At 41.8% G+C, this 144,179-nt stretch overlaps 2 long non-coding RNA genes across 2 annotated transcripts in view; one reads left to right on the top strand and one right to left on the bottom strand.

The window, feature by feature from the left end:
- Positions 1-26,516: 26,516 nt before the first annotated feature.
- LOC308475500 lies at positions 26,517-87,694 on the bottom strand. The gene is made up of 3 exons (XR_013985268.1): positions 87,637-87,694; positions 40,518-40,625; positions 26,517-26,594 (listed from the first exon to the last, which is right to left on the bottom strand). It is a non-coding gene; the product is annotated as an uncharacterized lncRNA (long non-coding RNA).
- Positions 87,695-140,329: 52,635 nt separating this feature from the next.
- LOC308473113 overlaps positions 140,330-144,179 on the top strand; it is a 5,924-nt gene continuing 2,074 nt past the window's right edge. The window contains exon 1 of the long non-coding RNA XR_013983909.1: positions 140,330-140,469. This is a non-coding gene — a long non-coding RNA (uncharacterized lncRNA). The remainder of the gene's footprint in view (positions 140,470-144,179) is intronic.

The raw sequence follows: 144,179 nt of genomic DNA on the forward strand, positions 1-144,179 counted from the left end.
ATCATATTGCTCAGCTTCTGAGAATGCTATATAATTATTTAGATTATTAAGGGAAAGCTTGCAGTATGATTGCAGACATGTACATCTGCCTGCAAGAAGAGGTACCTAACACTCAGTCCATCTGTTAATAACAATTATCCTTCCATGGTTGCAAATGGAGAATTAAACCAATGGGTGGTATCCAACTAAACCATACTCAGAGCAGCATAAAATGAATGGACTTCAGTTATTATTACTGTTGTTGTTGTTTCCATATCACCCTTCATCCAAGGATCACAGGGCAGTTTACAATATAAAAACACAAAAATACATACCATAGCTACAAACAAAACAATATCTCCTCAATCATACACAGTTTAAATGGTCATAGATTGATTAATTAACCAAAAAGCCTGGGAGAATAGGAATGACATCTGAATATATCTGCTGAAGGTGCCAAGCAAACTTCCCTAGAGAGAGCATTCCACAACCAGGGAGCCACTGCAGAAACTAAATTGTCCATTGATTTCAATTATCTGCTCTATGATTTAGTCGGATATCTCCCAACAAAAAATGACTGGTGTTTTCATTCCCCTTACTCTGTACACAAGAGATATTAGCAACTGCAACACCTGCAATGGATGGAAGGAATAAAATACCTTTCCCTTTTAAGGACTGGATAGACTTGTGTGCCCACATGGAAATTTATGATAATTAATTTCAGCTACTTGTTGACATAGCTTTCACGAAACTATGAAACGGAAATCACAGAATTATACAACAGGAATTGTTCCAGTATAGTTTTTATTTTGCTGGGGGAAAGTCCCAAAAGGTTGTGTATGTATGAAATGGACTTTGTTTAAGAACCCCTGCCTGGGAGCCATAAAATATTGTACCATGCGAGGCTACAAGAAGGCTATTTTTTAGACTAAATGATAAAGGGCAATCTTGTAGGGGGGCGGAATCCATTTATCTGGTAGCAGTGAGTTCCTAAACAGGGAAAGGATGGGCAGGTGGAGGTGAATGAATGAATGAATTTATTAATACGGTCACAGACCAGCGTCAGGTGGAGGTGTACACACTGTGGTAGCCTGATCTTCCTTTCCCAGGTGGCCCAGGATGGCTGACAGTGTGCTGCCACATTGCACAGCTGCAAGTAACCTTTCTACAAACCTTAGCACACACTATATGGCTTTGAGCACCATTATGACTTGCTAAATAGTCAGATGATCTTGGCATGCAAGCAAGGCTGATGGCATCCTAAAACTGGAAGGGACAGTACATGCTTACACAGTTCTCTCCCATGAAATGGTAGTGATGGCCACCAACCTGAATGCCTTTGAAAGAAGATTAAACAAATTCATGGAGGGTGAGGCTGTCAGTCACCACTAACCCTGATGAATGAACTCTTCCTCTACTGTCGGATGCACTATGCTTCGGAATACCAGTTGCATGTGGGCATCGAGGTGATCACTGTGAGAGCAGGATGCTGGACTAGATGGGCCATTGGCCTGCTCTTATGTTTTTATGACAAGAAATATTCTGCAAAGCAAGCACCACAAATAATCCAGATTACGGTACACCATAATCGTTTGTCTCTGGTCCTATTCAGACCTCCTGCTCTTTCAGTAATGCAAAACAGGACAAGAGACATCTTTCCTGCCATGATAGTATGATAACATATGAATCAGCTTTGTGTTTGTGATGGGCCCATTTGTGGTAAACTCCCTTAATGAAGATGGAAGTGGGGCAACATAACCCTGTCTGGGGTTTGTTTTTTGACCTTGTCTATCGCAACTGAGGAAATTAAACCGGTTTATCCTGCCTTTAAGCACCCCTAGCTACTTCCCTAGCCAAGTCCAATGTGCCACTTAATGGTCAAATTCTTCCTTTTACCATCCCCATACTCTCCTGATTGGCCATTTTTCTTCCCTGCCAGCATGATGTGTCCACCACAAAAATCACATTACCATTACCAGAGGAATGGGATTCAAACATAAAAATTCATCTTTATGCTCACGTGTAGTTCACATCTAGGTTCTTTGCTTTTACTGAAATGTGAATCTTCTGATGGAGTATCAGCAATCAAAGCTTTGAGAGAGATTTTCTAACATGATCTATGCTCGGTTTATGTGTTCATACTTCTACCACTAGCAAGGGTAGAAGAACCATCACTAGCAAACTACAATGACTCAATCACAATTGTATGTATTTCTGTATCATTCACAACAGCAATTTGTCTCTCCATGGTGCTGCTGCAGTTCCGCATTTATATACGGTGCCACCTGATTCCTTTATAAATCTTATTGTCAATAAACCCAGAGCATAAGAATTGAGTGCTCTTTTAGAAGGATTTCTTGCTAGATTGTAGTAATTATTTATAGTTTATCATGCACCCATTATTCTTCAGCATCTAACACTGCAGCAGATTAGAAAAAGGAAACAACAAAGTATATATTAAAAGTTTAATGTATGCTATAAACAGTTTCAGGTGTCTTGCAAGTGTTCAAGTAAATTAGGACGTTCACTAAATCAAGTACCCCTGCTTGATTTTGCATTGATCTTGTGAGCTACTGCCTCCCTTCTCCCAAGGCCCTTAAATCTACTTTGGAGCGGGTAAACTTTACATTGTAAAGAAAGAGGCAGGCAAAATGGGCACTCCCTAAGGTCCAGCAGAGGGCCTTTTCCTGTTCAGGAATGTCCACGCAGAAGAAATGGCATGCATAGTGGCAATTGGGATTCTGGGACTTTTAGTAGCATCTCAAGCCATAAAGGATATTGCACCAACGTCTTGGGAGTGCTTCTTCTATTTCCATTGCCCATGTTTCAAAGAAGCTACAGAAATGATAGCTCAGTGGTAGATCATCTGCCTTGGATGTAGAAGATCCCAGATTCAATTGTTGGTCTTACCAGTTAGGGCTGGGAAAATCTCCTGTCTGAAACTGTGGAGAACCACTGTCCCTAATAGTAGACTATATGGAGTTAGGTAGACTAGTGAATCAGAGAATTGTAAAGTTGGTAGGGACCCCAAGAGTTATCTAGTCCAACACCTGCAATGCAGGAATGTCAGGAAAAGTATCAATGACAGATGGTCATCCAACCTCTGTTTTAAAATCTCTAAGGACGTAGAGTCCACTGCCTTCCAAGGGAGTCCATTCTGTTGTCAAACAGCTCTGACTATTACAAATTTGTTCCTGATGCTTAGTCGGAAAGAAGAGTTTGGATTTGGATTTGATATCCTGTTTTATTACTACCCGAAGGAGTCTCAAAGCGGCTAACAATCTCCTTTCCCTTCCTCCCCCACAACAAACACTCTGTGAGGTGAGTGTGGCTGAGAGACTTCAGAGAAGTGTGACTAGCCCAAGGTCACCCAGCAGCTGCATGTGGAGGAGCGGAGACGCGAACCTGTTCACCAGATTATGAGTCCACTGTTCTTAACTACTACACCACACTGGAAACACCATTCTTGTATCTTAAAGCCATTGATTCAGGTCCTATCCTCCAGAGCAGGAGAAAACAAGCTTGCTTCATCTTCCATGTGACAGCCCTTGAGATATTCGAAGATGACTAGCATATCTCCTCTCAGTCTCCTCTTTTCCAGGCTAAACATACCCAACTTCCTCAATTGTTCCTCATAGGCTTGGTTTCTAGACCCTTGATCATCTTGGTTGCCCTCCTCTGAACATGTTCCATCTTGTCAATATCCTTCTTAAATTGTGGTGCTCAGAACTGGACACAGTACTCCAAGTGTGGTCTGACCAAGGTAGAATAGAGCAGTACTATTACTTATCTCAGTTGGGACACTATACTTCTGTTGATCCAGTCTAGAATAGCATTAGCATTTTTGCTGCTGCATCACATTGTTGACTCACATGAGTTACACTTTAAAAAAAAGACATATGTTGTTAAAAAGCATTACTACTGAGTCAAGGAGTCATTTATACAATCACATTCGATAGGACTTACATCTGAGTAGACATGGTTAGAATTGCAACCATAGCTGCTTTTGTGATGGGCCATTAGCCACTTCATTAACTTTGTCTTTAAGGGCCACAAAACTGTGCTATTTTTGCTGTGGAAGACTAATAGGGCTACCCCTCTGGAAATTCATTAACTTTGAAAGGGAACACACAGGGAAGCTAATTGGTTTGTAAATATCTGTTGATGGCTGACATATGCGTGCCTCTTCTGTACTATGAGAGACATAAAAATGTGTATATTTCTACATCAGGGGAGGACAAAACAGAAGGAAGACTTGTGCAAAATGAACCAATTCCAGCAGAATAGAAAATAACACATGGAAGTGTAAATGAATGTTGGAAGTGACTGAGTCACGTTGAGGCATCCCTAGGTAAGATGGGATAATAAGCTACATTTCCAGAGAAAGTGTCTATTCTTAAAACACATTTTTGATAGCTGGTCTATATGCCAGGCACCCAGCTAGCTGTTGATCCACAGTTTAGCCATAATTTGCTCTTAAAGTACTCAAGTCCCACATGAATCATCTCCCCTCCTCCTCCTTACTAAAGCAGCCTCAACAGTTAGGTGATGTACAATAATTGTAGCAAAAGCAGCAAATATTGTCCCCAGTTTTGCAATACCAACGGCAACACCATTTTGTTTGCAGGTCTTGTAAAGCATGAACGAATTCTTACTTCCTTATTTATTTATTTACTTATTTATTACATTTCTTTAGTTGCCAGGGTAGGTTATAACAATAAAATATGCAAGTATAAAAATAAAGGAATTGCAACCAGAAACAAGGAAAATGTAAAAAACAGTTAAAAACAGGTCTGGAAAACAATTTGCTGTATAAAATCAGTCCATAGCGCTAAAGAGATTTCTACATCAGAGCAAATATTTCTGCTTGCCTGATGGAATGATCCCCCTCCCGCACTGTTCTGGGAATTCTCCTGACCCCGTGAGCTATTTCGGGGGCACAGGGAGTGTGTTAAAGATGAGGGGGGAAACTCCATTGTGCTATCAGTAGTTCTTGCATGGATCTCTACTAATGGGACCCAATAATTGAATCCAGCCCAAACCATTAAAAACAACTCTATAGTTAGAACTGTACAAGAATATGGTTGCCTCCATAGAATTGCAAGATGTTTCACATTCTTCAACACAAATTTATGATCTCTATTCAGGCTTCTGCAATGATGTATTAATTTTGGTTTGAGCAGGGCAGCGCTGAAGCAGTTTCTAGCATGATTTGTAATATGTCAAAAGTGTGAGTAAAAGTGGGGTTTTTCTTCTCCAGTGCAGTCGCTGTCAAAGTATAGAATCAGATATTACAGAAATTGTAAAAACAAAACATTAGAAGCAATAAAAGAATGTCTCTCCATTCACTCCCACACGCTCACTCACAACATTCTATAAACCAATATAATGTCCTGTGTTACTACAACTGAAACTGAATTTGTAGCAAGGTCCATTCCTCAGTTGTTGTGCTTTCTTTTCTTTCTCCAGTTGACCAGTGTGAAGCAGTGACCACAGTACTTGGTGAACATTACAGAACCTCTACACCTAGCACTGTTGACCACAGATACGATCTACATCTGCTTAGGGTTGCCATATTTCAAAAGGTGAAAATCAGGACACAAAAATTGTTGAACTTTTCTTTTGGTGTGTGTGTTGGGGGGGGACTTGTTGATCTTTTGTGTTGAGGCTACTATAGGGGTGTGAATTCAGTGGTGCATAGTGCTGCTGCATTTAGAGCAGGCATCCCCAAACTCAGCCCTCCAGATGTTTTGGGAGTACAATTCCCATCATCCCTGACCACTGGTCCTGTTAGCTAGGGATGATGGGAGTGGTAGTCCCAAAACTTCTGGAGGGCCGAGTTTGGGGATGCCTGATTTAGAGCAAGGCTGGGGAACCTATCACCATCCAAATGCTGCAAAATTATAACTCTCATATATCTGCCCTCTAACCATGCTGGCTGGGGCTCATGGGAGTGGTTGCACCATCTTAAGGGTTATAGGTCTCTCCCCCTATAAACCTTAAGTGTACACCCTGAGAAAGACCAACTATGGTTTCTTTTGCCACTACTGCACTGTGAACTGGCACCTCTAAGTGGGTAATGGAAGGGAAAAGGTGTCCAGAAATGCTGGATTGCACATTTTGATATAAATCAGCCAGTCATTTCTTGGACTACAGGCTTCTAGCGTTTCCTAAAGGTTCATTGCCATGCTTGATGTCATTGGCAAACATATTTACATGTTGTTGAATAACCCTTCCTAAGAAGATGATCACTCTCAACGGCCATTAAACCCATTTGCATTGCTGCTGCCAGAGTTAATGGTAAGGTTTTCATGTGGCACTACTAAATTATTCTTAATATACCAGCTTATATTGTAGATTTAAATCAAAAGTAGAATTAGTTTCATATATGAAACAAATTTCAGCAGTTATTTTTTTACAACAGTTGATAGAAATCTTCTAATGGTTTCATATAATCTCTTTAGTTCCTAATTAGTCCCTAATTGCAGATAAAATGTGACCATAAATCCAGCCTCCATGTCTGTATAACTAAAACAATTCTTTATCTGCTTTCCTCAGTCATGAATATTCTTCACATCATATACTGAAAGCCAACAAATTTATTTCTCTCATCTTAATTCGCAACCCTGCTGTGTTCCTTTTCTCAAGTCAGGATCAGCCACCTGCCTGGAAGGGCCTGCCCCATCACCACACTGAGAAACTTATCTACTGATTAGTCAGAACTTTGGGAGGCAATAAATTGAAACTATTTTTGGTTGATGGTAAGACAGCATAGAGCATATTAGCTTGCTATCTTGAATTCTGGGTTTCCATTCCGATTTTCTTAAACTCTAGTCAGGTGTTCCCCAGAGTATGCATGGAAAGAGGAGCAGAGTCACACACACTAGCCTTGCCGCAACATCCTATCAACTACAGGCTCAGATCTTTGTACACTGGAAGAAGGTCAGAAGAAGGTTGGCTTTCAGGACAATTGTACTGGGCTATTCTGCACCGACTGTATTAACGGTTTGGTGTTTTCAAGTTTAGACTGTGGTGAGTTTTCTTTTGGCATTGTACGCTATTTAGTTAATTACATTTGCCACATTTTGTGACATTTTCTTGGAAGGTGGTATAAAGATATCACTGTCCTTTATTTGTGTACCACCCGCTCACAACATCAAATCATATTACCTGGTTCGGTAATAACTGCAAGACATAACAAAATATAATTAATCATATAAACAACGAACTAATGAAACATCTCATATGGACAACTATACAATAAAATGAAACTATCCACTGATAGTGGGACACGGGTGGCGCTGTAGGTTAAACCACAGAGCCTAGGACTTGCCGATCAGAAGGTTGGCGGTTCGAATCCCTGCAACGGGGTGAGCTCCCATTGCTCGGTCCCTGCTCCTGCCAACCTAGCAGTTCAAAAGCACGTCAAAGTGCAAGTAGATAAATAGGTACCGCTCCGGCGGGAAGGTAAAGGGCGTTTCTGTGCGCTGCTCTGGTTCGCCAGAAGCGGCTTAGTCATGCTGGCCACATGACCCGGAAGCTGTACGCCGGCTCCCTCAGCCAATAAAGTGAAATGAGTGCCGCTACCCCAGACTTGGCCATGACTGGACCTAATGGTCAGGGATCCCTTTACCTTTACCCTTTATCCACTGATAATTTGTAAAATGGTGTCTGGCTACAAAACCACAAGAACATAACCCAGATTAAAAGCAAATAGAAATGCATCTCCAGAACTAAGTCTTGCCCAAGCACTAACGCCTAAATAATACCTCATCCCGGTGCAATTTTCCTTTCTACTCAGTGCACAAAATTCAGAGATGAAGCTGGTAGGATCTGGGAAGAGGATTGCCATGTGGTCCTCCTCATTCTTTTTTTGGGTTGGAGGGCAGGGCGGTCTTCTAATATAAATCTAGAATATGACTCACTGTTAGGACTCGAGTTCTTATGCAGAAAAAGATGTTCACGAAGTACAGAACTAGGCCCCAATACTCAACCCCAAAGTCTATACTGGATAGATGTATGTCCTGTTATTGCACAGCTGAAATGTTAAAAGTGGTACATGAAAAGGAGAAATATCTAATTCCTCTTAAACCCCTTTGGAAATCTCAGCTTCTGCAGCCTTAGCCCATTTCCATATATATCTTTCCTTTCAGGATAGAATCCCTTCACATTGAATCTCTGATTAAGCTAACAGTCATGGGGGAATCTCTGTAACCTCATCTCTCTGACACAACCTTTGACTGTTAAAAAAAGTGGAAGCACTAAATTGTAAATGAATATACTGACCTTAGAATAACACTTTAAACATGTATTGATTAACCCATAAACTCGACCCTAAAGAATACCCCTGTGTCAGCCCACCAAGGCAGAAGTCAAGCAATCAATAGCCAAAATTAATTGTATGCTTCTCTTAAGGCACTTTTTAATGCTCCTTGCTAGCCCGGTGGGATATCTTTGTATTTAATTGATTCGTCATACAGGATAATAAAATCTTTCTGAGGACTGCAACAAACAGCTACCTTCTCAAGAGACCTCAGAGCATTTTGCAAGGAGAATAACTTCCTCCAAAACAATATTACCATTTATTTTATTTGGTAAAATAAGAAAAGTCTATTTTCAAAACAAACAAAGGAAAACCCTGAACCCAACCTCACAGTCACACTTTGCAGATTTTCCTGAATATGAATCACTAAAGCTAAAATGTTTATTAGAATAATTGTTTGACCAAATGTACCAAGAGCCACTACAATGAAACAATGGGTTACAGTGTAATCCTAAAACATGTTTATTCAGAAATAAGTCAGTGGAGCTTACTCCCAGGTAAGTAGGGTTCCAATTAAAGCCTCAGTCAAGATCCAGGGATCTAACACCACTTCCCATGATAGTGTCCATGAAAATGGCTTCCTTACCATGAGAAGGAGCCTACTATATTTTGGCACTCCATCTGGTTGCAATATATGCACCATGAATCATGCTGGTGATGCTTAATAATAATAATAATAAATTTTATTTATATCCCGCCCTCCCCAGCCGAAGCCGGGCTCAGGGCGGCTAACAACAATAAAACAGTACAAAAGTACAGCATGAACAACAGTCTAAAATCATTCGTTATAAAATTAATTAATTCAAGCCACTGGCAACCATTGGGCCAGAGCTCCGCGAAGATTGCCGAGGGAGGGAGTCAGGCTGTGCCCTGGCCAAAGGCCTGGTGGAACAGCTCTGTCTTGCAGGCCCTGCGGAAAGATGTCAAGTCCCGCAGGGCCCTGGTCTCTTGTGACAGAGTGTTCCACCAGATCGGAGCCACAGCCGAAAAAGCCCTGGCTCTAGTTGAGGCCAGCCTAACTTCTCTGGGGCCTGGGACCTTCAAGATGTTTTTATTCGAAGACCGTAAGTTTCTCTGTGGGGCATACCAGGAGAGGCGGTCCCGTAGGTACGAGGGTCCTAGGCTGTATAGGGCTTTAAAGGTTAAAACCAGCACCTTAAACCTGATCCTGTACTCCACCGGGAGCCAGTGCAGCTGGTATAGCACCGGGTGAATGTGATCTCGCAGCGAAGACCTCGTAAGGAGTCTCGCTGCAGCATTCTGCACCCGCTGGAGTTTCTGGGTCAGTCTCAGGGGCAGCCCCACGTAGAGCGAGTTACAATAATCCAGTCTGGAGGTGACCGTCGCATGGATCACAGTGGCTAGGTCAGGGCGAGAGAGGTAAGGAGCCAACTGCTTAGCTTGGCGGAGATGGAAAAATGCCGCCTTTGTTATAGCTGCAATCTGCGCCTCCATGGAAAGGGAGGTGTCGAAGATTACACCCAAACTCTTAACGGACGGTGCTGGCACTAATTGCGCCCCCGCAAGAGATGGGAGTTGCCCCCCCAATCCCATATCGCCCCGTCCCAGCCACAGGACCTCTGTCTTCGAAGGATTTAGCTTCAACCGGCTCCCACGAAACCATCCAGCCACAGCTTCCAAACATCTAGTCAGTGTGTCTGGGGCCGAGTCAGGATGGCCATCCATCAACAGATAGAGTTGGGTGTCATCGGCATACTGATGGCAACCCAGCCCAAAACTCCGAACAAGCTGGGCGAGGGGGCGCATAAAGATGTTGAAAAGCATCGGGGAGAGTATCGCACCCTGAGGTACTCCACACACCAAGGAGTGGCGCGATGACAATTCCCCCCCAAGCGCCACCCTCTGTCCCCGACCAGAGAGAAACGAGCGCAGCCATTGAAGGACTGTGCCCTGGATCCCCACATCAGCAAGGCGGTGGTCTAGAAGTTCGTGATCGACCATGTCGAAAGCTGCTGACAGATCTAGAAGAATCAGCAGCCCTGACCCGCCTCGATCCAGCTGTCTACGAAGATCATCTGTTAGGGCAACCAGAGCCGTCTCGGTCCCATGACCAGTGCGGAAGCCGGACTGGAATGGATCCAGAGCCGATGTTTCATCCAGAAAACCACCAAGCTGTTCAGCAACCGCTCTCTCAATCACCTTACCCAGGAACGGAAGATTCGAAACCGGGCGGTAATTGGATAGATCTAAAGGATCTAATGATGTTTTCTTTAAGAGCAGGCGCACCACTGCCTCCTTCAGTTCCCCTGGGAATGTCCCCGTACCAAGGGACAAATTGATGATATCCCCCAGGAGGGCCCGCACCTCGTCTGGACACGCTCTAATCAGCCAAGACGGGCACGGGTCGAGAGGACAGGTGGTGGGCTTTCCAGCTCGGAGGAGTCTGTCCACATCGGCTGGGGATATCCGGTCGAAGTGGTCCAATACTGGACCCGAGGACAGTCGAGGGGCCTCCAGTTCCTTTATTGTATCCAAATTGGCCGGGAGGTCATGTCGGAGCAACAAGACCTTCTCCGCAAAAAAGCTCGCAAATGCCTCACAGCTGTGTGTCAAATTGTTATTTAAATTTGGCTGTCCCTCAAGGGACGTTAAAGACCTGATTATACTAAATAATTGCGCCGGGCGAGAGCTTGCGGATGCAATGGAGGCCGAGAAGTATGACTTCTTAGCAGCCTTCACCGCCATCTCGTAGGTTTTCATAAAAGCCCTATAAGATGTTCTTGAGGCTCCGTCATGGGCACCCCGCCATACTCGCTCTAGCCGTCTGAGGTCCCGCTTCATTTTCCGGAGCTCCTCGGTAAACCAGGGAGCCCGGTTTCTGCGGGGTCGCAGAGGGCGCTTAGGTGCGATCTCATCGATGGCTGCCAGGAGCTGGGTATTCCAGCCCTCAACAAGCTCAGTCAATGAGTCGCCAGGGGGAGCAAGGTCCCGCAAGGCTTGGCGGAATCTATCAGGGTCCATCAGCCTCTGCGGGCGAGCCCAAATCGGCTCGCCACCTAAGCAGGGTGGGGGTGGAAAGTCAATCCTGGCTTTCAGAGCGTAGTGATCAGACCATGGCACCTTCATCGAAGGAGACATGATCACATCTATACCTACGCCAAAGATCAAATCCAGCGTGTGGCCTGCTTGATGTGTGGGGCCCGAAACAAACTGGGAGAGCCCTAGTGTCGCCATGGAAGACACCAGGTCCAGAGCCTGTGAGGAGGGAGTGGCATCAGCATGGATGTTAAAGTCCCCCAATACCAATAGGTTAGGGAACTCCAAGGCCCAGCCGGCCACCGCCTCCAATAGGCCTGACAGGGTGGCTGCTGGTGCGCTAGGTGGCCGGTACACCAGCCAGACAGCCAAGCTCTCCTCGGAGCCCCACACTAGGCCAACACATTCAATGCCGGGGATCGATGGCAATGGTAGAGCCCTGAAAGGACAATCTTCCCGGATTAATAATGCCACCCCTCCCCCCCGGCCCACAGTCCGCGACTGGTGGAGGACGGAGAAACCTGGGGGCGCCATCTCTCGTAAGGTAACTGTTGCCCCTTCGCGCACCCAGGTCTCCGTCACACAAGCCAGGTCGACCCCCTGCGAGATAAAGAAATCTCGCAGGGTGGCGGTTTTATTGCCTATAGACCTGGCATTGCACAGCACCAGTGACGGAGGTGAGTAATCCTTGCTCACCCTACCCTCGTCCCTCGGGATGGGGCGCAGATTGGAAGGGGTACGAGCGTGTCCATATCTCGATCCCCTTCGCCTATAACATCTGCCCCCACCGCCATACCTCCCTCGCCCCTCCACGGTAGCAATCCCAGGCCTCATGGTAGCCTCCATTGATGGCATTCTTTCGCAGCCTAAAACAATAAAACCTTAAAACAATAAAAACAAAAAACAAAACAACCCAGAAAACAATAAAACAATACAAATAAAAGCTGCAAAAATTACAAATTCATCAAAATCTAACAAATTCCCAAGCCCACCCAAACATCCATCCCACCCCCATATATAAAAAATCTAAAGGGAAAGGAAAATATTTAATAATAATAATAATAATAAACATGTTAAAAAGAACTCTGCACCCCTCCGGGTCCTCCTGGGCAGTAGCAGCATCAGTGGCAACAACCATACTTGTGAAGCCCCACCCTGGGCCAGATAGTAAGTGGCAGGAGCAGTCCTTGTGAGGCCTGCCAGGCCCCGCCCCAGGCCAGGTGGTAAGTGGCAAGAAGGAGCAGGGCCCTCAGGCACTCACCACAGGGGAGTCTTCCTGGGCAGCAGAGCAGTCCTTGTGAGGCTTCAGGCCCCGCCCCAGGCCAGATGGGAAGTGGCAAGAAGGAGCAGGGCCCTCGGGCACTCACCACAGGGGAGTCTTCCTGGGCAGCAGAGCAGTCCTTGTGAGGCTTCAGGCCCCGCCCCAGGCCAGATGGGAAGTGGCAAGAAGGAGCAGGGCCCTCAGGCACTCACCACAGGGGAGTCTTCCTGGGCAGCAGAGCAGTCCTTGTGAGGCTTCAGGCCCCGCCCCAGGCCAGATGGGAAGTGGCAAGAAGGAGCAGGGCCCTCAGGCACTCACCACAGGGGAGTCTTCCTGGGACTTCTGCTTCTCCAGAAACTGAGCTTTGATGTTCATTTTAAAGAAAATCTACCTTGACTTCAATTGATTAGAACCTATTTGGTCAAAATCATGTTAGATAATCACAGGGTGCTTCCTTTTCTACATTGGATAAGGAAGAAAAAAAGGAATGCTTGGGTATTATCTCAGTGCAATATATGCAGGCTGGAGTGACAATTCCATGATTGCTTCTAAAATAATGGAATAACATACAATTGATTAGATCATGCTAGATAATCGCAGGGCGCTTTCTTTTCCTACAAATGTTTCCTATGAACAGCTGAGGTTGTTCTGAGTTTTGAAGCTTCACCCCGTATCCAAGATGAATGTCAAAGATAAGGTGCCCTCTAATTCTTCTGTATACACTGTGAACATTTCTTGTACCTAAGAAAGGCCTACAATGTTTCTGTAAGAGCAAAGGAATTGGGGACGAGGAAGCTCTAATCTCAAATTAACCATTTTAAATTCGACTTATTTTTTTATTCAACGTGATCTTTAAATCTGTTATTAAAATGACAGCAGCTCTGCTTGTGTTGATGCTAGTTTAATATCCCAAATGACAGTTATAAATGGACATGGGCTACAGGCTATGTCACTTGCTGGTGAATTAGATAAATCTCAAATTTTATTTTCCTTGTGTATGCTTAGCTTTTGCAGTTACCCCCTCAGACATTAATCTATCGCAAAAGGAGAAGATACCATCTTTCAGGAGAAACGTGTCATAAATATTTTGATAAAGTATTTTTAATCCTTGGAAACAGATGGCTGTTCTATAAAGATTGTCAGCTGAGCAGATTTTGCTGACAGAAACATATTAAACAACGGTGGTTGGGGGAAGGGTGTTTTCCTATCACTATTAGATGGATTCTGCTATTAATCAATCGCAGCTGGTTGGTTTTCTGACAGCTAGAGCATCCTGGACATAATTTGATTGTCTTGCGCTATTTCTGACTAATAAATCCTGCATAAGGTATGATTTGATGGAGGAAAAAGAAGATGCTAGTTCATTGACCAGCAGATAGGGGCAACTTCTTTGCCTGTATGTTTAACACACATGTTTGAGAGAGAGCACACAAAGAATGTGTGCATTACTCAGTTTCTGCCCATACTTTATGAATTAAGTTACTTTGGTTAATTTGCAGCTCTTCTACACTCTTCTACTTTTAAAATAAATATAACCTTATCCCAAAGTTTGGTTTCACAAGTCTTCTGGGTGGGGTGGGTGCAGTGTCATAACACTTGATGTAGGGCACATTTAAAGGGAAATAATATTGCTTTTTAAATTTCTGAGTTTGTGAGCACATGGACCTTTACTGGTACATCCAAGGGAACATTAGTATTTTAATTGCAACAGTCATTTGCATAATTTTGCCAGACCATCCTGCCTGCATAGTCACCCCATATGTAGTTGTATGAAAACAATTTTGCATTCAGCTCAAGTGAGATTTTGTGTGGGTCACCTATAGCATATATTAATAAGAATCAATTTACTTGCCACTGCCCATTCAACTGGTGATCTCCCTTTTATAATGCAATTCCCAGCAATGTTAATTTGTGTCACACGTGATGGTATTGTACAGGTGCCTTTTTCTTCAGAAGAAATAGACATATATTAACATGGATTCTCAAACAAAATCAACTCCCTGCTGGATAGCTTCTGCTAGTCTGCAATGGATAGCTTGATCATGTGCTGTTTGGAATTTAATTCCAATATCGGCTCATTTACATTATTGCAACATGATTGTAAAAACTAAACAGAAACATGTTGGTTCAGCTGTACTTAATACTAGAGCCTGGTTAAGAAAAGAAATAAGATTCGATTTCAGACTGCTTTATTAATAGATAAATCCACCCATACCTGAACAGAAATGCAACAAGGGAGGAAACAGATTACTGCTATTTACATTTGCCAACTTTAATAATGGTAAGCTCTTGCAATTGACTCTGAACAATAGTTCCATTTAACTAGCTTGTGATTATGCCAAGGATTAATTACCCTGGTGAGGATAATTTTGGAATCCAACATCTCCCCTGCTTTTTCAAAGTATACTAAAAGGTAACAGTTACAGATAGGTAGCCGTGTTGGTCTGCCATAGTCAAAATAAAAAAAATCCTTCCAGTAGCACCTTTAAGACCAACTAAGTTAGTTCTTGGTATGAGCTTTCGTGTGCAAGCACACTTCTTCAGATACACTGAAACAGAAGTTGCCAGATCCTTCTATATAGTGAGAAGGTGGGTTCTCACTATATAGAAGGTGGGTTCTCACTATATATCTCCCCACCTTCTCACTATATAGAAGGATCTGGCAACTTCTGTTTCAGTGTATCTGAAGAAGTGTGCTTGCACACGAAAGCTCATACCAAGAACTAACTTAGTTGGTCTTAAAGGTGCTACTGGAAGGATTTTTTTTATTTAAAAGGTAACAGTGGCTATTGACTACACCATCCTATCTGGAATGAGGCAGCAAAATACAGTGACCACATGTCCCCTATTTGGAGGGCTGTCCGATGACAGTCCTCTATTTGAAAGGATAACTGGTTCAACAATAAAGAAGAGAAGAGAGTGCAGGGGTCTCTAAGTTGCCCATCTACAGTTAGCACATGGACATCAGAGTGAATAGGCACACAGGTCATGTGGTCTCAGGTCTTCCCCACAATGGTGAGATGTACTGGGTGAGATATAGTTCTATTTAATTTCCAGTCATTTCAAGATGTGCCTTCTTTTGTCCTTTTTACCTGGTGATGTGACAATGGCCACCCAACTGCAACATTTACAGTTCCCATGATGTTGTCAAGGAGTTTCCCAGCATTCCAGGTACCAAGCTCGGGGAGGGTGAGCAGACATAAATAAAACAGGGGAGGGGGGTTAGGGGAAAGAAAGAAAGAAAGATCCTGGTTTCCCTTCTTTTATGCCAGAGACTAGATCAATAAGAGGGGGGAAGGGAGGAATGTGTTGTTTTTCCTCCTGTACAATCAAAATTCAAGCTGGAAAAGAACCCAAGTAATAATACATATATCATTTTCAAGTGACTGTCACAAGTCTAGAAAGATATGTCTAGACTTAGAAATGAGTCTAGATATGATGAACTAGTCTACAAATGTTGACACCGCCCCCTTTTACATTTTTAAGGTCACCAGATTTTTTTCAATGAATCCGGGTACACTTTTCAACGTCAATGGATTTTGTATGGGGACTGATTTGTAAATCCGGGGACTGTCCCCGGGAACCGGGGATATCTGGTATCCTTATTTTAAATGGCACTTGAGCATTAAAAAAAGGGAACAGTTTCTTTCTATGATTGAGCTTAACACCAGGGATGAACTCTGGAAGGCATGTGGGAAAGTGGTATGTATGACTGAAATATCAGTTTGTTCAACCATATCTAGGATTAGAGACAAGACCTTCCAGAACAGAGGATATGAGGTTCTTAGCCTTGTGCTGTGTTAGTTATCTGACATTTCTGAAACGAAACAAATGAAACATAACACCTGCTTCTGTTGTCTCTGTTTTAGAGGAACTATTCAAGGTTCACATACTACATTCAATCTATGAGGTGCAGTTAGCAACAAGGGTTTGCCTTTTCTCCACATTATTGATGGTTTCTGCTTTCAAAACTTCATTTCCTTGAAACTCTCTGTTGGGCAAACCTTGTCCTTTGGCTTCCCTGAAAATTATGGAACAGTCACACTCTGTATGTGACCCTCAGGAATGGCGGGGACTTTTGTGTGTGCATGTTTTGGATTACAAAAGCCTCCTCTGACTCCAGTGATAAATCACCATATTACTATCATCAGGGCATTTAATTTACAACCAAAATCAATCGGGAGTTGCTGACACCAGAGAATAATATACTGTCAGTTTTTAAAAACGGGATACTGTATCTCAGTATAGGGGTGGCTGTCAGTCAGCTGGGTGACAAAGCAGCAATTTATGGTTTGCAAAAACCCATCGGTCAAATTGTGTGAGAAAAGGACTTTGATTTCAGTAGCGTGTTGTGAGGCCGATGCCTGTGGCAAAGGGTAGTGAATGAAAAGAAAGGGAGCATGGGAAAATTACTCATTTCCTATTGTGCAACCACTATAATCTCTTTACTCAAAAATGCTGTGATCTTACAGTTCCGTTACGCATGCCACTGGATATCATTTCATAAAATATCTACCTTTGTAATAATCAGATACAATAGAGAGTGATTACAAATGATTATGAATCATACAGATCTTGGGTTGTGCCATGAAATCCACACAGAAAGCAAGCATAGTTCAGTGGTAAAGTACATGAATTTCATGTAGACAATTCTAGATTCATTCCTTAGCAGCTTGAGCTTAAAAAGATCTCTCATGTATCAGGAACAGGAAGGACGTTTGCTGAAGATGCATAGTCTGATTCAGAATATGACAACTTCATAATTAATGGCTACAAAACTGAAGTTCTGAAATTTGAGTTTTCAGGCACAAGTTTCTAAGGATATTTAAATATCATGATGAAATCTTGAACGTGAAAGCTGAACATTTTTAGCTATCAATTAGCCTCAGAGTTTTGGAAGAGAGGAATCAAGACAGCAGAGTCATAAACACAATCCTATCAAGTGTAGTGGGTGCAAGCTATGGGCAAAACAGCCTTACACTGGTGTAATGCTGATATTGCAGAACATGACCATTAACTCAAAATCACAAGAGTCTCATGCAAACCATAATCAGCAGTTGGTTTCCACAATGCACAGCTAGAAAAATGAGTGTCAATGTTGTGCTGCACCATTCCCACAAGATGCTAACTTCCTAGAATGTTGTTATATGTACTAACTTGTCCACAGATAACAAACAGAAGCTGTGGAAGGACGGTGTGGGATAGGAACAAGTGTACTGAGTAGCAATATTTCTGTGTAGCACATATAGGAATAGGGTTGGTTTTTCAGTTGTTGGGTTTTTTTTAAGGATCTAGATACCGATAGTTTTCATTTCATTCTTATCAGTAGAGTAGGTGATACAATGTGGTAGCAAACATCACTGTGCCCCATGTCAACACGAAGATGGACAAAGCTAGAGTATTTACTCGTCCAATCCAACATTTTTGGTCTCGGAACTGCAGGGAGCAATTAGCTGCAGATCATGTGAAGGAGTGAAATGGTGTTTTGCTACAACCATGAAGTCATTAGCTTGTAATGCAGAGCTAGTGAGAGAATAATTTACCATAAATTAAGGGAAAGGCGCTGATATGTAGAAACACACTCCTTTAATTTGGTCTCAAAGGAGTTGTTGTTGCTTTGCATAACAAAGGAACGCCATTCAGGTGCAGTCACATTTCCAGATTTGATTTTTGATAACATTTAAGTTTTAATAATGTTTTCCAAATATGTGTCAAAGTGATAGCATTCTCTTTAATGATTCACTGCAATGGTGATAATGAAGTGAGTTTCTTGCTTTCATGGGGGTAGATAACACTGCATCCAAATCTGCCATTTCTGAGGTGCTTTCAAACACATGAATTTGGGTGGTCTAAATTTAGCCATTCCTATCACAGCTGAACTTTTGCATACACAGTTGGGATGATCACACAAGCCACCTGCTGAAAGGAATTACATGGCATGTTACAGCACATCTAATTCTCAGGGACTGGCTGGATGAGGAGGAGTGGTGGAAGCCGTCTGACCAAGATCACACACCCCCCCCGGAAAGAACAGAGGAAGAAGATTTGGATCCCGGATCCTGGTGGTGGGGAAGCGGCCACACCCCAGAGGAGGAGGAGAGATGGGAAATACTGGAGGCTGGGAGCTTGAAGGATGACAAAGAGAAGGAAAAAGGCTGGTGCAGCTCCACTACAGAGCTATGAGAACACCTTCTGTGCTGACAGCCTGCAAGCCCCCACCCCCTGCTCCTGGAACAAGGCAGCTATTGCATGTTACTGAGCAAAGAGCCAGGCAGGAACAGCGAGGGTCCCTTGCGGCTCGCTGCAGACAGAGGATGGGGCCGGATACATAGGGAAAGGGGTGAAGTGGAAGGTACAAGCCAGTCTGAGCAACTGTTTCATGTAGACAGGAGTCTCTGTGTGTTCTCTGTTCTGCTTCCTCAATAAATAAACGAGTTGTAAGTTAGCTGGTGTTTCACTGTCTTCCACTGATCTGCAAATGATCTATTCTACTTGTCGGCTCCCTGACACGAATCTTATCTGATCACTGCCCACAGGTTATCTCTGTACCCTCCCATACATGCCACTTATGCATGGGGCCCTTTAACATGCTTAAAAGAATATGGCCCGATACTTTTCATATCACAACACCTGAGTATTTTTATTTGAAGAAATAATTTTGTTCTACAGCATGGGTGGGGAACTACTACCACTTGAGCCAATGTTGGCCCATCAGTGGGTCCATATTGGCCTGTGAAGCCATTCACTAATGACATCAGCTGACAGGTGGGGGGCATGGTCTAATATTGCATTGGCTGCCCTCTCTGTTGCTATCAAGGAACAGGAGTATGCAACAATTAATCCCCACTCATCAGATGGTTGCTTGATGAGGAAAAGGGAGGTGGCTACTTCAAAATCCTTTTGCTCTTTGCAAAGTGCAGTGAAGAGTGAGAATTTGCTTCACTTGGTATGATTAGCTTTTACTTCCCCAAGTAAAACTGGAAATCCCAATTTTACTTATACTTGCAGTGCAGCTGCTGAAATCATTTAAGTTACTTAAGTCCATTGACTCCAGTAGGTCTCCTAAGACCTCATCCTGTAGAGTGTTCCCTGGGTTGCTGGTTAAACCTTTCTGAAAATTGTAGTTCTGTGAGGGGGTATAGGGGTTTGCTAGCAACTCTCAGGCACACTTAGCAAACTACAGTTCCCAGGATTCTATGCGGGATACTGTTTAAGGATACTGCTTTAAAGGTATAGTACAGATGAGGCCTTAGTTTGCTGTCACCCAGCGTTCTTCAGAGGGAATCACTGCACAGTCCTTCATCTCATTTTCAAAATCTAAATATTGCACAGCAATTTCTTTTCTACCTTTATATAAAACAAAACAAAAAACTAGGCTATTGAAAAACATGTTCAGCTTTCAAAACAGGGCTTTTGACGTTTATTTATTTAATAAATTGTAGCTATTTCTGTTCCCTTATACAAATTGTTTTCTTGGCCTTTAAAGATGGAGTGGAGGGGGAAAGAGAGACACAAAGAAAGTACAAGATAAGACAACCGCACATTATATCTGTAAAGAAAGATTTGATTGTTCTGTCTGGAACATACATAATTCATATCCTAAACATACACTCAGCTGTACTGTACATTTAGTGCTGTTCTGGTCTACTGCATGCTATAATTAACATACATTTTCTTTGTAGAGTGACTTTTAGTGCCTGCAAAAAGCTAGTGGGGGGGGGGACCTGTAGCTCGATATCTTCAGCACAAATGCTTAATTTAACTTCAGAGCGAACCCAGAGGAGGTAGCTGGCAGCAGAGGGGGCCTGTTCAAAACCACATAGAGAGAAGGGCTGTAGCTCACAGGTGGAGTTCTTGCTTTGCCTGCAGAAGGTTCCAGATTCAGTCTGAAACCATGGAGATCTACTGCTAGTCATTGAAACTAGACATAGTGATGGTCTGATTCTGAATAAAACAGCTTCCTGTGCTCATATTCAGACATGTTTCTTCTCTTCCTTTGAAGTTTCCATGTCCATCTCTGGACTCTACCACAGAAAACAATCAAGCCCTGTCAACTGTCACAGCTTACACACAGACTGCCGGTAAATATGTCTTTCCAGTCATTGGACATTCCTTTCAGTCACCTTGGGATTTCTACCTTGTCTATCTCACTCCGTGGAAGACTAAGCAGCCATTTTCCTTTCTGCTTGGTAAATTTTGGCATATTTCAGGAAGTTGAACCCAAAAAGTGTCACCAGCAAATTGATGTTGGGCTCAAATATCCAACTGCTTCTCACCTGAAGATTCCTCTCCCCTCCCCCATTTTGTAGTATTTTTTTTAAAAAATACTATTGAAAGATGATAGAACTTTTTTCCCCAAGGGTGCAGCTTTTTCACGGGTGATTAAAATCCATATCTCATTTCTTTTTCTCTCTGCTCCTAGCTTTTATTTTCTCTTTTGTTTTGTTCACCTAGATGAAAATTCTGGGCAGATCTAATGGAATTTAGTAAGCTCATTTAGACATGAGAAGCCATGGAGTCTGGCTTCACATCAATACTGGCCCTTTATATTGTGAAATGAATTTTTCCATCTCATTTCATCATTGGGAGAAAGCTGCCAATTCTGCTTTGTGTCCTTGTTTTATTGCTGACTTGTCCCTTCAATGTCTCCTTTTGAAGCAAAGAGTCAGCCAACTTGAGGCCCACCAAGAAATATTCATGGTGCCTGATGTTTATTTTGGAAGCTCAGAATGCTAACTGCTGCCAGACACAAGCCTTTGAACACAGAGGCTCAAACTGAGCTAAAGTCCATTGTGAACAGGACTGAAATCCTATGCTCTCTTACATAGAAGTAGGGATGTAAGAAGGGATCGTCTTCCCTTGCACCAATTTTGTTACATGCAGCACTGTTTCCATAACACTGGGGTTCATCTTCCACCAAAACCTACATTATTCAACTCACATTCTATTGTGGTGAAATTATGCAACTTGCCTAATTACATATATTAGGCAAATTACATTATTATAGTATTCTACCTGGTCCGTATAGTAAAAGCTATGGTTTTCCCAGTAGTGATGTATGGAAGTGAAAGCTGGACCATAAAGAAGGCTGATCGCCGAAGAATTGATGCTTTTGAATTATGGTGCTGGAGGAGACTCTTGAGAGTCCCATGGACTGCAAGAAGATCAAACCTATCCATTCTTAAGGAAATCAGCCCTGAGCGCTCACTGGAAGGACAGATCGTGAAGCTGAAGCTCCAATACTTTGGCCACCTCATGAGAAGAGAAGACTCCCTGGAAAAGACCCTGATGTTGGGAAAGATGGAGGGCACAAGGAGAAGGGGACGACAGAGGACGGGATGGTTAGACAATGTTCTCGAAGCTACCAGCATGAGTTTGACCAAACTGCGGGAGGCAGTGGAAGACAGAAGTGCCTGGCGTGCTTTGGTCCATGGGGTCACAAAGAGTCGGACACGACTAAACGACTAAACAACAACACCCTGTTCATTTACTTCAGGCTTCCTCAACCTCAGCCCTCCAGATGTTTTGAGACTACAATTCCCAGCATCCCTGACCACTGGTCCTGCTGGCTAGGAATCATGGGAATTGTAGGCAAAAAACATCTGGAGGGCCGAGGTTGAGCCTGATTTACATGCAAAGGAAACACCGTGCAGATGGAGGGGGGAGGGTCATAATGCATCATTTGTGGACTGAATAAAACATCAACAATGAATTTCAACCCCTATTGCTGGATTGATTTCCATTCTGGACATGGTATGTACAAAACAATTTGTGTTCCCGTTTCTGTTTTTGTCAGAATTCTCTGACATCCCTGCATAGACTTAATCCCCACTGAATACTGTGAGACTTACATCTGAGTAAACATGCACCAATTTGTGCTACATAGACTAGGAGAACAAGTTTAAGCCTAATTGTTTTCAATTAAGCCTAATTGTTTTCAGCAGGGCTTAATCACAAATAACTCTAGCTTGTTGTGAGAAGGAGGTGTTGCTGAACTTTGGCACCGCCTGCAAAGCATTGGCATCGTGGGGACCTTTCTTCAATGTTACTTTCAGTTAATTATATTTTGTGGGTTGGATGCTTCTGTCACGTTTGTGAAAACTGACAGGTGGCACTGGTAATTTGTGAATGATTAATAGTTATACGGAAGTAATACAAAAAAGCACGAGCTTCATATGTTACTGAAGCAACATGTGGAGGACAGATCCATAGAGGAGCAGAGACCACAAATGAACAGGATCAAGCAGTGCAATCCTATATATGTCAACTCAGAAGTAAGCCCCACTGAATTTAAGAAGACTTACTCCAAGTTACTCCAAGTTACTCCTGCCAACCTAGCAGTTCAAAAGCACATCAAAGTGTAAGTAGATAAATAGGCTCCGCTCCGGCGGGAAGGTAAACGGCATTTCCGTGTGCTACTCTGGTTTGCCAGAAGTGGCTTAGTCATGCTGGCCACATGACCTGGAAGCTGTACGCCAGACCCCTCAGCCAGTAAAGCAAGATGAGCGCCGCAACCCCAGAGTCGTCCACGACTGGACCTAACGGTCAGGGGTCCCTTTACCTTTACCTTACTCCAAGTTTGGTGGGCTCTGGATTGGAGCCATACAGGCTGAATATGAAGAACTGTGTACTGAGGCCTCTTGGGAGTTTTATTTTAAAATTTGTCTTTCACAGATCTCGGATTCGATTGTCCTAATCTTTGATGGCCCTCAGAAACATGTTCTTCCTCGCAGAAGAACAAGCCAAAAAAACAAAAAAATGGGTGGTGTGTGTGTATGAAAACTTGTGATGGCACTGAAGGGTGAAATCAGAAATAGATTTCCCCCATGCTGAAAACAACAGCAACAACTAATATGTGTTAAGCCCAACCCTTTTGATCAGTTCAGATGAGCATCTTAAGCCTTCTTCTTGGGACAAACAACTAAAGATGTTCATGGGGTTTTAAAAGAGTTTCAGAAGGACTTGCAACACTACTCACAGTGGTCACTGGATTTCAGTTAAAGCAAAATTTAGAAATTATTATTAGTAGTACAGTGGTGCCCCGCAAGACGAATGCCTCGCAAGACGGAAAACCCGCTAGACGAAAGGGTTTTCCATTTTGGAGGTGCTTCGCAAAACGAATTTCCTATGTGCTTGCTTCGCAAGACGAAAATGTCTTGCGAGTTCCTGCGGGGTTTTTTTCCTCCCCCCCTTTTTCCCAAGCCGCTAAACCGCTTATCAGCTGATGGCTAAGCCGCTTAACAGCTGATCGCTAAGCCGCTTATCAGCTGATCGTTAAGCCGCTTATCAGCTGATCTTTAAGCCGCTTAACAGCTGATCGCTAAGGCGCTTATCAGCTGATCCGCTAATCCAGCTAAGCCGCTAATACTGTAGCGCTAATCCGCTAAACCGCTAATGGGCTTGCTTCGCAAGATGAAAAAACCCGCAAGACGAAGAGACTTGCGGAATGGATTCTTTTCGTCTTGCGAGGCACCACTGTAGTAACAGAAGGAACATATGAGGATATCTGAAGGAAGTCTAAATAGCTGTCAGGGACCGTGCTGAGGAGGGCTGCACCAACGAAGAATGGTGGGAGTCACCCCCTCCTCCTGATCCTGATCCTGAATCTCCCTAGGAGCAGGAGGACAGCATAGATTTGGAACAGTGGTTTGCAGAGGGGCATAGTTCAGAAGGCAGAAGCTAGGAAATACTGGATAGGGAACAGCTAGCAGAAGAAACATTAGAAGAGAGAGTTAACAGAGTCACAATCTCTGGACAGCATTTCTGCCCCATCCCCAAGGACAAGGAGAGCTCAGAGAGCATTAGAACAGAAAGTGCAGAGGGTACAAGCTCAAATTACAGGACGTAGGAGTGATGTAGATTAATAGGGTTGGAGGGGGGGAGGGACCCTTAATTGGGAGCACCACCATTTCCAGGAGACGTGTTCTTTGTTCTCTCACTGTGGTTATTAAAGATTCTGACTGGTAAAACATTCCTTTCATTTGATCTACTTATCTGCTGCCACGGGGGGATGAAGCCAATTCCCCGAAGCCTGACAATAGCTAAAATGATTTTCTTATTGAAAAGCAGTGCAAATACATAAGTAAAGAAACCAGCACAGGCATATATTATACTCCCCACCCCAAATTATGAGGACCAATGTTGAGACCCTGAAATGAAATGGGAAGAAAGCAAAAGTTCAATTTAGGCTTTAATACAAACCAAAGGACATTTATTTGCAAGATGGGTGAGGTTTTCTGTCCATTCCAAATGGCACCATGGGACTTCACTTGGACACGTGCCTATTTTGGTCTTGCATGGGAACTACATAGCTTTAAAGCTAAGAGCCACTCCCCTCAAATGAGCCGCAAAAATATCCAGGTTTTGCAGAAGTTGCTCCTTTCAGTGCAAACTTCATTGCAAGGCCAAATTATGATGCATATATTGAGTGCATGTATATATAAACCATGCTGAAATGTTGGCATACCAGACCGATGATGATGATGCTGTTTTGTTCAGACAGTCTTGGTTTTATCCTTAAAAAGGCAACAAGCAACTGACCTTCAGGTATTGGTGTCCAGTAGCATCAGGCCCGAGCAAAGGTTATATTTGAGATTATAAAGATGTAGTCCAGTTCTGAGAGGGAGGGCACCCTGTTTTTCTACAAGAAAGCAGTTCCATTAGCACAGCTTTGATTCACTACAGGGAAGGTTGTGTATACTTTACTGCACTACTAGGACTGTTGAAATATCACAGGCTGACACATTGATGCAAGAGCCTAAAAATGATAAAGAAAAATAGTTTGTGGCAGAGAAATAATAAAAGGTGAAGAGGCCATTTGTTTGCTTCCTCAAACAGAAAAAAGGCAAACCTCTACAGCTCAGTTACACCATTTCTGTGTCTTCTGTAGACTCAAAGGACAATCCTTTCATCCATTAGTATTTAGTTTTTCAGAATTTAGACTATTATTTCAACAGGATTACCATGTGGCAGATAAAAAATGGTTCTATTCAATAAAAATTATAGCTTTCTCCTTGATGGAAAATTAGCCACTGAAATTTGTCCTCCCATATGAAAACACTGATTAAGCAAATCGGCTATATTCTTTGCAAAACTCACAAGGACTTCTTCTTATTCCCATGAATCTGTTACTTGGAAGTCGGTCTGGAAGAGCAGTATGTATCCACTAGCAAGGGCAGTATTATTTCTTACCCCCTCAGGTATAGGAAGAAAGATCTTCAGTTCACTTCTCAAAACCAATCTGTTCTGTGAAGATGTCAACATAATCCCTTCATAAAGGTAAAAGTACCCCTGACCGTTAGGTCCAGTCGTGGACGACTCTGGGGTCACTGTGCTCATCTCGCTCTATAGGCCGAGGGAGCTGGTGTTTGTCCGCAGACAGCTTCTGGGTCATGTGTCCAGCATGACTAAGCCGCTTCTGGTGAACCAGAGCAGTGCACAGAAATGCCGTTTACCTTCCCGCTGGAGCAGAACCTATTTATCTACTTGCACTTTGACGTGCTTTCGAACTGCTAGGTGGGCAGGAGCAGGGACCGAACAATGGGAACTCACCCCATCGTGGGGATTCGAGCCACTGACCTTCTGATCAGCAAGCCCTAGGCTTAGTGGTTTAGACCACAGAACCACCCGTGTACCTTCAATCCCTTCATACCTCACTATAATTAAACTTAAGCACATGTAAGTGAAATAAATGCTCATCGCACATGAATACATACATACATACATACATACATACATACATACATACGACAACACCATCCATTAAAAAATCACAATATATTTTGGTTTCTAAAAATAACAGGGCAGTGTCAAGCACTCCCCAGTAACATGGCCAGGCAGGTCCCGCTATCCACATGCTTGCTCTCTGAAAATTGACTTATTCACACTTAAAGAATAGTGCCCAAACTTCACTGTGCTCACCACAGATTCACTCAGCTGAACACCCGACTTCCTTACCTCCTTGTGTTTTGTGCTTTGCGGGTCAGTAGTAGCCATTTTCAGGCAGAGTGGGGGTGGAAGCAAGATCAGACAAATCTGAAAGAAAGACAGACAAATCAGAGAGAAGATAACATACCTTCCAACATTTCTCCAATGAAAATAGGGATGTCCCATTCCATAATGATAATTTTACACTTTATAACCCATACGTCTTACTGGGTTGCCCCAGCCACTCTGGACAGCTACCAGCATATATAAAAACACAATTAAATATTAAAAAACCTTCCCTATACAGGATTGCCTTCAAAGGCTTGTGGGTCAGATAACTCCATACCTTCCAACATTTCTCCAATGAAAATAGGGATGTCCTAAGGAAAAGCAGGACATTCAGGGATCAAATCAGAAACTGGGATGACTTCTCTAAATCAGGAAAATAGGGATACTTGGAGGGTCTGAGATAAGTCCCCCCCCCCCCCCATTTTCCTCTCTTTTGCTGATTGACTGCAGCCATTTCAGGAAGAAACCATGGAGGGAGGGAGGAAAGAGATTGGACAAATCCTGGATTAGAAATATTTCCATAGAAAATAATGAAAATTGTAGACTCATTATTTGATTTGTCACCAAATGAATGATTTCCAGGGAATGCACTGTGTTTGGTATGCTGGACCTGTGTGTACATATGTATGTAATTTTGCCAAATATACAGTACACACATTTGCAAGCAATTTAATGTTGGGTTGGAGTACTGCATCACGAAATTCAGAAAAAAATATGAAGTACATTGTTTTGCCTGAAAAACAAAAACAAATCCCTCCCTCACAATGCCAGCCTTGCTCCTCTACTATTGATCTTCACATAAAGGTCTGAAGGGGCTTGCATTCAGTCAGAGCTGGTTAAAAACTTTCCCTGGTTTGGGGGTATGTTGAGCAACCCAAATGGTTTTCCTGTGGCATGACACTGAACTATCCTGATACATCCCAAAATAATATCTTGGCCCTGGATTTGGTTGTACCAGGATGCCAAAGGTTTATGCAGCAGCAAGGAGTGGGGGAAATCTGATTTTCATTTTTCCTCTCCGTCAGACATCAGATCCTTGTCTCCACTATTGGAGAAGAAGATCCAACATTTTACGAGGGACCATAGGATTGCTCCTTACCAAGTGCTAAAAGGAGGATACAATTTAGCATATTCCTAGCAAAGTCTCAGGCACAATCCATGTGTTTCTTTTTCAAACAAACAAAACAGAGATTAGTTAAATCTCAGCATTTTATTCCTATGCATTAACTTGCAGATGAACCGTGGAACCTGGGCCAATGTTGGACTGTGTGCATATATAGCAGTGGCTGTGTTGCGGATGTCTGTTTTATATTTTCAATTCACCATAAATGTACACCTACTCATTGACCAAAAGGTAATACTGAAGATATAAAAAATGACTCCAGCCTGCTATGTATTCCTTTTTAGACAAGGTCAGTCCTTATCACTGAACAACTGCACAAACCTGAGAGAACTCAATGGACATTTAAAATGCTCTCTCGTTCACAGTATATATTGAAATCCCCATATATAACATGGGACAATTTACACTTTTGAAATACTGAAAGTGGAAACACTTTAGAATGAAGAAGTCACTCTGAGCCACTGCAGACGATGCAATATGGCACCCCTATAAAAGCTTTCAGATGACTTCCCTTATCCACTCAAGTCTTCCTTTCAGATGAGTTGCTCACAGAATTGTACCTAATGTCATGTTCTGATTCCTCAGGGCAAGCGAAGCAGAAAAGGAAGAGAAAGGAATATGTTCTGCCTGTCAAATGGCAAATGACTGCCATCCCCTTCCACTGTAAATGCTGCCCGATTGTGATCAAATGTTTGAAAAGGCTCATTCAAATGGATATTTCATTTGATTGGTGTGCAAATCACACTTGCCATTTTATTCAGCCACTTACAGTGTCCCTTTTAGATGCTAGAATTAAGTAGCACTTGCATTGTCAATGGCAACACCATGAAATTCCACAAATAATAATAATAGTAATAATAACAGAGGACAAGCCCCTGTCCTGAGAAGTTTACAATCTAAAATTCTACATGGGTAAAGCAACAGAGGAGGAGATAGGTGTAGGTGTAGGTGTAGGTATAGATATAGCAGCTCAAATTACTTTGCATACTTTATCTCAGGATTCATTGCAATGAGCCAGTCAGGTAGGTCAGCAAGATCAGGCCTATATGACAAAGACGGAAGCACAAGATGAGGAACAGTGGTTTGGCTAAGGCCACCTTGTGAATTCAAAGCTAATGCAATTTCTGAAACAGAGACATGCAAACTCACAGTTCAGTCTTTTAGTGTCAACATGTAACCCAGTCTTTTGTGACAAGCAGGAGACAGAGGCAGATCTGTGAATCTAAATATGTGTCTTTATTCATTCACATGTAGATTAAAGGGACAACTGGATATGTGGACAGGGAATACTGAATATGGTCTTGCCCACACCACAGGTACCTTTAATCCCTCCCCCAGCTAGGTTAGCTTCCAAGATCAGAACCCTGCTGGGGGCAGGACAAAATGAGAGAAGGGCCTGACTGCAAGGGTAAGATTCTCAGGCAGGAAGCTCAGTACCTCCCAACCCCCAGTCCATTGGCTCTTTAAATTTCAGAAGTGGTAATATTGCTGTCACATGTAATTTGGGAGCGCAGGGAACCCCTCTGAGCAATGTTGCCCATTTTTTTACTTCAATCAAAATTCCTTGAACGTTTTGCCTGAGAAGACACTTCCAAACTCACATCAAATGTTGTTACAGGCACGGTTTAAAACACCTCTAAGTGCAGATACCTCTAAAATGAAGCATACATTTAACATAACTTTTTGTGTGGAATAAATTGCTTTGTGAATTAATCTCTGTGTTCATGGAAGGTGGGTAATTGTGAAGTGGTTATTGGTTGGTACATGAGAAGTCATGTCCGAAGCCCGACCATACATGCAGCTTTCTATATGAGTGATGCTTTGACACAAGCTTCATGGTTGCTTATATCTGTCAAGTTCACCTTTTGTAAACTTGTACACCTGATCACTATGAAATACTAAATAACAATACCATCCTGTTATAAATAAAGGCCTCATAATACTGATCAATAAAGACAGAGAAATTATTTTTAAAATGATGTTGCTGAACTGGAAATAAAGAGAAGATCAAGAGTAAAGAGATTATGATTATGACTTGGCTTGCACAGGAAAGGGGCAAAAATGGGAATAAAAAAACTACTCCACAACACATAGGCCAGACAGGTTAATTTATGGATGAACAGTTCTTGAAAACATCCCACTTCATGGACTGCTACCATTGTAAGTTATTTACACAAAGAATAAAGAATTCAGTGTAATCAAATGAAGACACTAGATCCCATCATACAGTCAATGTACATATGGGGGAAATTATTTTTGAGCTTAAAGTCAGCATAAACAAATCATGTTTATCTCTCCTCCCCTCCTCCCTCAAAACAGAACTGAACTAAATTAAGCTCATTTGTACACACAGTGATCTCTGGGCCCAGCAGATTCTGACAAACAGATGTTGATGATGATTACTTACCTGCCCTTCATCCTGAGGTCTTAGAGTGGCTCGCAACAATTAAAAATACACCCTGAAATTGGCTCAGGGGATGGGGAGAACCCTCAGTACAGCACACAGGAGAGGAGAGTGAAGATCCGTCCATCAGGCAAGCTCGAAAACTTGGGAGAATTACCATGGCACTACTTTGAATTTCTCTCCATGTGAGCCACCATGTCATGATACCCCTAAACTCTACTGAATGCTGGCATAGCTCAAAAGCTGCTAAAGAATATGAAATGGGAGTTATAAAGGAAGGAAGCCATAAACTCTGTAGGCAATGGATTCCTCCAAAATTGAGTTCAGGGTTTCAAGGGCAAAAACAAAAATAGCAAAAGAAAGAGGCCGAAGGTTTGTCTAGCTCTTGAAAGCTAAGGAAACACACGGAGGTTTAATTTTAATGAAATGTCACCTGGTTTCTGATTAAGTGTCTACTAAAAGTGGCACATGATGGAAAGTCACTCATTTCTCAGTGCAGTCACAGCTGGATTTTGACGTATAGCTTTCAAATGAAAAAGTGCTTGTAGAAAAGGAACTATATCCAGCTGTGGCTTGATGCAAGCAGGAGAGCATGGCCATGTGAGAGACAGAGGAATGGAAGAACGTAGGCACATACTGACTGCAGACCTTTGGTCCATCTATCTCAGTACTGTCTACACTAACTGGCAGTGATTCTCCAGACAGGGTTCTTTTCCAGTCCTCTCTGGAGATGTCGAAGATTGAACCTTGAATGTCATGCATGCAAAGCAGATCCCAATCACTGAGCTACAGCCCTTCCCTTAAAGTGCTAGAAGCAGGAGTGAGGGACTGAAGAGCACTGACAATATCATGGAAAAAGCTTACTTGAAAAAATGTTGAAATTGCTAAATTTGACAAGACAACTTTCCACCCAGTGAAGCATGGACTGGACTTCATGTAACATTCTGTATCAGACTTAGTACCTTATCAGGAATAGTAGACTTTATCACAGTGAACCTTCCACAACTCAGGAACAAATTGCTTTAAGGTCTTCCCAGATATAAATATGGGCAACACAAAATGTCACCAGAAAGCAGACAATTCCTGCAATTCTTTCATGATAAATAAGTCTCATAATTACAACTCTATGAATACAAATGTTAGACCTGGGGGCTTAAAATGGGGAAAGGTGCAAAGGTGCATGTGAAGGCCTTACCCCCAATCTCCCTGTACAAATCAGCTCCACGTGGGACCAGGAACTTTGCTAAGACAGAAGATTCCCCATCATCAGAAACTCCAAGTGCTGGATCTCCCTTTAGGCTGATGCAAGACAGTCTGTAGCTTCCTTCTACACGAACAAGGATGTAGCTAATGTGCTCAGTCCTGCTCAACACTACACATATCCATTCTGATTGCATGAAAGATTTAGAGGTGCAATCCAGTGAAATAAATTTTCACTTTCTATGAAGCAAGCAATTTGAAGTACCTGCAACCAGATTCACCTCTGAAAAATCTCTGCCTCCCCTTCCCTACTTTTTATAATAAGCATTATCCACCTGAGACTTCAGAGAGATAAATCTAAGTGAGGAATATATATTCCTCATAGTGACTGCCTGGTTTCCTTAGACTCCCACTTAGGAACCCTAGGTTAATAAAGGGAAATTCAACCAGTCTCTAAAATTTTGAACATCTATTGCAGGGTCTGTATACTAACATGTGTCTGTATACTAACACTCCTTTCTGAAAGGAAAACCACAAGACTAATGAAGGAATAATGAAATAAGATGCGCATGCTTCCTCCATCTTACCAACCTTGGCATATCAGGGGAACCAATTCTGCTTTTATGTCAGTACTTTTCCGCACAATTTCCCCAGAATCCCAAGAAGGTGATCTGTGTAGCAGAGGGGCAGATGGAGCTGTAAAATTAGTGTGCCAAGCATGGCTTGTAGCACAAGCTATGGGACTCAGAGCACTTTTTGCTAAACTGCTCCAGTCCCACGAGTCACCATCTCCTTGGTTTTGTTTTGCATCGTACTGAAGGATTCAAATATTGAAGCAGCGACAGCTCTGTGAATTCAGATGAAAGGAATCCTAGATAGGCATACTGTAGTTTCCCTTCACAAAAGGAAAAACAAAGTTTTCCACTACCAACAAAATACATATTAGTCATTATTCTTTTTTAAGAAAAAAAAGATGTCAAAGGCTTAAGAAAGAAGGAAAGGAGAGAATGAAACTCATTCTTAAAATGTTTAGCAAAGGTTTTCTAATTTTAAATAATAATAAAAAGAACACTTATTAAGATAATCACTGATACTGGATGGTCAAATGGTTCAAGCAGCTTAAATGACCTCGTCAAGAGGTTGGAATATTTCAAGCTTTGGACAATGTTCATCATCATCACCAAAGGAAGTCGAAAATCAGTGAAGATTGAATCAGAAAAATTCTTAGAAATGAAGGGAAAGTTCTAGGATAACTTTTGTCTCTTTATAAACTTGTATCCTGCCCTTCAATAAAACTTATCAAATTTAAATAACAGTATAAATACAAAATTGCAACAAGATGGGGAAGCAAAATGAGCTAACAAAAATTTCTTTGTTCTTTAAAAAGCTGGGGAAATAAAACGGTGTTTGCCCAGTGCCAACATGATGCCAATTTGCACATGAGCAAAAACAATGAGGTATTGTGGAAACACAAATGTGTACAGAACTAACGAGTCCATAAAAAATTCCTGCTTTACCAATGCTATCACCATCAATTTACAGAGAGGAAATATAAAATAAAAAAGTAAAATCATGTGTATTCTGTTATATGCATGAGTCTGCTTCCTACTGTTAAATTAATGGGGATGTATACATCAGCGAATATCACATAGCTCTGGATCAGCAAAAAAGGATTATGACAGCTCACAGAAAACTGTGTTTAATAGTGTCGTGCAGCTCAGTAAAATGATTTGGTAAAACTTATTTGAAATAATTTCAAAACTATGAGTTAAACTTGAAGAAACCACAATCTGCTTGATAATGTCCTCCAAGCAAGAGAAGAGACTAAATTTTAATCAATCACTTATTCATTATGCACTCTTTTACTCTGATATAATTATCAGTGAGAGGATTAGTTAATACTTGCAAGCATTTTGGCTCGAATGGCATTTCCCCCTTGACTCTCTAATGACAGTTCTCCATTTGGAATAAAGGAGATTCAGCAAATATAATTAAAGTTTTTCGGGGGAAAGCTGTTCTCTGCTGGACTTTCGTAGGAATATTTTGACTGCAAAGTGTCATAGTGCCCACAGTTCCAAATAACTGCACTCAGCACAGTAATAGATTTTTCTACATCAGGAATGGAATTTGAAGACACATCATCTTTGTAAAGGAATTTTGTCATCTGAAAGAGAAGTCATGGGAGCTATTTTCACAATAGCACCATTGCTTTTATGGGTCAGAACTCAATCATGGCTTCTTAAAATTCTGGACAGGGACCTTTAATAATCAATGATCTTACTTGCCTAATGCCCACCTGCCAGACATTGGCATGGTTATTTAACATTTGATTTCATTTCCTTCCATGGGAAGCCATCGCGGCCAATAGCATTGTTAGTCCTAATCCTCTTTAAAAGGCATCCAAGTTGGTGGCCATCACAGGCTGCTGGGAGAGCAGGTTGTGCTGAAGATTCCAGCACTCACCTTCATTGGATGTCCATGAATTCAAGTGTTATGAGAGAGGGAGAAAACCTTTTCTTGATCCACTCATGATTTTTTTTAATACAGTGGTACCTCTGGTTACGAACTTAATTATTTCCAGAGGTTCGTTCTTAACGTGAAACTGTTCTTAACCTGAAGTACCACTTTAGCTAATGGGGCCTCCCTGCTGCCACCACACCGCCACCACAGAATTTCTGTTCTCATCCTGAGGTAAAGTTTTTAAACCGAGGTACTACTTCTGGGTTAGCGGAGTCTGTAACCTGAAGTGTTTGTAACCCGAGGTGTTTGTAACCCAAGATACCACTGTACTTCTATTATGTTGCCTCTTACCCGACCTTTCTCTAAAGGAAACTTCTTTAAGTCCCAAACTTTCACCAGGAGCAGGTGTGTGGCAAAGAAGGTCTGGGGTGCTAAAGTTGGTGTCCACCTCCCAGCCAACATTTGTTCTGTTATTCAGCCACTGCTAGTTGCCATGAAGCAGAAAATTATAGCTTAGAATCTTTCAGCCCAAAGTGTGAATATTTATATTTTGTATATACCAAACATATCTTTTGAACATCATAGAAGTACTCTGATGACTGAACAGAGCCAAGAGAGCAAACAGTTTAAAATATGTTTTTGTGTGTGTGTGTTTACAAGAAACCCCAACCATTTTTATTTTATTTGTTATTTTTTATCCTGAACCATAATCTCTGCAAACTAAGGTTGAAGGGGAGCAGTATGTTCTGGTTGAGTATCTAGAACGTGCTTTCACTCAAAAAGCACTTGGCTGGATTAACTCTGAAATTATGTGAAATATATATTCAACTACAATATTCACTGACTGTGAAATCCTCCTTGGCTATGAAAATTCGGAAGCATCCTTGTATACACAAAAACTGGAGGAGAGAGTGTGAGAGAGATGTATCCCACGATCAGCCATTAAGAAAAGGAAAGTTGCTCAGAAAAGATTCACAAACAAACAGAAATGGTATCTTTTCTACAATGCTCAGTACTGTTAAGCTTCTTTGTAATAAAATGTGGTAACATCTCTATCACATTAGTCCAGCCAGTGTGGTGTAGTGGTTAAGAGTGGTAGTCTCGTAATCTGGGAAACCAGGTTCGTGTCTCCGCTCCTCCACATGCAGCTGCTGGGTGAGCTTGGGCTAGTCACACTTCTTTGAAGTCTCTCAGCCCCACTCACCTCACAGTGTTTGTTGTGGGGGAGGAAGGGAAAGGAGAATGTTAGCCGCTTTGAGACTCCTGAAGGGGAGTGAAAAGCGGGATATCAAATCCAATTCTTCTAAACTCTACACACATACCTCTGCACAGATAGAAATGACAATGCCATGGCATGGGGTACCAGATGTTGATTACATTACCTTACAAACAGAACAATCCTACACTCCTGGGAAATGTGGCCAAGTGTCAGGGTGCTGTCAGCGGCTCCCGGCTGGTTGCCCAGGAAAGTACAAAGACAAGGAAAAGTTTCTTACAGTCCTTTTTTATTTCAAACTTTATAGAGAGAGGCTATAGAACCCAGCCTCTTGGATAATGGTGTTGTCCTGAGTGAATTTCCACACACCCCATCTCTCCCACTTCCTCATTCGTCATCATCATCACCTCCTCCATGGGTGCCGCTAAGTGCCCTCTGTCTTTGAGCTCTTTGCTCTCCTATTTTTAAGGCTCGCTGGGTTCTGGGAGATGGTCAGCCAACTGCTGCTCTGGCTCTGCCTGCTCCTCCTCTCCCATTATTTCCCAATTTTCCCCCTCATCTGCCTCTGAGCTGTGACCTCCCCCACAAACCACTGTTGTAAATCTAGACTGCCTTCCTGTTCCTCCTCCCTGGAAGGATTTGGATGGGGAGGTGTTCTCCACCATTCCTCCTCCTCTGCCCAGATCCTGACAGGTGGCTAAGGAGCTCTTAGGGAGGGAGGTCTGCATGTAGGGGTGGAAATCCACCAGTGGAAGTGATTTGGTGCGGTGGTGGTAAGCTCTGCCACCATTGCTGTACTGCAGATGGAAACATCATCCCAAAGTGGACGCTGAAACACAGCATTATGGCATCATGTTAGGGGGAGACCATGGACCCACAGGATTCTAAGCCTCCTTATTCCCCTGGCATGCCCCTCAAATGACTGCAAAACAATGCCAGTCCTCGTAAGTTAGTTTTTCAGAGAGAGAGAGAGAGAGATTACTAAATGTCTGAATGATCCTATTATATGAGTCTTAATCAATGGGTTCATCAATGTTCAGCAACATGTTCTAAGCATAATAAGAAATATTTAAGTATTAGCAATATTTTGCTTTCCGCTTTCTAAAATATATATAGTGTGTATGTTCTTCAGGTCCTTTCTCCATGCCCATATCTATGGCTTCTGTTCCTGGCTTACAGAATGACTAGATCCTGAGAAGATTCTGCAAACTGACAGAAGGCTTTGTGGAACAGACAAGTTGGCAAGAAATTGAGTGTCAGGGTATGTGGGTAGATTTCTGAAGCTAACTGTAAAAACCAGGAGCCTTAACTGGAGTTCAACATTATGAAATCTGTGGCTGAACAGATTGCAAAACCTTCAAATGTGAAACAGACTAAAAGTAAAATAAAGCCTGGTTTCCTTCTCTGAAATTCCCCTGCCAGCAGTTAGAAGTGTGGGATGCACTAATCTCTTGTCTTTGATAAGGGTTGCATGTTTTGCCCCGCAAAGGTGAATTTCAGGTCAGATCGTTTTACTTCAACTGACTTCTCAACTAGGCATCCAAGACAACTGAAACTCAAGTGGCAAATGTATCTTGAAGTAACGGGTTTTTTATGTTGTTGTTCATTGTAAATGAGATAAATGTTATATGTGTAAAGTAAAAAGTATTTTAAGCATCGGGATCGAATTGTTTACTCCATACTGCCATTTAGTGTTTTAATCAATTGTCTCAAGGGTGCTGTTTTATTGACAGACAGCAATCCTATAGCATAATCCAAACTATGCTCTGGGATTCATGGCTGCCACGATGACAATGGAGCTGTCCCAAGATATCACCAGCCCAATGCACGTGGTAGGTCACACTCTGGATCTTGTTTTCTCAACTGAACAGGAAGAGGGTGATCTGAAGGGGGGCGTGGGTATTTACATCATTCACTTGTCGTGATCAGATGACTTCTGTTGAGATTTAGACTTGTGCCAAGAAGTTCTGCTTTGCATTGCAAGTCAAAATGTGAATTCAAAGTGTGCTCTTATAATTATTTTTCTAATTGCACCCTCAAGGTAGGTCAAAGGATTATTCCAATGCATTTAGCAAGACTTAAAGTGCAATCCTATGCATGGAAGTTTCTTCCAGGTAATGGTGCATGGGCTTGCAACCTTAACATATGCAGGTGTGTCACACTGATAGGTGTGTCACTGAGCCCAGCACACTTTGCAGAAGCACAAACTTTACTTTGATTTATTTAAATATTTGATTAGCATACCACTCTAAAAAAGAGTGAGCATTATAGAGCAGGGATAGGATACCTGTTTCTCCTCAGATCATCAACTTCCATCATTCTTGCATTGGTCATGAGGGTGGAGGCTGATGGGAATTGGACTCCCAAGAACTACTGATATTATATAGATATCTATAGATCCAAAGTATGACCTCAAGGTACATGAGGCCACCGCTTTGCAAAAACTAAGAAGGTTTTGGTGTATGCAGCTTTTGGCTTCCATGATGGAAGAAAGGTGGGATATAAATTTAAGAAAATGCATAATAATAAATATGCTATAGAACATCTGCATAAATATTTCTGATTGCCACAGCAATCACCATCCCCAATCACTATAAGCAATGTCCTAATTCATGTATATATTCTACCTGGAATAAACAACTGAAAGGGGCTTAGAGAGCGTTGGCAAAGTTACAGTCAAAACCAAAGTGATCAAAGAGAGGATCTTTTTTAATCCATTATAGTTTTTAGAGTGTTCAGGAAAATAAGAATATTCCATTTTTGAAACTGTAGCCACATTTTTGTATTTTACTAATGAGTAACTAGAATTTGAGACTGGGAATAAACGTGCTAGCTCCATCCCGTGTCACCCTCGACAAGATGGAGGCTGACCGCTTCAAACCTGAAACCTCTTGTATTGGAACTGGTGCCTAAATGGGCAACAACACTTCTTAAAGAATCGTCCCTAGATGGGAGGGGTCCCTTCAGGTAGCACTATATCTGCCTCATTATCCAGCCTCATCTTCATGGGCACAGTGGTGAGTAATGGTTTTGTTTAGGTTTTTCCTAACAGTTGGCTTCTTCCTTTTCTTGTGTTAGAACTGTGGGTAATGATAGACAAGACAGCAGGGCTGTCGAAACACGTTTTGCTGCCTGAAGCAGAGCAGTAAATGTAGCCCCACCCTTCAAGGCAAGATGCATAGGACTCAAGACTGGCCAAGTTATTTTGGCTCCTGAGGAAGAAAGCCTACAAGCACCACTTGTGGATAATGATGGTGATGGTGATGATGATGAAGATACTAACAATTTGCTGCTCTTTCGTGATACTCAAAATCAGAAGTCTGAGGCAATTGCCTCACTCTGTCTCATGGTAGAGCAGACCTAGATAGATAGATAGATAGATAGATAGATAGACAGACAGACAGATTCCTGGGGGGTTGTTGGGTTCTCATAGGCATTTCCCCCCCAGAAACTAGATTTTAAAAAGATAGACTATAATAATGAAAATTATTATTCCCCCTCCTTCCATTTTTGGCCCAGCTGTAAAGAAGCATAGAATAGCTGCCCCATGTATATGAGCTGAGCATCTCAAGTACAATTTATTAGAGTGCTTTTGTCATTTCACTCTCTCAGACAGTAGGCTTGAAAGAAATTGAGTCCATCAGCCTTCATCTTTTCATTTCTATACTTGCTTGTCAAAATTTTGAAATAATAATAGACGGAAGGCAGAGTTACTCGGACAGGTGGTCAAGGTGAAACTCAAGCAGCAAGCTTGCCTTGAGTGTATTCTTTTTCAAGTCCACAGCGCTCACGTATATTAAAATACAATTCAAATGGGGCACATCATATGAGGTTAGCATAACAAATACATACATGAGCAGTATAAAAATGTATGGCCGCAGCTCTTACAATATGTTTTGCTGCTCTGTTGGGAAATAATGCAAGAGGTGAGAAGGTTAACATTTCTGCCCAAAGACACACAGCCATTTTTCACTGCATCAGCTATGCATTTACATAATAAGTAATTGACTGTCAAGAAGAGAGATCTCATGGCAGATAATTCGGAGGCCTGATTTATTTTGTAAGGGTGAAAAAGGCTGTTTGTGAAAAGGGCATCAGAAGCAACTACTGCTTTGGAGATGCTTTTCCATCCTACCAAAGTTCTGCTTTTTATCACAAGAGTAAACCACTGAGCCTAGGGCTTGCCAATCAGAAGGTCGATGGTTCGAATCCCTGCGACGGGGTGAGCTCCTGTTGCTCGGTCCCTGCTCCTGCCCACCTAGCAGTTCGAAAGCACGTCAAAGTGCAAGTAGATAAATAGGTACCACTCCGGCGGGAAGGTAAACGGTGTTTCCGTGTGCTGCTCTGGTTCGCCAGAAGTGGCTTAGTCATGCTGGCCACATGACCCGGAAAAACTGCAGACAAACGGCGGCTCCCTCGGCCTATAGAGCGAGATAAGCGCTGCAACCCCAGAGTCGTCTGCAACTGGACTTAACGGTCAGGGGTCCCTTTACCCTTTACCTTTAAACAGCATTGCAAAGAAAAAGACCCTTAAGGGAAATGGTTCGTCACAATCCCATGCTCAGAGCCCTGTAAAAAAGGACTGTGGGGGATGTTATTTCGTCATCTTCCCCTTTTCATGTCACACTTGCGAGTCGTTTTTTAAATTTGGTTGGAGTTGAGAAACAATTTGAACCTGTGATAGGAGGACACCCCTCAACTCGATTCGGAACTTGGTAACTGTCAGAAAGAATCCCGGGACAGTATTAACAGGTTCATTATGACAAAATCTTTCATGGACTAGAGCCAGTTTCAATCTATGTGCAAAGTGTTGCAGCTCTCTATATGGCTGTGGGGTGGGTGGGTTGTAAACACTGGGGTCAGGGGGAAATTAAATACAGAAAATGATACTTCAGTTATTAATAGAGACTTTTCACTGATAAACACAGACATCCTGGTATTGGAAAGCTAATTAAATCATGTACTGAGATTATTATTTTTTTTAAAAAAACCCCACAAATCTTTCTCTTGATTCAAGCCTCAGGTGATGGCACTGAACCTCTTGATGTATTGCAGTTCAGTGATTTCATGTTGCAGTCTCCCTTTGAGGTTCTTTAATTCCAGGATGGCAACTCTACATTCAGTTTCAGAGTGTTGCTGATGGCTGAAATTCTCCCCCACCATGTGGATTGCTTTTTCTTTCTTTTTTAAGTATCGCTGTTGACGGCAACAGATTTGTGTCCCTGTATTCTTTCGCACAGAGACTGCCCTGCTTCTCTTGTCTGGATATGTAAGAGCATTGCTGGCAAATGATGGCATATATCATTGGAAGATGAGCAGCTAAATGGATCCCTGATGTTGTGGATGTTCTTCTTGTTGTTGTTAATAATAATAATAATAATAATAATAATAATAATAATAATAATATCTGCAGGTCTTGTGGTAGTATTGTCATTATTACTTACCTGCCCTTCATCCTAAGGTCCCAGGGCAGGTTGCAACATTCGTATAAAATATTTTTAAAAGTTTCAAACAACTTACAATCATAGAAACAAGATGGGTCCTAAAAAAATTACATACCTGATGTATCAAAGCCGGGGTAGAGAGGTGTGTATTCAACATTTGCTGGAAGCTCTACTATGTCACAGTGACAGAGTTAGGAACTGGTCCTTCTGTCCTTGGACTCAGCTGGAAATAAAATGTTTTAAGTGTGTTTTAAGTGCAATATACAATGTGACACTAGATGTTGATGGTGAGCCTTATGGAAAATTCAATATATATATTTAAATATATATTTATATATTTAAATTTATATATTTATATAAATTTATATAAATATAAATTTATATAAATATAAATTTATATAAATTTATATATTTATATATTTATATATTTAAAAAACACTTCAAAACAAAGCATTTTCAGAACTTTATATATGTTCTATATATGCATTTCAGAACTTTTTTTGATATGCTTATCAGATTTTTGATGAAACCTGTAAGTGACAGTGGTATTCTGTTTTCTGTCTTCCAGAACACCACTGGTAAAACAGAAGAAGAAAGCTTCTCCACTTTTAGTTAATTCATATTCACAAGGATGTCTTCAGATTCTACACTCCATGGCTGCAGGTAATTTTATGGCTTCCTTGTGCAAGAAAGAGGGAGAATAGAGGGAGAGCAAGCAGGAAGAAGCAGAGGAGCTTAGTTGTTTGGTGGGAAACCACAAAATGTATTTTACCTGACTATTTGTTATTCTCTGCCCTCTGCTGACTGGAGGCATATGAGGTTGCTTATACCCAACAAACCTTCACGTTAATCTCTACAGATTTCTATTCCCCACATATTTGGGACCTGTATCTCCAAAAACAAATATGCACTTTACTAATATTGCCTTTACTATACGTCATATTTTAAATCAAACTGCTTAGGGTTGTTTTCAGAATCCGGTGGTCATATGCTCAAACCTCTCTGGGTGGCACATCCACAACAGTGAATATGCAATTTTTGCATTGGAAGCATGATACCAGTAGTAAATCTGAGTAACTTCTGCTCTTTTAAATAAATAGTTGTATTCTCTGCAGTGCATGCAAGCCATACCAATAGACATAATTTGAAATAATGGTGGGACAACAGCCTCCAGCCCCCATTTCTCACTGCAAAGCTAAGACTGTACCAACTGTTCTCATAAAGTACCAGTTCATTTTTAAAAAAAAATTCCATGAACAGAACATGATGAATAATTGCATGAATTAAGTAGATGATGTACAAGCAATTTATGGTGGGAAATAAAGATTATTGGAGTAAATGATTCAGTTTTGTCATATTCAATAACTATAGAAACATGCATAAATATGAAAAATGTTTACTGTTATTACATGTGTACACACTCTATAATGAATTACATCATAATTGCTCCATAATTGCTCAAAGACTGTAATATTTATACATTTTCCATCATAAATTGATCCTCAGAGATAGAGAGATTTTACATAATTTCCATCTCAGCTCACTCAATGGGATGGCAACATGGCATATGAAATGAGGCTCTTGGTAAATGAGAGTTTTGAAAGTTTCTTATTGACTCTAAATGACACATATCTATTGACCTGCTGTTGTGTACCCTTTAATGAAGGTTCTGCTGGAGTGTAAAATTCTCCTTTTGTTCCTTTTCTTACAAGGACCACACAACAGACTTTTGAAACTTGAATTAGCCTTGGAATTTTGTAACCTCTAGATCAATAACCCCTTTGATGCAATACACTACGAAATAAATTGTTAATATGTTTGTAAACCTTGGGCACAATCCAGGGCAAGTTAGTGGTGATATAGCCTCAATGAAATAGAAAGAGCCAGAGGATACAGTTTAAACATCATTGATTTAAATGGGATTGAGTCACAGCTAACACTTGCTAGACTGTGTTTTCCTTTCCTTTCGTCTTTTAAAGTCAATGCATTTAACAGCATGCATACCAGTTTTCACACCTCCATATCCACATAGAATTGTAGAGTTGGAAATGACTGCAAGAGTCATCTAGTCCAATTCTCTACATTGCAGGAATATCAAACATAGTCCTCCATCCATTTTAAAACCATACTGGACCCAACTTAGCTTTGCAGATGTGCTATCAGTTTTATTGTTGCAGCTGCACCATCCAATTCCCTGATTTGAGGCACAGCACCCATTTGATTGATGGTAGTCTTTCAGTGCTAACTTAATGTAATGATGACCGGAGCGGCACTTATGAGCTGGTCAGCAATGGGGTTGGTGGTCAAGTATCTTTCACCTAATGATGCTTCTGAGTGCTCACTTGGAGTCTCAAAGCTATTCTCCCTCCCTAGTCCTATTACATCCCACCAGAGGGAACAAGGTTGGCTTGGCTTTCTCACATCACTGAGTGAACTAAAGGTCAAACAAACCCCACTAGAAGTCCTCAATGAAAATGCTACACCCCTGAGTAGAAAGGTGGACTCCTAAAAAGTTAAAGGAGAAAGTATATGGACTTGACTCCCATCACAAGTCAAAATCAGTTATCCTTGTTGACCTTGTGTATGGATCTGTCCACCTTCTTGGGATGCACAGCCCCTTTCTAGAATCCCTTTCCGAGTATTTCAGACCATGCCAAATGGAGATTAAGCACCCATAACATAATTGTCTTGAGGTGCTGCCTGATGGTGTGGCTAAGGTGTCTTCTAGACAAAGTGATTCTATCTTCAGACGATGCCTAGGCAGGTCAGTCCCCATCATGCTAAATGTATCCAAACGGAAGTGATGTTGGAGCAGGTCTAAAAATTCTCCTCCTCACCAGTACAAAGTGTGAGAAGGCAGACAAATGGCTACTGATTCCCCCAGGGCCCGTCAGACCAGTCACCATCTGGGCTGAACCACAGCGTGACACAGATGCTGTGCTAAATGAAAGAGGAAGTTTCAAGGGCAGAACCACCCTTATAAAGGGGAGCTATGCCATAACCCATTGGCCAGAACTGTCCAATCAGAATCAACCCCCCTGGAAGGAAGTATCACAAGGCTTCCTGAAGTAGGGGATGGGGCAAAGTCACCACTGCCTGAAGATCAGTGAAATGGTATCATTTCTACATTATTTAAAGGTTCTCCTGCCTCTCTCGCACACATGAATAGAGCTATAACAAGTCTGGGTGATTGGTGGGCAGAATAGGAAGGGAGACTATACGGCAAGAAAGATCAGAAAGGAAATTTTCTGGCTAAAAGGCAGGGGAAAGTAGATGAGGCACTGCTTGCAGGAGGAGATAAATGAAAGAGACTGAATCAGGGTGAAGGTGAGGAATCTCATTAGAACTGAGAGTAGCTAGAAGCAAGGGATGAGATGTAAGATGCAGCAAGACTATGTAAGCCCTTGGGGGCAAAACGCAGGAGTCTAATTTAGATGCAGAAGATAACCAAGGCAGAATTTATCTGAAAAGAGGAGCCTTGGTCCAAGTGAACAAAGTGGTAGTTTGTTGACCGCTTTCTAAATGCACATAGGTGTTGTGGAGTCGTGGCTAAACAAACCTGATACTTGGCTGGATATGTATATGAAACCACTGGCAAAGCTTAGGTAATTGACGTACACTAAATGGTGAAGGGTCATAATGTTGCATACATTTGAATTTCTCAGTAATTTCCCATCAAGTGGGCAGACCAGAGACATTTTAGCAGTGCGTAGATTAATTCAAACTTGAGGGGGAAGCCCAGTTTTCATCTTTGACTTCCTTTGATTTCACTCCTAAATAAGAGAACAATAACACTTTCTCTCCTCCCACCCCCAGTCATTTCTTTCTCTCCAGCTCCTGAGATGAGATGAGTTTTCATACTACCATGAGAGAAATATGATGGCATTCTATTACAGGCTCCTGTTGTCACTCGTTGAAAAGAGTCTGCAGAGTAATTGCTGGACTTTGCAGTTTGCTTGTTGCTGTGGGTTTCAAAATAGAAACAAGCTAAAGCAAATGTGGATTGATTTCATTATGGCATGCTTTTGACTCCCAGTGTTGGGGCCACTGATCAACACTCCCATGCATACAATACAAAGTAATAATCCAGCAAAATAGCACTTAATTATTTTAGAAAACTAAATACAGTTTTCTGTTCTGCTGTGGGACCAGAAAGAACAAAATTCCTAGAAGCCTTATGAATCTGCACCCACCTCTCATGTAAAGAGTTATGTCTCAACACTATGGGCCAAAACTGGTTCACAAAGAGGAACATCTAGGAATACAATAATGCATTTCAATTCATTACTATAGGATTTAAGTGCACTGAACTGAGCTAGCATTTCTTTGCATGACCAGGCAGCAACAGCCCCAGCCCCCAGGGATCATAAGGAAGGAATAAAGACTCTGACAACATTATTGTTGTTAGCCGCCCTGAGCCCGGCTTCAGCTGGGGAGGGCAGGATATAAATAAAATTTATTATTATTATTATTATTAGCAATTAAAATTAGACCACAACTTTATTAAACCTCTGAATGTAGGAAGACCTTGGCTTAGGCCTTGGGCATGTATCCATCCCAGCGCCCCCAGCCGGGGGGAACTGGGGCTCATCAAGGTATATGGGATATGGGGGGTGCTCTGCGAGACGTAAGTGTAGCCGGCAGCCCAGTCCATATCCCTGCACGGAGGGTAGTTTACTGGCGACCTTTCAGTGTATGGCCAGTGGCAACCATATATATATATATATATATATATATCTCAACCTTTAAGAGGGGGACCCTGGAATCACCACCGTCACCACTTCACGCCCCCCCCATTACAGTGGTACCTCTAGATACGAACGGGATCCGTTCTGGAGCCCCGTTCACATCTAGAGGTAAACATAACTAGCAATGGTGCGTCTGCGCGCGTTGCTTTTCGACGCTTCTGCGTATGCGCGTGACAACATTTTGAGCGTCTGCGCATGCGCAAGCGGAAGTAACACGAGGAGCTGAGGAGCGCGACTCGAATGCGCTCAACTCGAAGCATATTTAACCCAAGGTATGACTGTATAGGGAAGAAAGGACTAAAGGATTCCACCCAAGTCCATAACCATCAAAGTTGTGACGAATCGCTATGGGGAAGACAAAACAGCAACCAGTCAAAGACCATGGCAGGGCCTGCTAAACGGGAAGAAAAAGTTAACCTGCAAACAAGAAAGATTAAATAAAGAGAGGGTAGGCAGGGTGAATCTCCAGAGCCGACTGCCTGGCTATTGTTGGCTCCATCCCAACAATATAAATGGGACTGGCCCCACCTCCCAGCAAGAAACTTGATTACTGAGGCTGGGCATAAACCTCCAAAAATTAACACTGAGAGGCAAGCCAGCCCCTGTTTGCCAGTAAGCTCCCTGGGAACTGTAGCACCATGTGCGATCCAGCAAAGGGCACCCACAATGTAAAGTGTGAGTGCTCATTCTCTGTCAGATGTATGGCTTTCTCCACTTGGTCCCAGCTAGTCATAATAGCTGTGTAATACCATCAGTATCAGAACTGGTATGTATCTGAATGCCAGTTGATGGGGAATACAAGAGAGGAGAGCACTGTTGTACTCATGTACTGTTTATGTGCTTCCCACTGGCATCAGGTGCCTGCTGTGAGAATAAGTTGCTGAACCAGATGGCTTTCTGTTCTGAGCAGAGTTGTGGCACTGCAACAAAGACTTGGGAATTCAGATGTCTCAACAACTGAAAATCCTATGATTCAGCCCATTAACAAGAAACATTTAGGAAACAAGACCACCCACCCTTGAACCAAAGGTCAAATCTCTTGTGTAACCTGATCCCAAGATGTACAGAACCTTATAGGTTATTACCAAGATTGTGAACTTGGCTGTGTATCAGATTGGCAAGAGGTTGTCAACTAACCAATGCCAAGATAGTTTAGAAGCCAGAGATTGCCACCATAAGAGTTTGGCAAGCATCTCCCCATTTGTGGTCTGCAGATTCTATGACTAGTCTGAACAACTGTCTGGTTCCCAGCTGTTGGAGGGATGTACCCATGTTCAGTCAGTGCTGGTATACTTGTGTGTTATAGAAAAGAACATGAAAATAGGATGGATCAGGCCCTTCCACCACAAATCATTCACTCCGTATTCCACATCAGCACGCAATCACAGAAACAATTGTTAAACGTGCCAGAAATCTGGACAACCAATCCCCCCAATTCCTTAAATGCACACTAAGTTCTTCTTTGTAAGTGTGGTTATAAATTGCTAAAATAGAGGTTTGCTGACACGCTGGCAATCCATTAATTACAGTTGTACTACTGCTAGTGGTATATCTATAATTAAATGTAATTACAATGTGTTCCCATCACAAAAACCACTCAATGGTAGATCTGAATTAAATTACAGCCTCCCAGTTCTCTAGATAAATATTTGAGTTGACAACTATCTTTCACAAATTTGAATTCTAACTGGGCTCATTTTGTTTGCTATTTACCCCATCCCTGAGCCTAGGGTTGGCATGTGGGTTAGGGAAAGTGAATTAAAGTAAATTCTTTTTGCATTTTTTTTCTAGTCGTGTGTGATAGTTAAGCTGAAGATGAATTTGGATGTTAAAGCTGCTGAAATTTCTATTCAGATTCAGTCCATACTGCCAACATTTTAAGAAGTGTATTAATCCTCCTTTTTACTTAACTTTGGGATGGAGTGGTTAAATTTTTTTCTTGTATTTTCTCCCAAATCAACCGATCAAATTAAGTCACCAAAGGAGGGCTCTAATTCTTACTAATCATAACCCAGTTCACTTGGCAGACAGATAAAATTTTATTTCCAACTGATAAACAAGGAGGAGAAACAGCTGAAAATGAGTTAACAGTTTCTGCTAAAAGTTCAGAGCTAAGAGAGATTGTGAGTGAGGCTTTTACTTGTGTGTTGAGGTCCCCAAGCCATCCGAATAAAACACAATTCACACAGAATTTTTGTTTAAGGTTTTTGGCATAATTTTGGCCACAACTGTATTAAAATACAAAAAAATGTGAGTGGTTGCTTAGGCATTGGTTGTGTCTATCTGACCCCGCCCGGGGACAGACTGACATTCGCACGCCTGCGAAAGTCAGAAAGGGAAAACATTTTGGGGAGAAAGATGGATCTGGGTACCATGCCCTCACCTCTCCCAAAATCCTCCCATGGGCTCTTGCATGACCCTAGCCCCTTTGACAGGGGTTCGGACAAAAGCATGGCGAGCCCCTGGATTCCTTTAATGGAATACTCTTGCAGCAGCAGCATTGGAGGGGCAGGAACAGCCACTCCATGCCCCTCCACCAATCAATTCATAAAACCAATGCCTAACCGCAACCTTACAAGTTGTGACAATTTGCTACGCAGTAGGCAAAAACTAAATGGCACCAGCCAATCAGCCAAATGGACAAAATTCCTACCAGGCCCCTGCCTCAAAAGCAGACAACCCCATGACAGGCATAGCAAGGCCAATGTGAACAACCCTAAATAAAGGGAGGGTGGGAAGGTAAACCAATGCATGCAGCAAAAAGAGGAAGCTCAATGCTGCGCGCAGGGAATATAAGACTTCTCGGCTGTCAATCACAAAATGGCAACATCAAATTCTCCCCAACAACAAGAGGAGCCCAATCACAATGGTGGCCAACTGCCTTTACCAGCCCAGCAACAGTGGGATGTCTTGTTAGACCCCACCGTAACACGTGCTCTCCATGAAGGAGAACACGCTTAATCAGAGCTTAACACTTTGCTCAGACACCATCATCTGTTTATTTGTATGCCACTCCCCCCCCAAAAAAGGACCCAAAGAGGCTCACAATGTATCAAATGAACAACAATAGATATAACAATTAAAAATAAATCATATTTAATTATTAAATTAGATTAGATTAATTTAAACTAAAATGATGATGATGTCTGTAAGTCCTCAGCATTATATAAAACAATACCAATAAGTAAACTTTACAGTTTAAAACTAAACAGGAGATTGAATAACATTCTTAATCAATGCACCCTGTGGACTTGCATACTATTCCCTTTTTCCTCTATTTTTAGAGGAGTTTCATACATTTTTTTTTCTGTTTCCCTTCCCCCTCTTTCACACACACACATTGGGCAGAATGAATGCAGCACTAAGACAATTATTTTTTTCAGTCCGTGGAGTTCTGCTTTCAGAATGGAATATTCCCTCTGTCTCCTCCTCCTACAGGAGCAGATTTGGGGCATGTATGGGATGTGCAAAGGCGGGGAGTCCTCTTGCCAAAACACCTTAAAGAAAAGTAAGGCACAATATAGTGGAAAAAAGTTTAAGTGCAACTGAAAGTGGTCAAGCTTTCATCCCCCTCTTTCCCCCTAATCCCTGTCCCTGAATGTGCCAGTCCAGCACCACTAATGCCTAATGTGAAGTTGCCAACCTGTTCTCTAATTCCAAGCATTAACCATATTCAGCCAGCAGAAACAAAGGCAGGAAACATGATAGGAGGCAAATTTAGTTCCTGCTGGCAGAACTTGCAGAGGAAAGAAGTGTCTTGTAGAGGCCATGGCTGCTTTCAATTTAGAAACTTGTGATTTGCAGTCTTGCCAGCGGCACACTTGGGGATCTGATCGCCGCATACCTGAAGCTACATGGAGTCAAATCTTTGGGCTATTTGATATGCAAATGTGGAACCTGAATGATATGAAATTCAGATTTAAAAGCTCCTGACAAGCCAACAAGCTGCAGTGCGATGCTATTTACATTGGTTTTGTGTAATTAAAATGCATTCTCTGTTATGGTGCAGTAGTATTGTAATCGCAGCGAGGCGTTACGGAGATAAACGGTTTAAAAAATAAAAACCACTGCTGTCCCCTGACACTGTTTCCCTGCATCCTTTCCTAACATTTCAGTGGATGCAAAGCTAAAGGAGATGTGAAAAACAGAGATGATAGTTATTTCTGTCACCGTGGGAATCTAGATGTACTCGGGCTAAATGGAAGCTGTCAGGTTTTGCCGATTCTGAGCCTTAAGTATTTTTTACATTCCTGCCGTCAAGATATTTTGTTCCCTCCAGACATCAATGTATTCCACAGAGTTCTGTGTTTCAGTTGCCAATGCCCACTGCAGGGATTTGCAGTGTGGGCAATTGGGAGTCTCTGCATCATATCCTTGCTTCCGTGAAGGCTCTGGAGGGAAGGGGGGGAAGTCAATGAAACACCCCAGTGATTTAAAGGGCTCTCAAACAGCAGGAGTGTTGAGAATGCTGTGCACACACAAGCAGTGGGATACATTTACTCCATCCTGAGTAAGTAATGAAATCAAGCTATCTCTCCTGTCAGCAGGGCAAGGAAGTCAAAGTCATGGTTAGTCATTTAAAGGCGAGGCGGGCAGGAAGAGTAATGAATCATGACACCTTCACAATTACTTCCTCACCACATGAACAAGCAGCAGGCTGCTATTCATATTTCTGCACTTGCCCCACAGAAGTCATTCCCCACACTGAAAACATTTGCTTGCTTTGATCTGGGGTATTTGAAGCAATGTGCCCCACTAGCTTCCAAATGGCAGCTTTCCAATAATCCCAAAGAACTCTATGTAGGGATAGGGAAGAAATGTGACTCAGTTTGCATTTAAAGGTGGACCTGTGTAATTTGCACTTTCTGAAGCAATACACAATGCAAAACACATCTTTCAAAATTCACACTTATCCAGATTTTGTGATGTAGCTCTTCAGTCAAGTAATGTATACAAAAATGCAGAGGTTAGGGGAAAGTATGCATAAAAATGTACATATTAGTGAACACACAAAAATGCTGGGGAAATTGTTTTGCGTGTCGAGGTCCCCAGGTCCACCCCAATAACTCACACATCACACAGAATTTTTTGTTTAAGATTTTTGGCATAATTTTGGCCACAACTTTATTAAAATACAAATTTGTGAGTGGTTGCTTAGGCATTGGTTGTGACTATCTGCCCCCACCATGGGGGACAGACTGACATTCCGCACAATGCGAAAGTCAGAATAGGGGAATACACTTGGGGGTTACGTGGAGCAGGGAACCTGCCCTCACCCCAAATGCAACCAGGAGCTCATTGCCATGGCCCGAGCCCCCAGAGTGGACAAGCAATAGTTAGCCCCCAATTCCTTTAACGGAATCCCTTGCAGCAGCAGCATTAGAGGGGCAGGCACAGCCAATCCATGCCCCTCAACCAACCAAACCATAAACCAATGCCTAACCGCAACCTTACAAGTTGTGACGATTTGCTACGCAGTAGGCAAAAACCAAATGGCCCCAGCCAATCAGCCAGATGGACAAAATTCCTACCAGGCCCCCGCTCCAAAGCAGACGACCCCATGACAGGCATAGCAAGGTCAAAGCAAACAACCCTATTCTAGGGAGGGAGGGACGGGCAATCCGATGCACGGGCGAAAAGAGGAAGCCCTAGCCTCGTGCAAGCAGTTTTAGTATTTCTGGCTGTCAATCAATAAATGGCAACATTAACTTCTTCCCAACAACAAGGGAAGCCCCAATCGCATCAGTGGCCAACGATCAATTAGCCCGCCCCCAACCGCGGCCCCCACCGCAACACGTGCTCTCCATGAAGGAGAACACGCTTTGCAAAAATGTTCCAGGATCAGAAGCAATGCTCCCCTCATGCATTCCATTACTTCCTTGTTCCCAGTATCTAGAGTGGTTTGAATCATTTCCCAAATCTATCAAAAAACAAACAAACAACTGAATAGGCAGATAACTTAAAGGGACAGACTCATAGGTTACATTAGCACAAGCTTGTTCAGAGTGCTTTCTTTGTGTAGGAAAACAGTAACAAAACAGGTAACTGTGGCATTCACCATGCAGGCAAGGAAGTGCTCCAATTTCTGATACACTAAATATATTGACTGCCTTGAAGTTTATTTATTACCATATAAACCACTTGGCAGTTATAGTGCCATGGAAGGATATTTAACGAAATACAAGTAAACACAGGGAAAGCACATCATTTCTACCTGCAACTGCTATAGCATCCTATTCATCATCAGAACAGTCACTTATGGCAGTTGCGGGGGTTTCTGCAGTGTGTATTCGAGAGGGGAGTATTTTATTTAAAAAACTGAGTCAGAACAGTTCAGATGTGCAGGAAATAAAAATCACGGCTATCCATGATATCTCTATGCAGAATACCAAAACAATTTAGGAAGACAAATATTGTTCACTTTGCTTCCACAGATATCTGAAAACACTCTTTACACACAGATTGAAGGGTAAATATAGGCCTCTGTTTTACAAGTCCCAAGGACAGGGTTACTTTACAGCAGTGACGGCAAAAGTAATATTTTTGAATAGATGGAGAAAAGAGGATATGAAACCATTCAGCAAGAACAGTCTGAAGGACATGGAGGATGCCTTTAAAGATGCCCGTCCTCAGCACCCATCTTGACTTTATAGACAGGGCCAAATAATTTATTTTTAAGGACCCATTAACCATCTCATGCAAAGGGATGCAAAGGACCTGCAAGGCCCTTGAGATTGTGTGGCTCCTCCCAGCTTCTCAAATGCTGATAGTTAACTTCTGAAGCGGGGAGCCTTTTCTGTCTACGTACACTCCTCCTCACAATTATAAACTTTTTTTTTAATATAATGGCGCCTTAATTAGAATGGAATAGAATGGACCAAGGCCACTTCTCCTCTATTCCTGGATGATACTTTGCCACAAACTGAACATGAGAGACTATGTCATCAGAATAGCCTACTGTGTATGGGCTGAGTTTAGTAAAACACATTTAGGTAATCAAGCAAGAAATCACCTGTGTTTTCTTTTTCAATTATTGATACATTATGAATGCTCAAAATGATTTTTACAATAGTTTGATTCATTTCAAGTGACAACCCTAGTGGAACTGTTTATATACTTATCTATTCTTATTTTTAAATGAATCCATTAAATGAAAAATGTTCCAGTTTACAACAGCCACCCAAATTGGTTAAGATAGTCATAATATAGCCATCACCTAATGCTGCATGTGTCCTCATCATAAGCCTGACCTCAGTAATAAATTTTATCACCAGTGGGAGGGAGTGACAGGATGGAATTTGCAGGATGGAAATATATTGACTCTCTCCTCTGGTTTGTAGCAACGTTGTTCCCTAAAGTGAGAGAATATGCTCACTAGAACCAAAGTCCCATCCCTTTGGGTTATCACATTCACAGAAACTCATATAAACATGGTAATTATGGCTTGATCCTTATTTACTTATGGTAGCCCAGAGGTGTGCTTTTTCCACTGGTGACACCAGTGTTGTCATTCTGCTGGCTTCTGAAGACACACTTGCTTAGGCAAGCATACCGCTGAAGTGACCTTCTGATTTTATTGTTTTAACTCTGTTTCAATCATCATGCTTCTTAATTGCATGTTGCATTGTTTATTTTAATTGAGGATGGTTTGGTGACCAATCAAATTCTTATTGTGTATTTCAATTATGTTTTAGTTTTATAATTGTAAACCAATTAGAAGCAATTTTACCATATGTGTGGTATATAAAATAACAGCAACTTTTGAAACAACCAACTGCTTAATGATCATCATTGGATAGCACTAAACCATACTTATTGTGCTGAGAGTATGCAATAAAGGTGGTTAGACATAAATGGGGAGGGCCCTTTGTGTCTGTGATTCTATGCATTCACACACCGCCATATATTTGGGGAGGGAGGGGATATTCAGCTGAGCACCTGTTTATTCAAAGAACGTGCTGGAACGACTGTGTCCTAGCTAATTTTTTAATTCACCAAATAATTCTCCTTGTAATTCAGACAGGACTCTGATCTATATTTTGCTCAAATTCCTTGTGTATGGGTTTTTTTGGTGTGTGTGTGGGGGGGGGGGACTATTACAAGTTGTCAACTATCACTTTTTATTTTCCTTTGTAGTCCAAACAACCTCTTCCTCCTCTAACTAGAAACAAGTTCATTCCTGCATCTAAATATGGCAACCATACTGTGATCACTGTGGCTCACATCCCACAGCCAAGTAGACCTGTAGATGTGATGAAAAAGCAGGCATTATGGAAAAACAGCTGGAATCTGTTAATGAGGACAGATAGCAGAAGGTCAGGACATACTAATGGAAAAGTTTTTCATTGCAGTGAAATATATAGAAGGCTGAGGTGAAACCAAACTGGCATGAAATCTTTTCAAAGGGAGCCACCTGTGATTATAATTGAACTCACTTTCTACTTACGTAGAATATCCAACCCTTATAGCTGGGATTCTAAGCCTCCTAGGTACATCATTGCCCCTGCACTTTCTCAGTGCAGAATGGGGTAATGTACAGCACTTGTAAACTAAACAGAAGCTATAATAAATCAGCCATGATGCAAGAAAAACAAGGAACAAAAATAAAATCTGCTTTTGTGAAGCCCACAGTAGTTTGCTTGAGATTAAATTATAATGATATCTTCCCACCCCACCCCCACCCCCAAAAAATGGTTCCAGTTATTACACCAGGACAGCTTTAAATATAACCTTTTTGATACAGGATTATGAAAACAAGTGGAAATAGATTTCAACAGTCCTGAGGCATGGCAAGAAGAGCCTATTTTAAAATCCAGACTGGAATTTGGAAGCTCATGCTGTTGTGAATATAAAAAACACCTCCCCGTTTGAAAAGCAAAATTAACATGCAAACCCTGCTTGAGATTTAATCCTGGCAAATGTAGCTTTTTCCAAGTGCTACTTCTGACTCTGCAGCCTTTTTATAGCAAAATAAACTGGGTATTCGGGCATACAATTTTCTGAGGAGTGAAATCCAGTAGAAGACATTAGAGAGAGTTTGCACTATTCTGCACTGTAGCCAACAATTGCTTCTTAGTTCATAATGCAAGAGCTGCTGACCAGTGTAGCTTCATAAATGCCACCTGTACTATTGCACTACAGACAAACTTATTAACCGGCTAAGCAAAATTAGGGCTTTTCATTCTTGCTCTTGGGGGTGCCAGTAAACATAGGAAGCTGCCACTTTGGGTGGTCTGAAAGTGGGGCTTATTTTACACATATTACTTTGTTTAGATCATATCCTGATGAAGTGGAAAATTAAAGTGGCCTTGTCCCTTTGCAGGGGTGGGGGAGACCTATCAGAGTAGTTATCCCCGAGCAGCTAATGGAATCTGATGGATTCCTGTGTGCTCTGAGGGATTTCCCAACTAGGCAAGTTGGTGCTCTTGTCAAACCTGTGTGTTCTGAGGGACCTTCCAGCCGGTAGGGTTGGTGCTCCTGTCAAAGCCCTCTAAGCACTCTGAGGAATGGAGAGATGACATGAGTGATGGACAGAATTGCTTTGAAGTGCTCTCTCCTGCTAAACAGAGCCAGTCTGACTCCTTGCTATACACCTGATCTGAAAGCAAGGAATCCGGGTGGGAGACGGCTAGGATGCACACAGAGAACTGACTAATTTACAAGGATTTCCTTTTTTCCTCCCGCCCTTTAAAAATACAAGCTTCAAGACATTCCAGGCAGCAGCAAAGTTCATCTGCTAGCTCCACTGCTGTTCAGATGCACTTTGAAAATGGACGGGGAAGAAAAGCCTCTGGGACTGATGCTACATGACAGCCCCTATTTTCAAAGCACTCTTCAGTGGCAGCAAGGCTGCTAGTCACCCACTGCCAGCCAGTCACACTTTACCATTGCTTGGAGTGGCACAGAGCTTGGCTTTTGAAAGGGAGGGAGGAAAAGCAAACAGACCCTCAGCCAACTCATAAGCTATATAGGGATGTGTGAGAAATTCAGTTCAGTTCACATTTAAGAGTGAATCTATCTTATCTGTGTTTTCCAAAACAACATGAAAACAGCCATCCTTCAAAATCCAAATCTCTCTGAATTTTGCATTGCAGTTCTATAGCCAAGCACTGTGTACAATATGCATAGTTAGGTAAACTGTGCATAAAAATACATATATTAGTGAAAATAACAAACAAAAATGCATATTTTTAAGGGAAACATAAACATTAGGGGAAATACACTTTACAAAAAAAAGGTGCATAGATGAAAAAAATGCATACCAAAATGTGTTAATTAGGAGAAATTGTGTGATCAGGCAGCGACAGCCCCAGCCCCCAGGGATCATAAGGAAGGACTCTGACAACTTTATATGGAATTAAAATGTCTCACAGGGCTCCCCAATATCCCATTTATCCTGATGAGCCCCAGTACCCCCCGGTGGGGGGGGGGGCTGGGAGGGATACACGCCCAAGGCCTAAGCCAAGGTCTTCCTACATTCGCACGCCAGTGGCGCAGTGGCAGCAAGAGGCCCCATTAGCAAAAGCTAACCATTTCTGGATCAAATTAAGTTCTTAAGTCTACACAAAACTCCTGGAATGTCAAGGGGCATTGTGAGCTTTAGGTATGATGCATAGGAAAGAAGCTGGTTACCAGAGGACAGTAGTGTGCATTACATGATTTGTGATTAGTATACTATTTTTAGCAAAACATTGGGGATAGGATTAAATATGATTTTAGTTCCTTAAGGCTGCAATTCTATACCCACTTACCTGCAAGTAAACCAACAGTGCAACCCTAAGTATGCTCTACTGAATTCAATGGTGCTTACTCCTAGGTAAGTGAGGCTAGGAGTATGGTAGGTGTGTGTAGCATTGTGTGTGGTCCAGTTCTACTCTGCTGCCTACGTACATTTGGAGAAATATATCACCCCTACGAATGTATAGCCCAAATATACCTCTCTTTTTTGGTTCAGAGGCTGTTCTTTTACAGAAGTTTCTAACAAAGTTAATAGACAGAGATTGCAGGGGCATTTCAAGAGCTGCTCGTGGGTATTGCCAACATCAGCAGGCTCCAGTGTGCTATTTCTTCTGATCTTCAACACATTCATATGAATGGCTCGTCTTCAGGAAACAAAACACGCAGAGGCAGAAACAATAGAAGAAAGGAGCACTTCAAAGCACATTTGAAAATCACCATAGCTCTGTCCCATGCTATCTAAAAATAAGACTTGAATCAGAGTCACTGACTTTGTTTTTTTGTGTGTGCATAGGAGACTGCTTTTCTTTTGGTCCTCAGATGAGTAGCATGCAGGGATTCTACACTATTCACAGGCTCTCTGCCTTGCTTCTTTTCGAGGTCCTTTCCATAGGAACTGACCTTACTGCTGGGAGCACATTCGACCTGCTGAGTGGACAGCTTGGCATTTATCAATACATCTAAGCAACAACTAGGAGCCCCTTGAAAGAAATAGGTTTCATTCTTCTTTTCCTCATGGCAAACGCCTGCAAGGTAGCATTGAAATCAGTGTGGTTGATTTCTAAATACGATGCTTGCTTTTTGCTAGATTCAGGCTTTCCCTTAGAGGATATATTTGTGCAAGTGGCTTTGTCAAAGGCAGGATGCTCATTCTAAAAAACAAAATGGTAGTAAGGTATCTACACTTTGAATGAGTTCTTATAAATATAATGGGTACTCTCTTTAGTGTTAAGAAGATGAAGCTCTTGATGAAGAGATGTGGTTGGCTCTTCAGACTTTTGGGGCCCCTTCTGGTTGGCCATTTGCTTGAAGGTGTTGAAGGTGTGCCCATTCCATCCAAAGGTTGCACTGTTGCAGGACTATGGCTTTAGCTGAATTAATCCCAGGAGCCTGGGCTGGAGGAAGAGAGTTTTCACTCCACTCCACTTCCAGGTAATGCCTTCTACACTGCAGCTGTATCCTACGATTAGCTCTGGCCATGAACAAGGAGTTGACACTGTACATAGAGAAATAAAGAGGGCCCTACCCACACAATGTTGCGTTGGACAACTGTACATATGTTCCAAAGACAGACATGATTAAGGCATCACCTTTCTCTCTTTTGCATGTGCACATGCAGGAACTCATCCCTTGCCCTCTGTGGGCATGACGATCAATATACTTGAATAACTTGATCTTTTCAAAGTTCAAAAATGAACAGAGAGGTCCTGCACCTCCCAGATGAACATGTGGGTCAAAACTTACATCATTATTATTATTTTTTGCACTTCTTGAATGCTGGGATAAAGTTGGCTCAAAAAAGTATCAAAGTAGATTTAAAAATGTATATTTTGAGATAAAATGTGTTTTAAATACTATACATATTTTAAAGCAAATTTGTTTAATGCAGGATGGAATGAGACTTACAAGTGAACAAATCTGAGAGTTATACCTACTGGAAATACAGAGATTTGTCCAACTCATGAAAATTATCTAGCCCTTTAGTGGAAATGAGCACTCACACTTAAAATGTGGGTGCCCTTTCCGGGATCACGAGTCAGTGAACTACCCTGTGTGCAGGGATATGGGCTGGGCTGCCTGCTACACTTACGTCTCGTTCTCTTATTTCTGTTCTTAGCCCGGGGCAAAGTTCTTAACCTGGACCAACCACTTCCTGGTTAGCAAAGTTTGTAACCCAAAGCGTCTGTAACCCAAAGCGTCTGTAACCCGAGGTACCACTGTATCTGGATTCAGGCCAGTCTGGATTCAGACATGGGTTGGGGACTGAACTGGCCTTGTTCACCCTTATGGATGATGTTTAGAGAGAGAAGGACAGGGAGAGTGCAACCCTGCTCCTTCTGTTTAATCTCTCAATGGCTTTCAGTAGGATTGGCCGTGATATTCTTCTGGCCTGACCCTGAGGGGTTGGGATGTGTCACAAAGACTCTGTTCCCATGCGCAGTGTTGTGTCCAGAGAGTAGCACTAGGAGAGTGCTCTTTGGCCCACTGGTGTTCATGCTTTGGGGTGCCACAGGGCACTATCTTTCCCCAGTTCTGTTCAACATCTATATTAAACCATTGGGAGTTGTAATTAGAAGTTCTGGAGCAAGATGCCATCAGTATGCTGAAGGTTCCAGAGATTCCAGAGACTTGCCACTCAGGGCTGTAACAGTTGAGGACAGGGAGGTACAGATTTCCTCTTGGGTCAAACTGTTTCACCTCCCCTGAGCTTTAGGGTCCTGGGAAAATATTTCAGGATTTCCTCCCTCAACATGTGAACATATGTAGCTCAGGGGAAAGGGAATAGTGGCTGCCTACCCTTCAATCCAGTGGCTGAGTGACCTTGCCTTTTCCAAGTGAGTTGAGTTCCTAAGTGGTGCCTGAGTTTAGTTAAGCCCCACACGATGACTCATTTGTAGATCTTGCTGTATTTAAGCTAATAAACTATGACTCTAGTTACTCAGTGCTCTTGGGTCCTATCTCTTTATTCAGGTGTGCGCTTGAAATCATGTCTTGGATAAATTTATGTAAAGCTGGATAAATGCCTCCAAGTTACTCATTCAATCAGCTGTTATGTTACACTTAAACACATATCTTCATCATTCTTGGTCATCCAGGGAGAAAGGGAAGTCTATAACAGGAAGGGTTTATAAATGTAAGGTGTGGACTAACGCCAAAGGAATTAGTGTGGAAATGAAACTGTTGGAAAATGCATTAATGAGATTATGTGAGTCCTTGGAATTGACATGTGGGGGAGTCTGAAGACCTGGAATTTGTCTTCATACTATTTGAATATGCACATTAGGGAAAGACACAAAAAGTAACCGATGCATAGCATAAATTTTGAGCTTTGTAAAGAGAGATGAGTCATGTTCAGCAGCAACAAGACACCTCTTGTAGGTTTAATCCATCACCTTGGAAAGTGTTGTGCGTGTTTTTAAACCAGGACATAATAGGCAATACTAAAACAAGACAGAGTGACAAAAATTTTGCATTATATTTGGGCATCCATACAGTGTAAAAGCACATGTTTATTTTTAAACAGCCCCCCCCCCCCACTGAAGCAAATTAAATGGGAACAAGCACTAAACTTGCTGGGTATTCCGCTATATTTCTGGAGGTAGCTTTTACGTCGTGTGAAAACTAAAATGTAATGCAGAAATTAACAGTTAGGGTAATATTGGGATAATGGTATTAAACTGCCTTGCAAGCACAACCACAGTGGACATCAGATTGAGCTTACAGCTTTTACTGTTCTCCTCCTCCCTGCTGTGCTCTACAAGGGCTACACTGAGACAGAGGAGAAGGAGGAAGCTGACTGGTAGTGTCAACACCTTGACTAGTTGTGAGTAAGGAGGCAGGTGTGTTGGGGCTGGTGGGCATGAGATTGGTGAAGCAGAGCCCCATTTGCTTGAAAAGTCTGGCTTCCGCTAGGTTCAGGTGTGCAACTGAAATCACATAAGGAAGAGTTTTGAGCAACAAATAGGGTATTTAAGATACCCTAAATAGGGTAACCTAAATAGAGCATCATCCCATTTTTCCCTGCAGAAATTTTAACACAGTCTTTCCACTGCCATCATGGGAATAGTTAAGATCCTGCCTTCTTGTTTTGGGCAACAGTCTCTTCTAGCAACCAGTCACTACTGCATCAGAAACATTCAATATGGGGCAGAGATGCATATGATAAGAGGCACAAAGGACGGTTGGCACACCTTTGATTAAATATAGCACAGTCTTTGAAGGAATTCTCCTAGGTATATGAAGTGCTTCTTTTGGCTCAACTTCACAGTTCTCCGGCACGGAGAAGTGATTTTGATAAACAACAGGATTGTGTCCCCCACTTCTGGACCAAAGGCTGCATTCCTTGCATGCAAGATAAGGCCCTCCAATGTGGCATCTGAGCAGCCAGCAGCAGGAAAGACAATCAGCCAGATGTTTCTCCCACATGGCAAGCATCTGCATCTGATATTAACATGCATTCATTGTGTTTAAAGAGCTTAGTAATTCAGCTATGCTACTGATGTTGATCTTAGACCTCCAAGCCAACCCTTGGGTTAATGGGATGGTTTTGCACAAAAGAGGGACTCAGAAGCTCAACACACATACAAACACGCACAACTACCAGCTGCAACAGTAGTGCTCTTGCAGCCAGAGATTGATTTGTTTCGTCTCTTTATGACACAGCAACACAAGGCCTTTGTGTCCTGGCTTTGATAAACATGGCAAACTGCCCATGTGTACATAAGGCCCTCTAGGCTAAGCATGGAGGTGGCTGCTCAGACACTGCTAATTGCAATATGTTCCTGAGAAAATTAAAACGTGACATACTGGTGAATATATTCCTTGAACGTGCTGAGGTCAAGAACTTCCGTTCTGAATTTCAAACTGAACACACAAACACAAGCACAATCCCTTGTGATATATTATACCACCTGCCTGCCACCACCTCCATTTATGACTGGGCCCTGCCTAGTCTTTTAGGGAATTGCTCTTAGGCTCATACACTTCATTTACAAAAACACGGTCACACTACTGACTTACTGAGTGCCTGCAGAAGAACTGAGCTTTATAGTCATTAATGTTTTGAGAGGATTCTTCATAGTCCATTTTACTGTCTGAAGAATTTTTTTTTGTTCTTAAATGTTTTTGATGTTCTTAATTGTTTTAAGTGCTTTAAATGTGACTTTGTTATAGTTTTTACTTATATTATTTTGCCACTTTGTTGTTTGGTGTCTCTGGCACCTCTGAGGGACAGGATAGAAATATTTCCTACTACTATTACTACTACTACTATTATTAAAATCAGCTTGATGTGTCAAGGTGATTTACAAACATGCCACAAAACAGCTTAAAATAGTGTTTTTAAAAAGAACAAGAACCATTGCAGATAGGTTCAAATACAATACAAAATGAACCCCTAAGGCAGAGACTTTTTCTATTCTGTGGGAAATGCTTGTCGAAACAAATATGCCTTCAGTTGTTTCCAGAAAGTACAAATTGTCGGTGTCTGTCATATCTCAAGAGGAATGCTGTTCCACAAAACATAGGCAGTCACACCAAAAACGCTGCTCAGAGTTCTTTTGGAGTTAGCTTCTGATATCTGGGGGACTTTAAAGAGAAACGTTGTGGGAGAGAACTCACAGTTTGAAAAGGAGTTATTGGGATCCAAGGTCAAAATATCATTAAAAAATGTATAATTTATTACTTGAGTGGGAGACAATGGAGGAAAGAGTAAAGTCTTCAGTGATAAGTTGGGCTAGGGATGTTGGACACAATATTGATTTTATATTATGGGGAAAACTGTGGAAAGTAAATATAAGGTTTACAGCATGCTACTTAAGAGGAAATTTTATGAAGATGCAGCATAGGTGGTATCTGACACCTAATAGATTAGCAAAAATGTCAAAACCAATAAACAGTAACTGCTGGAAATGTAAAACAGCAGAAGGAACCTTTTACTACATGTGGTGGTTGTGTAGCATAATTAGAAATTATTGGGAAATTATTGATACTGAATTTTTTTTTTAAAAAAATTAAAAACCCTTTTCTAAAAACCTGGAAGCATTGCTCCTGGGATTAATAAGAACAGAAGTCTCCAAAAAAAGAGAGAGAAATCTGTTTATATATGTGGCAACGGCTGCCCTTGTATTATTAGCGCAAAATTGAAAAACAGATAAAGTACCAACAAAAGAATGGTACATTAAACTGTTAGAATATGCAGAGCTAGCAGGGATGACCAATAATAATAATAATAATAATAATAATAAATTTTATTTATATCCCGCCCTCCACAGCCGAAGCCGGGCTCAGGGCGGCTAACAACAATCAAATAATCAAAAAATCAAATAATCACACAATCTAAAAATATTTCATTATAAAAATTAATTAAATCAAATTGATGGCAACCAATTAAGCAAAGTTCTGTGCAGGTTGCCAGAGGAGGGAGTCAGGCTGCGCCCTGATCAAAGGTCTGGCGGAACAACTCTGTCTTGCAGGCCCTGCGGAAAGATGTCAAGTCCCGCAGGGCCCTAGTCTCTTGTGACAGAGCATTCCACCAGATTGGAGCCGCAGCCGAGAAGGCCCTGGCTCTAGTTGAGGCCAGCCTAACCTCTCTGAGGCCTGGGACCTTGAGGATGTTATTATTTGCAGACCGTAGGTTTCTCTGTGGGGCATACCAGGAGAGGCGGTCCCGTAGGTACGAGGGTCCTAGGCCGTATAGGGCTTTAAAGGTTAAAACCAGCACCTTAAACCTGATCCTGTACTCCACCGGGAGCCAGTGCAGCTGGTATAGTACCGGATGAATGTGATCTCGCAGCGAAGACCCCATAAGGAGTCTCGCCGCGGCATTCTGCACCCGCTGGAGTTTCTGGGTCAGTCTCAAGGGCAGCCCCACGTAGAGCGAGTTACAATAATCCAGTCTGGAGGTGACCGTCGCATGGATCACAGTGGCTAGGTCAGGGCGAGAGAGATAAGGGGCCAACTGCTTAGCTTGGCGGAGATGAAAAAATGCCGCCTTTGTTATAGCTGTAATCTGCGCCTCCATAGAAAGGGAGGTATCGAAGATTACACCCAAACTCTTAACGGACGGTGCTGGCACTAATTGCACCCCCGCAAGAGATGGGAGTTGCCCCCTCAATCCCATATCGTCCCGCCCCAGCCAGAGGACCTCTGTCTTCGAAGGATTTAACTTCAACCGGCTCCCACGTAACCATCCAGCCACAGCTTCCAGACATCTGGTCAGTGTGTCTGGGGCCGAGTCAGGATGGCCATCCATCAACAGATAGAGTTGGGTGTCATCAGCATACTGATGGCAACCCAGCCCAAAACTCCGGACAAGCTGGGCGAGGGGGCGCATAAAGATGTTAAAAAGCATCGGGGAGAGAATCGCACCCTGAGGCACTCCACACACCAAGGAGTGGCGGGATGACAATTCCCCCCCAAGCGCCACCCTCTGTCCCCGACCAGAGAGAAACGAGCGCAGCCATTGAAGGACTGTGCCCTGGATCCCCACGTCGGCAAGGCGGTGGTCCAGGAGTTCGTGATCGACCATGTCAAAGGCTGCTGACAGATCTAGAAGAATCAGCAGCCCCGACCCACCTCGATCCAGCTGCCTGCGGAGATCATCTGTTAGGGCGACCAGAGCCGTCTCGGTCCCATGACCAGCGCGGAAGCCGGACTGGAATGGATCCAAAGCAGATGTTTCATCCAGAAACCTACCAAGCTGTTCAGCAACCGCTCTCTCAATCACCTTACCCAGGAATGGAAGATTCGAGACCGGGCGGTAATTGGATAGATCTGAGGGATCTAATGATGTTTTCTTTAAGAGCGGACGCACCACTGCCTCCAATAGAATAAGAAATCATAATGACAAAAGATATAAGGAGGAGTGGTTATTGTTTATGGAATATCTGAAAAAGTATTATAAACAAACAATCTACCTAGCAGTATGGTAAGATTTTCAGCAGTGTAAGAAATAAATAAAGTGCATAAAAGTTGTTGTGATAGATGGGGTGGACTAAGAAAACACAGGGGAAAGAGGGGATAAAAAGAACCATGGAAGGAGAGGAGAGGAAGTCGGCCAAGAAATGTTTTCTGATTTTTTTGTCTATTCTTTGAAATCTTAAAAAATGATACCCTTTCTTTATTTTTCAAAAAAAACACCATTATTTTTGTTCATACTTTGTTGATATGGAATCCTATCAGAAAAGCAAATAAATAAAATATGAAAAAGGAGTGGGAAATACAGGCAGCAGAAGGGACAATGGCCAGTAAGGAGGAGAGAAGGCCTGAGAGAAATATCCCTTTGATATTTAGGGCTGAGGAACCAATGAGGCCAAATCAGCTTTCTCAGACCTACAGCAAAGCTTGGCAATCAGGGTGTTAAAGGGGGAGATTAGCAAAGTCTGTATTGTGTAGCAAAGTACAGAGACTTATCTGTGTGCAGTTCCTGGAGGGCAGGACACTGGGTGGCTCTGCAGAGTTTCACAGAAAAGCACCAGCACTTGGGATTGTGGTTTGAGAACAATGGCTAATGGACCATTTATATCTTCAATATAAAGCAGTGTTTCCTGTATCATAATTTTATACCAGCAGTTCGGGAGATTCAGTATGACACATCTTAATTATTAATCTTTAAAAAATTTCTCCTGGAGAACAAGTAAATGTGACAGTCCACTAATTATGCCTCAGCTGGGGATGGGGGAGCTAAAGGCTCAACTCCAGCATTTCAGAATAAGAACGCCGAATATTTTCTGACCAATTAGCTCCATATTTCCCCAGCAACAAAAAAAACTGAGAGTTGTACCAGCACTGACTTTAGCCCTATGCTCACATTTGGAATGTATGTGCTGTGAGAAAATAGAACGGAGCATGAACACTCCACTCCCAGAGCTGCTTCTCTGAAGCCATGTGCTACTCTCATGTTGGGGTTCACACTGGCATGGAGGTACGCAGTGCTTTTTTCAGGGGACACTCAAGGGTATGCAGTACTGGCACCTATCTTTTTGTTGTTGTTAAAAAGCACTTTTTTCTAATGTTGAGTTCTGGCACTTCTTTTTCTAGAAAAAAAAAAAAAGCACTGGAGGTATGCATTGCATAGGTCTGAACCACAGAATCAAGGTCTATAGATTGGGAACAGATTGCAAAACCAGGCTTATGTACTTGTGATTCTATGGCATGGGTTGTAGTGTAAGTTAGCTTAAGGAAGTTCATGAAATGAAAGAGAGGAATTCAATGTAGTACTAAGGAGATTTCTTGAAAATCGCAGAATATGTCACCCTCCAGACCTCTTGTGGAGGAGGCACATGAAAAGGGCCTCAAGATCATGATTGTAGAGTCCGGGTTGGTTCATATGGAGAGAGGCGGCCCCTGAGGTATTGCAGTCCTGAACTGTTTAAGGCTATTTAGGTCAAAAGCAGCAACTTGAATTAGGCCCACAAACGAACTGGCAGCCACTGCAGTCAGGCTGAAGAGACCTGGCTTCCTTCATACACCAATTCTGAGAAGTTATAGGATGTCTCTTCCTCTGTTCATAACAGTAGCTGGAGAAAAAAACCAGAAATCTTAAAAGTCCTAAATCTGCCTTTACTATTGACTTGAAAATGGGCAATACCTTTTGTAGATGAAAAAGAGACTCCATTTGATGGAATATAAATCTATCTAGGAACGATGAAAAGGAGTCAAGGTAAAAGCATTTTATTTTGTAGTATTCTTGTGCTGCCTTTTATAGGGCTAAGTAAAACCTGCATAAAGATCTTTTCAGAACTGTATACTGTTGTATCTCTCTGAAGAGTGTTGTAGAGGTGAAAAAGCACCCCATATAATCAAATGCAGTAAAGTCAGTGGATTGAAAATGACCTTCAGAATTCTCTCCCTCTCTTTATCTCTTTCTGTCTTGTACTAGTTCTGAATGCACCTCCTATCACTCCTTGGAATAAGCGCTGAGGATATCAAAACGATTCCTTCCTTCCATCCTATTCCATCTCAGCACCTAGCTCCACTCCGCAGATATGACACATTCTCAAGCCACACCTATCCTGTTTATAATGCAAATTTGGGAGATATCTTCATGTTTGCCTATCTGCCTTGCTGGCAGGTAGGGATGCTTGAGGAATTTGATTTCTGGGAATCCCAAGATGTGCTCACTTGATCTGCACATTCCAAACTAATATATGGGTTGGAATGCAATGATGCTTCAGATTTTTCACATCATCTCTGAATTCTGCTGTGCCAGTCTTTGCTCAAACACATAACAAAATGCTTTAAAATGCATATTTTAGTATACAATTCATTTAAGAAATGTGAGCATTATATACATTCACAATATCATTTTGTTTAATTGACTGCTGTGCCATGTGGTGGTGGTTTTGGGAGGGTTGGCAGCAGAGGTCTCTACTTCTTAAGCATTTGTCTCTAGGAATTTAATACAGTCGTACCTTGGAAGTCGAACGGAATCTGTTCCGGAAGTCCGTTCGACTTTCAAAACGTTCAAAAACCAAAGCACGGCTTCTGATTGGCTGCAGGAAGCTCCTGCAGCCAATAAGAAGCCATGGAAGCCCTGTCGGACATTCGGCTTCCAAAAATAGTTCGCAAACTGTAACAGTCACTTCCGGGTTTGCGATGTTTGCAAGCCAAAATGTTCAAGAACTAAGCTGTTTGAATACCAAGGTACGACTGTACTAGGTTTAATATTAGGAATCAACAAATTAGTCTGTTTGCATTACTTTTACATACCTTCACCATTAAATCCATTGTGTCCCGTTTCCTTGTTAATCAGAAATTTAAAATGAAACAAAACTCTGCACAAAAGTTTACATGCAAAGTGAGAGCATACCCTGGAATCTTTGGAAATAAGTAAATTGGATTCTAGGGACGTGGGTGGTGCTGTGGTATAAACCACAGAGCCTAGGGCTTGTCAATCAGAAGGTCAGCGGTTTGAATCCCCGCAACGGGGTGAGCTCCCGTTGCTCAGTCCCTGCTCCTGCCCACCTAGCAGTTCGAAAGCATGGCAAAGTGCAAGTAGATAAATAGGTACCGCTCCGGCGGGGAGGTAATGGCGTTTCTGTGTGCTGCTCTGGTTTCGGTGTTCCGTTGCACCAGAAGTGGCTTAGTCATGCTGGCCACATGACCCAGAAGCTGTCTGTGAACAAACGCCGGCTCCCTCGGCCAGTAAAGCGAGATGAGCGCCGCAACCCCAAAGTCATCCGTGGACTTAACAGTCAGCTGTCCCTTTACCTTTACCTTAAATTGGATTCTAGGGTTGGCTCACAAACATTACTTATCGTGACTCATTAGCACCTAGTTTTAGAGCATGATGATCAAACTCCATATAGTTCCAAATTAATAAGACCATGAAATGTTCAGACATGAAATCTGTGAAATCATTTAATATAGTTTAAGTGTTATGTATGAAAGATTAAATTTCCTTGCTGTTCCTTGTTGCTACACCTGTGATGGAAATGAGAACTTACAGTACATTTGATAAATTGTTTTAAAGTTCAGCTTCTGGGATTTCTTCACAGCTTTTTCTTGAAATGTTGGTTGTTGCTCCTTTGAGAAAGGTCCCCATATTGTATCAAAGGGGATAATCCTTCAATTGACACCTTTATAAACCTTTTAGGATAAAGTTTTCTCCCTTCAGCAGAAAAATGTCTCTCTCTCTCTCTCTCTCTCTCACACACACACACACACAGAGAGAGAGAGAGAGAGAGAGTGTTCAATTATGGCAATGTTAGGGTCATTTACCACAGAAAGGCCAAAATGTGGGAGAAATTCTTTATGCATGCTAAATGCAGCTACAGTAAATGTGAACAATAGAGACTGCATCAATGTGACTCCTTTAATCATATTGGGTGGAATGAATTCTATGAACGTTCATATTTGCTCATTCTAGTGTTTACATACCACTTGGGGCAACTAACAATACTTACAAATCATTTATAAAACACAATAACTTTTTTAAAATACATGATTAAAAAAAATCATTGTTAAGAAATGTGCATCTCAGGATCTTTTAACATTGAGACCTGAGTGTGCCCTGTAACTAACATGTTATGAAGATAAGCGATACCACTATCTGAAATTTTGGGATGAGATAGCCAAGGATGAGGAAAAGAGCAAAGGAAGGCAGAGAAAGAGAGGAGGTTTCCCTAAGAGCTGTTCAAGATTGAAAGCAGAAGACAAAGGAGGGGGGTGCTCCAGAGAAGGGGTCATTCTGCAAAGCTGGAGTTTTATGTGGTGACAGAGACAGTAGGCAAAACCAAGTCATCGTTTTTTAAAAAAGATCCTGAAAAAAACCTTTCCTAAAGAATCCGAACAAAAAAAATCTGAAACAAGGCTGTCTGAACAAAGGTTTGTCTAAACACAGTGGTACAGCATTAGAGAGAGGACAATCGAGACAAAGTGTTCCACAATCTAGGTGCTTTATCCCATACCCATCAAGCAGGTCTACACCATAGTAGGGACACAGAGAAGGATCACTCCATCAGAACTGAAGGCATGGGCAGGATGATGTGAGAAAAGATGGTCCATAAGCCATTTAAAGTTTTAAAGCTAATCACCAACACTTTGAATAACGCCTGGAAACAAACTGTAACCCTTGCATTAGAGGTGTGATATGATCCCATAAGCGAGCAGTCACCAACATCCTTCCTTTTGCATTCTGGACCATGCTAGAATACTCTTCAGGGATAGCACATTGCAATAATCCTTTCTCAATGTAACTAAGCCATATGTCACCTAAACCAGGTCTCATGACCTCAAGGATAAATGTTGTTGGTGCACCAGCCTAAGCTGGGCAAAAGTACTGTTAACTACAGCTGCTACCTGAGAATCTAGATGCATCCAGGTACAAACTGCTCTAAGCTGTCTTGGAGGAAGGACTGAATACAAATAGGAGAAATTTAAAGATTTTTTTTTTTTTTTTGGTAAACATAAAGCTAAAGGAAGACTTTTATTATCTCCAAATCAAAGTTGTCCCACATCTGATTAAAACAATTCTATTCTATATTTATTACCCTCAATTTAAAAGAATAATAATGATGAAACTAATACTCAACAAGTTGGTCTAAGTTTATCTAGCAAGGCAGTGACAAGCCTAGTCACAGAAGGCAAGAGTTTGGCATTCCAATCTTCATCTCAGACCAACAGATCACCAGCAAAGTAAAAGACAAGACAGAAAGCAAAGCCTATTATTGTCTGTCTAGCACACACTTTACTGAGCATTGCATTTTAAAGGGCAGGCATGTCAGGCTTCACGGCCTTTTCCAATGCCTAAAATGTTTTCTTTGTTCTCACATATTTGGCACCCGAATCCCTTGATAAGAAATTGTAAGGGGACCAGAAAATAGCATGCAACTCCATTCCTGTCACAAAGGTTATAAAAGAGAAGCCAGTGGCACAATCCAAACCATTTTCTTGTGTAATCTCCAAAACATGTAATTTTGTGCTACCTGCTCCAAAGACATTGCCCACACTGGTTGCAACACCCTTGAACTGGGAATGGAGAATGAATGACATCTCATTTCCCATCAGGCCGTGAAGTTCCCTAAGGGGGGAAAATGTCCAATTGTTTCCAAGTCTGTTGAGTGCGTCTGACGAACACTTATGAAACAAGTGCTTCAGTTGCCTTTCTTTGAAATATATTTTTCTCTCTGATCTTTTTTGTGTGACTTTGAACCTGTTTCTTTCTAAAAGAAAAATGGAACTTTATCTCACTAATGAGACCAAAATGTGAAGTTATCGTAATGGTGGACACCTTATACATATTTGTAATAACACTATTCACCTAGCAAATTAAAAAGGCGACTGAGGTACCCATTCCTATTTAACATGCAACCACAAGGTAACCTTGGAGTGGTGTGTGTGTGTGTGTGTGTGTGTGTGTGTGAGAGAGAGAGAGAGAGAGAGAGAGAGAGAGAGATCTGCGGGGCATAATTCATTTCCTGTTTTTTGACCCATATCCAGCCTATCACTGCCTAGTACCTTAGTCACCTCTCCTGATTCATCTGGAAAAGAGAGAGCTGAGTATCATCTGCATATTGATGACACTTCAGTTCTAAACTCCTTATGACAGCTCCCAGAAGTTAAACAGCATGAGGAACAAGATGGAACCCATCCCAAGCTCTCAAGGTGTCAGATGGGGGCTTACCATAATTACTTTCTCAAAATGGCCCTGGAGATAGGACCAGAACTCAACCCCTACTTCTTTCAGCTGCTCCAGATGGTTAATGGCATCAAAGGTTGCTGAAAGGCCATAAAGAATGAGGAGTATCATACTCCCGCCATCCCTCTCCTGGCAGATATCATCAACCAGGGTGACCAAGGCAGTTTCAGAGCTATGACCGGGCCTGAAGCTAGACTGAACTGGATCAGTTTCCTCCAAGCATACCTGAAGCTGGATCACCACCACCCTCTTAAACATGTTGCCCAAAAAGGAGGCATTAGCTACTAGGCAACAATTATTTAACACTTCTGGGTCCAAGAAGGTCTCCTCAAGGAGAGGACACACCACAGCCTCCTTAAAGGCAGGTGCTACATTCCTCTCCTCCATCATTCCCTTGACTCACCTGGGAGAAACCCAGCTATGTTTCATAATCTGGATTTTCTGGATAAATAAGGAGAGGAGTCCCATTTCCTAGCATGCCGCAACATGTGCCCAGTTCATTATTAAACTGGGGTAGGTGGGGAGAGAGATGAGAACTGCGTCTCAACATTTTTATGAATGTCAGCCATTGACAGAAGTCTGTGGTGATTCAGGAGCCAAGAACCAGGAGTCAGGACTGAAAAGAAATCAAGATCATAAGACTTTGTTGTCCAAACAAAGTTTCACTGAGATCTGGAACCTTCTTATATTCCTTCCTGCCCAAAAGGGGCCAATGGCATGCCTAGGTACAGTCAGCCCAGATAGTTTTGCATTGAAAAATTGCAGGGACACAGCTTGATACATGGAACTGTAGCCAACAGATCCTCCCAAGAGAAAAATTCAACAGATCCTCCCAAGAGAAAAACTCTACTGAGAAAAACTCTACTGCGGTAATGTGGGTTGGGGAGGCAAATGCAAGTATGCTATTTATAGAGCTTTCAATATCAGTTTCTGGGCCTACAAAATAATTGGCTCATCAGTAATGTAAAACAATATAAACAGGTATCTTCCGTGCTCTTAGCCACTAAAAATGTTTGCAAATAAAGAGAAATGGTGAATCAATTACAAAAGACTCCAGTGGAATCTTCCGGTAGATGTACTCTTTAAAAATGAGCACAAGGCATGGGTGATATCCCCATTTGTGCTCTGTAAGAGGGAATAAAAGATGTTTTGTTAGGATCGCTTTGAATTATCTGTGCATATATCTCAACTGTACTCCCCTCTTTGTCATGCTTCATTCACTCTTCCTCCCAAGGAAGGGAGCATCAATTGAGAGTTTGAAGGATTACACTGCTACTGGCTTGTCAGTGACTGCCTAATGATGACACTGACATGAGACACCTATTAAACGTTTAACTGCATTGAGATGAGCAATGGAAAACCAGATTCTGCTTCAGAGATTTTAATGTAATCATGGAGCTGCCAAGCTGAACACTATATTCATTAGAAGGGTTAAGCAGTGTATGTCATGCAAGTCAGGAGCAGTTTGAGGACATTTATACTGTTTATACACTTTAGTAGGTACACAATCGTTATGGAATTAAGTGAAAATGTCATACCCAAGTTCTCTACTTAGACCAGCCTTGCCCAAGCTGGTACCCAAAGTAGTGTCATCCAGATGGTTTAGACTATAGCCACCATCACACCTGATCACTGATCTGATCAGAGTGTGAGCTGAGGGGAAAAATCTGGAGGTAAAAGCTAACCTAGAGCAATTGTAGCCAGCCCTGTTTTGGCAAATGTGCCACAAGTCAAGTTCAAAATTTTGTTTAAATTTATTTAAGCCTTTATACTTCTACACCTTCAGCATTAAACACAAATACACACATACAAACAAAATTACAGAGATCATTTCAATAAAAAGGTTATTTAAATATTAAATGTTGTGTCAATATAATAAGATAAAACAACAATGACAACTTCCAAAATAAAATAGTAATAGCAAAAACTGGATAAAACAAGTCAATATATTAAAAGGCCTGTACAGTGGTACCTCGGGTTTAGTACTTAATTCGTTCTGGAGGTCCATTCTTAACCTGAAACTGTTCATAACCTGAAGCACCACTTTAGCTAATGGGGCCTCCTGCTGTCGCCGTGCCACCGGAGCACGATTTCTGTTCTCATCCTGAAGCAAAGTTCTTAACCCGAGGTACTATTTCTGGGTTAGTGGAGTCTCTAAGCTGAAGTGTATGTAACCTGAAGCGTATGTAACCCGAGGTACAACTGTACGTGTAATTGTGTTTCACCTTTAGCCAAAAAAGACTTAAGAGTATTCTTATTTATTATTTATTATTTTTATTTTATTTTATTTGTCTTTTAGGGTAAAGTCTTCATAAGATGGTATATGTAAAACCACCTTATATTAAACAAAAGCAACATACACACAGCAGCTGGAAAAGTTTGTTTCTCTGATTGATCAGATACTATGTTAGCAAAGAAAAAAACCCTTCCAACTGCAGTGCAGTTCTCTAGCCAAGTAATGCATACAAATACAGTGGTACCTCGGGTTAAGAACTTAATTCATTCTGGAGGTCCGCTCTTAACCTGAAACTGTTCTTAACCTGAGGTACCACTTTAGCTAATGGGGGCCTCCTGTTGCCACTGCGCCACCACCGCACAATTTCTGTTCTCATCCTGAAGCAAAGTTCTTAACCCGAGGTACTACTTCCAGGTTAGCAGAGTCTGTAACCTGAAGCGTCTGTAACCTGAAGCGTCTGTAACCCGAGGTACCACTGTATGTGTATACAAGTATACAGCATGCATAAAATGCATATGTTACTGAAAATAACATACAGAAATGCATTAATTTTAGGAAAACAGCTTTGCAAAATTACTCATTTGAACGTATGTGTGTTAGGAGAAATTCACATTAAAGAAATAATAATGACAAATTGATGTGGAAATGTGGGTAACTGAGATTAAGACTGGAGAAATGAAAATCTGAAAATAACTATTAGGGGCAAATTCACTCATCCCTACCTGGAAGGTGGTGGATATTCCTTTGTCAACATTTTTAAGCAGAAGGTATTAGGAATTCTGCAGTAATGGATTGCTCACATCTGCAGGAACTCATTGATTTGATCTGTGCACAGTGGAGACTAGACGTTGCACTTTCAGTTTTATTTACTATGCAAGCTCTGCACCTTCCTGGGCAGATGGGACTCTGCTGCCATCAGCCATGCTTTCGTAACCTGGTTTCACTACTGTAGTGTGCTGTACTTGAGGCTGCTTTTCAACACGTCTTGAAAAGATTAATCTAGTATAAATGGTGGCTGTTCATCTCCTTTCGGTTTGGGGTAGATATGAGCATAAGCAGCCTTTGTTCTTTCAGTTACCCAGCTATTAGCATGTTTCTGGGCCCAATTCAAAGAGCTGGTTCTCTTTCAAGAGTTGGGACCCACATACCTTAGAGACTACCTTTCTCTCTCTGAGTATCTGCATTCTTGTAATCAGGTTTGGCTTTGTATTTCAGCAGTATGTGAAGTACAAAGAGAACTTTATCTACAAGAAGCAGGGCCTTCTCAGTGATTGCTTCATTCTTCTCAGTGAAGTTCATATGTTCTTTCCAAATTGAATTTACGAAGAGGCTGTGAAGTGCCACTTTTTTGCCTGGTTTTGGGAATGACAAGCTAAATATTTGATCATTTAATAGGCAATTGGATGATGTTAAAAAGAAGTGTTAGGAATAATTATTATGTTCATTTTATTTCTGTAAACTGCTCTAAGCTGTGGAAAAACACCACAGACATATTTAAAATAAATATTGCCATGAGTTAGTGCTGCTCTGGTCTTCTCCTTGCAAGAAGGAGCACAATGATTCATGCAGAAGCACAGAGACTTCTCTGATGGGATTTAGATCTTATTTTTTACACACTGTAAAACTAAATCCTTAGGGTCACGAGAGTGAAATGTGTAGCCAATCTTAAAGGTAAAAAAAACTACCTTTCAGGCCCAGGGAGCCAACATTTGTCCACAGACAGCTTTCCGGGTCATGTGGCCAGCATGACTAAACCCCTTCTGGCACAACAGAACACCATGACAGAAACCAGAGTGCACAAAAACATTGTTTTCCTTCCCGCCGGAGCGGTACCTATTTATCCACTTGCACTGGCATGCTTTTGAACTGCTAGGTTGGCAGGAGCCGGGATAGAACAACGGAAGCTCACTTTGGTTTGGGGATTCAAACAGCCAACCTTCTGATTGGCAAGCCCAAGAGGCTCGGTGGTTTAGACCACAGCGCCACTTGAGGGGGAAAGGTTGTCTTATCCATCAGAATTTGGGAAACTGGATCTAAAGCCTTTCCACTGACCCTTGAATTTTGATTCCACTGTTTTGCTCAGCCTACCACACTGCAACCACTCCTGTTTGCAATAACCACACTGTAATTCACCCTTTCCTCTGTGTCTCGTCACACCAGCTTTGCACCTTTGCCTAACACATCCCTCCATTAGTCCCCTGGCTCTCCCATTAAGACTCTGGGTTTTAAACCAGATGCCATTTAAGAGAAACTAATAATTTTTACTGTTCTCAGTTTTTCTACTTGAGGGGGTGGGGAATAGCATAATTTGAACTATACAGGTAAAAGTATTTTGATGTTTTGCACACTAGGAACACCATGATTAAAGCACTTCCCACTGAAAGCACAAGACAGGGTGGAACAAATGAACCGGAGAAGGCCAGAAATCACTTTCTTTCTTTTTAAACCAGCAGTTTAAAAAGAAAAAAGAAACTGCCACCAAAGACTCAGATAGGCTTTTTACACCATTAAAAAGTATATATGCATAGAACAAATAATGAAAGCGATTAAAGGGAAAGAAGGCTGACTCAACATGAGTTGAGCCCTTCTGAAAAGCTCTGAAACCCTGAGATACACATGTCTGATCTCCTTAACAGCTGGTATTCATTTCCCCCAGTATCCATCCCAGGAAGAAAAGATCAGAATAAAAAAGTTTTTCCCCCCAACTTAAATTTGAAAATTGTTAACAAAGAGAATATCTTAAAATTCTAATTGATATGGGGGATCACAGTGATATTATAAAGGGCAAAGTATTTTTATTTTTAAAATGTTTATGATGCATTTGTAGCACCTTGTTAATTAATACATTATCCAATGTTTTATTCTGGGCTTTCTTTCCAATTGATCTATTTCTGCCTCTCTATTGTTAACACCAAAATGAAAGGGGACGACAACTAATATGCATTTAAATAGTTACTAACGGAACAATATAGCATAGCAGTGAGGTGATGGGTTCTCAAAACATGGCCATACATCACACCTTTTAAAAATGTCCCCCAATTAAAATTATCCATACTGGGGTGTTGTGCTATTCTTGTTCGTATACTCATTTAATTGTCATCAAGGGAAACATAGTACTATTAATAGCTATACTCTTTGGAATCATTTCTCAAAACAAAGCAGACTTTCTTGGCAAAACAGTAGCTGGGAAACGTATCAAAATGTCCAACACTCACCTGTTGATTGCTTCCAATTACCACTAAGACAATATTATTTTTCATTTTGCTATCAAGAACATGAGTCTCCTGGATCATGCCAATGGCCCCATCTAGTCCAGCATCCTGTTCTTACAGTGGCAGATGCCTGCGGGAAACCTGCAAGTTAGACATGAGTGCAAGAGCACTTTGCCTACCCGCACATCCTGGCCACTGGTGGTCAGAGACCAGGGTTCATATCCCCACTTAGCCATGAAGCTCATTGAGTGACCTTGGGCCAGTCAGTGCTTCTCAGCTTTATTAAGCTCACAAAGTTGTTGTGGGGATTAAATAAGGAACGGAGAACTACATATGCCACCTTGAGCTCCTTGGAGAAAAAGGTGGGAAATAAATTCAATAACAATAAATTGACACAATAGGTAGTAAAGGAACTATCACATCCCCATGGATGCTTAGGTTGAGATTCCTGTATGGCAGTGGAGCTGGACTAGATGATGTCCGGGGTCCCTTCCAACTCTACAATTCTGTGATTCTAAGATACTCCCAACTGCTAACTCACAGAACCTATTCAGGAATATACCATGGTTGATAATATCAAAAGCCACAGAGCAATCAACTGGATCACACACTCTATTTCTCTCTCTTGACAAAGGGCATCAACCAGGATTACCAAGGCTTTTGCAGTGCCAAAACTGGGGTGGAAGCCAGACTGCAATGGGTCTAGATAAAGGGTAGCCAATGTAGTGTGTTAGAGATGCTGTTGGATTCCTGCTGCCATCAGCTCCAGCCAGCAAGACCAATATCAGGGATGATGGGAGGTTTGATCCATTGTCAAATATGGCACCATGCTATCTGCCATTGGTTTAGAACATCCACTTCTTCCAGATATATTTGAAGATGATCAGCCACTGAAATAGCAGATTAATGAGGGGAAATGACAGAAAGGAGTTATGAACGAATACATGCAAAATTGACACAGACCAGAAATATCTACCTCTGTTTTTCAGTCATGACTCTCTGACTGGCTTACAAATAAAAATGGCACTGGTGCACACAAGATCTTGAATTGCTATATTACGGCTGCCAAGCTTGCTAGAGACCCAGAAATCTTCCTCCTTTCTCAAGTGATTTCCTGTTAGTTCAGAATTAGGCAAGCAGTTTCACTGGTAAAATTGACATACTCAAATCTGCTCTATACCAGGTTGGACCATTGGTCTTTCTTGGCTTTATATGGGCAGGAAGCAACATTTCAAGGTCTAAGTTGGAGGTCTTCCCTAACTCTGCTACCCAAGATCCTTTGTCATTGGACCCTGGAATTTTCTGCATGTGAAGCTTGTGCTCTGCCAGTGAGCTATGGCCTGTCCCCATAAGATGACACTGCCCTCCTTGCCAAGGTTAACTGCTGTTATGAATCTACTCTATGTGCTACTACAGCTAAAGCAAATTTATAAGATCGGTCTGTAAGATACTTGGCACTGGTTCTCAATCTCCTGTTTTTACTGCTCTGTCTACTGGAGTGTACACTGGATGATTCTGTAAAATATCACAGAGATGTCAGCTTTGCATTTGCTTATCTAAAATAGTGGTGTTCTTGAGAGAACAGTTGTCTACATGATAGGAAGGCTATGTCTCATGTATGATTAATTCCATCATTTTATAGGCAGCCTCATGTAGGTCAACATCAAAACTGAAAAGAGGAGCTTCAGATCATCTGTCTCCTAGCGAGTTGTTGCAAGACCAAAAATGATACCAAATAAATAAAACCACCCCAAAACATCCAATTTCAGACTTATTTAATTTTAAAAATGAAATAAATATGATATCATTTAGGCGGTTTGATTTTTTAATCTCAGTTGATCCTTTCTTTGATTTGTCTTGGTCTTTTGGCCTTGAATTTTCTCCCTAGTAAAATGAGGCAAGGAAATTAGCAAGCACATGCAAACTGTATGTGCATTGAGAGTGGTTTGAAGAGGACCCAACTGGGAACCACTCAGGGCTCCTAACAGGCTGAGGAGAGTATAAATTATATAAAGGAATGCCTGTATATGCCCATATGGCACATGCTTGAAAACACCCATTTTCTGAGAGTGCATATTACAGGATTACATGCCTATCTACAAATTGAAATATATGAATTGGCCCTAAGGAATCTGTATAATTCAGAATGCTTGAAACTGAGCTACAGTCATCAATACACTTACAAAAAGGGTGGCTTGGGACTAAACTGGTCTTTGAGGAACCAATACTCCAAAGGCAAACATGGCTTTTTAAAGAGGAGCCTGATGACGATCATGGGTAGCACTGTGGTTTAACCACTGAGCCTCTTGGGCTTGCTGATCAGAAGGTTGGCAGGTCAAATTTGCACAATGGGGCGTGCTCCTGTTGCTCTGTCCCAGCTTCTGCCAGCAGTTCAAAAGCATACCAGTGCAAGTAGGGAAGGTAAATGGTGTTTCTGTGTGCTCTGGCTCCCACCACAGTGTTCCATTGTGTCAGAAGTGATTTGGTCATGCTGGCCACATGACTGGGAAAGCTATCTGTGGACAAACACCGGCTTCCTCGGCCTGAAGTGAGATGAGTGCCGCACCCCATAGTCACCTTTGACTGGGCTTAACCATGCAGGGCTCCTTTACCTTTAATATATGAAATGGCAATGTGCACTGACTGGCTTCCTGTCTGCTATTGGCAAAAGAAACTCAGAAGTTTGATCCAGTAGTTGTGTAAGTGAAAGGCAGGCACATGACCAGCCTTTTTCTCCTGCCCGTTTCTGGCTTCTGGTGCCCTGAATCTCCAGGTAATAGGGGCAGGCTCCCGAATGGCCTGTGCAGTATTGTAAGGAGTTGCAGTGGGAAATTGCTTGATACTAGAGGGAGGAACCTTCGGCCAGTGAAGTCCCACTCCCAATTTCAGGCAACTCATCCCTCTCACTGCAGCCCTTTACAACTCTGCGCACAAAGTTCAGAAAGACCCTTGCTCATCTTTGTCATGCAGCACATTTTGCACTAGTGCTGTGCCAAATCCTGCCCTCACCCCTCATTTTGCCAAACCGTTCAACCCCTGGAAAAATGGGGTGTTCCTCCCACTGCTACTTTCTCAGGTGGGAGGTGGACTATTTTTTTTCTTCACAAAAAAGGCTGCATGCTGTTGGGGTTTGCCTGTTGAACCCACCTTCATTATAATGATTTTGAGTAACATCTATTCCTACTTTTAACCAACAGAGCACAAAAAAACCCTTGATCCATCAGGCCAAAGGCCCATCTAGTTCAGCATCCTGTCTTTACATTGGCCAACCATATGCCAATGGGAAGTGTGCAAGCTGAGTCCAACAACACTCTCTCCACTTGTGTTGCCTAGTAACTGGTCTTTCCAGGGGGCTTTCCAAGAAATGTGGCTGACCAGGAAGCTGCCTGCCAAGAACAGAAGTGCGCTTGTAGGATGATGGTAATTAAGCAGTAGATTCTCTTTTCTTTTTTTAAAAAAGTCAATAGTTTATTTTGTATAAGTGCAATGGTCTATCCCTCCCTTGCAATATTTCTTCCAACTTCTCATACAATTTTGTTTTTCACAGGTGATTTCTTTTCAGCCATCGCTCACATGGATGGATGCAACAAAAGGCAAAAAAATACAGACATTGCTATTTTTCACCCAATACAGTATACACATTTTGTACACATGTTCCCTGCACTGGCATTGTGTTCATGTAGGAAGTTTTACTCTTTCAATGCAATGAAAAATGCCATATGATGTTGAGATTTTTAAAAAAAAAATGTTTCTCAGATGACGAATTACAATTTAAGCTGTGACTCATTTATAATAATTTTGTCCAAAGCTACTGATGGTGAGCCATCAAGATAAGACCCCACACAGATACATCATATGCCATGGTGGCAGTAGCACAAATGCAAATAGCGGCTCCATTGGCTTATCTGTCAAAGCACACTGCCAGAATGCCTTGGAGACAGATTTCAGCAAAAGTGTATCTTGGCATGTCTTACATTAATAATTTGTGAATACTCCATTTATCGAAAAGGAGGTAAAGAAGGTGGATTGATCACTCGAGGTTTTTTCCATTTCCCTCCTCTTACATCCTGTCTATGCAATGTACCCTAGCCTTTTCTCTGCATCTCATGTATAGAGGAGGGTTGACAGCAAGGGATGTATGAACAAACTAGTCTTGGAATAGCTTCACCTTGTCACAGTACTGGCACCTATTCAAAGCACTGCATGTCTCTATATGGCAGGATACAAGAATGTAAGAAAAGCCTGCTGGATCAGGCCAATGGCCCATCTGATCCAACATCATATTCTCACAGTGGCCAACCAGATGGCTATGGTAAATTCAAAAGCAGGACTTGAGCTGTCTACCCACTTGTGATGCCCAGCAACTAGCATTCAGAGGCATGCTGCCTCCAACATTGGGGGTAGAACATCTAGAAGCAGCTCTCTGGGTGTAATGAAGCCACTATGCTAGCTTTTTGGCAAGTGGCTCACTGTTGCTTACATCAAGTCAGAGGGGGAGATAAGAGGTGGCAAGGAGGTTAGTGCAGTGCAAATGCACTGGCAGAGCCAGCTACTGTTCCAGCTGGTGCAACTGCACCAAGCCATCCTCACAGCTGCCTTGTCCTTCTCCCTCTCCTTTTGGGTAAGCAACAGCAACCAACCTACTGGGAAGCTAGCACAGTGGCTCTGATCCACCCACTGACCCACCTGAAGCACAAGCTGTTTTTTCCACTCCATGCTGCTAGTGTACCAAATTTCATTTAAAGCATCACTTTACAAGACATTGCTTTACTCTCCTCCACTGAATATTTGTAGGGTTTCTGAAGGACATTAAAACAATTTCAGTAATATCAGCAACATTTGTCTTGGGAGATGGGTTTGCACGTCTCTAAAGAGCACAAAACACAGTTTATAGCAGAACTAAGCATTCAGAATGGTCAAATGGAACTGTACCACTTCAAAATGAAGATAGAGAATGATGCTACTATCATTCAAAGGGCATTAAAAATCAAAGTAATCAATGCTCTGGAAACCTCCAGGTAAGATTAGTGTAATGTGTTGCTCAAGAAAAATGGTTTGAAAGCTGTAGCTGGTGCAAAATGCAAGAATATTGATTGGTTCAGCCAGTCTAGCTCATATAACACCTATTTTGAAGAGTCTGCATTGGATAGCTGCACCCCACCCAAGCCTATATTGAGGTTTTAATGTTGATTTACACAGGCCTGAGTGACTTGGGACCTGATTCCTTGAAGGAGCCTTCTCTGTAATGTCCTTCCTGGACTTCAAGATCTGCCAAGGAGGTCTTGCTAGCAATTCCATCATCAAGTGAAGTTTGTACTTCTGTGAGTCATGAAAGGGTGTTCTCAGTGGTAGCATCCTGGCTGTAGAATGACCTCCACTCAGAAATATGACTGACATCTACATTAGCTGGGTTTCAGCACCAGCTAAAAACTTATCCTTTTAGTCAGGCTTTTAATGACACAGACTTTTGAGGTGTCACTAATACTTGGACAGTGTTCTCGAAGCTACAAACATGAGTCTGACCAAACTGCGGGAGGCAGTGGAAGACAGGAGTGCCTGGCATGCTCTGGTCCATGGGGTCACGAAGAGTCGGACATGACTAAACGACTAAACAACAATACTTGGAAAGAGAAAGAGAAGTTATGATATTTATGGATTTTATATTTTTGATTTATAATTGGTATACTGCTGGGAATGAGATAGAGATAAATTTAGAGATAGAAATAGAGACATAGATATTCTTTGAGGGAAGAAAAACCACGGATTTCACCAGAGTATTTTTTACACCTTGAAAAGGATGAAAAGAAGCACCCTCTCTCACGCCACTGGAACAAGTCAATACATTTACCCCATCCAAAAGCATATTTCTACTTAGGAATTGGGAGGGAAACAAAAATCTGGTGAATCCTGAAAGGGGGCAAAAGCAGCTTCTCACCACCTTGTTGCCTTTTTCAACTTTCCATTCTCCCTGTTCCTTCTGCAATACAATTCAAGATGGGGTCTAAGTTTCAAAGGCAAAATGTCTGCGCTGACCTACTGCAAATATTATGAGGGAGATAGTTCCGTACAGATCCAGTAATATATAGCACAGTAGTTATATGATTACTCTAATACAGCAGTTTCTCAGCACTGCCGTTACATTTTAGCCACGGATAAGCACTTCTGCGCGTGACTGAGCATATCATCAAATCCCAACTTACTTCCCCCCCCCCGTGTCATTTAAGATGGAAAAAGTAAGTAAACTGAACCCCCACTTCTGTTTTCCATGTGATCTATGATGTAACCCAATTCCTTGGTAAATTGCTTTGTGAACACATACAGTTCGTCCACAGATTACATTTGCAACACCACCACCCCAGCTATGAGATATGGTATTATATCACCCCTTACTCCAGATCATTTATGAATGTGAAGCAGCACAATTCCCAAAATCTCAATACAAATCCATGGAATACCCCACTTCTCTCTATCTTCCATTGTGAATACTACTCATTTATTGCTACTCTTCCCTTGCAGTAGTCTGTATCATTCGGAAAAGGTTGTTAAATGGAAACCATATATACTTGCCAATGCCACAGATGTTATGGAAATATTAGCATTATACAAGAGACAGGAAGATGATGGCCAGATAAAGCTTTTAAATGAGCATGAATGAGTGGCCTCCTGCAGTGCTTTTTCATCTGCATAATGCTATTTCATAAAATTTCTCTCTGTGGAGCATGATGAAGAAATATTAAAATATTAACACAGCTAGCAACGGCTGCTTCATATTGCAGTTGGTGGCCATTATCCATTCTGCTCATTACTGAAGAATTCTGCAAGTGTTCACTAGTACAAGTACTTCATTATTCCACTTAATCCACTAGTTGATACAGGGAACTTATCTAATCTTTTCCAAGTTTCAATATGCTCTCTGGGTGGCCCACTTATCTAGTGAAACTGCTGGTGAGAATCTTGCAGATATATAATTTATTTCTTTTCAGATATGTTCAGTTGCCTATTAATCAATGTGTGTGCATGAAATCTCACCACTCCAGCATCAAAGCCAATCAATGCCCTCCTTAAAGTTTAAGTCATCTGCATTGTCTAGCTATCAGTTACAATGATTAAAAGATAACATTTTCCTCTTCTACATACATGACCATAGTTTTAGCCCTTTTAAGGCATTCTGCCCTCATGGGAAGCCCCACCTCTGACATCATGTCAATCTGTGTACATCCTAGTTTGTTTATTTATTGTTTTTCTCTCCCACCTTTTCTCCAAGCAGCTCAAGGTGGTGTACATGGTTTTCTCTGTCCTCATCTAATCCTCACAACCACCCTGGGAGTAAAGTTAGGCTGAGAGGAAAGGACTGGCCCAAGGTCACCCAGTGAGCTTTATGTGTGTGTGAGGATTTGAACTCTGGTCCCCGGGGTCCTAGTCCAACACTCTTAACTTCTACACCACAATTAGTCACATGCAGCATTCAACAAGTGTACATTCTGTGTACCTGTGTATACAATTCAAGTTGTGTAAATCAACATGTGTATACTCTTTCATCCCCAAACCTGTGAACTGTATAGAGACTCTTGTATTCAGTGTAATGTGTGATCAAGCTTAAGGGTGATAATGTAAAATGATGAGCTAGATAGAAGGCCCAAATCTTCCAGAAGACTCATCATAATGTTTGTTGCTGAAAAAGGGAATGCATTAGAAATGCACTGTCAGGGAACTGACATCAGAGCGGGAGGCGAAGGGGAGGCTCCTAGATAATGCTGGAGAAGGACCCAGCAGCAGGGGGAGAAGCAGCTCAGTGGAGGGGGAAGCATTTAAGCGCAACACCAGGAACAAAAGTGAGCTGATGGGGAAATCGGAGAGAGGGCTCACGGACTCTTCACTGGAACTCAGTGAGGAGGGGACAGGTCCTCCGCTACCTACGCCCACCCTGCGCAGAAGGCTCCCGCGCAGTGAGAGGCGGAGGAGATTGGGTGTCAAACAACTCTTATGTTGGAAGAGATTCAAGAAACGCCCACTGACGGATTCTGCTAGTGACTGAGACAGTCATGATGAGAAAGGGCTGTGCAGTCAGAAAGGTTTAAGAAGGCAAATTAGCCTAGAGAGGCACCAGTTTACGCACGAGTAACTCATAATCATCACACATGCACATAATGTATTATTGGTATCAAATGCATGGCTGAAGCAGCCTGCATTATCTTCCTAGCTCATTTCCATGCTGCCACTCATTCATATTTCTACTAGAGCTGAGTTTGGTCTCTCTCTCTCCCCCCCCCCCCGTCTCTTCTGCATATTTTATGTTACTACTATATTGCCCCAAAGAACCTCTAGGCCATTTCAATGCAAGTGCAGACCTAAAGGGTCGCCAGACTCAGTGGAATTTGGTCCCTGCGTTTGAATCCTATCAGAGTGTGTCTGAGATGGGATTATGACTAAAAAGCTATGCTCCTGGCAAAAGGTTTAATGGTTTTTTTGATACTTCTAAATTAGAACTGTTAAGACATCTCGTCCTGAAATCTGTTCTTGGTTCATCCTTAAGGCCTCTGAGGGCCTCCTGTCTTTGAGAATTCCGTCTACATACTACACAATTAAAAGTAGTTTGGAGGAAATGTGCTGAATATAGTGGGATTAATTTCTGTGTAGATATGCGGGACTTGTGCTGCCATATATGTACTTAAATATGAATCGTGTGTGTGTGTGTGTGTGTGATACACACACAGCTACAAATTAAGAAAGATTAAACTGAATTTATGGGTGTAGTACCACTACTGTCTGTCAGCCCCTGTCTGGACATCAGAACAGCTGCACCTCCCCCAGGATCACATTTGAGGAATACCTTGATACAGTGGCATGGGCCCCCACAAACACCTCACTCAATTAAAACTAAGGCTCCAGTCCAAAGCCTTATCCACCATTAAGTTGTGACAGTTGCTGTGAGGTAGGCAAAAAACCCAGACAGACCCAATTAGCCTGAAGGCAAATTCCTTCTTGGCCCCAAATATGGTGATTTAAGTCTTCCACAGCAAGGTCCTTCTTTGGGCCTGCCCACAAACTGCCGGGCAACCCATGATCATATAGAACAAAGGAAGGGTGGGAGAGGAATTCTACACCTAACTAAGGCTGGGACTAGGGAGGAAGCTTCTATAGCCAGAGGGAATAAGTTTTCCCTCTGGTCCACTCCCAAGCCACATCCCATACCTCACCTGAGAGTGGTCGCAGCAATAATATTAATATTATAATAATTTATTATTTATACCCCGCCCATCTGGCTGTGTTTCCCCAGCCACTCTGGGCAGCTTCCAGCAGAATATTAAAATACAATGATGGATGTGGTCTAGCATACAACGTGGCTTGCAGAGGAGGAAATCATGTCCTCTCCCAGTCGTGCCTAAGCCAATAGGAGGGGGCCCATCCAGCCATAGCTGGGCGGGACCGAAACCGCCACCTCCTGCCATGTGGAAGTAAGCAGTTTTTACCTCTTTAACAAAAAAAAGTCACATATTTACAGTCTTTCCTACCATATCATACATTTATTTACTAGTTGATATGTGAGCTTTCTTCCATGAAACTCAAAGCAGCATACACAGGACTTTCCTGTGCAGTCCTACTGAGCACACCAAGCCCTGTTCAGCTTCAACCAAGTTTTCATTATGTGCTTTCCAACATTTAGCTGTAGTAAGTGCTTTCCAACATTTGGCTGTAGTAAGTGTGGCTTTCTGTTTGCATCATTCCTAGTGGGAGTTAGTTGATACCTTGCATCTGAAGTTCAGCTTTTGAAATATTAAATGTTCACGTATTGTTACATTTCAAATGTATGTGCAACTCAATTCCTTTCTTCTGCAATCATTTTTTTCCAGTAATAACTATCTGTCTAGGTCTCAAGGGAAATACCTCCTGGGGACCCAAGTCCCGCTTCCTTTTTTGCTTATCTTCTGCTACATCATACCCTGACTAAATTGAGAGCAGAGAATCTTTAGTAATTTTCAGTATAAATGTGTCTATGCTGTGAACTCAAACAGCAGTCAGATGGTAGGAATAACACCAGCAACATTGTGTTTTGTGCAGCCATTACTTAGCACTTTCACAGCACATTAATTATGCTTACTCTGGCAAGCCAGGTGATGATTATAGCGCATGAACTGCAAATGGATAATTTAGAAGTTGGGCGGGGAGGCGTCCTGTGATATGGCAAGCTTTAAAGCTTGGGTCAGAGGCAAATAAGAAATTATCACTTAGGATTTTCCATTCTGGGTGTCATTATCATTGTTATTTTTTTCCCCTGATCTGCCTTATTACCAAAAATGAAAAAAAGAAAAGTGGCTGATCTAAGGAAACTACTGCTGCTGAATTGTGCTTCCCAGTATTTATTTGAAAGTATTCTACATAAAGGGATGCGGGTGGCACTGTGGGTTAAACCACAGAGCCTAGGACTTGCCGATTAGAAGGTCGGCGGTTCGAATCCCCGCGGCGGGGTGAGCTCCCATTGCTCGGTCCCTACTCCTGCCAACCTAGCAGTTCAAAAGCATTTCAAAGTGCAAGTAGAGAAATAGGTACCGCTCTAGCGGGAAGGTAAACAGTGTTTCTGTGTGATGCTCTGGTTCTCCAGAAGCGGCTTAGTCATGCTGGCCACATGACCCAGAAGTTGTACGCCAGCTCCCTCGGCCAATAAAGCGAGATGAGCGCCGCAACCCCAGAGTCGGTCACAACTGGACTTAATGGTCAGGGGTCCCTTTACCTTTACTTATTCTACATAAAGGTGAGGAATCCTTACATGTCTTCTGGGAGGGGAAGTGTGCCAGTTCTACTTGCATGGTACAGGACAGAAAGTGAGAGGTTTAGCAAGAGGCTTTGGGAGAAGTATTCCAAATGCTTTGGGCCTGAGCAATTCAAACCTGTCTGCATATCAACCACATATTTAGATTGACAACCGAGACCTTCCTCATTCATCCCACTTTGAATATCTTTGGGGGGGAGGGAGGATTTCCAAAATTCCTGGATCTTCGGCAAGTCGATCGAAAAATTATGGCTTTTTGCATTTTTGTTGGTGGTTGCAATGTATTTCTTTTCATATTGTTTGCATTTGTGTCTCTTACACTATTATTTATACTAGTTTGTCTCCACAGAAAAAGGAAAGGAATAGTGTGGAGTGGCTGGAGGTCAGCACAAGACTTCTCATACAGCCCAGAACTGCATGAGGAGGAGGGGGGAAGAATAAATTTAAAATGTAAACAAAAGGGGGGAGATGGACAAGTGGAGGTCTTGCAGGCACCAAGGGGAGGCAACCCATTGGGTATCCCTCAGTTGGACTTCTCCCTACAGCATTACTTGGGGAGTGAAAAACAATGGAAGTTTGATGTTGTTGCAACACATTAGAAAATGGTATAATTGTGTCATTCTTTCAAAGCATAGAGAGAGACAGTGCATAGGACTTGGCTCACTGCTGCCGGGGTAAGAGGGGAAATTCCTAAGAAATGAGTCGCTCATGTTCCTCCAAGACACATTATTGAAGTGGCAAACACAGATGTTCTGACAGGAAAAAAAATAAAGCACATTATAGTTGTCCAACCAAGAGACCTGGCAACTTATGGCAAGCATACCAGGTTGGAACCCTCTGTTCTCTCTTGCTTTCCTGATTCTCAGAGGGGGGAAAAGAACATTACATTAAAAGAAGACCTGGTTAGATCAATCACAGGGGCCAACCAGATGTCTTTGGGAAACCTGCAAACAAGACCTGAGCACAAGAGCACTTTCCCCTCCTGTGGTTTCCGGTAAGTGTTATTTAGAAGCATGACCGTCAAGCCAGAGCATAGCCATCGTGGCTGGTAGCTACTGATAGCCTTATAATATCATCTATGAATTTTCCCAGTCCTCTTTTAAAGCTATCCAAGCTGATGGCCATCACTGCCTCCTCTGGGAGCAAGGTCTACAGCGTAACTATGCACTGCATGAAGACATGCTTTCCTTTATCTGCCCCAAATCTTCCAACAAATACAAGGATTAGTATGCTTAACTTTTCTGCAACTATTAGGGTTTAGGATGTTAATTAAAAGTCGCACCTGATATAGGAGGTCATATCAGGATGACAGATAATTTATGAGAGGCGTATTTAATATTAGACTTATGCCTGCTGTACTGATGCCGTGAACCATAGAAATGAACCATGTAAAAAATCCAGACTCGCACCCATTCTTACATAGGCCACACTCCCAAACAGGGGGAAGTAGTGCTTTAAAGGGTCAATTTCCATCTAGAATGCTGCTATTATCTGCCTACCGGATGCCCCACTGAGCATAGTAAGGATTTCTCAGCAGTGCCAAGCTTTGACTTCCCTTCTGCTCAATGGGGGAGAGAAGAATGCTGAAGGCAGCAATCACTCTGAACATCCTTGCTTTGTTGAGGGTGGTTGAAAATGTTTTATTGGAGAGATAGTAGGCTGGGTGACCTACCTGTAGCTGGTTCTGCTGCCTTTTTCAAAAAAAGCCTCCAAAGTGATTTTGAACTTTCATTCACGCTCTCACAACACTTCAAAAACTGTGGCTGCTTCATTGTTTTGTCTGCTCTAAGTGAAGTAGTTACCACTTGCTGTTCACAAAATTCATTCTCCCCCCCCCCCCCCACCATCACCTATTCTCACAGAAGTGATATATTTTGAAATACATTATCTCCCAAGCCAGCACTTGCTGTTCCTGCTCTCTGTTCTCACTTCAAAACAGCAAAGGGAACAAGGGGTATGTGTGTGCCTGTTTCCGTGTGCGTGTGTGGGAAATTTACTGGGAAGCAAGCTTTTTGTTCTGATACTTGCGCCTTCCCTAGTGGATCTGTTTTTTTCACAGCTCAGTTTAAAGATGTTCTTTAAAATAAAAAAATACACTAGACTTGGCCTGTGCAAAATCGGAAGCTGCAATAATATACCACAATAAACACAGTCACCTGGGAAGGACATACGGTAAATTATGAGGGCCCAACTAAACATGACAGTGACAGATCCATTTGTTTAGGAACTGTCTTATACTGAGTCAGACTATTGGTTTCTCTTGCTCAATATTGCAGGAGTGCCAGTTTGGCCCCACATTTATGGGTGCCCAGGGCTATAGATTCCATGCAACGTGCATGGCCCTGGCACTGAAATTTGTGGGTGCCCGGCGCCTTCATGGGGAGTTTTGTGGACGCTTGGGCACTCAGGACCCCAGAGAGTTGGCACCTAAACAATATTGTCTACATTGATCGACAGTGACTCTCCAAGGTTTCAAAGCAGGAGTCTCTCCCAGCTGAGATACCAGGGATTGAACTTGGGACCTTCTGTATGCAAAGCAGATGCTCTGCCACTGAGTTATCAGGCCCTACCCCCTATAAACTACAGATCATCCCCAATGGCATCAAAACAGAGTGGTTGGATCAGGTTTAAACACTGTGCACATACATTTGATTCGCATTAAAAGTAGACCGCCTTCCACAAAGATTACTGGGAAGTGTTGTTTACTCCCTCATAGAACTACAGTACACAACACCCTTAACAAACTACAGATCTCATGATTTTTTGTGCATAGGTGCTTTAAATTTATACTGCAAAAGGGATGTGTAGAACTCTTTGCATCTGCAGTGGCCCTGGAGACGTATACAATATCACCTTTGCAAGAGCAATGTACAAAAGATAGAACAGAATTTTTAGTACTTTGGTGCTGCACTGAAACCACCACTGAAAAGTCAATCAGGTCCACATAAGGCATCTCTTGACCATTTTGCATCTCCTGTTCCTACTCACTGGAATGGGAGAAGATGGTGATTATGAAGAACAATGCAATCACTTTAAAAGATAATAATAATTCTTCCATTAGGCAATCATGATTGTCTAATGAAATGCTTGTCACACTGCATCAAGAGTAAAACTGGAATTATTGAATCAGTTAATACAATTCCTACCAGCAAGTTCACAAAAGCATAATAGAAAAATATCCTTAAAATGCAGAGAGAGAAATATATTCAACAATCCATATACACAATACAGAACCGAATAATCTAAAATCAGCACTAACATTCTGAAAACTAAGAGAGCAGGCTGTAATAATGGGATCAGCCAGCTCTCACAAATGTCTCTTTTGTTGTAGCTGCCAACCTAACTCCAGATGGCCAAGGCACTTGGATCACAGTTTCATACGAAAATGCAAGAACACAAGAAGGCCATACCGGAGCTGATGTTCCCTGTGGGTACCCCAGATCCAGGTAATTTGGGGCTTTAAGGTCAAAAGCAGCACACTGAATTGAACCTGAAAACCAAACAGCAAGCAGTGAAGCTCTTTGAAGATGGAAACAATATGTCTCATTCAGCTAGCTGAAATTAATAACTAGGTTGCTGTTCTGGGCTGGCTGAAATTCTAAATATCTCATAAGGTTTGAGATATAACAGCTGAACTATGCTACCTTCTGGCAAAGTATCTTTATAGTTGTTTAAAGTTCTACCCACCCAGTAAAACTCAGGAACACTTCAGGAGTAAATATGAAAAAGTTTCTTTGGCTACCATTTGTGCCAGAGGCAGCCTATCGAAGAAAAGCTACTGGGTTATTTAACAGTGCTGACGAGGCAGGGTGTGTGTTTCTTTTTTGCTCCTTTGGAAATAGACTAAATTGTGTGTTTTTTAGAGGAGGATGCAGGGGAACAAGCAAATTTCCTTTCCTGAAGCCACTGTAGGTGTTAATTATTTCCCCCACTTTTCTGGTGAATTTACTGACACAATTGGTTAGAGAGACATGTTGCCATCAGATAATGGCAATCTGAAGCAAGAATTTCCTCCGTTTTTAAAAATTCCTCCCACACAGATGGGGCTATGGGACTATCTTATGATGCCAAGAAAGAAAGAAAGAAATGTTGGAAAAGTTATGTTGGAATATATTGAATGCCTCCCCCCCCCCCCCAGAAAAGAAAGCATAGCAGAGACAAAAAATAATGTTGTTTTTAAAAGATGCCTCTGAAATGCTATTCCTTTATAACTCCATTTTATACCAAAGGAAATTGAATCTGTCAGTTAAAGTGAACTGTATTCTCCCCTCCCCTAATTTCTCAGGATGCTTCTGCCCCCATCCCACTGCCGAAACCATTTTTCTTCTATTAGCAAACAATAGGGTGATGGTTTGAAGAGAATTTGCGGGAAAATTCAGAAGGAACTTGAATAATTTCTAGATATGAAGCAGACTCTGGTGACCCCCAAGTTTTCAAGCTCAAAATATTCTTCCCTTAGAAGTTTTAGAGATTTCACAGAATGAAAACAGGACTGTCTTCTTTGCTCATGTCACCGACTCATGAGTGCCAAGAAGACAGCAGCTGAATTACTTTGTTACACAGAAGTGAGACCATTGTTGGGGGAGGGGGGTGGTCAATGGCATCGCTAGGTGAATATCATACAACATAAAACTCAAATAGTGTAACACTGTAAAAAGGAGAAGGGAAAAAAACCTCATCAAGTAGCTCACAAAATGAGAGCCTTGCTGCTGAGATTCTATAAGGCAGCAATTTTAACTATGATTACGGAAAGTCACTTCGACTGTTTCATGGCATTAAATTGCCTATAACTTCTGTCATTCCTCCCCTTAAAGAGTATTGTCATCTTTTCCCCGCATTTTCAGAACAATCCTTGACTCTAGTTAGACCTGCGGGGTGACACGGGATTGCTTCTAACCCCCCTTGATTCTAAATAAACGGCAATAGCTTCTTTATAACCACTTACTATGGAATTGGAAAAACAAAACAGTTGTTTTGCTGAGAAGCGTTATGTTACAGCCTTAGTGGTAACTGCTTCAGGCACTAGGGCTGAAGCTCTTGGAGGGGTGGATAAGCATCCTTCCTACCTCACAACATTATCATGATATATGGTCCAGGCACACATATATGCATTCATACAGGGGCCTACACCCTGGGGTCTCTCCTCTGCCACCACAACTTTTTTAATGGGGGGGGGGACTGGACATGCACCTACACATTACATTACAAGAATGACTGAAGCAGTCTGTGACCCTGCTCCTCTACACAGAAACAAGTTCCTTGGGCTAAGTAAGCAGCGGGGTCTGTTTTGGCATTGCTAGGCCAAAATAACTGGTTGGGTCCCTGCTCTGCTATGTGACAGGGGTGGCAGTGAGTTGAGTTGATTGTTTTTCTGTTGGATAGGTCTATACCAATGGCTCCCAAAGGGTTGGTCTATATTACCAAACGGTTCCTTCAGGTGGCCTGTTTATTCAGCATGGCACAAAATATATGTGGCTTTTAGACCATGCCTGGTTTTCACTGAACCTTCATTCTTATTTGTTGACAGTGTGGTTATATGACAATGAACCTTTGCCCTTCATTCATCCTGAATTGCTTTACAGTCCTTTCCATTAGTCATTCACTCATCCCACACTTTCCAAAACATTTCCCCATTGCTTTCTAAACCGCAAAAAGTCCATTAAAAACAACAACAAGTAAAGCGGTGGTTTTGTTGAGCAAGGGGGCAGAGTACTTTAACCTACTTCAATTGTGCAAACACGAAGTTCCAGTGTGCACCTGAATTTGTCCAGCCAGATAGTGAGAGCCTGCAGTCAAGTTTCCCATTTAGGAATATAAGGAAATGAAGAGAGATTGTTCTTGCTCTGTTAGATATAATGGTCCTAATTTTACCAACTTTGTCAAGACAATCTTCTCAATAATAATTGGTATTTCAGGAGCTTCCCTTCCAGCGGGATAAATACTTTGAATAATTAATACAGCAGCAGGATCCCATATCCTGGTGCTATAATTTAATGTTTACTCATAAATTGTTGTTTTAATATACCATGACATACTCGGCTCACCCTGTGACAAGGAGGATAGACTTTCTCATTTGGTTTCCTTATGCTTATGTTCAATATCAGCATTTTTTTCCAAAAGCAAAATATTGTGCTCAAGGAAGGAAAGGGGCAAAGTAAGTTCAAGTCTAATTAAGACAGAAGAGCTGGAGGTCTGATTGCTTCTCACAAAAGTTCTGCTTTGCCATTATTATCTCAGTGCTTTTGTGAAATGAATCAGAGTGTATGTAGGATCCACTTTTATTCAGGGAATGTGTCAGTTTCTCAATAGCACATTGAAGTGTCATTTCAGGTATTTTGGGGGGAACAAGAAAGTAGGAGAGATTTCACTGATGGGACAGCAAAGATTAAATATCCACTTTTGGATATGACTGTGGTTATTTAAAAAATAATGTGTGTGTTTTAAAATGTCATGATTTCCATGGGTGTATGCAATAAATGCATCCCATTAATGCAACGACTGCTGCCTGTGCAAAAGGACTTCCTTCCCTCTCTCACCCTCCCCCAAAGTGTTAAGGTTTTTTCCCCAACCCTCCAGAGCAGATTTTAGGGGATGCAAAGAGAAGAAAGGAAAGCCCTTGCATTAACAATATGACTTTGTTGGAGGTAACCCTGTGATTCCATTGATGAATGAATTTGTGTTTGGCAAGCAATTTCTAGGGACATAGGCCCCTTAAAATGTTAATGGCAGAACCCGTGTGAGGGCCAGAAATATTGATGCTCTTCTGACATAAAGAAGAGAAATGAAAGAAAGCACCAGTGCACAACAAAAGAGAATGCCTTTAAGGGCCACAAAAACACACTGACTAGGAAGTGTTTTTCATGTACCTGAAAGGCACTTCCGGAATAACCAAATGGAGTGGAGGGAGGGGGTCCTTCACCACTGTCCTCCCTTAATGCTGTCCCCAAAAGAGCATTTCTATTGTTGGATAGGCATTTATCACTATTATGCCTATTTCCAGAAAGTGAGGAAAATATGGGAACAATGACATTTTTTTCAGGAACTGGCTGCAGTTCAACTTGTATCAGAATTTCGCAGCAAACAAAAAGAGCATTGAAAAAACTAGATAAGATCCTGAGAGTCTTCTGCACATTCCAAGGGGAAGCCCTTTTACAAAGTAAACTGAGGCAGTGACAAAGTAGGTGTGGTGCAAACACACCAGCAAGAACACCGGATTGGCTTCTGCCTGTGTGTTTGCACCACACCAACCTCATTGCTGCCTCAGGCCTCCTGGTAATTGAGAGACCCACCTGCTGAGAAACAAGGGCAGCAGCTCTTAATCCACCCGCACCCAATGATCCACAACTGAAATTAGGTACAGTCGTACCTCGGCTCCTGAATGCCTTGGGAGTCAAACGTTCCGGCTCCCAAACAATTGAAAACTGGAAGTGAGTGTTCCAGTTTTCAAACGTTCTTTTGAAGCTGAACATCTGGCATGGCTTCTGCTATTTTTTCCTGCATGCCTGCACAATCGGGAACCAATGGGAAGCCATGCCTTGGTTTCCGAACTTTTTGGAAGTCGAATAGACTTCCAGAACGGATTCCGTTTTACTTCTGAGGTACGTCTGTACTTTTGTTGTCTAATCAGAGTTTGCTTGAGTCATCAGATTACTCAGAAAAAATCTTTTCAAAAAGCAGCTTCCTTAATCCCCCCCCCCCCCCCCCCGCTTAGGAGTGGGAATTAGTCATTCAGCAACACACAAGGAGAGGGTACTGGCTTGTTAAATATCAAGTGCTTTATGTTTTCTACCACATTCAGACAGAAGCTCCCTTTTCTTATGTGAAACAAATAGCATGGACCTGCTTTCAACAAAGCATGAGTCATTAAACTTTACAGCATACCTACAGATAATATTAAATGGCTGGTTTTGAAGCATATCAAGCACTAGAATAAACAATCACACATGTTTATTTAGCATAGGTTTGAATTACAGTGATCTGTGCAGATCTTTTTGAAGGAAAGAGGTGTGAGAGTGGAGAGACAAGGAAAATTGAATTCTTGTCATGCCCACTCAAAAACTTTTTCTCGCAGCTGCAAAGCATGAATGCAAAGTTATACTTTGTAAAGCTGCCAACATTTACAAAACCTTTGTTGATTTCTAGCTACCATGTCAATTCTCTATTGGCATCCTTCCTAGCTGGTTACGCTAAGCTGGCACTGATAATAGTCCAGGAACATAGACTGGGGGGGGAGGGGGGATGTTTATTTTTATAAATAAATATTTTTTCTGTATAACCTCCCATATCAATCTCAATATGGTTTACAACAATTTACAAATATAGATCAGCCACTAACATCACAAAAGACAAAAAGAGGGCAAAGATTAAAAGGATAGTTACTTGCTGGAGCCAAGCACCAGCAAAAGTCATTAGCATTGCCATTATCCTAATCTTAGAGCGGGCATGCTTCCACAACAAGGGAGTCACCACAGAAAAGGCCCTCTCTGGTTGCTGCTAACCACACTTCCACAGACTGCGGCGCAGTGAGGAGAGCCTCATCAACTGAACATAAATGTTTGCTTGGGGCCATGAGGAAGACAACAGTCCTTCTGGTATCCTTGTCCCGAGTTGAACTGGGCTTCATAGATCAAAATCAAAATCTTAAAACTTGGACCAGTAGCTTAGTGGCACCCAGTGCAATTCATTTAAGAGTGCCGCGTGTGCATGACAGGCTGTCCCAACAAGCAGCCTAGCTGCTTCAGTTTGTCCTGGGTGCAGCTTCCAGATGAGCTTTAGGAGTAAACCCACATTGAGCACATGGCATTAGTCTGGTCCAGTGGTTACCAATGTTTGAGTCACAATGCAAAGCTATTTCTGTTGATACAGTTGATATATCAGCCCAAGTTACAGTCAATATATCAGCCAAAGCTGTTGGAGCACCCCCAGACTGTGAACCTGCTCCTTTAGGGTGCAGACAACATCATCCAGCATAATGCCCCAGACCCAGACCTGGGAACCACTCACCTAGAAGAAGAGTTTGGATTTGATATCCCGCTTTATCACTATCCGAAGGAGTCTCAAAGCGGCTAACCATCTCCTTTCCCTTCCTCCCCCACAACAAACACTCTGTGAGGTGAGTGGGGCTGAGAGACTTCAAAGAATTGTGACTGGCCCAAGGTCACCCAGCAGCTGCATGTGGAGGAGTGGAGACGCGAACCCAGTTCACCAGATTACAAGACTACCGCTCTTATTATTATTCTTTTTAAATAATATTTATTATTTTTCCAAAAACACTAAAAAAAAGAAAAAGAAAAACAATACAATACAACACATCAAATTAACAAAACAAGACAAAGACAATAAAATAATCAAACAATTTCATTATCCCATCTTTCATTCACTTATTTCCACGACCTCCTCACACCTCCCTTTTTGTATTCCACTTCTGTTAATTATTTCAGCAATTCCTTTCCATCTTCCTCTGTTTTCTATCCTATAATTATCTTAACTCATTCTAACCTTATTTTTTCCTTTAATACTCTATTAACCTATCTGTACTTAATTCCTTATAATATTTCTACTAAAGCTATATAACTTCATTTCAACATTTTTCTAACATTCATAATTTTTACAATATTTCTTTAGATAGTCTTTAAACTTTTTCCAATCTTCTTCCACCAACTCCTCTCCCTGGTCTCAGATTCTGCCAGTCATTTCCGCCAGTTCCATGTAGTCCATCAACTTCATCTGCCATTCTTCCCGGGTGGGCAAATCTTGTGTCTTCCAATACTTCGCAATGAGTATTCTTGCTGCTGTTGTTGCGTACATAAAAAAAGTTCTATCCTTCTTTGGCACCAATTGGCCGACCATGCCCAGGAGAAAGGCCTCTGGTTTCTTCAAGAAGGTATATTTAAATACCTTTTTCATTTCATTATAAATCATCTCCCAGAATGTCTTAATCCTTGGGCACTTCCACCAAAGGTGAGAGAATGTGCCTTCAGTCTCATTACATTTCCAACATTTATTTTCAGGCAAATGGTAAATTTTTGCAAGCTTGACTGGTGTCATGTACCACCTATAAATCATTTTCATTAAGTTATCTCTTAGGGCACTACATACCGTAAATTTCATACCTGTGGTCCATAACTGTTCCCAGTCAGCCATCATTATATTATGTCCAACATCTTGTGCCCATTTAATCATAGCTGATTTCACCGTTTCATCCTGAGTGTTCCATTTCAACAGCAAGTTATACATTTTTGACAAATTCTTAATTTTGGAATCTAGCAATTCTGTTTCCAATTTTGATTTTTCCATCCGGAAACCAACTTTTTTGTCCAAATTATATGTCTCCATTATTTGGTAATAATGGAGCCAATCTCGCACTTAATTTTTCAATTTTTCAAAGCTTTGCAATTTTAGTCTGTCTCCCTCTTGTTCCAGAATTTCCCAATATTTCGGCCATTTGGCCTCCATATTGAGTTTTTTCTGTGCCTTCACTTCCATTGGTGACAACCATCTTGGGGTTTTCTTTTCTAACAAATCTTTATATCTTATCCATACATTAAACAATGCTTTTCTGACAATATGGTTTTTAAATGCTTTATGTGCTTTTACCTTATCGTACCACAAATATGTGTGCCAACCAAATACATTATTAAAACCTTCTAGGTCCAACACATCAGTGTTTTCAAGTAGCAGCCATTCTCTCAGCCAACAAAAAGCAGCTGATTCATAATAGAGTTTTAGGTCTGGCAGGGCAAATCCACCTCTTTCTTTAGCATCAGTTAATATCTTAAATTTTATTCGAGGCTTCTTGCCCTGCCAAACAAATCTGGAAATATCTTTCTGCCAATTCTTAAAACAATCCATCTTATCCAAAATTTGTAATGTTTGAAACAAGAACAACATCCTTGGCAGCACATTCATTTTTATCACAGCAATTCGGCCTAACAATGATAACTTCAGGTTTGACCATATTTCTAAGTCCTTTTTCACTTCAATCCAACATTTTTCATAATTATCCTTAAATAGATTTACATTTTTAGCAGTCATATTAACCCCTAAATATTTCACTTTCTTAACCAATGTTAGTCCTGTCTCTTCCTGAAATTTCTCTCTCTCATTTGCAGTTAATTTTTTCTCTAAAACCTTAGTTTTCATCTTATTCAGCTTAAAACCTGCTACTTGCCCAAATTCTTGAATCAGTTCCAGTACCCTTTTTGTACTAGATTCTGGTTCCTGTAGGGTCAATACTAAATCATCAGCAAATGCTTTCAGTTTATACTGTTTAACTCCCACTTGTATACCTTTGACCTCTTGGTCCTTTCTTATCATGTTTAACAAAACCTCAAGGACCGATATAAAAAGCAGTGGAGAAATTGGGCAACCTTGTCGTGTCCCTTTCTCAATCTTAAACTCTTCTGTCACTACATTATTCACAATTAATTTTGCCTTTTGTTCTGAATAAATTGCACCTATACCATTTTCAAAACCTTGGCCTACCCCCATCCCCTGTAGATTCTTCTTCATAAAACTCCAAGAAATGTTGTCAAAGGCTTTCTCCGCGTCCACAAATATCAAGACAGCCTTAGTATTAATATTCATTTGAAGTTTTCCTAAAATATTAATTATATTCCTCATATTGTCAGACAAATGTCTGCCCGGGAGAAACAAGACTACCGCTCTTAACCACTACACCACATTGACTCTCTAGAAGACTTTAGCCTGGTAAGGTTCACTTTCAAGTTATTATGCTTCCAACATCCATCTCAGAGCAGAAGAAGATCATCTTTGATGGTATTCAAAATATCACGGAAGAATAACCAAGTTGCATTCCCTCTATCTCTCCCAGTAAAGGTTATCCATCAGGGCCACCATGACTCATTCAACCAGCCTTGGATCCAGTTTGGAATGGGTCTAGACAATCTGTTTCTTCCAACTGTACCTGGAGCTACCACCCTTGCCACAAAACGCTGTATTTGTGACTGGGTGGTACTTGTCAAATGTCTGAAGGTCCAGATACGTTTGTGTGGGTTTTTTTGGGGGGGGGTTAAGGAGTAGACATAGTACCACCCCATAATAACTCTGCTGGATGGCTACTTGTGGATGCAATGGATGCAGAAAAGTGAGCTCTCTCTGTGGCCTTCGCTGCCACACAATAGGAACAATTATGTATTCTAAGGCATGTTTGGTCACTTTCACTATGAGTTCATTCATGTTCCAGCCATCATCCAGAATATTTCATTGGCCATAGCTCCTCAGAGTACCAGAGGACAACATAGGTTCCACCGAATTGGAGAGAGAGCCCCCAGGAGCAACTGTGCCAATGCTCCACTGCATCTCACCAGTCCACAGTAAGGCTAGGGCCTTGATAGACTTTTCTGTTCTGTCTGCAAGACTATCCCACTGAGCATCTGAAATCCATCCAATTCCATACATCTCCAGCAGCAGACCTTATTAAATGGTCACCCACCCCTTCAGAGGGATGTTGTTGCTGAAACACACACCTCTTCATACCATCACTCTCACATCTGGGAAAGCACTAAATCTAGGGTGTGACAGCCCGCTAGCTGTCATGGACCTTATGAGGTCCCAAGCTGGGTGTGAAAACTGAAGCCCCTTCCCCCCAAGACCACAGGATACTTCACTGAAGTCAGCTTTGCACTCACAACATCTTACACATAACCATGTATTTGTTTAGGAACATTTAGTCCTAAAAATGCTTCCTCAGTGGAGAAATATTCAGGAAATTCAAGCTTCTAGTGACACTTCTATGACAAAGTTTTTCCTGAGTGAATAAAGTCATCACAGAGTAATTAAAAGAATGTCACATCTTTAAGATAAATAGCCAGAGGAAGCAGGATATCAAAAAAGGATAATGCATCAAGCTATGGAATATGTATTAGACTTTATTCATGTCATCTACATACGACATGGTATAATTCAAGGACATTTTAGCCCATCTGTTTGTGAATGGCTGAACATTTATTAATGATGATTGTACCATAAATTGATTCTTTTATATATCTGATGCATTTTAAAAAAAAACACACACACATTATTGCGGCTTTTACATATTGCTAAGTTCCCTGGGTTTTTTTTATTAATCCATCTATTGCTTCCAATTGCTAAAGTGGGAAGGAAAGAATTCTTACCAGTCCCCTTGCACACTTGTGCACCTCCTGAAAAATTGCTCCAGAGGTTGGCTTACTCATTGGCACTGTGGGAGGGGGCTTCCAGGGATGGAAGAAGGTCTTACTAGCTTAGGTTACCTATTGCTATGGAGTTGCTCACCTGGGGATGATCATTTGAAACGTCACCAATATTGTTGCCGCCTTCCTATCCATAGTGTCATGGGCCATGAGGCAGCTTCACTTGCTGAACAGCATCCTGAAGGGGGAGAAGGTGGATTGACTCCACCTGCAGTTGATCAGCCTTCAAGGACACAGAGGAGAAGGCACTAATGAGAACCAGCTGGCTTCAGCCTTCTTAAGCAGAGCTCCCAGCAGCAGTCAGATGCTGGTACAAATGCTTCTAATTCCTGGCCTTACCTTGCTGCTTCCTGCTCGTCTTGACCAATGGCCTCATGATCATCAGATTCCCTAACCCCTGGACTGTCTGACCATGTGGATTGCTGTTTGCCCAACCCTAGGGCTGGCCCTGACTTAAAACAAGGCAAAAGAGAAAATAAGGCACAAGCCATGCATCAGAAGAAACAGAAGTATTATTATTATTATTATTTATTATTATTATTATTATACACAATAAATCAACAGATTTAGTGGTACATGTGTTCAAAGGCAGAGGGCAATTTTGACCATTGTAACATATCATTATTTCTTCTACTTTTTCTTTCAGAGGAATAGTCCAAAGATTGAGGTTTTGTATCCATTAGCTGAATATTTGCTCTTAAATATTCCAGATCTGTGTATATGCAGCTGCTATTCGCCTTTCCTTTGTCAGCTTGTTGACATACACAGTGTCCAGGTGTCATCAGCATTGTCATGAATGAGCAACCCTATCCAGGAAGCAAACATAAGCCACTTGCCATATATTTCACCCTCTCCTAAAGTCACACATAGCTTCTCCATTGCTTCATCTATACCATGATCTCTAGCAGGGATCTGTCATAAGAGTGTGCTTTCACAACCTGACAAGCAATGCATTTAGCTGGCCTCTCCTGTGTCAGTATTTTATGTCAAACGACCCATTTGAATTTCTTTCTCAGTGACAAGAAACTAGCTGAACGTTGACACTGAGGAGGGTTGGGGGTGGGAACATTGTAAATTTTGGCACATTTCATTTCTTCTCTTGGCTCCGAAAGCTAATACATACAGTACACACGTACATCATTTTATGTGTATGCCCCCTTTCCATAGTTCAAGCCATGCTCAAGACAGCTTACAATATGGAAAAAAAACCACATAATTACAATGGAACAAAAGTAGTCACACTCTTTAGGAGATGAAGAAACAATAAAAGAAACAACATAAAATATACAACCAGTTTGAACAATTGCCATGTAAATCATGTTATCTAAAATAAAGATACAAACAAAATCAATAACAGCAACGACACCCCCAATACAAAACCACCCAAATAATACCCTAGCCCAAGGATCATCAGCCCCATTAAGATGTGACTCTATAAAAATAGCACATTTACCCAGAGTACACATGTCAACAAAGAGTTGTGGGTGTTAATTTATCTGAAAAGATGTTACTATACTTGAGTACTTTAAATATGAAATATAAGCACTAGCTATCCAGTACAAGCCTTCCTCTGATTTTGTATTATTTCAGCTGTGCAAAGCTGTTCTTAATGTGTAGTAAAACTTCTCTCTACTTTCATTCCTCTCCCCAATAAGCATGTGCAACAAAGCTATACATCTATGTTGTAATGACTTTGGGTTCACCCAAATGGGTTTTTGGGACTCCCTGCAATCCTGTGATGACATAGCTGCAAGATTGGATTCTTATTCTGTGGAAGGAGAGACAGATAGCAAACCACACACACCCTAGTTTCATCATGTTACATAAACAGCCTAGCCAGGTGTTATCTAACTTGAAAGGTAAGTTAGGACAGTGAGCTGCCAGAGAAATGAATAGCAGGATAAGAAGCAGGCCTTCCCCCTTCCACTGGCTGGAAGTTCCAATGAATTATTTTCCACAAAAGCTATTATTCAGATACTTTGTCAAGAGGGCTTAGTTACCCCCAGCGTTCACTTACTATACATAAGTGACAGAGGAGGTTTTTTTATTTAAAAAACTCTTGATGAGGCATCAAAGAAACACTAAGCCTTTACGGGAACAGATATATTGTTTGGGAGTGTTCCAAGATCCTTATTTGTCATTGGAGACCTTCATAACATCCCTAGTGTTATCAACTAGGCTTGTTGTGCCAACTACATCCTTTCCTGGACAAGAGTAGCTTGGCCACCATTATTCATGACTGGGTAAACTCATGATTGGACTACTGTAATGTTCCCTTTCTGGGGTTTCCTTTGAGACTGGTTGTTGAATGGAGCAGCTGGATCATTGGTGACTGGTGAACACATCTATTTTTATTTTGTTTTGCAAGTAATTCCACGTGGTAGGGCTTGTTGCTCCAGTGTTCCAGCCTCCATTGAACTGTGACACCTGTGCTGAGGGAACTGTACAGGTTGCTGATTAGATACCGGGACCAGCTCAAGTTCTTGTTGCTAACATATAAAGACCTGAAGAACTCAAGACCAGGCTCCCTGAAAGACAGCCTGCCCCTGTACAGATCTCTAAGATGCCTTAGATCACCTAGGGAAATTTAACAGTATTCTACCGATCACCAGAGGGTATTTCTGCCATTGTCCCTGTACTCTGAAATGTCTTTCCTTCTGTAATACTGTTTTACTGGTGGGAGGTGGGGTGACTTTGTCAAATTACCATTTCCATTACTTAGTGTTGTCTTTTTGTGTACGACTTAGAGATGTGTAAATACTAACCTGTTCAGAAATAAATAAATAATGCATGATATTCTCATATAAATACCAACCAGCTGTGATAGTTATTTCTGTTGTTGGTCTGCTAGGCATTCTTGAAGTTATCTTAGCCCTGTTCATTTGTTTACACAGTCAGCCTGGGGTTAGCATGTGGACCAAGAACTGGGATTGCAGCCCACTCATCTAAACCCTTTGCTTGCTTGTGTGTGTGTGTGTGTGTGTGTGTGTGTTTCAAAAAGAAAATTGTGGCAGTTCTGCATAGAGGCGATGCCTGAATGAGGTATATGTGCATAGGTCCTGGAGCCTTGCAAAACATAGGGAAGGGATTCCACTTCCATCAGGGGAAGCCCTGCACAAGGCCTTCTGCTTGTGCAACAGAGATTTCCCTCCTCTCCTCCCCCTGCATCCAAAATTGGTTGTAGAGCGGGTTCAGAAGAACCTTTGGAACAGAACTCACAAGGAGCCATGGGGCATTGCTCCATCCGTCAAGCAGAAAGGCTTGTCCTTAGGGAATGATCACCTTCACACGACATTGAATTGTCTCCAAAAATTCCAGTCACATATATGAGCTTAGACATACATATGAATGAATAAGTCTGTTTCCATCCATGTAACTTCTACATGCATTCACTCCTAAGTTGGTTCCCTATCCTATTTTTGAATTAATATGTGATTTTTTTTTTTAATGTTAAAAAAATCATGTTTAAATACAGTGGTACCTCAGGTTTCAGATGCTTCAGGTTACACACGCAGAAATAGTACCTCGGGTTAAGAACCTTGCTTTAGGATGAGAACAGAAATTGTGTGGCGGCAGCATAGCAGCAGCAGGAGGCCCCATTAGCTAAAGTGGTACCTCAGGTTAAGAACAGTTTCAGGTTAAGAACGGACCTCCAGAACGAATTAAGTTCTTAACCCGAGGTACCACTGTACATATTCCTAATGGAACATTCAGGAGGTTTGGGGGCTGATGGATAACTCAGTTCTGGTCTGCACATTATTCTGGGATATGGAAGTCATAATGGAACTCATAATTTTTAAAGACATCCTTAGGTATAATTTTTATGGATGTAGTCCATATGTGAAACAGCAGGAGAAACATGTGACACTTTGTGGTGAGGCTGGCAAGCACAATTCCAACCTCATCTCCATGGGTTGATTTCCCTCTCTTTGGATGACTGAACAAGGCTAGAATCTGTTCAGTAAATCACCTTGTTCCTTTTTACCCACCCATACAAGTTCCTATTGAAGCTACTTGCCCTTTTTGATCTTCTTGGATAATAGACCTATGTTGTAGCAGAAACACTTAAGTCTAGTTTTGTATTTATTAATACAAATGGATCTTAACAATTGACTGGTTTAGGAGAATGCAAAGGAAAGGGCACGGGCAGTAATGAGTCTGTAATTATTTCCAGAAATGAAAGAAGAGTTCTCAGAGAAGAAAGAAATCTCATGTAAAGACAATATGAATAGACGTCGCAGAGTGACTTGTGAAGTTTATTCAAAGTTGTGTAATGAAGAGAGAGGATTAAAAGAGGAATTAGGAAAAGCTGAAACAAATGTTATTCAGGAGCTGAGAGCATTAGCTAAGCAAGTACATTATCTCTGCTAGCATTGATCCTTAATGTAATGAAATAGAAATGTTATCTCATTAATGATCAAGCAAAAGTTTCTTTGGCTCCATGCAATACACTCCTTCAGCAACTTCAAGCACTTTCTCAAAAAGGATGTCTTGTTTAAAACACAGTTGATAAAACAGAAAGGATTTGTGGGTGTGGGTGTTCGTGCAGAAATTAATGTGTATCAAGTGTCCTCTCAGATTCAAAAAGTCCAGAAAGTGGATTGATAAGAGCCAGAGGAAAGCACAAATACAGAAGATTTGGGAACATAAGAACTCAAGTGCTTTAAATAGGGTTCAGTCAAACCTAGTCTCCAGGCACACCAAAGCAATATTAGTCGATATTTAAACTTCTGCAGAATTTTATAAACGTTGATATCTCTTTCTTTCTTTCTCTCTCTCTCTCTCTGTGATAATTTTAGGAATATATGTCTCTGTAACTTTCAATATGTCTGTGTAATATCTGTCAAGGTTTAAATATTGTTTTCTATTTTATGTGTCCTTTTAAAGGTATTTAAATGCGGGTGACACTGTGGGTTAAACCACTGTGCCGCTTGGGATTGCCGATCAAAAGGTTGGTGGTTCAAATCCCCGCAATGGGGTGAGCTCCCGTTGTTCGGTCCCAGCTCCTGCCAGCCTAGCATTTCAAAAGCACACAGAACAAGTAGATAAATAGGTACCACTCCGGCGGGAAGGTAAACGGTGTTTCCGTGCGCTGCTCTGGTTTCACCAGAAGAGGCTTAGTCATGCTGGCCGCATGACCTGGAAAAACTGTCTGTGGAAGCAGACAAACTCCGGTTCCATCAGCCTGTAAAGGGAGATGAGTGCCACAACCCCAGAGTCGTTCGCGACTGGATTTAATTGTCAGGGGTCCCTTTACCTTTACCCTTAAAGGTGTTTATTCTGAATGTTTCTTTGTCCTCCATTGCGTTGGGCAACAGCTCACCACTACCACTTAATACTTATCTGATATGTGTGTTACTTCACCAATTTACTGGAAGCAGGAGAGTGTGCAAGACCAGTTAAGGTGCACAAGTTCCATCAGACCTGCAGACTTTGACCCACAGCAGTACTAGACATTGAGATGTATTGATTACCTGCCTTTAACGGGTCATTTATTAAGAGATCAATGTCCTGGCTATATTCCTATTAGTTTATGATTGTGGCGCGTTAAACAGACATTTAAGTGGCACTCTGTTGGGAGAACCTGAGTTGTATGTCATTTAGCTGCAGGAAAATTATGAGCTCAGAGTGTTCTTTGTAAATCCCTTTCAAGCTCCTGTCAGAGTCCCGCCCCGCAGCTTGTCTGTTTATCAAATTTGTATCTTTAGAAGAAGAAGAAAAAGAAAGCTTATTGTATGAAGTCAAGAAAAGATATCTTAGTCCATAAATCGTCTTTCCAGGACTATTTTTTATCGTATTCTCTTGACTCTCCACAGTTAGTGTTATAACTAAATCTTCCCCTCTACAAATAATTCAAGAAGATTAAAAAATAATAATAATATTCCTAGCCTGGAATGTTGTGAAAATAAAGAACTCCTGACACTTCCTTTATATCCTGCCAATTGATTATTTAATGCACCTAAATGTCTTTTGACCTGTTTGTTTTATTTGTTTGTTTTTAATTTTTTTTTTTTCATCCTCCTGCCCCTCAACCCTCTAAAAGTCAGCTGCTTGGAATTGGAGGCAGTGGAAGTGTCATCAATGGAGGAGGAAGGTCAGAGGCAAGTAAGCAGTGCTAGGCTATTGCCAATTGCCCTTCCATGCTGCCTGGTGACTTCTTGTTGGCATCTGTCACTCTCAAGAGACAATGGAGTATCAAACGCCTGGAGATTCTCAGCACCTGCTGTGGCTGCAGAGACTAGGAACTTATAACTGCTGCCTACTGTGTTGTTTTTGCAGCACCAAAATGAACTCTCGGGAGCACAAGCCTGGATAGTGTGCATGGAGTGTTAAGATTCCTGCTCCATGATTGCAGTCATGGGATTGTTGTCTATCACATGACAGTGTATGCTTTCAATCCACAGTGTGGGAAGTGACGGAGACGGAATGTTTGTCTTACTGTGTTCTGTAAAGTGGGACTATTGTCCTTTGTTCTTTCTCTTTGCTGTCTGATGAGAAAGAGGAAGGAGCTAAGTCAGAATGCTCCGAGTGTTTTATATGTAAATAAATGTAGATTAGCCAAATGCTGAGCTACTGAGTTCTGTTATGTGGACTGCGAAAATTCTGTGGATCCCTAAGTGTACTGATCTCTGTTGGCATCAGTCACTGTAATGTTCATGCAGAAGAAAGCTTTTGAAGCTCCCAAACGATCGACCAGGAGGGAGAGAACATGCCAGTTGGGCATGTGTCTCTGCCAGGGTCCTACTTGAGAATAGGACAGCTCTTGACATGGAGGTCCTGGGCTTTCCAGACGAAAATATCCCCCTTTCAGCCTCATTGATGTGGTCCAAAGGAAAAGCAAAACAATACATTTGGCTCCATCTTGGCTGCAAAAGTTGCTGAAAGAGGTGTGTAAGATGCCATCCAACTATCTTAGGAACTCCACTCCTGAAGATGTCCCACAATATGGATTTTTCCTCATGGTTCATTCCCGAAGCCTTTCTCATGAATAAGTATAGCCATAGGGCAGTGAAGGTATCGGATCAGAGTCTTTCTTCTCCTAGATGGGCTACCTTCCCAGGTTTATGAGCTTCCCTCCCCCTCACTTCCCTTTACAACATGTGCAGAAACTGCCTTCTTGACCACTGGACCCACCATTGGTCTCATCTGCTCAATCCACTAGAGCCTGTCTTTGTATGCAGGAGAAGCACCTAACTCACCAAATGTTTGAGACTCATTGGCTACCCTCACTTGATTTAGTTGCAGTCGTTCGCCAAGGTGTGCAGATGACTTAGACTGACATATGTGGGCAAACAGACAAGCCACAGTTTTGTGATAAATGGGTGCATTTGCAACTGAGTACTTGACTTGACAGCGGGATCCATCCTGATAAAATCCAACTAGCTAGATTTACTGTTTGCAGGTGTGCACAGCTGAAAAAAGGCATGATGCTCCACCACACATTTCCAGAACTACATGCATGTTTTAGCATTGTCTAAAACATGTGTTCTTGCTCTTTACCCTGCTCATCATCTTGGAGAGCATGAGTGCTGTGGAGCTCTCTCCCTAAGGAGCATTGCCAGGAGGCGAAGAAAAATATATATCCTACTTTTTTTCTGGTGGTAGATGTGAGAAAGTCCCAAAGAGAAGGTCATGCTTCTCAAGTGGGAAACTTGCGGAGAGTATCCAATCTTTTCTGTTGTTTCTGTTTCACTGTGAAATTGTAATAAATGGGTATTTAGGGAAAAGTAATTAAGAGACTCTGGCAAAATATTAAAGAATTTCTGCACCACACTGGAAAGGATTAAGGCATACAACTCTCCAAAGAGGAAAGCTCATGCTTCCTTTACTTTAATAGTTATATGTTTTCATTTTATTTATTTGCTTGGAGTTTTAAATTCCCATCGGTACTGAAAGATTTTGCAGCCAACTAAAGCACAAATATATATACTTGAAATGAGGTAATACAGATGAGGCTCATGTTTCCCCGGTATGAATGTGTTCATACCTGAGTTCTAAAAATAACCCATCCCACCCCCGACATCTTCACCTTCGAGCATTTGTCAAACAAATTGGTTTACGCTAGAGACTCCTTCCACTGAAAAGATATATGTCACCATTCAGATAGTATAATAATGTTCTGGAGCTATAACATGCATCACCACACAAATTCACCACCCAGCCTCATGTGTAAGACGAAAACGAACGGGGTGTTAATCCCAATTTGAAATAAACTGTCCCTTTTAAAAAGAGCCATTCCCTTTGAGTCTAGAGAAGCGGGGACTGGAAGCTTCAGCTTGTTCTCCTGCTGTGGGGTTGAGAGATGTATGCAGCTTGTATCACTGCTAGAACAAAGCAATGGCAAGTAAATGCACCAATAACTCTCAGACAGGGCCACCAGTCGGTGGTGGCCACCACAGGCCAGTAGCATCATCAGCTCATGACCAAATCTGGTGCCCAATGGCTGTATAGTGCCATCCCAGCTTCTGTTTCCTCTACAGTCACAAGAGCTTCTGCCTGTGAATAACCAGAGCCATGTTCTCCAATTCCTTTTGCTTCTCACTCTAGCCAGCCACCAAATGGTGGCAACACCCATGGAACACAACCCTAGGTCTTACTGGTTCAGGGACTGAAATAGTTCCTTCTCAACTACCCTGGAATGCTTGGAAAAGAGAAAGAATCTCCTTTGTCTTATTTTTCTCAGGTCCAGTAGCAATCACTGACTGGACAACAAATGTGATGAGCACAAAGTAATTGTGACAGTCTGCTGGTGACCTGCAGTTCAAAACTTCTTTGCATTATCATTTCCAAAGTTTGGACTATGTTTGGATCTGAAAGAAGCTCATAATTCAGCCAACCCACTTAGCTTCACCACAGCAAAGTTTCCTGCAACATATAAACAGGAACATATGAGGCAGCCCAGCTCCAAATGTGACTTACTTAACCTTCAGAGAATCTCTGACAACTCAACTCAAGCATGAAAATTTAGCTACTGGCTGATTTAATGTTCATCAAGAAAAGTGTCCTGATTAGAGTGGTCCCTGCAAGGGCCAAGCTCTGGATCAAAATGTTCTTGTGATCCTACTTAATATGTGAGAACAGAGTGGTTAACAATAAAGAAAGCACTTATGTAAATGTCATCTCACAGCTGCATCATTACATGGTGGAGCTTTTCTTAATGAGATGGCAGCCTAATGATGCCAATAATACATCAAGGCTACCAGAACATACAATCCTCTGGGGATATGGTAAGCTTCCTTAAAACGTTTTCTTAAAAAGAAGAAGTATAGCCATCGTCCCAGGATATCAGTGGAACGTTGCACTGTTCCCCATTTACTTCTCCATAACTTTACCTCTTGGAAAAGTGGAGATGTTGCCACAGCAAAGCCACCACTGCAATATGCACAGGTGGTTTTTTTTGCATTTTCTCTAAAATATGTTTTGTAAGCTGAGTTGGTAGAACATGAGACTGAGGCGTATGGGCCATGGGTTAGAGCCCCAAAATGGGCAAAAAAGTTTCCTGCATTGCAGGGGGGTTGACGAGACAACCTTTGTAGTCCCTTCCAACTCTAAAATTCTTTCTATTTGCTACCTAAAATGCACTTTTTGGGAATGATTCCCCTGTGTGTTTCCCTGTAAGATATACATTTTGGTATGCATCCTCTCCCTAAAATTTTGTGTCCATGTTTCTTTGAAATGAAATTGTTTAACAAAATTTGAAGATCTGTGTGATCTGATTTATACCTCCGTTTCAGTCTGTGTATACATCGCTGGTACACATGATCCATGCAGTTGGTTTGCTTTAAAATGCTGACCAATCAAAGTTATCCTCCATCCGTACCCAGAATGCCACTGCCCAGATAACAAGGGAAGGAGGTATTTTACCTCCTGGGACCAGAAGGAGGAATCGTCAGAAATTTTTCTCTGGCTTGGATTTTAGTTCGGACTGTAAATAATTTTATGGGATACTTTGGTAGTAGAAGCTGCTACATCCTTCAGTGTCCTTATCCAGCCAACATTCTATGTCTTATAAGACTGCATGCTTTGTAAAACAATATATAATTTGTAATAAGAAATAAATACAACAGTTAAAGTTTACTTCATGCACCTGAGCAGACTTGAGTCCACCAAAGCATATGCCATAATCAAATTGTTACTCCTTAAAGTGTCACAAGGCCATTCCATTGCTTCTGCTGCAAGCACAGCTCTCTCCATGAAAAGTTTTTAAATTGTATCTAATCAGCATAAACAGTTAATGGGTTTTCTTCTTATTCCACAGCACCTTGAATGTGTAGCTGGCCTTAGAGCAATTGTTATTCATAATTACATAGGAAAAGAAATGGGATTGTTGAAATAATGTACCGTGTGCCGGTGTAGCAAGAATGTGAATTCAAATATATATAATACATTCTGAGTGATTTTGTGCTGATCAACTGCTGAGAATGGTCATCATAGAGCAATTTTATAAATAAGTTATATTGACGCCCAGCTGAGGAACACAGTAATGAAAACAACAATGTCATGCATCTTGGAACTCTTCATTTTTCATGCCGTGTTGGCTAGTTACTTCCCACCTACAAAGCATCTCATAGCAATTACTGCTTTGTGTTGTTACAGTAGTAAATAATGACATATTCTGAGGTCTCCAATTTACGTTTATTGTGGCCCTATAAATTCAATATGTTTCCAAGCATTAAAAGAAAGAAAGAAAGTGAGTGAGAGAGAGAGAAAGTCAGAGAGCACACAACCTTAACACAGAAATGGGTAAGAGGAGCTTTGTTTTGTTCTCAGGAAGAAAAAAGTTGATGCGGATCTCACAAAATAAAGATGGGGGATAATGGAGGTTTGTTTGTAAGGCAAACATTTGTTTGACTTCAACTGGCCCAGAATGCTCTGGAACACCAATACTTTCACCTTCAAATACTGCAAAATAGTCATTCATAATTATTCTTTAAAGAAAAATGTATTGACTCTCTTGGCAAGTGGCTCATTTATCATTCCCTCTAAGAAAAATGTAATTGTAGAGTTAGAAATGCCAGTGAGGAGCAATCATCTGAAGCCACTTTCACATGAACACCTTTTTCTCCTTTTGGAAAACAAAGCTAAAACAAAGCTTAAGAGCCTATCCTTGATCATGTTAATCACTTCTCATCCATTTACATAGTCATGCAAAAATGAGTAATAGGGGTATGCAGAGACTACAAGATTTGATTTGTATCTGTAGTTTTGGGAAACAGCACAATCTGTTTCAGAGCCATTCTGTATCTTTCCAATTTAACATGTTATTTGTGGGCAAATTAAATCTGTTAAAAATGAAACTCTGTTTTCTCCCTGTTTTCTGTGATAGGAAATCTAAAAATGGGTATAGCATTTCCCCCCTTTTTACAAAAGTGGATGAAACTTGCCGGCACAGCAGGTCTTCCAGAGTAAATTAAGTGAGGTTGTAAAAAATGTATTTTATTTTCTGCTAGAATTGGATGAAATTTTCAGACATGGGCAATGCTTCTGATGGGATTAAGCCTGTAAAAACCTCAGAATGATGACTACAATGGTTTTGTAAGGGCAGATTTTATCATTTTAGGGTGATTACAGAAAATGGGCAGGGGGAGGAAGAGCATGGATCTCCAGGAAGGGATGGGGTGTGGAAAATGCCACACACACATACATACCAGAGAGAGAGAGAGAGCAATGACATTGTTACCTTGAGAGTTGTTGGTGAAGGGTGGGATCCTACCCTGCCACAGGGATTTTCAGTTACACAGCCCATTTTTCCTGGGAAAGATCTTATTGCATTGCATAGGCTGTATGAGAAGTTTTACTTCACATTAAACATGCAGCCTTTCAAACTCTTGTAGGATGTATTAATTAATTCATGTTGTTTATAATGAAAGTATGCCAAACACACCCAGTAAAAACTTTCTCACTGATGAAATCAATATTGTTCAGAAAAAAAGACTCGTTTTGTTATCCTTTATTTGGGAAGTGAACCAGACCGTGAGGCAGGCAGGCATACAGTACAGTCTTGCAATTCACTGCCATGACTAAAGCTACTGGAACTCTTCAAGATAAAAGACAAACAAACAATGTCAAGGTCCTGATGTTAATTAGTGGAGCTGCAAAATTAGATCCTATTTACAGTGATATTGTGCGTTTCTTTCTTTTTTAAGGGACAGAAAAAGATTATTCAAGGATCTAAGCTGCTATTCTTGAATAACAAGAAAGATCTGATGGAACTTCTATTTTTTAAAAAAATAATATTTATTAGTAGTTTCAGAATTATAGAAAATAAAGAAAAAAATAAAAAACAACACAATAATACATAAAAAAGGGGGGACGCAAAAAACCAATACAACAGTACAACAAAAAGATACAAAGAAAAAAGGAAAACAGAGGGGGGAAAACAAACACAAATCCCAAATTGCATATCTATAACTTCCATTTGCTTGTTTCATTGACCTCCTCACGCCTCCCTTCTTGCATTCTAATTCAATTAGTTATTTCAGCAAATTCTTTCCATCTTTCTCAATTTTTGTTACAAAATTTATCTTAACAATTTAACCTAATAATTAGCTCAACAAATCCTTTCCATCTTTCCCCATATTCTGTTATTCAAATTACCTTAGTTTATTTAACCTTATCTTACTCTAAAATACCTTAAAGCTTAAATCTTTAGTTTTCAAATATACATAACTCCTGATATCATTTCTGCTAGAGTCATATAGTTTCATTCCAACATTTTCCCTAATATTCATTAATTTTAAGCTAATTCCCTAAATAGAAAGTTTTTATTTATAAATTTTTTCCAATCTTCATCCAACGTCTCTTCTTCCTGGTCTCGGATCATGTCAGTCCTTACTGTCTATTCCATCTAGTCCATCAACCTGGAAGCCTTATGTCCGAGGCCCTTAAGTCTCTTCCATGTCCCTTCTGCAGTTCTTCTTCTTGTTGTTTATACTTGCCCTTTTCCTTGTCTTTTGTTGGTCTCTTTCTTAATTTCTTTCCTTTCTCATTGAGGAGTAGGTCTCTGGGGAATTCCAACCCAAAATTGTCTCCATCTCTCTTCATCAAACCCGCCCATTCCCCACAGACCCATTCCCCACCGTCATCGCTATAGTCCAAAAAGTATTTAAAAGCATATTTGCTTTTAAAAGCATATTTGCAGGTCTCTCCAAAGTTAGGAACCTCCTCAGCTCCAAACTCCCCCTGGCCCACTCCAACTTCAATCTTCAATGACAGCGGCTTATGCTCCTGTAGGGCCTCGGGTCTCTCCATTTGTATTATTTGAGGTGCATCCGCATCCTCCTCCATTATCTTCTGCACTTGCCCAGACATTACAGGTTCATAAGTTGGTTCCTGAATGATTTCTGTATCAATGTTCCCTGTTTGTCCACAGTTATTAACCACAACAGTCATCAAATCCGTTTTCTCATTCATCAAATCCATCTTCTCGTGCATCTGTTCCAGCAAGGCACTTGTCTTGCATAGAGCAAGCACCCAATCTTCCTCCCAGCTCATCTTTAGTCAAGGTCAGAAGAGACTGGTCCCAAGATCTTAATCTCACAGCTCTTGAGTCCTCAAGTATACTGCAGCAACAATTTAACAAGCTCCCTCTAGAGGAGACAATTTCTATTTGTATCCATTTTTTTTTTTAAGGCAAGTCCAACAAAAGAAAATTACTTTCATTTTTCAGATATTTTTCAGATATTTTGTTTCTTTAGAATGCAAAAGGCAACATTGGAATCAGTTTGTTTCTCTTCTTTAGCTATCTGTCAAAGTATTCCATTCACAGTCAATGAACCTCTCCAACAGTTTCTGTCTCTGATACCCTGTTCCCAGGTTAGAGACAGTGGAAACTTATCCTTCTTCACTCCCTCTCCTGCTAGGGTTGAACAAAGTCCCCCCCCCCTTTTCTTCTGCTTCCAAAGGTGTTTCAGTAATTCTGAATGAAGGAAATTTAGACTTTTTTGACAGCTTTCCAGGCTTTAGCTTACAAAGTTTTTGCTTTAGTCTATATACAAAAAGCGGAAGGCGGACTTCCTGTTTTGAACCTTCCCGCTTCGATGCCAAATTGAGATTTTTTTTAATCCAATTTTCTGTTTCTACTCACGGGTACTTGTTTTAAATCCAATTGTCCACAGGAAAAAGTCAGCGCTCTCCGGCAATGGCTGTGCGGCTTCACTCCGTGAAAATAGCAATCAGTTCGCAGCACCGCGCCACTCACCCCACTTCGCTCCGGCACCCCTAAATGGGGTTCCCGGTGAGTAGGGGTGCCCTGGTGCCCTGCCGAACCCCACATTCCCAGGCTTCCTCCACCTGGGATTTCTAGCGGGTCCCCACCTTCGCCGCGGTGGGAAGACCCAGTTTCCACGGAGCCCGTTCCTCCGGTCGGAGGAACTCCGCCATTCACCGATGGCGCTGACCCGGAAGTCTAATCTGATGGGACTTCTAAGCAAGTTTGGGTGGGCACACTTAGAAACTTTCCCTGTTAAACCACTCTGAAAATTGCAACTCTGTGAGGGAAATAAAGGTCTCCTAACAAGTCTCAGCACCCTTAACCAATTACAGCCATGACTGTTTAAAGTAGTATCATAGTGCTTTAAATGTATGCTGTGAATGTGGTCCAAGAAGGCTTGCATTTATCTTGCAGTGGCAGGAAAACATATGTCACCCCCCCCATTTATTTATTTTTTATTTTTTAAAAACGAGGTTTGAATATTTCATCATTTCATGACATTTAGAGTGGAGGGAGTGGCAGCTGCCTCAGAATAACTAGTGGCTATCAATGGGGCGGAAACATTCTGCCCACTCATAAAAATACCCTGGAATGAATTGATGTGGTCCAAGGGAAAGCAGCAATATAGTTGGCATCAGCTTGGCTGCAGGAGTTGCTGAAATGAGGCAGACAAGATGCCATCCAACCGCCTTAAGGACTCCCTAAGGGACGCCTTAGGGACTGAGAGCCAGTATGGTGTAATGGTTAAGAGCGGTAGACTTGTAATCTGGTGAACCTGATTCGCGTCCCCACTCCTCCACATGCAGCTGCTGGGTGACCTTGCACTAGTCACACTTCTTTGAAGTCTCTCAGCCCCACTCACCTCACAGAGTGTTTGTTGTGGGAGAGGAAGGGAAAGGAGAATGTTAGCCACTTTGAGACTCCTTCGGGTAGTGATAAAGCGGGATATCAAATCCAAACTCTTCTTTTGTGTAAGGTTTATTCCTTAGATTTTCTTCTTCTGAAGATGTCTCACAAGGCAGCAGGTACAAATTTTCCCTGGGGATTTACTCCTGAAGCCTTTCTCACAAATGAGTGTAGCCTTAGCTCAGTGTTAGAGGGTCTACTTCATGTGCACAAGATTCTGGGGTCAATCCCCGGCATCTCACAGCTGTAATACGTACATGCATAATCTGTGCACTGAAAACTATTTCTTTTCAGTGGTGGAAGCTTTGAAAGACCCTGACTTGTTTCACAAAGCAGAGGTCAGTTTTTTAAAAACAAAAAATCCTGAGCTTGGTGATATTTTAAACTCCTAATACTTTTGATGTCAGCTAAAGCAATGGTGTCTGCATGTGCAAACACATACATGGGCGCGCGCACGCGCGCGCACACACACACACACGCACACACACACACACAGAGAGAGAGAGAGAGAGAGAGAGAGAGAGAGAGAGAGAGAGTTCCAGTGCTATTTTTCAAGAAAAAGAGGTGCCAGAACTCACCTCATTCTCTTTTAATGACAATGGCACCCACCTGAGAGGTGCCGGAACTGAGTTCTGGTGAGTTTCCCCTGGAAAAAAAGTTGTGGAGAGCACTGTATAGTAGAATAGCCAGAGAAGAGATTTATAAGAAAAGAAAAAGACTGCAGTCTCCTCTGCAAATGGAAATGGCCATAAGAAATAGTATAACTTCAGTTTTCCAGAATGTAAATAAATCCTTTAATCAAAGAGATGCATGAAGAATCACTCTCTTTAACAAGAACATTCGCAAAATAGAAAAGTGCTTTTCTGATTGGGGTCATAAATTTAATGTTTGCGCATATATAATCAGACCAAGTGTCTGAGATAATTAATAATAATAATAATAATTTATTATTTATACCCCACCCATCTGGCTGGGCCTCCCCAGCCACTCTGGGCGGCTTCCATAGAAACCAAAAATACACTAAAATATCACACGTTAAAAACTTCCCTGAACAGGGCTGCCTTAAGATGTCTTCTGAATGTCAGGTAGTTGTTTATCGCTTTGACATTTCGTGGGAGGGCGTTCCACAGGGCGGGCACCACTACCGAGAAGGCTCTCTGCCTGGTTCCCTGTAGCTTTGCTTCTCGTAATGAGGGAACCACCAGAAGGCCCTCAGCGCTGGACCTCAGCGTCCAGGCAGAACGATGGGGGTGGAGACGCTCCTTCAGGTATACTGGACCGAGGCCGTTTAGGGCTTTAAAGGTCAGCACCAACACTTTGAATTGTGCTCGGAAACGTACTGGGAGCCAATGTAGGTCTTTCAAGACCGGTGTTATATGGTCTCAGCGGCCGCCCCCAGTCACCAGTCTAGCTGCCGCATTCTGGATTAGTTGTAGTTTCTGAGTCACCTTCAAAGGTAGCCCCACGTAGAGCGCATTGCAGTAGTCCAAGTGGGAGATAACCAGAGCATGCACCACTATTTCAAGACAGTCCATGGGCAGATAGGGTCTCAGCCTGCGTACCAGATGGAGCTGGTAAACAGCTGCCCTGGACACAGATTTGACCTGTGCCTCCATGGACAGCTGTGAGTCCAAAATGATTCCCAGGCTGCTCACCTGGTCCTTCAGGGGCACAGTTACCCCATTCAGGACCAGGGCATCCTCCACACCTGCCCGCCTCCTGTCCCCCCAAAACAGTACTTCTGTCTTGTCAGGATTCAACCTCAATCTGTTAGCCGCCAGTCAGGGGTGAAGCCAGTTTGTTAAGTTTGTTAAGTTTGTTAAGCAGGATGCCATCTTTTGTGACTACTCCTGCCTACTTCATCCTGATGGCAGCTGCCTTATGGACAACAGCTGTGGATTCTTAACCTGAACTTCCCTAACAAACAGAAGGAGTGTTTAGGAAATAAAACGATGGGAGCTGAACTGAGACAGAATCGCCTGTGGGCTCCGTTTCCTTAGATGAAGGTTAAATAAAGCCTTGTCATTTCCCCAAGCTGTCTATGTGAGAGCAAACACAGTGGCTGTTTCCACATGTTTTGGAATACTAGAGCTGAATGAGGTCAAGGTCTGGAGCTCAATGGTAGAATAACTGCATCCAGAATGTCCTAGGTCCAGCAACCTCAGGTAGGGCTGGGAGTGTCTGAAAGCCCAGAAAGTCATTGCAGGCAACACTGCACTAGATGTGCCATAAAATGTGACATAAAAACTGTATTAAGGATATGGGGTGCAAGACTTTATGATCCCCATACAGTACTGATAGCCAACTTCATGCTCTTCAATTCCTACCATCCCTGACCATTGCCCATGCTGGCTAGGGCTGAGGAGAGTTAGAGACCAACAACAACTTCAAGGAAACAGGTTAGGTACCCTTGTACTATAACAATCATATATATCTATCTATCTATCTATCTATCTATCATCTATCTATCTATCTATCTATCTATCTATCTATCATCTATCTATTTCACAACTGGTGGTGTTGCCACAGTAGCTTTGTATAATTTACTGCTATAGCAGCCATCCATGCTAACTATACACCATCACAGCTATGCAAATTACTCTTCTTAGAATTAATTGTTTATATAGCAACATTAATGAACCTGGCACTTATCAGGACCACAGAAGCAAAAAGATAGCACTTGAAAGTGTATAATTAACATCTCAACAACAGGGGAGGCAACAGATGGAACTAGAGAATCAGTGTTAGAACTGACCCTTTGAAGTACAGTGGAAACTTGGTTCTCAAACTTAATCCATTCCGTGAGTCCGTTTGTCTGCTGAAACCCTTCAAAAACCAAGGCATGGCTTCTGATTGGCTGCATTGGACATTCGGCGTCCGAAAATCATTCGCAAATTGGAACACTTCCAGGTTTGTGTCATTCGGGAGCTGATTTGTTCTACAACTAAGCCATTCGGGAACCAAGGTACCACTGTATTGTACTGAAAAACAAAAGCAAGCAACAGAAGATACAATAAACTCAGACAATATCTAAAGACTACTCAATGAAATTGTAAGGTAAGGTTTGAGTATTTTCATAGCATCAGTTGCACCAAGGGAAGATTGCTGAAGTGGGCAATAAAAATCTCTCTTCTTGGTTCCATTTGCTTGAACAACTTCCAGCTTCCAGCTGTGTGAAAGAAACTTTAATGCGACATCCAGATCATGAGTTACAATCATTCTACGAGAGCCAGTTCGAAAATGGAGGGGGATTGCCACAGAATGGCTTTTTAATGTATAGGTAGAACAGTGAAGACTTCATTATGGCTTACAATTAGGGTATAATACTGGACGTGCAAGCTTTTAAAGCAGCCTCCAGTGTCACCTCTACTTTTTTAAATATTCGGGGGTGACAACCATTTGAAATGATAGAACATCATTTCTTGACATCTTCTTTCATTTCATCAGCTAAATTGCAGCTCTTTGCATATGTTGTTTTTTAATTGCCATCTTACCTTATTTGCCTCAAGGTGATTTTCTGCCATTTTGACTGAAGAAAAGTAGATTAATGTTGAAAAAAGTTAGTCTCTTTTATCTCAGAGTATTTATATACATTTGTGAGAGTGAAGTAATGGTATTCTTTAGGGAAATGGCAAGATTTTTTGTTTTTAAAATTGCACTTATGTCCACTGGAATGTGATGTGATTTTCTCCCTTCTCAAGAATAAGTCATACTTCACAAGGAGAAAGGGTTTCTTCTGTGTTTTCGGGGTGTGTTACTGTAAATATGAAGTGACACATGCAGAGGATATCTGACCATTTATGGCTCCCCAGATATGTTCCATCATCACATGTTCCTTTATGCTTCAACATACTGGGGCAAAACTCAATCCTGTAGGGTTCCAGAACTTTCCAGGCATTCTGAGAATGGTGTGAGAGATAAGAAACTGGGGTCCTGAAGCCAGTCCCACCTCTTAGTTTATTGACCTCTCAGGGTCAATAAGCAGCATGTCCCACCTTAATTTTGCTCCCAAGCTCAGCTGGACAGCAGTTGTAAGACTGGCAAGGATTTTTTCCATGCTCCGTCTGACTCATTTAGAACTCAGCATGGAGGAGGATGGGGACTAATCTAGAATTAGTTGGCTCTGCCTGCCATTGGCTCTGGTGCCACCTACTGTGAGACCTCCCAGCTTTCTGCCCTACCAGCTCCAGCGGGTACCAGTTACCACTGTACACACATACTGAAGAAGCCTACCAAATTGTTAACAGACAGCTTGGTGGTGGTAGTAGTATGGAATTTCCCGAGGATAGAAACAGAAAAAGGAATGCTATTTTTTTTAGTGAACAAAAAAGAATATCCCTTCCAAATGGTCTGAAGCTACTCAGAATGGGAGAAAAAAAACATGCCAAGAAAAATAAGGAGGAAACAAATGATGGAACTGATAGAATGGAAGAATGGAGCCACTTTAGGAGGCAATGTGGGCCACATAAAATGGGTCTTAGATTGTCCTTTTATGCCCTGTTTTCAATATGGATATAAAATCTGAGCTCTTCAATTCAACTGTCTACACTTTTCCTTACAAGCTGCACTTAAAGTCTAGACTCAGCCCGCACTGAGCCTGATCATTTGGGTTATAAGCTGACCTTTCCATTAGCCAGTCTGCATGTAGTCCTTTTACCCCCGTTCCAAAATTGGGCTTACTCTTGGTTTCCAGTGAGGCTTAATGCAACTGCTCCAGGCTTTGTTGCTAAAGCAGAGTGAAATTCCCTCCCTAAAGCCTAAATCCCCCGGATTCAGTTCCTGAGCTGTAGGATTACCCCACCCCTGGGATTCAGCCTCTGGCACACAGTAGTGCTCTTGCAGTAGCCTCATTTCAGCTCCAGCTGGTGATTAACAAATTAAATGAAAGGGCAGCACTACTTGCCTCCTCTTCAAACAGATGCCCAACTCTTCTGTTTATCATTATGATTTTGCCACTAGGGCTGAGTTACTTTGTCATCTGGGACCCCTTTCATGCTCCTAGCCCTGGCTCCCTTTAATTAGCTACAGCTTGTAAGAGGGTGGACTAAACTATAAGATGATGGTGTCACATCACACTCTTTCAACTACGCACTATCTGTGTATTCATAAAAATATTTATATACCAGAATTCATAAAATAACATCAGAGCGGTTTATAACCAACATGCACAATATACTAAAAAATTATTATTCTTATTATTAAAATCAGAAATGAGCTAACTATTGCACAAAGATTCGTTCTTAATTGCCTACAAAGCCAGGCAGACCAGAAATGTTTCAGCAAGCATTTAAAAGATGAAACAACAGGTGTCAGCTGAATCTCTAGTGGAAGAGTATTCCCCAGGACTGGACTGATGACTCTAATGTTTCTTGTTTCTGCCAAAGGAGCCTCGCCAACTCGGGGAATGACCAACTCAGGGAATGATCTCACTGATCAAACTGAGATATAATGGTTCAGGCGGTGTCTAATATCCTGGCCTTAAGTTGTTCAGGCCTTATTAATTAATAAAGGGAGGGACCTTGAACCTTTTTCAGTAGTAGATGGGCGGCGAGTGCAGATGTTCTAATAATGGCGTCACATGGGGATAGGTTCCCTCATCACATTCTGCACCAGCTGGAGCTTCTGAATCAGGCCCAAGGGCTGCCCCACACGGGACACATTGCAGTAATCCAGCCTTTAGGCTATCAACACATGAACTACAGTGGTCAATACTCGTGATAAATGTTGTGCCATGGGGTCAGGTCACTAGTATCCACACTGTAATATCTGGTTTGATACTGTGTATTGGATTGGGTGATCTTTCTGGCTCTTCTTGTGTATTTGGTTTCAAGAGCTCCCGTAGCATTTATTGCATTGTACATGCACAATGGCACAAAGACTTTTGCAGACTTGTCATTCTTTCCTTCACCTTGGATCACATAAGAGGCTTGATTGTTCTGACCATTCCAGGCTCTGAGTTGTTTCTTTTGGAAATAACCATAATTAGCATCAAACAAATGCAGATCATGCCAAAGCCCACTGAGTGTGAAGGATAGCCTGTCGCAGAGTGAAAAAGAGAGCATTCTTTGACAGCAATCAAGTCAGGAGAGCAGAGGAGAAGGACAATGAAAACACTTCATTCTTCCCATTTTCATTGCTGCGGCTGCTGCTACCCACTCCTTGCTTTAAGGCAGGGGTGATGCTGTTGGGCTCCAGTGCTCACCATCCCTAATCAGGCTATGCTTACTGGGCTGATGGAAGTTGGAGTCCAACATCTGGAGACTCATAAATTTACAATCCCTGCTTTAAATAAAGGGAATGGAGTGGAGGGTGTTTAGGGGGGCAAGGGGGCTGGCACAGACATGGGGGGAAGGGAAACAGAACCATTCTCTTGTCTGGATATTGAGCTGAGTTAGAGAAGGGTATGGGATGTTTTGGAAACTAGTCTTATAGGTTTACCTTTCTTTGGTGGCAACATTTCCAGAACCCTGGAAATTTCCAAGATATATTTTAGTGTACTTCTGCAACATGAAAGAAGTATGCATTCATTTACAGCTGAGATAAGGAACCTGTGGACTTTCAAATAGTGTTGCCCTTCAACTCCCATCAGCTGCAGCTAGCATGGCCAATGGTCAGGGATGATAGATAGTCTAGCAACATCTGGAGGGCCACAGGTTCCCAAACCTTGATTTAGAGAATATGTGAACCACTTATTCCACCATTTTAGGTTCATAGCTTGTGAAATACAACTGACTTGTTTTGTAGCTTTAGTGTAAAAAATATTTGTTTATTTTTTCTTTTTATATTAAAAAAATCCTGCTCATCTGGCTTTATTTATCGCTTTTTTTGTTTTATGTTATCCCCTACTTTCAGTACAAACTGAAATGGGGAGGGAAGAAGGCCAGCCATGGTGTAATATGCTTGTACCTGGACAAGGAACTACAAGGGTTGGAACTTTTGACTCATAATCACATTCATAAGTTTTTCAGGAGGTGGGGACTCTGGCAGGAGAGATCCTACAGTATCCAAAGAGGGTGGTTAAATGGGTTCTTCAAAATCCAAGGTCCTTTTGCTGCTGCCTGAAAGTGAGTATCAGTCTTTTGGTGCTTCCTGGTGACCTGTTTGTTCTTTAGTTTTAGCATTTATTCTGGTTGGTTTGCAAGGATTTTAGGTGATGTTACATCAAAGCAAGTGTTATCCCACACTTTCCAGTGTATTTATCCATCAATTTCCTTATCACAAGACACCCAACCTTTTGAAGAAAAAAGTTTGTTGCACAAGACCTCCCAGTCAACTATAAGCGGGCAACCAGAATTTGTCAGTAGATGTTTGAAATGATGAAAGTCTGGAAATGTCCTTTATCAAACAGTGAGGAAACTAGGTCAGGAGAAATCTTTAAGCATGGATATCTAGCACCTTGAGATTTCAGCCTGCCCACCCCAGAGGAAAAGGGCATGTGCAGCTGATTTCATCACACTTGCCTAAATAAACCAATAAGTAAAAATATGGTCTCTTCTGTGTAGCACTTAATATTTCCTAATCTAAAAGCAAAACACTGAATTAATTACATTACTTTTTTGAAGGCTTACTTGCCAAACCCTGAAGCCTTGTTAAAGGCTCTCAAATCCCTCACACATTCCAACTGTGCACTTAATTTTTTTACAAATCCTAAATCTGTGTTTATAACACCCTTTCAGCACATAAAAGACAAGAGCCCAGGAACAAATACAAGAGCCCACAGGAGTTGGCAGCTGTGTGAGTAACTGCTGGAGATAATTTTTGCACTTTGAGTTTTATGATCCACAGGGACTCTGTCAAATGCTTAAAAATGTATGAGTATCATTTCACTAGTTACAGAAAGCAGTAGACATTTTAAACCCACCTCATCTAAATAAACTGCAGCTGCCAATGGATCAATTATAATTTAAAAACAAGAGGGAAACATTACTAATTGAGTTGTCTTCTGGATGAAGAATGTCGCAATTAACTGACATGCAATTAACCAAATCGTGGAAACTATAAACTATGCACACAAAAGCCAATCAGACAGGCCTTTCTGACACCAAGCAAAACATACCAGAGGTAGTCATTGGAGGTATAGGAAAGAGAGTAGGCTGCCAGGCTCCACTACCCCATCCCTCCTCCATAACTTTAATGGCCAACCAGCAAAACATAAGAAGATTCCCTTTGGTCAGACAAAGCACCCATCTAATCCAGCATCCCATGCTTCCAGGAAGCTCAGAAATAAGTTGTCAATGATATAACTTCACCCAGTCTTCCCAACCCCCCCCCCCCCAACTGGCTTTTTGAGCACTAACTGTATAGGTCTGATTTATCTATCATGTCTAGGAACCTAAGAAGAGTCTGCTAGATCGGGCCAATGGGCCATCTAGCCCAGCATCCTTTTTCTCACAGTGGACAACCATGTCTAATGGTGACTGATAGTTTTCTGCCTTGTGAACTGCAAGACAACACCCCCACCCTTATTTTTTTTAACACTGGTGGATGCAACTGCTTCTTCCAAATCTCAGATGGCTACAAGGAACAGCTGATTGCCTTGATAACAGGGGCATTAAAAAAGTATGGTAAATCTTTGCACTTTCCCCAAAATCCCATAGGAAGGCTGAAACACCCCACAATTAAGATTTCTGTAGTGCAGGAACCACGTGATTTTATGGAATTTTATGAGCCTTCTTTCTAATTGAGCTTTTGCACAGATGGTTGTAAGAAATATGATGTGTCCTATGAGAAATCTAGAGAAGGGTGGTAGAATATCATGAGGTTTTTCTCTTGTTACAGTGAGTACCACCAACTCTCTGATGCCAGTTACTCTTATCCAGGCATCCCCAATAGAGTATTCAGGAATTCATAGTCATTCTCCTAGGTTTTGGGGTGCTGAACTAAAACAAGGTTAAGCAATTTCCCCCAGAAAATTTCCACCTGCCACTCTTTATCTACTTAACTGCACCCATATGTTTTGTGTCTTTCACTGGGAACATTACAGCACAAAGGGACACTAATAGAGCAATTCCCAGAACTTTTAAGGACATGGAACCCTGAAAGAGGAAACCACCACGATTCAGCAGTCAAAGAGTTTTCAAAGACTAGCCTGCTGATCAAGCGGCAACAGCCTAAAAGAGCAGGATTGTTCAACAATTTCCTTAGGACAAGGACATGCCAATGCTATAAAGTGATGGCAACAAACAAACAAATAACAAATACCCAGAACATACTTAGTTGGTCTCTAAGGTGCTACTGGACAATTTTTTATTTATTTCAACTGCATCAGACCAACATGGCTACCTACATGAAACAAATAACAATTACAGCTTGCCAAGAGGGGAGAGAAGTTCCAGACATTTTCCTTCCTCAACTCCTCTTGTGAGGACCCCACACATCGTTGCCCTGTTGCACAAAGACTTGATCCCATGCATGTAACAACTTAGCTGAAGCCTGCCATCAACTTTTAACTTTTTCCCATTTCAACAACTTCTTTTTTTTAAGCCTCTGGTGATCCACAGCCAGCCTTCCTGGTCAGTGTGCTTTCTGGAGTGCCAATGGGAGGATATCATGGTGGGAATCCACCACCACCACCAACGACCACTCCAGGAAGTGTGTTGGTTGTAGTGGTACCATGATTCTTTTTGTTAAGTTAATTGATTATTGATGAGGTTTTCCTAGGCTCCAAAAATGTGATGTGAAGACAGTGGTGCATTGCAGAGAGCCTAATTGCACGTGAGGGCTTTATGCTATGAGTATTAATTTTTTTAAAAGGTGTGTTTGTGAATGAACCCTTGGCCAGGTAGTTACCCCTGACCACTGGTCCTGTTAGCTAGGGATGATGGGAATTGTAGTTCCAAAACATCTAGAGGGCTGGAGTTTGCCTATGCCTGCTCTAACCCCACAAATATGCAAAGTTCCCTGGTCCTACACTGACCACAGAATCTAGATCCATCAGGTCAGGTGTAGAGAGCAGCAGTATTTTCTCACTGGTTGGTTACATCCATCTAAATGGGATATATGGGCTTCTTTCTAAATAGAATGTGGCAGTGACTTCATGGGTGGCCTATTCCAATCAATTTCCATCACAATCTTGTGGGACCTTGATTTTGATTGTAAGGCTGCTGAATGAGAGAGGTCCCTAAGACTCCACAGTTTAGAGTCCCTCTGTGACAGTTACCAACCCCAGTTAAATAGTGACGAGGAAGTGTTGTGACACTGACACCTGCTATCATTCAGTTCTGTGCCGAAACACTATCTTATTCATATTTATTGTCACCCTGCCTTGCTTCCTGGTCCTTTTGAACCAGGGGGATCCTTTGTCTGATTCCAACCTCAGTGGTTCTCAACTTGTGGATCCCCAGATGTTGCTGGGAACAAGGGTAGCAGATACCAGCATTGCCTCATATTTGACAAGAGGCCAGTGTAGAGGTGACATGGGGGGGGGGGTGCTGAGGAGGTGGTAGATCCAGCCTGCAAGGAACATGCTGCAGCTGCCACTTGTCACTGTGACTGTGGCTGTGACAGCAGTGGGTGAAGCATTCTTTGGGGGCAGATCTGCTACCTCTGTAGATCCTGCTGCCCAAGGTAGTTGCCTCATCTTGCCTCATAGATGGGCCTTCTCGGGTTCCACTTTTCCCCCAAGGAGCTCAAGTTGCCATACGTAAATGTCAGGGATGGACTGGATGAAAAAAAGGGGTGGGAGGAAGCAGCTAGGGAACCCCCAAGAGAAACCACAGAGGAGGAAATCTCAGAGCCAGGAGATTGGTGGTGGGACACTGAGGAGAGGTCGGAGGGAGAAGATTGGGAGCAGGGGCTGGATGCTGAAGGGGCAACAGGGTTTAGTGAGCAGGAAGAGCTGGTGGCAGTTCAAACCCTGCAGCTGAAGCTGAGGAAGCGGGGCGGGGGAGGGGTCAAGAAGCTGCTGAAGATTCCAAGGAGTCTCCCTCTCCTGCTGCGACAAGCTTTCCTCCCCCTTGGTCTCCATAATGAGGAGAATAATGAGGAGGGCAGAGCAGAGACAAGAGGTGTGCAGACACAGTTTGAGACTTCTTGGGAAACATCCAGGAGAGGGGGCGCTTTAGAAAGGGTGGAAGCAGGGAGCTTCAGTCTTGGCAACTGCTCCATAGGGGTAAGGCCTTTTGAGAAGTGTTGCTGAGTTGTATGCCTTGAATAAAGAGTTAACTACACAGAAAATGGAGCCCTACATCTTTTGTGCTGACCTGAGTCTGACACCAGGTCTGGTAATAGTTCTCTTCCATATTTTGTCCACATATCAACCCAGTGAAGTACATTAGGCTGAGTGAGTGACTGGGCTAAGGTCACTCAGTGAACTTCATGGCTCAGTGGGGATTTGATCCCTGGTCTCCAGGTCCTAGTTGGACTCTCTAAGCACTACAGCACACCAGGTTCCTTCAGATGTTTAAAACTCATAGAATCCATTTACTGCGGTGCTGCCCCCTGCAGACACTTCCAAGGGAGTGGCCTATTGAGAAAAGCTACTGAATCATCACTGCAGCAAATTAGCAAAACTCGTGTTACTGTTGTGAGGTCTGAGACAGGACACGTCTAACAATAAGCAATCTGTACAATGTCATGAAAAGGCCCAAAGTTCCCACCATTTCCCATTTTCCTGATTGCCATTGTCACAAGAATAGATTCAAGCTGCGTCCTTATCTATTCTTATTATGATCTTTGTCACAGGAATGAGGCATCTGAATGTTAATATCCAATACTGCCTGGAAACACAACAGACTGCCGTGTGGCTTTAACCTTTTCAATATTCGAGATTTGATTGTTTTGCTGTTCTTCTGCTCTCACACACCTGCAAAGGGGGACAGTAATATGAAGCCATCCAATCAAAAGAGAGATCCTCTTAAAGGTTGAAGATGTGTGTTTCTAAGAAGAATCACCTGGAATGGAAATAAGTCTTCACCATCCCCCATAATCCACACACTTCAGTACTTTCTATTGCCAAAGCAATGGCTGCCACAGTACCAGGATGTATTACACTGTCAAATGTAAGCAAATGTTGAGGATAGGTCAGCTATTATTAATACAGCAAGAAGCATGAAAACCTGAATATGAACAGATCAATGCTGCTTTGTTGCTCTATTTTCATCTTGTAAACAAATATCTTCTAATGAACAACAAAGACACGGAAGGAAATGGAAATTTATCTCTCGACTGCTTTGGTTTTGTCTTACGGTTGGGTTATGCAATTTCTTTTAGAATTTGGAGGTTTTTTAGAGCAATGCCTCAGACAAAATAAAGACTATTTTTATTACAGAAATCCGTCACAGGATTCATTAATACCAAAGAATTTAATAGCATCTGAATCAATGCTGAATCGCTAAGTAGCACATTGACCCAAGGACACTTTTCCACAGTGTATACTGAGCAGGCTTCTTCCAGTGACCCTATTAGGATGGTCCACCCTCAGTGGCTGATGGCTCTGAGGGATGTTCTGGCTTATATGCCTCGCACAACAGTCAAAGCCCTGGCTGACCTTTGGCACATCCAAATGGCTTGGGCCATTGATGCGATTTCCCTTGAGTGCCCTCGCCCATTTCCTGAAGCTTACTTGGCTCCCTGATATACTCTGGAGCTTATGGTGAGGAAACAAGCTGGGAGGGGGCTCAAACGTGAGTGGAGGAAAACCCTGACTGAATGCAATCAAATACTGGTGAGGGCTCATCATCATGCCTATGTAGTGGCAGTGAAGGTAGCAAAGAAGGCATACTCTTTTTTTGCCAGTTGGTACAGCATGAGAGTTAACATAATGTCCCAGGGCTCAAGATCCTTTTCAGACAGTAGTATTTACATGGGAAGGAAAAGCTCAGTGGTAAAGTACCTGCTTAGCATGTTGAAAGGTGCAGGTTCAACTCCTGGCATCCCCAATAAAATAAGAGTGCAGGTTTTAATATCTCTGACTGACATCCTGGAGAAGTACTTCTGGTCAGAATAGACAACACTGGGTTTGCTGTGCTATGATTCATTTATATACCATTTCTGGAACTGAAGGTCATTGAAGCAGTGAAGAGCATATTAATAGTGAAGAAAGATGCAAAAATACAATATGGCAATCAAAACAATATAAAATATCAAAATCATCAAATACCCACCAATCACACCCTTGAGACAGAAAGGAAATACACTGGGGAGAAATAAGCTCATAGTGGCTTGAGGCAATCACAACTGGAGAGTGATATGAGACTTGGAGTGTGTGGCTCAGAGATCTTGCAGCAAGGATGAAGAGACTGACATTTTGGAAGGAAAATTATTTCCCAAAATAGAGCGCAGACATTCGAAGTCAGTTCAGAGTTAAAGCCTTTGTGAGAATTTGCAGGCTGCTGCTGAAACTCAAAACAAACAGTACCTGAAATCTTTTTTATCCCACCTTATGAATTGGGGTCCCTTGTTTCACCTCCAGCCCTATTTTGGTGGCACAGGGCAGCTAATCCCTGCTGCAGACAGAAGTCTTTGAAAAGGGTAAAGAAAGGACTTCCAGGAGACTATTATATTGGGAACTACTAGACCTTCATTCCCTTTTGCACATACATCGAATAGGATGCTTAATGCTTCATTAGAAGAAAGCGTGGGATGAAACGATAATGACCACTGCCTGTATCTTGACTGAAGATGAACCAAAATATAAGAATCCTTTGGAATCTGCACTTCTCTGAATTCTGTGATGCAGATTCCCACACACACACAAAAATATATTAAGAGAAAGCATGCATGAAAATGCACCTAATATGATAGTAACGTACGTAAATGCTTTATATAAGGTGAATTGCTTGCAAAACTATGTGTATAAGGCAAAATGGCTTGCAAAATGTGTATACTGTATAATGAGCTCTCACACTTTACACTGTGGGTGCCCTTTGCGGGATCGCACATGGTGCTACAGTTCCCAGGGAGCTTACTGGCAAACAAGGGCTGGCTTGCCTCTCAGTGTTAATTTTGGAGGTTCACACCCAGCCTCAGTAATCAAGATTCTTGCTGGGATGTGGGGCCAGCCCCATTTATAGATAGGAGGTGGAGCCAACAATAGCCAGGCAGTTGTCTCTGGAAATTCACCCTGCCTACCCTCCCTTTGTTTAATGTTTCTTGTTTGTAGGTTAACTTTTTCTTCTTGTTTAGCGGGTGCTGCTACGGTCTTTGACTGGTTGCTGTTGAAGGACCGTGAAGAAATTTTCCTGCATTGGCAGGTTTTGTCTTCCCCATAGCCATTCGTCACAACTAAGGTGGTTATGGCCTTGGGTGGAATCCTTTAGTCTTTTCTTCCCTATATGGGGGGGGGGGAGGCATGAAGTCATGACTCACCCCCCTGCGGCAGCAATTGCAGGGCCCCCCTCTTAAAGGGGTTATATAGATGGGTGTCACTGGCCAATCACTGAAAGGTCCTCAGTGAACTAGGATTCTTATGTGAACTATGATTTCTTATGATCCCTGGGGGCTTGGCGTGTTGCAGCCTGGTCATGCAATGAGAAATGTGTAGTATTTTTTTTAAAAAAAATTAATCTGATGCAGAAATGTGGTGAATTGGTTGCAAAAATGAGAAACTGAGAGAAATTGAAATTGCCAGATTCATCCATCCCTACCTTGAAAGGAAAATAAAGCTTTTTTCCCAGCAGAAGTGGGTATATTCTATCTGGCTTAGTCTAGCATGCAGTAGACTCAATATTCAACTTCAAGGCTCTCCAAAGTTCACAGAAATTTCAAGAAGTGAAAACCAACAGTCTAGTTTACCATTTTAGTTCTATGCAATGGGACAAATACTGCCAATGACCTCTGAATGTGACAGCTTGTTTTACTGCTGAAGACATTTGGTGATATCCAATAGTACTCATACTCACGACAGACATGTTGAAATCAGTGGTTTTCAGTAACTCAATTCCATTGATTTCAGTGGAAATCTGAGTAAGTCTTAAGCCTACTCTAAGTGGTTGTTATGCTGCTTCTTGCTCAGTTGCGTGTCTCCAGGAAATGACACATTAACTTATCCCAGGTCATCTTAGAAAATGCATTAAGAGAGCAGCCAGGACCCAGTTTATGCAAACTCTCACTTTCAAGGGCGTATATCCTTTCCCTTTAAACAGAAATCCATGCACTGTGTGTCATACCTCTTTATGTCAATTGCCAATTTTATTGAAGTGGAGGAAAGGAGAAGCATCTAAAAGTCAAAACACATAAAAGAAAAAAGTCATTGATTATATATACTCTTTTTATCTTTAGTTTAATTAAAGAGAAAAAGAAGCAAAGCAGGAACCCTCCTCAAGGAGCAGCAAATTATGGGTATCCTGTTTTACATGCTGTGATAAATGTGGTGATCTTCAAAGGTTATAATTTTCAAACAATAGGCATGATAAAATATAAGCAGACAGAGTAGAAGATGATCTCCGCAGGGAAATGCCAGTGGACAAGAAAATGGAACAGAATGTCTTAGGAGGTGCAAATGAGGGAAAAGAGAAGTTTTATTGTGAGAACTTTTTCCAAATAAGTTTTTTTAAAAAATGCCTAGGGGAGTGGGAAAGAATAGCAATGAGGTTGTATATAAAATATACAGGCATACATAAAAAGCAAAGTTCTTCATGGAGGAATTTAAAATATTTTGAAAACTGTTTCAATGAATCAAACAATACAGATCTGCAGGCATATGCTTATTTTGCACAATCTATTTTGACATTTTATTCATGCATGGAATTCAGAGTTATGCATGACACTGAAACCTCACCATCATGACTATTGGAAAATATACTAAGACCCTCCCTGCTCTGAATTCTGATATTTCACCAGACCCACCACATTGATGCTTTTGAATTATGGTGCTGGAGGAGACTCTTGAGAGTCCCATGGACTGCAAGAAGATCAAACCTATCTATTCTTAAGGAAATCAATCCTGAGTGCTCACTGGAAGGACAGATCGTGAAGCTGAGGCTCCAATACTCTGGCCACCTCATGAGAAGAGAAGACTCCCTGGAAAAGACCCTGATGTTGGGAAAGATGGAGGGCACAAGGAGAAGGGGATGACAGAGGACGAGGTGGTTGGATAGTGTTCTCGAAGCTACCAGCATGAGTTTGACCAAACTGCGGGAGGCAGTGGAAGACAGGAGTGCCTGACATGCTCTGGTCCATGGGGTCACGAAGAGTCGGACACGACTAAATGACTAAACAACAACAACACCACATTTACATTAAAGCTATCTACCTAGCAAAAGAAACCAACCAGTTATTTTCCTTTTTAAAGATCACCAAGATCCCAGATTTTTATACTGAGTACTGAATTCTGTTTTTGCAAGGAATCCACATAATCCTGGCAGTAGACGATCCCAAGATCAGTTATACAGTTGTCAAGACACCGTGGGAGGTGGGGAGAAATCTTCCTGAATTTGATACCACTGTACCCCCCAAAAAACAAAAAAACAAAAACTAGACACATCATCAAAACTTAATGTTATCTTAAAGAGATTGTCATGGCAATTGAATTGCTCAAAATGGATCTTTTGGTTTAAACTGGATTTTACAAATGGACCAATCCATTTAAATAACTTTAAGAAATCTTTTTCATAAAAGTATAAATTAGACACTAGTACACCTGGAGTTCTGTAAAATATGCGTTTTTGCCATCTGTTGAATTCTCCCAGATAAGTACTGTATGGAAAGTAATGTATATAAAGTTCCAAACGCTGTCATTTAGTTAATAAGTAAGCTAGGCATGCATTATTAAACAGAGCAGAATACATTAGATATACATCAAACAAGGTCCACTAGGTCTATTCCTTCGATGTGGAATTAAGTATTAAACAGAGTAGTCGATACATAATTAAAGAGAACTAAATAATTAGATAGTATTAACTAATGATCATTAATGCTAATGGTCAATTGCTGGGGGCATTTCAGTTAAACACTAGAGGCCACTTTGTGGCCAAGAGTTGATGCTCTGAATAATGCTGTGCTGAACAGGCTTAAATAATTATTAGCAGCAGTGGTGGGAAACCTACTCAACATGTACAAATATAGATAACAAAGGTCAAAATTATTTGTTTGTTTATAAAATATTTATAAACCACTCATATAAAGTATATCAAGGCAGTGCACAGGAATGTGTACAATTACAATAGAGCATAAAATTACATTACCCCCCCCCCCAAAAAAAAATCATGAGGAAAAGAGGAAAATGACAGGCTCATCTTACAGAAATGTAAACAGCTGAATAGGCCTGTTGGCATTATCATCTGTTCTGGGTATGGGAAAAATTGCTAGGGTGGGTCACTGTGTGGCATTTTCATATAGGAGCCTGCTCCAAACTGCCTACCCTTCAGATGTTTTAGACTTATGGAATCATAGAATCGTAGCATTCAAAGGTATCCCAAGGGTCATCTAATCCAACCCCCGGCATTGCAGGAATCACAGCTAAAGAGTCCCTGCCTGATGACCATCCAACATCTGCTTAAAAACCTCCAAGCAAGGACAGTCCACCACCTTCCAAGGTGGTCCATTTCACTGCTGAACAGCCCTTATCATTAGCAAGTTGTTCCTTATCTCCTTTCTTGTAATTTGAATCCATTGATTTGGGTCCTATCCTCTGATGCAGCAGAAAACAAGTTTGCTCCATCTTCCACGTGACAGCCCTTGAGATATTTGAAGATGGCTATCATATCTCCTCTCAGTCTCTTCTTTTCCAGCACCAGAAGATAGTTTGAGTTCACTTTGTATTGGAGGGTGTACATATGTAGTTAAGGGATGAGTGCACCCCCAGTCAAGCTGAAAGCAGACTGGAAGGCCCCCGGGGCCTGACCTATTGACCCATCCTACCCCAAGTGTGTGATCCAAGCAGGAATCAAAGGCATTCCTTTTGCCATCCCAGGTTCTACAACCTTAAAGAACACATGTATGGGTGTTATTCTTTCATTTTCCTTGCTGCCCTGTCTTTATGAACCATTTTCCATAGGGAAATTTCATGATACAGTGGTACCTTGGGTTACAGACGCTTCAGGTTACAGACTCCGCTAAACCAGAAATAGTACCTCGGGTTAAGCTTTGCTTCAGGATGAGAACAGAAACTGTGCGGTGGCGGAGCGGGAGGCCCCCATTAGCTAAAGTGGTACCTCAGGTTAAGAACAGTTTCAGATTAAGAACAGACCTCCAGAACGAATTAAGTTCTTAACCCGAGGTAAAACTGTATTTAGAGAAAGTGCAATCATCTTCACACAGCCAAACGTTCCTACTCAATTCTGTAATGACCAGTTACTTGCATTTCATCCTCTGGAGTCAGGAAGTGGGTGCTATAAAAATCAGGAAAGGGCAGCTAGAGGATAGATAGGCTTCTATATCCACTCCGTGTTCACACACAGAGAGCTGTGTACAGACGCAATGTACATCCACATGCATCATGCATTGCCCTGCTTTGCATCATGGAGGAAAGGAGTGTGGTTGGGGGAAAGTCTTAATTTCAGCCTCTGTTCAGCTGTTGATACTTGTTTTCTCTTAGTTTTTCAAAGGCTACTCCTTACTGTTTCCCCAGAGGCTGCAGGCTTGGGGAATGATGACCTTTGGATTTTATCTTGTTGTTGTTTTTCTGAGCTGTGTTTTACATCTTGTTGTGTCATCAACCAGTATATCAACAACATTACTGCAGTTGACTTTCCTTATTTTCTCTTGACAGTGTCCTCAGGGTTGATAAATGACCGCCTTTTCTTGTAAAAAAAAAACGTATTTATTTGGCGACTATATATAAGTTTATGAAATCATCTCCTTGTGAGTAGAACAGGCAGGCGCTCCATTAAACTCTTAACCCAAGCCTTTTTCTACACAGTTTCCCCACTTCTAATCTCTTGATGCCTGAGCTTGGAGTTTTCACATTTTGATTTGATGTTCGTAAATAATTACAATGATTGCTGGCATTAAATACACCAGTGACTGTTATCTAGTGGCACCCTGTGCAATGCATTTTATGCTTTAGTGAACGTCCAACGTTTGGTGAAAATCGGCATTCACATAATCCCAAGCATATTTTGCAAATGAATGAAAACTCATTGTGAGGAGGCCCCTGTCACCAGCACATGCTGCTGTATTGTCGGTAAGTTTCCCTGGCAGTCCAGGCAAAAGCTGAGAGGGAGGTGGGTAGGGAGAGAATGAAGGAGAGAAAAAGCTGAAGCAGAAAAAGTCTCATAGCTATTGATGCATCCAATAGGTGAACAGTCAGGGACAGACGGACAAGGAGGAGGGTGGCTCCCTCTGCCTCAATGCTGCAGGCAACCAACACTAACAGGCTAAGTAGGAGGCTGGCAGCTTCAATCCCTAGGGAGCCAAAGGGAAGGTACAATAATGATACAATTGATGTTAATGATTAATGTTGTTAATTGTATCAGTATAGGAGAAGGAAATGAGAGCACAAGATACTTTGGCCCAGTATATCTGAAGAAACGTCTCCACCCCCATCGTTCAGCCCTGACACTGAGATACAGTTCTGAGGGCCTTCTGGAAGTTGCCTCACTGTGAGAAGCAAGGTTACAGGGAACCAGGCAGAGGGCCTTCTCGGTAGTCATGCACGCCTTGTGGAATGGCCTCTTAGCAGATGTCAAGGAGATAAATGTACAACCTTTAGAAGACATCTGAAGGCAGCCCTGTTTCAGGAAGTTTTTAATGTTTGATGTTTTACTGTGGTTTTATAATTTGTTGGAAGATGTCTGAAGTGGCTGGGCAGCAAGCAAGAAACAAATAAATTGGTAGGAGAAGCTCATAAGAGGTTCTTGTGGTGAACCAGGATACAAAGTTCTTGGAGCAAAGAATTCACCAGGTCCCTTCTGTCGCCAGAGTGCCCTGGCAGTCTGTGCAACCTCAAGGGGGGGTGGAGTGTAAGGGTGAGACCAATCCACTGTGAAGGGTAACATTCAGAGATTCACTGGAATGATGATGGTCACATGTGCATGTCCCCAAAGTGGGGAAAACACATGAATGCCTGGAAATAACATACTTGTCTAGGATTGCCATGATGCTGGTGCTTATAAGTATCAACTTCCATCAGCATTTGGGCATTCATGGTAGCCTGACTTTAACACAAGGTTTTATGCCCTAAAGCCATGGGAGAAATCTTAAAAAACATCAATACCCAGAGGAATGCTTGATTATAGGGGAAGCAAGAAGAGCAAATTGAAAACAGAAGCCACACATTTGCAGGGGTTTTCTCCCCTTAATTTCCATTTTGAAAATGCCCTATTATAATCCTCAAATAGCTCTTTACATGATCAAACGATATGGACTCAAAGAATTCTGCAGCAATTTTAGCGAGTCCTTGAAAACCTGACCCTCTGTAGATTTGGTTGAGAGCCCAGCTTTGTCACATGCTTTGAGCATGCAGTTTTCATCTCATTAAGTGGAACCAATGAAATCAAAATGGAAACAGACCAGAGGCTGCACATCCAAGGCAAGTCAGTTCTGCTGATCCTAATAATTATATGTGTTAAATGGCTCTGTAAGCAATGCTTAGGTGGTGATTACAGATTCTGCACCAGATGCATGTTTATTAAGTGTTCATCTCTGAGCATAAATGAATTAGGGTTTTGGTTTTTTTTATTTGTGGTGGCATTTTACTATGTACAGTAATTGGGTTTCATACCATATGTCACCCAGGGGGTTATTTGTACATAAAAGGAGAGATGTTGAGCTCAATCCCTCTTATCAAGTGTGTTAATGAAATTAAAACAGCAGTAAATAAATTGAAGCAGTTTGCCGCGACACATAAAATGACTGTATCGCTGTTGCTGGAGAGCATATCCCGCTATCATGCAGAGCCACAAAGGGATAGGTAGGTTTATATTAGAACAACCTGAGAGGAAACGAAAGTAATTAAATCAGATCCTTGAATTACTTTGGGTGCTCTATTCTCTGGCATTCTGTGCCTGAAATACCCGCCCATAAATTTCAACTCAATTATCTCTGCTGGAGCCGATGTTGCTTTTAAGACACAACAAGTGTTTCAGGAAATTCATTCCAAAACTGTTGTCATGGCGCAGTCCCTCCGCCAGCCTCTGTTTTGTGTGATGTTCTTCCTCAGCTTTCTCATTGAAATGGGCCAGAATAAGTAGCCTTTGGTCACGGATTAATTTATATCAAAAAGAACATCAAATGTATCTTGTTAGATGAATATAATGGACCATCTAGTTCAGTATCCTATATTGAACAGTAGCTACCCAGGGATTCCTCTGGAAGCACCACAAACAAGACTCCATGGCAAATAGCCCTTTCAATGTTTGCCCCAGTATCTGGTATTCACTTATAAAATGGGAAATATTATTTTGTTACGATGGCTTCTATTAGCTCTATGAATTTGTCTAATCACCTTTTAATCAACTAACCAGTGGCCATTACCACGTGTCGGTTTTTTAAAACAAAAACAAATCAAAACCCTGTGCAATCATGTTCTCCAGTATCACTTCTCTGCCACAACCAGAAACGATTAATCTCTAGATCAGCAGTAGCCAACATGGTGCCCTCCAGATATTGCTGGCCTACAACTCCCATTATCCCTGACAATTGGACATGCCATCTTGGACTTGTGAAGTTGGAAGCCAATATTCCAGCTGCTCTTCTCTAGATACCACCCAATCAGCAATCCCCCAAAGCAAGTTTAAAGGGGCCTTCTGGTGTACCTGCTTAAATATCATCATCAGCCCTTTAATGACGAGGCCCTTTGAACTTCCTACAATGCTCCAGCATGACACTAAGTTAAAGGCAGTAAGTGAAATTAAAATGACAGCTTCCAGATCTGCCCCCCTCCAATTATTTAAAGACAGATGCAAGGAATGCATAAGTGGTCCTGCTGATGTATGGGCAACTGTCAAAAGATAATGTGTGCTGATGGTAACCTTGCTACAAAGGCATGAATATGCAGTCGTATGGACAGAACTAATGTGTATACAACACCTCAAAGCTTTTGTTCAGACAGCTGCTTGCCTTAACATGGAGGTGGATGTAGAAACAGAAATAGGAGGAAGCATGTGTGATCCTAGAGTCTTCCTCTGCCTTTCACCGAAAGTAATGGCTTTTGTGCTGTTACTTTGATCTGCTGGGTACACATCCCAGGGTTTGCTGAAGTGTCACAAAACACCATGTATTGAAAAGGGCTTTTGAGGAAACCTTTTGTGGCATTATTTCTCAGTTCATTATGCTTCTGAATGCTTCTGAACTGATATGCTTCTGAAGGGTTCTTAGGAACAGAGTTTGAAAGCCAATGCTTTACAGGGAAGCAAGAGAGGGTAGTAACACAACAAGAGCACATTATGTTATATAATATAATATGGTATTTATACACACCAGGCATTCCCTTAGCACGATCTTATCTCATAACAGTATTCCCTGTGTTACTCACAGTTCTCACCCACATTTCTCAGAACCTTTTCAGAAAAAAGAATTTTGAGAAGATTAATATCCATTACCTCTTCCCTGAAACTTTTTTGTTTGATGTAAGCTTTGGAAACTCATACAGGGCCTGAGAAAACAGTATATGGGAGCAATTTCATAATAAATGCAAAGCAATACTCTGGATTTATTCATTTGATTGATTTTTCTTTTCTTTTTAGATTTTGTCTGATGTCACCTCAATCAACTCCGTTCACCATCGGGAAACATTAAAAGAAGACAGGGTTATATCCTGTGCCAGTAGAACATGACCTAGAAACAATCCAAAAGATAACAAAACCACAAAACTAAGAGCTTAAAAACCCCATGCAATAAATTCTCAGGCAAGAAGTTAGAGGAAGTTCTACTGAGCTCAATGGGATTCACTCCTAGGAAAGTGTGTAATTCTCAGCGTGAAGTCTTATACATGTCTACTCGGAATATGCTCAGCTGGACTTACCAGAAAGTGTGTTCAGGTTTTCAGCCTCGGTGTCATGGCTTGCAAAGCAGCTGTCCTCCACTTGGTTCTGGCATCCATCTGTCTCAGGAGACAGTGGAGGAGAGCACCTTTGGTGGTGAAGTCAAGCTGTTGGAAAGTTGCAGCACCTGCTTTGGCTATAGAGACCAAAGCAGGAAAGATATGTTTTGTTGCATCTAGGGAAGATGAAGGCATCTTGCTATGCTGCTGCAGATGCACCATGGCACTTCTTTCTGTGCTCCTCCCAACAGTCATTTCTCTGGTCACTGCTATAGTCTCCAGACACTGTGGTCGTCTGCAGGGTTACTTCCAGACTTTTTGGACTACAACTCCCATTAGCCCCAGTCAGCACAGCAACCATTTTCATATTATTTTTGGATTAATTATAATTTGGTGCATTTCTATTTCTTTTTATAGGTATCTGGGTATGTCTGCATGATTTAGTGCAGGGCTCATTTATCTACTAACTAAACACCTTTTTCTTTTTCAAGGAAAACCAGAAATTGAAATAAGCAGGAATATTGCTTACAGAGGATTATATTAACTATATTATATTATTTCATGCAGTTATACAGAAAAATAAGACCCAAAATAAAAGCAACTGAATGTACAGAAGAAACAAGCTATATATATATATATATATATATATATATATATATATATATATATCTCAATCAAGCTGGTTTTGTCTGAGGCTGTGTTGCCGCAGAGGCTTTTGATGGTTTTTGACTGAACAATGTTGTCTTCTTACATCTTAGAAGGCTGGAAGTCAGAAAATATCCATTGATTGAGCTTTCAGACTTGCATTGATTTCATTTCAAATTGCTCCAATAAACTCCTGCGGAAAGGATTGATAAGAAGACAAGTGAAGAAAAAGCAAAATTTCAAATTGAGAGATTGGAATTGTCTCCTTTAAGAGACCTCCAGAAGTGAAATTCTAGACTGTGCTGTGCCTGCATGAGGATCCCGTTGCTGACATTTCTTGACAACTTCATGCATCTGTGGCCAAAAACATCAACACACTCTCCAGCATCAAAGGGAAGCTGCCTTATGCCACTTGCTATCTAGCTCAGTATTGACTGCACAAACTGGCAGCGGCTCTCCATAATTTCAGACATGCATCTGTCCCAGCTCTAACAGGGGATTGAGCATAGGACCTTCTGCATGCAAAGCAGATACCCTACCAATGAACTATGGTCCTTCCGTTACCCTTGCTCCCACTTGGGCTGTGCTTCTATCAGAATTGCAAATCCTCAAGCAAATCCCCATTGTTTTTGGCTCCTGACACGATCTTGGACATCAGATTTCCTTAGCTGCTTTCATTCCTGGTTCATCATCTACTTGGCTGCACATCTGCTTCATACCACACATGCTGTCTCCAGCTGCTGTTTATCTCTTTCTGCCTGTCTGCCTGTTCAGTCTATTCACACCACCCTCAACAAACCATAAGAGCAACTTTGATTTAATTTTGATCTGTTTCTGATTTTCAATTAGGTGCCATGCAGAGTGCAAAATTGTTGCCAGCACTACACCAGCTGCCAAGGGATGTGCTGTAAAGACTCGCAGCACTATTTGCCTGTAGGGGGGAAGGCGGGGACACATGACTCGCTATCACTTCAAAACCTTTGCCCAGGCTTTCTCAGGTCATTCCTCTCTCAGACTTTGCATGTGGTTATTTCCCATGGGGGCAATCTCTCGAATCCTATAGTGAGTTTGGTTTTCTAACTTTTTCAAGCATCAGCAAGGTGAAAACTGCAGAATGAAGCCTGAGCGGCACACAATAGAATGAGGTGATGCTGCTTCTGAGGAGGAAGAATGGATGGTACCATTTTTGACAAAGCAGTAGTCATACTGTTATGGGTTACTGGGGGAACAGGGATCCCCTAGATCCCTGGGTACCATATTTTCCCCTCTAGATTCTTGGGTGCTAGGGTTTAATCAGAGCTGAAAGGCTGAGCTTGTTTTTCTGCCAGACAGAGGGACAGAGGGAGGTGATGGTTCTACCCTTAGTCCATTGCAAAAGACATCTACATGACATCTATCCTGACTCAGCCCCAGACACACTGACCAGATGTTTGGAAGCTGTGGCTGGATGGTTACGTGGGAGCCGGTTGAAGCTAAATTCTTCGAAGACAGAGGTCCTCTGGCTGGGACGGGGCGATATGGGATTGGGGTGGCAACTCCCATCTCTTGCGGGGGCGCAATTAGTGCCAGCACCGTCCGTTAAGAATTTGGGTGTAATATTCGACACCTCCCTTTCCATGGAGGTGCAGATTGCAGCTATAACAAAGGCGGCATTTTTCCATCTCCGCCAAGCTAAGCAGTTGGCTCCTTACCTCTCTCGCCCTGACCTAGCCACTGTGATCCACGCGACGGTCACCTCCAGACTGGATTATTGTAACTCGCTCTACGTGGGGCTGCCCTTGAGACTGACCCAGAAACTCCAGCGGGTGCAGAATGCTGTAGCGAGACTCCTTACGAGGTCTTCGCTGCGAGATCACATTCACCCGGTGCTATACCAGCTGCACTGGCTCCCGGTGGAGTACAGGATCAGGTTTAAGGTGCTGGTTTTAACCTTTAAAGCCCTATACGGCCTAGGACCCTCATACCTATGGGACCGCCTCTCCTGGTATGCCCCACAGAGAAACTTACGGTCTTCAAATAAAAACATCTTGAAGGTCCCAGGCCACAGAGAAGTTAGGCTGGCCTCAACTAGAGCCAGGGCTTTTTCGGCTGTGGCTCCGATCTGGTGGAACACTCTGTCACAAGAGACCAGGGCCCTGCAGGACTTGACATCTTTCCGCAGGGCGTGCAAGACAGAGCTGTTCCACCAGGCCTTTGGCCAGGGCACAGCCTGACTCCCTCCCTCGGCAATCTTCGCAGAGCTCTGGCCCAATGGTTGCCAGTGGCTTGAATTAATTAATTTTATAATGAATGATTTTAGAGTGTTGTTTATGCTGTACTTTTGTACTGTTTTATTGTTGTTAGCCGCCCTGAGCCCGGCTTCAGCTGGGGAGGGCGGGATATAAATAAAATTTATTATTATTATTATTATTATTATTATTATTATTATTATTGCAAAAGACATCTACATGACAATGACCCTATCCGTAACCATGGGGGAGGTTGCCAGGGCAACATGGGCATGATGTCACACACAACAAAAGTTGTCCTTTTACATGGAGGTGTTGGGCAAGGGAACAAGAAGGAGGAAGCAGGCAGAACTCCATGCGATGCTGGCTGCACCCAGAGACCAAGGGCCATGACTGGCTGCTGCTATGGATCCAAGCTTGCTGAAGCTATGAGGGGAGCAATGAGAGACACTCTTGGGATGTAAGGTTCTGCACCCCCCTCCACTGAAGGCTTCTTGGTGTAAATATGTGTTAATAAGCCATATTTTTAAGACACTGCAGACTCTACAGTGCCTTGGTTTTCCAATGGAAACACACACCCCAGGGAGCGCCCGGAACCCTCTGGAAACTTGTTACCACTCAGCAAAGATTGAGAGTGGTGTTTAACAATGCATTCAAATGCAGGGCCAGCTGTACCTTAGGGAGAGTGAAGCAGCTGCCTTAGGCGACAGATGTTGAGAGGTAGGGGGCAGCAGGGAGGTTTCGGAGCACAGAGCTGTGCATACACCATGAGGTCTGCCTTAAGTTAGCTTGCTGTTTTCAGGTGTAATGGACAACACTGCCCTGTTGAAAGTGTTGAAGGAAGATTCATATCTGCCAATCTGGTACCAGGAATGGGGAGACGCAGCAAAATGCCTTGAACTAGCCCTGCTTGAATGTTGTTCCTCTGTGTGGAAAAAGCTCTCTGCAAACAGAACTGTAGTTCAAATTTAAAAATTCTAATACTTATCTAGAACTAATCTAAATAGTAAACTAGAATGTGTATCTCCAATGTGCTAGGGTTATGTTCCTTCTGAGTTTTTGTTTTACATGGAAAGCATTCAAAATTGGCATTCCCCCACCTACAGACAAAAGCGGTACAATCCTCTCTACCATTGCAGGAATTGTCTGTTCCATGTGTACAGCAGGCCTGAGTTTAAGCGAAATGTACTCTTTAACCATAATAGTTAAGGACATGTTAAAACAAAACACAAAACTGGTGTCATTTGGGGTCATAGTGGATACCTTGAGGAAGATATTGACCTGTATGTGGCAGCTATGAAAATGACAAATGCTATGCAAGGGATCCTGAGGAAAGGAAAGGAAAAGAAAACTTCCAATAGCATAATATTTATTAAATAAAAATAAATAATAATGTCATCATACAATTCTATGGTGTGACTACACCTGGAATACTGTGTGCAGTTCCGGTTGCCTCACCTCAAAAGGGTTATTCTAGAGCTAGAAAAAGACAACTTAAATGATCAAGGGGTGGAGCAACCCCCCCAATGAGAAAATGCTGCAAAAATTGGGGCTTTTTATTTTAGAGAAAAGCATGTAAGAGGCAGCATGATGGAGGTGTATAAAAAAAGCCATGCATGGTGTGGAGACAGTGGAGACAAAAAAGCTTTGCTGCCCTCATAACACTAGAATTCCTGAATATCCGATGAAACTGAATGTTGGATGATTCAGGAGAGAAAAAAGAAATGACTTTGTGACACAGTGCATAGTTAAACTATGGAATCATCTTTTTCTGCGCCCAGTCTCTGGCCTATTTTACTCAGGACTGATTCATGCAGCTGAAAGCATATTACTGATGCAGCATGTTCAACATTCATCTTTAAGTGAAGTCTATCTTATGCTCTGAAAGTTCTATATAGTTATTCTGATCCTCTGAATATACACTCCATTTCCCCTGGCAATTCTGTCCAAATACCATTGCCTTGTGTTTCTGCAATCTGCTTTTTGAAGACCTCATTGTGGATTATATTTCTTGCTATGTGGCTTTTCTTTCTACTGCCTGCTGTGCAGCTTACCTGGATCCCTCAGTTTCCAGCCTAGTGAAACCACAGTAGGTGCCTTCAATCACATTAAGGGTATAATCCATAGTAATTTGACCCGTTGTTTGTTGACCAATAGGATAAGGCTTGCAAGCTATATCCTACTGAGCGGAAAGATTTATATTGTATTGGATATAAATGCTTCAGTTTAACTGGGCTTTGGATTTGTCTGCATATGAAGTATTTATAAATATTGACTTTTTTAATAGCAAATTCATTTGAGTAGGACTCAAACCAAGTGATACAAAATGCCCATTTACACATGCCTGAAAACACATATGATGCATCTGTAGGCAGTTAATTGCACTATTGCAGTGATTATTCCATTGGCAGGAGCATTTAGAACCATTTCCATCAACACCGGACAAGACTTTCTTACACAAACTAGTCCTAAATTGCATGCAGAGGATTTGAATTTTTATTCAATTCAGCATCCATGCCTCAATTCAGAGTTCTCTTTATACTCTTGAATGTACATCTGTGTGCGTGCATGCAGTCGGTCCTCATTTGTTTGAATTGAGATTGAAAATACATGCGCATAACTGAACATATATGTAGATGAGCCATCCAATAAAATGAACAAAAGGCATAGAGAAGCTGTTAAGAATTTCAGCATTGCTCCATCATTCAAGCTTCACCTTTATTGATTTATTGATTTATTTAAATGCTTTCAAATGGCTGGTTCTTGAAAAAAAGATGCATTTATTCTTTTATGAATTTGGGGTCACTAGGAATTATAACAAAAAGGGCAATTGGCAAGCCTACTGTTATCCATTACTTCCTATGGCAGGAATATACAAACTTAAGAATCGTTCTGTTGTATCAGGCCAGTGGACTATCTAGTCCCACTTTCTGTTCTTACTGTTCTTACTGTCCTCACCACAATCAGTTGGAAAGCTGCTCTGCCCTCAACACTTGATCTTAGCCAAAAGGTGGGGAACAAATATCACAACTGGAGAGAGATCTGTTGGAATGGAATGTAAAAGTGCTGTCTAAAATGTATACGATATTATTGGAACGGGAGAGAAAGGATGAGCAAGTAATGATACATTGGACAATAGATATTGGTCATAATATAGCTATGGAAGTATGGGAACGATTGTGGAATATGGATATAAAATTTACAGCATGTTATGGTCTAAGAAAAAATAATATGGAATTGTTATATTATTGGTACCTAACATCTAATAATTGGCGAAAATGTATGAATGAAAATCAAATAAGTGTTGGAAATGTAAAGAGAAAGAAGATTATTTTTATCATATGTGGTGGTCTTGTAGTAAGTTTAAAGATTACTGGGAAATGGTATATAATGAATTGAAAAAGATGTTTAAAATAACTTTTGTTAAAAAAAAACCCCTAGATGCTTTCCTTTTGGGAATTATAGGGACAGAACTACCCAAACTATATAGAAATTTATTCATGTATGCGACTACAGTGGCAAGAATGCTACTTGCCCAAAAATGGAAAAAAGAAGTCCCAGCGAAAGAAGAATGGATACAAAAACTTGTGGAATATGCAGAAATGGCGAAACTTACAGGAAAAATAAGAAATCAAGATAACAAACTTTTTATAAAAGAATGGAACTGCTTTATTGAATATTTATAAATAAACTGTAAACAGATCAGAACATTGGCAAGATGGTTGTAATAACCTGTGGTTTTATAAGAGTATATATTTAAAGTAGATGAATAAAGGAGCAAATTAAGTTAATTTGGAATATGCAGAAAATGTAAAAAATAAATTTAAGGAACTGTAGAAAGAGAGGGAAGGAAATTGAGTTTTGAAATATTAAAATGATTGTAAAATTGTTGAAATGTATAAAACTGAAAATCATAAAATTATAAGAAAAAAGAAAAAAAAAGAAAAGCTGCTCTGCCACTTTTTTGATTTTAAGTGCCAACTGTCTGCTTCCATCTTGGATTAAGTGGAGCCTGTCCCTTTTGTACAGGCTTGGCTTGTCCCAAAATGTTCCACAGTGCCCAACAATTTCAAACCTCTCCTTCCGACACCATCTTCTCATCTATGCATTAAGACGACAAAGCCATGGATGTCTAGCTGACCCTGTGTGTTGAACCACTAGCATTTCAGA

This window comes from Podarcis pityusensis (genome assembly GCF_964106645.2).
Source record: "Podarcis pityusensis genome assembly, chromosome: 1".
In the NCBI taxonomy this organism is placed as follows: Eukaryota; Metazoa; Chordata; class Lepidosauria; order Squamata; family Lacertidae; genus Podarcis; species Podarcis pityusensis.